Source organism: Lepisma saccharinum, chromosome 2 (genome assembly GCF_977018435.1).
Source record: "Lepisma saccharinum chromosome 2, izLepSacc3.1, whole genome shotgun sequence".
NCBI lineage: Eukaryota > Metazoa > Arthropoda > Insecta > Zygentoma > Lepismatidae > Lepisma > Lepisma saccharinum.
Genome location: NC_139230.1, coordinates 169,184,716 through 169,328,894, shown reverse-complemented (window position 1 = coordinate 169,328,894; position 144,179 = coordinate 169,184,716). Strand labels below are relative to the sequence as shown.

Below are 144,179 nucleotides of genomic sequence, written 5' to 3'. Positions count from 1 at the left end.
TCCACACCTATACGCCTTCATGGAATCAGAAGGGAGCACTTTCTTTACTTTATTTTAATAATTGCAGTAAGAGCTACCACAAGCGGCAGGCAGGAAACATTGGCTCAAATTGTAGGGGCATTGCAAAGCACTAACTAAATTTTTTAGGACTGAATCGATACCGATGCCGATACTCTCACGATTCCCACCGATACCGATACCGGTACTTGAAAATTTTAATAATTAAAAGTTATTCAAATTTTCATTAACAATAGTGTGTAAGTATTCCACTCTAATTACATGCATCAATTGACAGAGATTTTTGTTTTAAAATATACAAAAGTTACATTTATTGATTGATTGATTTGGTGTTTTAAGTCAACATCATGCACAGTAAGGCTAATCGGGACTGGACCTACAGTTTAAAGTGGGATCCGAACAGCTTGTACTTCCACCGGGTATCGAACCCGGGACCCCTTAATTACAAGCCGACGACGCTACCACTGCGCCATCTGTGAGGCCTAGCTTACATTTATGTCATCAACAAAATTACTTTTTTCTTTTCACATTAAACAGGTGAAAAATAATGAGAAACTTCTAATTTTTGCCTAATTTCCAGAATAATTAGACTCCGCGAAAGTGTCGAGAGGAATTGTTGCGGAGCCCTTGAAAGACCAAAATTCCGGAAAAGTATCGATCCGCATCGGTAAATAAATTCCAACCGATACTTTCTGATACCGATACCATTGGTATCGGCCAATACCGATACATCGGTATCGGCTCAGCCAAAACGTTTTCCTTATTGAAAATACGCCCAATAATAAAAATCTTCCCAAATCTCGTTAACTCACCCCTTTCACCGTCCCCAATAACATTTTCAGCAAAAGATTTTCCAATAGAACATTTTGTTGGCCCTTTTGGAACTGTACATCAACCTCTACGAGTACACTGACGATTTTCCTAGAGTTAAGTGACCACCATATCGCCAGAACGTCCGACAAGCGTTACAGACGTGTAATAGTTCGGAAGAAACCGGATCCAAGGTCAGCATTAACCTGGAGTGACTAGAAAGTTTTAATCGGGATGACTTGCCACGGGATTAAATCTGTGACCTTTAAAATAAGAGTTCGTCACCTCAACTGTGTCCCGGGGGAGGAACAGTGCCTCGGATCCCATTAAAAACTGTAGATCCAGTCCCAATTAGCCTATCTGAACATAAAGTGAACTTAAATTTTGACACAACTTGACAGTGGTGCCCACACCCTCTCCCCCTCCCCAAGAAAAATAATTGCGGACATGGGATGGTGGCGAAATTCGGTATTGGCTACTGAAAAAGATCACAGGCTCTTTCCCGGTAGCGTACTTACCATTTCATTTCAACTTTCTTACCCTCAGTACCAATGCTTGTCTTGCCTCTCCGCTACATCCCCATTAAAGTTTGTCTTAGGAGAGTCAGAATATAAAGGCAATAAGAGTGACGATGATTTGTAATAACCATGATAATTTTTAAGTTCGAGAACATTTCGGTGAGGGCCAAGACTGATGGCCTCACTTAAATACGACACTGTCACCTCTCCATCCCCCTTGTTTTCGGTCACACCCCCAGTAGGCACCCAAAGATACATCCACGTAGTACACCCCGGTAACTGCTCCTTGCAGGCCAACGAGGCTCTGGCGCCTTGATGAGTACATGTGAAATTCTGTATTTCTCTTCAGTTATAGCCATTCTCTCTATCTGTACTACTCATATAGGCGTATCGGTTTATCGGTAAAATTACCGATAATTTCACCGATCCGATATATCTATAAATATATTATAATTTTGTGCAAGTTCTGCCATTTTTATTACTTTCATGGATATTCTCCACGCCCTACTTTTTAAAAAGTAAATATGCAACTTCTTTTGCACTGCTGTCACCAGGAACCACACATTTTTTAGGACATCAAAGAACAATTCAGGTTCTTCAAGGACGATTTGGAATTTTATATCGGATCTGTAGAATATCGGTTATCGGTATCGGTAAATTTTATATCGGTACCTTATCGGCATAGGCCAAAATTTCATATTTGCCCTTCCCTAATATATATATATTTCTAATGTAGCTAATGACAAGGGTTAGGTGGTAGAACAGCCTACGCCTGAACCTCGCCCAACAAATATAGGAATTATTATTATTATTATTATTATTATCCACGGCCAAGATCATCCATTATGGGGTTTTGTTATCCCGTGTTTGTCCTTCTGTGTGCCGAGTGCCCCTTGATAGCCTCAGCTTTTCTGCTGTTCGAGAAAAAGCAATTAAGTTAAAAAATGCAATATTACAGCAGAGAGCTTGTGTGTTTATTATTTTTAAAGCAGGCATTACAGACGTGATATCATCACTGCTTAGAATCTTTACACATGCCCAGTATAAAATTATACTAATAATATTTTTTTTAGTCCTCCTCCGTGGCCGTGCGGTTTAAGACGTTGTGCTTTGGATTCCGACTGAGGGACGGCATGGGTTCGAGTCCGCCTGGGTTCAGTCTCTGGGTTCTCGGCCTGTGTATAGGACCGGTGGCAACCCACCATCGTGAGGAAATTGGGGAGTTACGAGTGAGTAACATAACCTGGTCTCGGAAATCTCCTACAACGGCGGGGGGTTCGACGTGCTAACCCCACCTCACCCCATTACCGGTTGAGAAACTTCACACCTCTAGGTAGGATTGTGGGAGGGAGACTGGCAGCCGGGAGATAGACCCAGGCCCTTTCGAGGGCTGTCGAGCCATGGGTTATTATTATTATTATTATATTTTCTTTAATTGATTCATTGTGACTGAAAAGGAGTGTAACAGAAAATTGCAGTTTGTGACTTGTGTGCCCATCCCCGATCACCCTAGAATTAGATAAGGAGATTTTAGTCCTCTCTAAAATTAAATGGTGTGACTCAGTTGTTAGCATATGCAGATGATGTAGACTTACTGGGGGATGATGTGAATACAATTAAGAATAATGCTAAAATATTTTTCAAAACTGCTAAAGAGATAGGTTTGGAAGTTAACAAAGAGAAAACTAAATATATGCTTACAGGCCGAAACCAAGTGTTAGGTAATAATCAAAATCTAATTATTGATAACAACTCGTTTGAACAAGTTTCCAAATTCAAATACTTAGGAGTAATATTAACAAATGAAAATTATATTAAAGAGGAAATAAAAAGTAGGCTTAATTCAGGAAATGCATGTTACTTCTCTCTTCATAAACTTTTGTCTTCTCGTTTAATATCTAAGAAACTAAATGTTAAAATATACAAAACAGTAATTTTGCCTGTAGTATTATATGGATGTGAAACTTGGTCCCTTACATTGAAAGAGGAACATAAATTGAGAGTATTTGAAAATAAGATCCTTAGGAAAATCTTTGGACCTAAAAGGGATGAGGAGACAGGTGAGTGGAGAAGGTTACATAATTTAGAACTACATAATTTGTATTCATGTCCAGATATTGTTAGAATAATTAAATCAAGAAGACTTAGGTGGGCAGGCCATGTGGCACGAATGGGAGAGGAAAGAGGAGTTTGCAGGATTCTTGTTGGGAAACCTGATGGTAAGAGACTTGTAGGAAGGCCAAGACGAAGATGGAGGGACAACGTTGAGATGGACCTAAGGGAAATCGGTAGGGATGGAAAAGAGTATATAGATCTTGCTCAAGATAGGGAAAGATGGAAGGCCTGTGTTGCTGCAGCCATGAACCTTCGGGTTTAAGAAGGCTAGAGAGTTAGTTAGTTAGTTAGTTAGATTTTAGTCCTCTAAGATAGAATGGTTTTAGTTCTTATTAAGTAATGAATGTATAACTAGCTTTTTAAAAAAATAGTAGGAACAGACGCATTTCAATTTTGTTTTAGTTAAGGGGCGTATCTCCGTATTGCGAGACAGGCAAAAATAGCCTATGTGCTGATGTGTCCATACTATCAAAATCAATCAACACCCGTCCCAAATGCAAAGGTCACTGAAAAGAGGGGTCTGGTACGGGGCACATCAAGCTTGCTACAAACGCCAAAACTAAATGGTAAGAGCTCTAAACTTGGCCTTCTTAACCTAATCACATAAGCTTATGCATTATATAATGGTCTAACATTAGAAGAAGAAATTCATCAACAGTGGAAAGAATCTATCATTGCTCCTGTGTTTAAAAAAGGTGGTAAAACGAACTGCAATAATTACCGAGGAATTGTTCTCGTCTCAACATCATGTAAAAATATCTAACATTATTTTAACAAGACTAACCCCATATGTTAATGAAATTTTAGGTGATTATCAATATGGATTTAAAAATAAATAGATAACATAAGATAACTATAGATAAAAATTTTCACATCAGACAGACACTTGAGAAAAAGTGGCAATTTAATCAGTGTGTCCATCAGGTATTCATTGATTTTAAAAAATCATTTGATTCGGTTAAAAAAGATAAATTATATAATATATTAGGCGAGTTTGGAATAACTAAGAAACTTGTTAATATGATAAAAATATGCAACAGTGAAACAGAAAGTAAAATTCGTGTGGGTATTAATGTGTCTGACAAATTGACAATTCATGATGGGTTAAAACAAGAAGATGCATTGGGGTGGAAGGGGTGATCTTCCACGTAGTACATCCTGGACTGCAATTTGCAGACAAACGAGGTTCTGGCGACTGGCCCTATGGCCAGTATGATTCTGTGTGTTGTCCTGTTTTTGTCCTTGTGTGTGCTGAGTGCCCGTTTACAGCCTCAGCTTTTAACGGAAGTCAGAATATTTTGAGATTTTACTTATGCAACGTTACAGTTGTTATTTGTAACGGTAAGGGGCTGGACCCTGTATAACGTGACGGGTGAAAAATAGCGTAAGCGCTAACGCACCCAAAATGTTACTATAAAATTCAAAAATTGAAATAAGATGCATTATCGGCCATAAACTTTCGTGTTTAAGAAGGCTAGAGAGTTAGTTAGTTAGTCTAATATTAGACTTAAGGGAACTTTAGGTTCGGAATTGTTAGGTTGGCCAGGTTTAGAGCTCTTAGGATTTAGTTTTTGCGTTTGTTGCAAGCTGGGTGTGCGCCGCACCAGACCCGTGGAAAGAGAAGCGAAATGTTTGTACTTCACGACGACAAACTGACCTTCGAAGGGAAAACGAAACTGCCCCCTCACAGGAATGCATTTCCTGTTACGTCATCCGTCGGTTGCTTTGGTGTTCCCGATTCTATGAGCTTGTAAGAGTCGGTTGGCAACTTTACGTTTCATCGGTCTTCGAAGGGGAGAAGAACAACAGCTTTTTTGTGCAATGTCGCTCTGTGACACCAAGGTTCATCCTAAAACTTGATGGGATTCATAGGCATGCACATGGGAGGCAAAGAGTGGTTAGTCCCTAATATTTTCATTCTGAAAAGAGGGATCTTATCGCCGTTATTAAACAATATTTTACTCTTATTTTCAAGATGATGAAAGTTGCAAGCAAGGTGGTTTAATTTAAATCAGCTTGATTTAAATCGCGATTTAAATCAGGTGATATAAAATAATCACTAATTTAAATCACTTTAAAGAAATAATTATAGAATAATGTACATAAGGAATTTGTAGATATCAGAATTACTCTCAGTGAAAGTGCATTAATTTCGTAATCATTGATTACTGTTTATTGGGTATGTACTGATGGGGTGAAGCTCATTCGAAAGGAAATGTAATACGTAAACTGTAAGCACAATTAAATATCTCTTGATTTAGAATTCAATAACTTTTATAGGCAAAAATAGCAAAAATTTTGAGTAGAATAATACACCAAATACTAATCATGTTGAACCGTAAGTAATGTCACTATCATTAAGCTGTAAATAAACATGGCAGCTGATATTTTGTAAATTATCATTAAAAATCACCAAAACTCAGCTAAAAAAACGAAAAAATATTTTAAGTTACAATTATATAGTACGTCAAGAATATTTTATTTCCACTGGAAGAAAAGTTACTGAAAATATTATAGTTTCATTAACACACTCAACAAACATTTACATAGTATGTTCATACATATATACAGTATAAGAAACAGAAAAATGTATATTTACATATAATTTTTTATTTTCTGCAAACTGCCCAGTGGTAGCGTCGTCCCTTGTAATCAAGGAGTTCCAGGTTCGATACCCGGTAGAGAAGACATAGTGGTTCTGATTCTACTTTAAACTGTAGCTCCGGTCCAGATTAGCCTTACTGGGCATAAATTGGACTTAAAACACCAATCAACCAACCAAGCTTTAATCAAACTGTTTAAATATTTTACAGGGCCGTTTTTTTATTAAAGAAATCGATTTAAATAAAAAAAATCATGAAAAATATTTTTTAAAATAAAAATCATGATTCTTATTCGCCCTGGTTGCAAGTAACAAGGGGGCATTCTTTCCTATGTAATTGGACTACTATTTTACAATGTTCCCTAGCAAATTCTTTGTTGTTAACGGGCTCAATTAATTGTACCAACTGAACAAAAACTAATATTGTAGGATATATTTTTTCGTAAGACTGCAGAAGTTCATTCTCACGTTGGACCAACAGTGCTTCACATGTTATCCGATGTTTGTAAATTTATGTGCATTCAATTACAAGCTTGTGTGTTTAAGAAGAGACGCGAGTGTTTTTTTTTTTTTATTTGTTTTTTTTTGTTTTTTTTATTCGGCTTTTCTTTACTTGAAGTCAATAGAACGTCATTTCCGCATTAGAGGCAGGAAATTTATGTTAGGGCTAAGGCGATACCACTTTGAAGCGATATTCATACCGATACCGATACCGAAGCCGACGCTTGAAAATTGTAACAACTAAAAGTTGTTCAAATTATTGATTAAGATTTGTGGTTGAGTATTCCACTCAAATTATGCTCATAATCTTTGCTTTAAAATATTAAATAGAAAATACATCAGAATATCAAAATACCTGCTATGTAATCACAAAATATATTTTTTCACATAATATTGGTACATTATCAATGGAAACTTCGAATTTTGCATAACTTCCTATCTCCTCTCTCGCTTCCAATTTGGGGTGTAAGGGGTGACCTTCCACGTAGTACACCCAATTGTCAACCTCACTTCCACGTAGTACATCCTGGACTGCATTTTGCAGACGAACGAGGCCCTGGCGACTGGCCTTGGCCAGTATAATTCTGTGTGTTGTCCTGTGTCTTGTCCTTATGTGTGCTGAGTGTCTCTTTACAGCCTCAGTCTAACCGAAGTCAGAATATTTTAATATTTTAGTTACGACACGACATTACACTTATGTTTATTTTAGTTCTGTTAACCTAAGTCAGAATATTTTAGTCTTTCAACGTTACAGTTATGATATTAGTTACATTTTATTTCAGGTAAGGGGCTGGACCCCGTATAAAATGACGGGTGCAAAATAGCCTAAGTGCTGACGCACCCAAAATTTTAAATTCAAAATTCAAATTCTCGCTTCCAATTTCTTCACGAATTTCACGATCGCTACACCAGATCACGCAGCTCCTCACTCTCTATCCCCGTCCACAGATCAAACTTCTCTCCAACTCTATCTTCGTGTCGGCTGTAAGACTGTGGAATCAGTTGCCAGAAAGCACCAGAACAGTAAGCTCCGTCGCATCCTTTAGCAGACGTGTTCGTCACTCTCCTCAGAGTACTCGTTAGATCTTCCCCTGTCAAGCAGACTAAAGGGCATATGCAAGTGCATGAATTCTTAAAATACCTTGTAGTTACTTAAATACAATTTTAAAATTTGTATTCTTGCATTCCATATTTCGTATTTTGTATATTTTGTGCGCTATATTTAGGACGTTAAGACTTGTGTGTATGAGTGTGTGTGTGTATGAACATATGTGAAATACACTTATTGTACATAACATAATAATGTATAATTTTATGTGTATGGTTGAGTGGAAGAAAAGGCTTTGTGAGACCTTAACTCTGCCATTTGAAACAAGACATTAATAAATAATAATAAATAATAATCAGACGCCACGAAAGTGTCGCGCACCATTTTTGCAGATCCTGCGAACGATTTAAGCACCAGAAAAGTATCGGTCGGTATCGGTAAATAACATCCAACCAATATTTTCCGATACCTATATACATCGGCATCGGTATCGTTTCATTCCTAATTTATATACTAAGGCCTAAACTTGCTTAGACAGGAATGGGATTTTCGAGGACCGGGCCGCCATACATGCGCTCCTGTTTTGTACTCATCATTCAGAGTTTGTAAAAGAGTGAGATGGAATGTAGCTTTCTTTCATCGACTGCTCCCCCACTAATCAGAGGGTGTGTGCACGCCTGTGATAAAATTCCTGTAGTATTTCCATTGCCTTACACTCCATGGCAGGGGTTCCCAAACTTTTTCGTTTGGGAACCCCTTATTTGTTTCAATTTATTTTAAGACAGTAAATATTTAGTCTTTGTAATTCCTTTATTTAACATTAATTTGATGTGTGTGCGTGCGTGTGTGTGTGTGTGTCTAAACAAATGCTAACGTAGTATAATAACTCTTTTGTTGCATAACAAGAACATAATTATTTTATTGGGAGACGCTTGACACTAAACTATTCTACTGCACTGTCAAGGACGTATTTATGGGGAAGCCCAAGGTTCCGGACCCCCTCCCCCGTCTTTAATTTTCTTCAACTGGATCTAACATTCTATCTTATTATTTAATAAATATTCAATTTTTATCTATTTGGCACTGATTTCCTTGCCAGGGCAGTTGCTTTAATACAAATTTTAGCTATCTTAACTACACGCTAGATAATGAATACATGCTTTTACATCTCTATTCTTACACAGTTTTTTATCTATTAATGTAATAATAGCAATACAATATTAATTTGAGACACTTGGTTCGAATCCCTTCGAAATAAATTTCTAAATACGTGACTGCTTGCCTTAAGTTAAAAATTAAACATATAGTATAAATTCAGAAACATTTCATGTGTAAAAAGTACTAAATAAGCACATATTTGGTACAATCATATCATTGATTGAATGTCAGTGAAAATATTGGAACATTTCGCGCCAAGTGCTTTCTGGCGCACACTTTGGGAACTACTGCTCTGTGGCGATGTTGATTTCAAGACATGACCAAAGAAAATATTGGACTTGTTTGCACACATCGACATTTTTAAGGGGAGTTCATCTTTTGGAAAAGTATTTTGAATGCCATTATGGGTAGAAAACCTGTTACAAAATAAATGTATTGACCAACGTCCCTAAAAGAAAAAATGTAGGGTTCTTCTCCTATGGGTACATTGGTAGATCAACTTTTCCTACTAGTTAACGATTTACACTGTAAGAAAAAATGTATGTCTTCAAGCGACACATACAGTGGTCTGAGAAGGTCCACACCACATTTTGGTCAACGTTAAGCTCTGTGGTGTTGGTTACAACTAGTGTTGCTCACCGGACGGGACAAGCCTTTTGAAATTCGAGACGGGACGAGACGGAATGCCTTTCTCGTCTCGTTTTCGAGACGAGACACGAGACGGGACGGGACGGCTTTTGAAAAGTCTCGTCTCGTCTCGAATGTCTCGAAAAAATAAAAGCAAAATTTTTAATCAGTTGCAAATACAGGGTGACAATTAATTAATGACCACATTTATTTTTAGTATAATTTTATGTGTATTAAACTTGCAGCTACAAAAGTAAAGGAGTAGGTAGTATGATATATGAAATTACAGGAAAATAACAAACACTGCTTATTTTTTGAAAATAACAGTTTCCAGGTACCGTCCATTGAATCGTATGCATTCCTGAATACCTGGCATAGACTTTAGACTTTAAGTAACCCCATAAAAAAAATCTGGAGCAGTTAGGTCTGGGGAACGAGGAGACCAGTCAAAGTCATCAAACCTCGAAATCACATGATTGGTTAATTTCTGTTGCAATAATTGCATTGTTTCACGACTAGTGTGGCTTGTTGCACTGTCTTGTTGAAAAAAACATGTCCTCAAAATTGAGGTTTCGACGCTGTAACTAAGGGAAAAAAATGCTCTGAACATTTGTGTGTAACGATCACCGTTAACAATTACATTAACACCATTTGCGTTTTCAAAAAAATATGGGCTTATGATCCATCATCTGGATAATGCTCACCATACAGTAACTTTTGCACTATGTGTAGGGCGTTCATGGATTTCATTAGGGTTTTCTCCAGTCCATATTCTCACATTCTGCTTATTCACATAACCGGATAAATGAAAATGAGCTTCATCGGTCAGTATGAGCCTCTCTTCAAAATTCGGATTAGTGTTCAGTCCAATTATTGCGTTGCATTGCGCTAAACGTTTTTGAGAATCAGTCCGTTTCGACTGATGGGATGCCTGAAGTTTGTACGGAAACAAATGCAAATCGTTTCTCAGGATTTTGTGGACTGATTCTCTATTGACACCAACTTCTTTTGACAACCTTCTTGCAGATTTCTTTGGGCTGTTTGTGATTGCAACTCTCACCCTTTCAATTGTTTCTTCATTGCGCACAGATCTCCGCCTACCAGTACGTTTAACATAAGTTACACTGCCTCTGTTTCTATGGGATGCAACATATCGCAGAATTGATTTTCTTGAAGGACACGCACACCCGCCAAACCTTTCACGCAGCCTTCTTTGAGCAGTGATCACCGAGTAATTGCTAGCAAAATAAAATTCCACTATTGCTGCTCGTTGTTGTGCACTCCACCTTTCCATGTTACACCACTAAATTTTGCAAAGGTCGATCTTTATATTCACCTGAAATGAAAAAGAAAATCCAAATTAGTACCACAAAACTTACAATATAAATGTGGTCATTAATTAATTGTCACCCTGTACTTGTTTGCTTGGAATAAAGTATTTCAATTAGAAACGTTGATAAGCGTGTATTAAGTCAAAATAAGAAGACTATTCTAGAGAGAGGCATGAATGAATAGCTAAACTTATTTCCTATACTCTTTCGAAACACAGCGTTACTCCCCATTTTTTTAAAAAAAAATATTCCAGGTTAATAACTTTATGTTACGATAGTACTCCAGATACTAATACAATTCTGAATAACATCAAGTAAAAGGGCAGGTAGAGAAGGTGGAAGGAAGGGCCAAAACATCGTGGAGTATCTGAGTCCGAGATTTATCTTGTAAACATAGTCTCAGCTCTATAGGTTGGACCGACGGATATGGTTTATTTTTATTATTTAATTTTTACATCAAAGGGTGTACAGAAGTGATTGTTATTAGGAAGTAGGAAAAGCATTGTAGGAAACATGGCAGTACAAATTGATAAGGAGTTGTTGGGATAGTTATCAGGGAGTCCAAGATATTAGCAAGACTAAGAGAAGGAGATAATTAGGGACAAATAATCTTGCATTATCCCACTCCGAACAGCTGAGAGCTAAAGAGGAGGAGAAAATACGGGAAATTTGGAAATAACTAATTTGGTGACTTTAGTGTTTACAAGGAAACCACGACAAGATTTTAACACATTATTATTTGCACGGGTTGCGAAATTATTAGAATGTTATGGAAATTTCGGATATGTCTTTGTTGAGAAAATTCTTGTTGTTTCCCTCAGGCATTCTACAAGTGGTTGGATTCGATTTTTTTACGTCCGTTTGAAGATTATTTCCAATTTTTTTTTATTTCTTTATTTCTTATTTAAGGAGAATACTATTCCTTGGATTGTAATAACGAAATACTGAGTCTGATATAGAATAGATTTCAAATGAAGGAAGTTAACAAAGTTCTGTATAATCGTCGTAGAAAAAAAAATTTGTTCTATGAGGGGATTCCCCGATGGTTCAGTGGTAGCATCGTCGCCTTGTAATCAAGGGGTTCGATACCCGGTGAAGGCACATTGTGATTTGAACCCCACTTTAAACTGTGGGTCCAGTCCCGATTAGCCTTTCTGTAAATCAGATGAAGGAATGTTGTAGCTGTTCTTTTTATTTTGTAAATTTAGCCTTCAAGTTTATGAGCAAAATACATGTAGTATCTACTGTCTACATTTTCACTCGTTATTAAACACATTTCACAAAGTAGTTTTATCGAACTTCAGAGCAAAGCTGACAGCAATGTCAGGGTGGCGGGAGCTTGTTTACGACCAGGGTGTATTCCGAGACTATTTATCGCCGTTCTCCACTGACAAAGGTTTCGCTTTGAACAATGGACACCGTTGCTTCAGGGGGCAAACACCAAACATAGGGTGGGGTTGACCTGCAGTAGCGGGTACGTGCCATAAATCCAGGCCTAAAGTAGGAATGAAAGTTGATGCAAGGGAAGGGCAATAAAAATTCTGTAATTTGGTTTGCTTGCTGACAGGAAGTTTTGCAGGAAAAGCTGAAAAGGAAAACGGCAGACTTTGAATGAAAGAGGGACAGTGAACACAAGTTCTTTGTATTATTCGCCGACACACAAGCTTCCATTTCGAAGGTGAGGCTATCAGCAGCGAAGTTATTAGAGGGTTGGAAGCAGTGATGACGCCAGGGGGGGCAGGGGGACGCCCCATGTCAGACACTTCGCCCCCCCATCCGGGCCCCCCAACTGAAGTTAATTAAATATCGAATAATAAGAGAGTTCATTCATAAGAATATGACGATTTTCACCTTTTCAAAGTGGTGTATTCTCCATGATATCACTTTCCTGCTTATAATACCAACTTCATTAACAAATATTAATTTGCTTCGTCCAAGATTCGAGCGCCGACCTGGGCATAGGTGATTTCTCATTCATTTATGTCCTGTAATAGCCGAGATTAACCTAAGTTTTAACCAGTCTTAAGAACTGGGAAAAAGTGTTGAATGTGGATGGTTTTAAAACATCACGAATATTTTCAGGACCACAAGACATCATCTGTAGTACGGGCAAATTATTCTAATCGTGGTCGTTAGTGACAACGCTAATTATTAAAAGACATTCAACGTTGATTCATGATTTGGCGTTTGAAGTCCACTTTATGCACAGTAAGGCTAATCGGGACTGGACCTACAGTTTAAAGTGCCTCCACTGGGTATCGAACCCAGGACCAAAGGTGATCGAAGAAAACCCAACACTCCATGTCAGTTGTTGTGGATTCATCGCGGTTTCTTACTATTCAGGGACTTGAATTTCGAGATGATGAGTCTGAGGAAACCTTAACAAAGGGGATTTCTTCGATACTCTTGAAGCTAATGAGGGGATATTGTTTGGAAATGTATTGAACGTGAACCTTAAAATGCAAATTACACTTAAAATTCGATTCAAAACATATCGCGGGCAGGTAAAAGAACGCTTATTATGATTTGCCACTCTTCAATCATCAGATGCAGGTTCGCTCTTTCTCGTACATATCAAAATCGGAGAACTTCTTCCCACGAACTCCATAGGTGCCTGTAATTGGGTAGCACAGACATACTTTGGAGTGGCAGAGTAAGAGTAAGTATTGCCAGGGTCAGAATATTTCTTGAATTATGAGATAACTGTAACCTTTGTCTGATTTTTTATCCTGTGATAACATTTCCCTGAAAGGTGAAACACAAATTTTGCCCAAAACTCTTCAGCGTTACGAAGATGGTTGTCCTTAATATCTTTGAAAAGGCTTGCTCGAAACAGGATGCTGGCTGCAAACTGCCTCATTTGGCTGTTCTTTCCATTGAAAAGAAATGTCAAGTCCTGGACGTTCCAAAGGTGCGCAATGTGTTCTCCAAAGCACATAGAGCAGAATTCTCCTACAGGAGAATTGCACTTCACTAAGTGCCTCACATTGTTTCTAATACTTAAGCAGATTCATTCCTTCCAACGTCACGTTTATTTTGCAAGAAAATTAAACTCTTAGAAGCATTATTTTCATCATTTATATTATTATCTTATAACTTAAATATTTATATCAGTAGTTTCATCTCAAGAAAGACGATGAATTATAGAATTATGAATGTCTTTCAATACTGAAATAGGCCACTAGAGACAACGCAACTTACCAATAAAAAAGAATTAATGTCTTTATTAAAACGAATCATGTGGAGATAAACTCGTAATCAAGAAATAAATTTAATCAGTAAACGTCCACTCTAAATAAAAGACACACACAAAACACCATACATGAATATAATAATAATTATAATAATAATAATTATTATTATCATAATTATTATTATATAAGTATATATATGTGTAGTGTTTTCGGGCGTTTTAATGTGACTGCCCCCTTACAATATTTTGTTGCCAGCCTCCCCCCCACCCCCAGTCAAATTTCCCTGGTGCCGTCACTGGTTGGAAGTAAATTTATTAAGACGAGGAAAGTAACATTAGCTGTTGACAGTGTTGCACCAAAGGACGTGATATGTGCTACTGTTTGTATAAATGATAGGAAATTTAAGCAAAAATTTATAATTGTTGAGACTTGAGAGTTGTTTTCTTCATTTGATCTTAGGAAGAGGTTTTCTGAGACAGAGTGGGATTTTTTTATATTATTATGAGAAAGGGTGGTTGTTTAAAGATAGAGACGTATTTTGCACATTTCTTAAAAGTTCAGATAAAACGAGAATTTAGCCTTACTGTTATGAAAAGAAATAACGCAGTACGGGGAAATAATAACTTCACATTTTTCGCACCTGGTGGGATGCAACACAAGAGTATTGCAGGAAGTCTATGAACGTAGATGAAGAAGGATATGTGAAATTTGACTTACCTGCGGGTGAATTAGTTTATTCTAATATTCTTAAGGTTGATATTGTTTTTTGTTTTCTTTTGTTCTTTTTAAGTCCACTTGATTCGCAAATAGGCTAAATCGCGAACCGACCTACAGTTTAAAGTGCGATCCGATCCACTTTGTGCCTCCATTGAGTATCGACGCGAGGACCCTTCATTACACGACCTCGACGTCATTACTATGCCATCGGGGAGGCACCCAATTTACACAAATATGTTGATTCCAATAACACGTTATATGCATAATCTGATAATGATGCACTTCGGGTGCATCTAAACATATTTTTTTCAACTATAGTATGTCTAAAAGAATCATTGAAGTTGGGATTTTTATAACTTCAGGAGGCACGGCTCTGTAAACGTGCGATATAAAATTAATGCAGGTTTGCATTCCATACGTGGTGGTTTTGTCACGTTTCTTCGCTTCGTAAAACATACACTTTTGCAGGAAAGGCTTCTTGCATCCTCCTGGGGCCTTGCTCTAGCTAAACAAAAAAATATATTTGTTTAGCATAATCGAGGGTTACATATTCCTGCCGAACTTACTAGAAAAGAAGGATTCTATTGGGATCATACTGCTTTGAATGACAGTATCAATGAAGTTTTATGTATGCTACTACTTATAATAATGAGCATAAAATATTAATCAGGAACTTTATTTTTCGTCAACTGGATGTAACATATTTTTTTGTTATTCAGCAAATATTCAATTCATCACCTTTTTTGACATTAATTTTCTTGCCAGGACAGCTGTTTTTATGCAGATTTTGACGATCTTAACTACACGTAAGCTAGATATTAGCTAATATTTGTGCTGTTATATTACTATTCTTCTACCATCTTTGTAACGTCATGCAATAACAATAATAGAATTGATTAATTTACATATTCAAGTGAATAGACCTATGCATTATATTAATGCATTAATTTAAACATTTGCTTAATTGTTGTCGTTAATGTTATTATTATCATTTTTTCTGAAACACTTGGCTCAGACACCCTCCCCCGACATATATTTCTAGATGCGTGCCTGCCGAAGGATAAATTAGATCAAGCGGTAGTGGTACCGGACTTAGAGGCTAAAGGGAAAACAAAGAAGTATGTGCGTCATAAGCTGAGCATAAGAAACAGCACAATATCACAAAGAAACACTTGTTGAAACTTATGTCATAGAAGATGTTTAACAATATTAAGAACAATAAATGCTTTCTATTTGTAATATACTAAATATTGAAATTTTAAATAGTCTTTTTGTGTTCGTACTACACATTTAAAAACTTTTTTGTTGCTCCCCAGCGCCAAGCTTAGAATTTAAAGAAAAAATGTACATTTTCATAGTGCACGGAAGTTCGACATTCAGAAAGAAAGATGGTCTATTGGAAAACATTTCAAGACTTCCAAAAGGTATAGCAGTAATGAAAAAGAGCACTCACTTATACCGTGTTTGTTACAACCTGTCCGGCTTCCCGCGGTAGCTGATTGCTGGCTTTTCTAGCATAAACCAAGCGGTGTTGCTGCTGAAGACCGCCTGAACTCCGTGCTGGGGAAAGCCAAAGCCAGGCAGGAAATTAAAATAAGCAACTTGGCAACAACGTCTACGTAAGCTCCTCTCTTCTGGCTTCCATTCGCTCCTCGCTGCCCAGCAGACGACTTTTTTCTCGTTTCTCATTGGCACCAAAATTGTCGAGCGATCGCTAGCGCGGGAAACGGGACAGGTTCTAACAAACTTGGTATAAATGTACGATGGATAGACAGTTGTATGAAGCGAGAAAAACCACAAGGTAGATTTCATAAGATACCTAGCAATCAGTAACCAACAAACTGCATTTTTAATATTAATGTCCTCATGATTAACGAACCTTATTTATTCTCACCACGCAATGGGAAGCTTTATCCCACTTTCCGGAAAAATATTTCGTGTTTCTGCTAATTTTGACTTTTGTTGGCATGATATCCCGGATCACTTTTACGAGACGAGACGGGACAAAACGAGACGGGACGAGACGAGACGAGACAGAACCCTTCGAGACGGGACAAACAAATATTTTCGAGACGAGACACGAGACGAGACAGCATTTTCACGAGACGGGACGGGACAGACCAAAGTCTCGTCTCGTCTCGTCTCGTGGGAAACACTAGTTACAACCATTCATCTGTGTCATATTACACAGCTGAAGTTAAACATTGACCGAAATGTGGTGTGAACCTCGTGGAACTGCCTGTGTAGCTTTAACACCAAGTTGTTTTTTTTTGTTCTAGTGCATGTTATTTTTTTAGTGTACGATTACCAGCAATCGTAGCTAACATTAGAAGTACTTCTAGATGCAGTTCGAAGTTGCCCTATGAAATTTCGCAACAGTCTTGCAACTAAAGATGTCCCCTTGTAATGAAGGGACCCTCGGCAAATGTAAAATGGTTTGTACCACATTTAAAACTTTGGGACCAGTACAGTGATCGGAACTGGCGAAGTTTGTATAAAGTCCACTTTATGCTCAGATATAGGTTGATCGGGACTAGGCCTACAGTTTAAAATAGGATCCAATCGAATCGGGGAGCCCTTCCTTACAAGGCGACGACGACGTTACCACTACGTCATCGGGGAGGCCCGCAATCAGGATGAGTCCACAGTGTAATCCAATAACTGTTGTTGAAAATCAACAAAGCGAAACATTTAAAAATGTAAACAACTCCAGTAGTTTTCGTTTTGGTATAATATTAGATGCATACAAGAATGGATGTAGCAAGTCTCGCATAAGAGATAAAAATTGCATCGTTGAATTTTCAATTTTAAGCTAAATTCAATTTTAAAACATAATTGATTTACTAGCATTAAAAAGCAAATCAATACAACCGTACTGTAGGAAAGAAGTAAAATATGAACCATGTCATTACTTATATTTATCAATATAATGAATGAATATAATGAATTTTGTTGTTATATTAAAATTAATTAATATAAATAAAATATATTGTTACAAATGCTATTTTATTTAAATTGTTACAATATTTCTTATTATATGGCATCCCATATTTGCCGGCGTTGGAAATGTCACTGGTTATTATCTCATATGAATGCCGACCTCCGTTGCGGAGTGGTTTGTACGGCGCACTCCGAACGTCAGGGGAGCTGGGTTCAAATTCCGGCCTGGGCATGGGTGTTATTTGTGAGTGTCCCTTCATCAATTTCATCATATCATCACTCCTCCTCATCGTCGCAATTAGCATAAAAGGGACGCTAAATAACAAAAAGGAATCAAATTATCTCCCTTTAAATTGTTTAAACTGATTAACCCATCTCTGCATAAACCACACTCCAATTTGGTTTTCATTTTTAGAACCTATAAAATGCTTGCCTCCGTGGCCTCAGCGTAAAGCACTTTGGGCCAGAGAACCCAGGATCGAACTCTGGTCAAGACACGGATGTATCATCGTGCTAGTCCGGTGCGAAATCATCTAAGACTGGTGGGGGAGAAAGATCTTAATCTACAAACCCCATCCCCACCAACATACATATAAATTATAAGATATAGATATATATTTATAATGTTATTAAAAGTAAAAATAAATTACTAAATTAAAAATATATTAGTATTATTGATTACAAAAAATAAATAAATTTATTACTTTTAAATATGTCAGATATTATAAAGTATCAAACTACATCCTTCACTAACTGGTTAGAGATGTTAATAAATTATGTGTAAGTTTTTATTAAGTTTTTGTTTGCTTTATATTAACATAAATCAATTAGATTTCATAGTTATTATTGTTTTGTATTCTTATTTTACTTTATTGTGCGTATTGTTAATGATCTCTTGACAGTTTCTTTGAACCCTCACAACTACGCTAATTTGTGTATGTATTCGATATTATTCTTAGTACAGTATATTTGAAATTAAAAGTAATTATTTATATTTTGTTTGTTGTAAGAAAAACTCTTGGTGGGAGGATTTTTGAGGCCAAGATTGTTGGTGGCGTCCCCTCCAGGATTTCGCACCCTGCTTGTCCTAACAACTATTTCATCAGATCAGAATTCATCCTCATCGTCGAGAATTAACTCAAGAGGTAGCAAAGAGTGACGTAAAATTATCAAAATAGATAGAAAGAAAGAAGCCAAAAAGAAGCCATAATTTATGTTGAGTAAGTTTTAGTAAAACATTTAACGTGCATCCATATTTGGGGGGTGGATCATTAAACCGCTAACACATTTACTACCTGGGGTGAACTTCTCGGAAGGCACTCAAATGCCAAAGTCATTTCCATAAAATACACCTAGGACTGCATTTTTTGCAGGCTGACGAGGCTCTGGCGTCTGCGCCCACAGCCAGTATAATCCTCTGCGGGGATTGTCTTGTGTGCTCTCCGTGTGTGTTTTTGACGGCCCTTTCATCAAGGGTCTCCCCGATGGCGCAGTGGTAGCGTCGTCGTTTTGTAGTCAATGGGTCCCGGGTTCGATACCCGGTAGAGGCACATTGTGGTTTGGATCAAACTTTAAACTTTAGGTCCAGTCCCAATTCGCCTTAATGTGCATAAAGTGGACTTGAAACACTAACTAACACTAACCTTTCATCAAGGGTCTACGGACGAAAATAACATTCAAATTCACATTTCAATTTATAATAAAGGTGAGAGTCTGCAGGTTGTTATTGCAATTACGCATATATTTGGATTTACTGATATTTTAGTGCTTGGTTATCCATTTATTTATAAATATTCTGCGGGTCCAGAACAGTTGTTTAGACTTCATGATTATGGGGTGTTGTGAGGTGATGGCATGATAGGAGGGGATGAAATGTTGAAAGGTTGGGTAGGTTGGGGTGCTATTTGACATGCACGGACGATATGCACTCGGTCTGGATTCCAGAACTTGTCACTAGACACAGTATCTTAGCGATTATTCAAAACTGGAAGAAAAGCTAAGTAAAATAAATAAAATGAAGCAACACCCTCATCCAACTCACCAGCATACTTTCCCATGCGATTAGCAACTAGCGGCAGATAAGCCAAGTTAAATTAACTAGATAAAACATTTGTTGCAGTGGACTCAAAATGCAACATTTGCTTCTCGAATCGAATTATTCGGTTATCAGTGGAATGCCAAGTACGCATAAACAAATGCTAAATAATCAGTGTTTCGTTTCTTGGTGTGGCAGAGAGGGCGACGCTAGATCGGTGGCGTCATTTTCAAAACAACTCTCGGTGCTCTTATTTTTTTTTTTTCTGCCACGCGGGAGTGGACTGTCATGCGCAAGGAGTACCTTTGCGAAGGAGCAGATATTTCAAAACGTCCAGTTGAAAGACGGCGTCGGAAGACGGGTGGTGACTTGAAGAAAGCGTTGTTTCATTTTTGTTTCACTTTGCTGCAAAACTGCAAAAATCCTTCAGCAATGTCGTGGAAACCGAAGAAAGATGATGAAAAACCGAAGGAAGATGATGAAAAACCGAAGAAAGATGATGAAAAACCGAAGAAACATGAAAAACCTGAAGACTCGAAAAAGAAAGAAGGTAAATGCATTATTTTTCGTCCTGCAATCGCGGTCCTGATATTACAAGTATAACACTTGCAGTGCATTTTGAATACGAGCACTGTGCATGTGAGTACGTGAAATTTATGTATTAGTGTGTGTACCGTGGGCGAAAAAAGTGATTGTTGTTTACCGAAAGAATTTTGACCCCTCAATCTGACCTTCTGCATTTCTAGAAAGATACAGGATTACATACTGTGTAAATACATAAAACTTACTATGGAGCACTGATAAAATAGATATGTGATGACCATTTCGAGTGATTAACTTTAAAAAAAAAATTCGTTACAGACCTCTGTTGTATTATTACCGGGTATTGGTGTAGTCCAATGATTCAGATCATATATGAAACCTATCTATGAATTAAGTGTACTTATTTTTTAATATAACCATTGCATTTTTACGCGACATTCGCTTTTTGTTCAACCTTGCCTCCATAAAAGAGAGGGCATGGATCAAAACACGATGATTCGCTAATTTAGCAAAACAACTTCATAATGAAAACTACGCATGTATATCAGAATTGTCAAAATCTGTAATCTTAACATTAGAATTTTGTTTACATAGTACATGCCCAACGTGTCCCAACTCGATGAGAAATATGCCCTCTTGTGTTTTACAAAAAATGTGCAAATATTTTGCATGCAGATTTTTCTATTCTCTTTTCCCATCCATTTCTTACATTCGCGATTCTTTATAAGGGATTTTTCTTCTCGCTCTGATATATTTATCGAATTTGTGATTTAACTGCGTTTGTTCGAAGTGTTTATGTTTATTTATGTCTGACGGTTGAACCAATTTATGTTATGTTGCTAGATTTAGCCGGTCACTTTGTAATCCAAGGGCACCGGGTTCCATCCCCAGTGGAGGCACATTTCACAGTAATTTGGAACTCACTTTAAACTGTAGTTCCAGTTCCGTTTAGCCAATCTGAGCATAAAATGGACTTCAAACAATCAAACTTAGTGCCGCATATTTATACCACTTGATGAACCTCATCGTGGGTTTTGAAGGGATGAGAAATGTCAAGTCATGGTGGGGTGTAAGGGGTCTCCTTCCAAGTAGTGCACCAAATAGTCAACCTCACTTCCACGTAGTACACCCTGGACTGCAGACTAACGAGGCTCTGGCGACTGGCCCCATGACCAGTATAATTTTGTTTGTGTTGTCCTGTGTTTTGTCCTTATTTGTGCTGAGTGCTGCTTTACAGCCTTAGCTTTTAACGAAAGTCAGAAGATTTTAATATTTTATGATTTTAGTTATGCAACGTTAGAGTTGTTACGTGTAACGATAAGGGGATGGACCCCGTATAATGTGACAGGTGCAAAATAGCCTTAGTGCTGACACACCCAAACTTTTAAATTCAAATTCAAAATTCAAGTCATGGTTAACGGCACAACGCACTTGAATTCAGTTGGAAATATTGTGTGATATCCACGAGTAAATTCTCTTAAAGATGTCCTCCCTCGAAGATTGATCCTGCTAATTGATGGGCACATATATTATGTGTTTAAAATTAACAATGTACATTCGATGAACCTAGCGTGCGACAAATAATAATATAATAATGAAAGTGACAAATCCCCTACTAACGCACAGGGGATATTATTCTCCGTATTCAATATAGTACTATACTTGTGTAATGGGTATATGCTACATAAGAATCAAATAGAAACAAGTACGAATCTGACGCCCTGGTGTACCCATAGGAACCAGGCCATATATTGCACCATTTTGTGCGTGGTGGTGGGGCATAACAACAACAAATTTGCTTCTGCTAACGATAAATACAAAATTAACTCCAAGAAGCTCAGCGAAATTAATGAAATATTTATTGTTACTTATTTTACGTTGCCTTGCGTAAGAAAGTATTATTTTTACTTATCTCTGGAGGTGGAGTTATTACAACGAGTTAGGAAGCCAAGGGACCTAGTTTTGATTGATTGATTGATTGATTGATTGATTGATTTTATTTTACTTCGCTTCTTGTGCCACTTTTAATGAATGGACACTCACAAACATCCACGCCCAGGTCAGGCTTCGAACCCGGGACGCCTGGCGTTGTAGCGCGATGTGATAACCACTCCGCCACGGGAACCGGCCCCTAGGTTCGAATCCTCTGCAAGATATTGGATAAGATAAGATAAGATATGATTTATTTCCATCCACTTGATCATATGAGTACAAATAGCACTATGATATGAGATAGGTCAATTACATGTGTAATTTTGAGTGCAAAGGAATTAACACATACTTAAGCATATTAAAAGTATAAAGAGTATAGTATAAAATAAATCATTGCGTATTTCATCGTCCATAGTAGCGATTAAACCAAGATGGAGAAAAGCAAAAGTATGATAACGAAACTAGAAACAGAAAGTGTTGCTTTAATATGAAACTTCCATTGTTAAATTTGTTGAGGTAGGTAATTAAGTGGGCGACTTCCTACCCCTGTCCACCCATGGCGCCGTCCCTGCTGACGCTAATTCTAAAATAATCTGGGATGCGGTATGTTTTGATATCGAAGGAAACCATGTTTTAAGAATTCGCTGCCAGGCAACGCCGAACGTCTTCACGTGGAGAGGATTAGTTTTCCTTTATGATCTGAAACCGCGCTTGACTGTTGTGATTTTCAAGTCAATATATATATATATATATATACGTTATTAATAGGGCTCGGAAGTTGACGACTTAAAAAATCTCAATAGATGACCTATGAAGTGACCTTAAAATTATTAAAGAATGAACTTAAAAGAATTTTCGCTCTTAAAGTGAAAGCTTGATTTTTTAAATAAATTACAACAGAGTAGTTGAATAATTAGACAAAACCCGTTATTTGGTGTTTTAAATTATTGAAGCAAAGGGAAAAAAATAATTAAGTGCTAATGTAGTTTTCTTTATTTTAACTTCAAGGTTAATAAAATACATGCAAGGTTTTTCACCTCCTTTCAGAGAAGATCTTGCTCGATACAGTAGTGAAAATACAGTTGCATTTCGCGTGCATCAGATAATTTATTTATATTGTGACCAAGGTGGATTTATTTAAATCAGGTTGATTTAAATCGCTATTTAAATCAAAATTTAAAGCAGGTGATTTTTTAAAAAAATAAATAAATAAATAAATTATAGAATAATGTTCATAAGGATTTTGTAGATATCAGAATCACTTCTTGTGAAAGTACATTAATCTCGTAATCATTCAATGGTGTTTTTTAGGCTCTAAGAAAGGAAAATAAAGGAAATAAATTACATGTACTGATGGTGTGAAGCTCATACGAAAGCAAAATGTATATAATATTCAATAATTTTATAGGCAAACATTTTGTGTAGAAAAATATATGAAATACTAATCTTGTTAAACCATAAATAGAGTCATTATTATTAAACTGTAAATAAACATGGCACTTGATATTTTTCAAACTACCTTTAAAAAATCTCCAAAATTCAGCTACAAAGACTACAAAAATATTTAAGTTAATACTTTAAGTTACAATTTTAGAGTACATCCAGAATGTTTTATTTTCACTGGAAAATAAGTTTCTGAAATTATTATAGTTTCATTAACACACTCAACAAACATTTCCACAATAGGCAGGCACAGTGTCAGGAACAGAAAAATATATATTTACATATATATTTTTATTTGCTTTAATGAAACTGTTCAAATATAAAGTATGGGGCCAAAAACCATACAATCGATGTTAAGCGTGTCTTATTAAAAAATCGATTTAAATAAAAAAAATCAACAAATGTGATTACTTTAATAAACATCATGATTTTTATCCACCCTGGTTGTGACTAATTTGACTTTAAAACCACAGATTAAAGCGATAATAGTGGTCAGCAAGGGAACCTCAAAGTAGGCTTCACACAAAGTATTTTAAGTTTGCTGGATAAAAATATATTTCTTCTTCTTCTTCTTCTTCTTCTTCTTCTTCTTCTTCTTCTTCCCCTTCGTGCTGTTAAGCGTTCGGTGTCCTTTAGGCATCTCCTATCTTGTGTCATTCTCTTAACTTCCATTAGTGTCTTCCCTCTTTTAGTAACCATCTCTGACAGGTATTGCTCCCATTCTATCTAAGGTCTTCCTCTTCCTCTCCTTCCTTCTGGTCTCGCTTACATTACTTGTTTCGATTTTCTATCTTCTCCCATTCTCATAACATGACCATAACAGCCCAGTTGTATTCTCTCTATTACCCCTTCAATTGATTCTACTTGAAGTTGTTCCCTAATTTTAGTGTTCCTGATTCTATGTCGTCTGGTTTTCCCCTATCACTCTTCTGAGGTATTTCATCTCTGTTGCTGTTACTGTACTTTTATGCTTATTTTGGAGCGTTAAGCTTTCTATGCCATAGAGCATTGTTGTTGTAATTATTGTTTTATAAATCCTTATATTAGTATTTTCTTGTACCTCCTTTTTTCATACTATTGTACTATTACTTATTTGGTAATATATTTTATTTATTTTTAGACTCTGTTATTTATTTATTCTACTTCTAAATCGCCTGTTATTATTGTTCTCAAATATTCATATCTATTCACTTGTTCTAGCTGTTCTCCTTGCCAATTTATTTCCAATCTCTCTTCATTTCCATGCTTTGATATATGCATTACTTTACTCTTCTTTGGGTTCACTGTCATTTCTCTATCCTGTATTGAGCTGGCCCATTCTATGTATTACTGTATGTTGTAGTTCCTGTTTAGTTGATGTTATTAATACCATGCCATCAACATACAGAAGTGTTTATATATAAACTGGTTTCAGTTTCCTATTCCCAACTTTACATTTTCGAGTTCTTCTTCTACATTTTTTATGTATTTGATCCAGTGGCGTAGCAGCCGCCCCGGCAACCCCCGCAATGCGGGGTGGCCGAGGTGTATGGGGCCCGCGATATTCTCTCCCTGCGCTCCTGAAATTTTATATACTTCCAGTAATTCAACAGAGAGTGTCGCTTAGAAAAAAAAATCTATATACGATACATAAATGACTCCGGTACCCCTTTCTACACCCTTGATTTCAGGCACATTTCAAATATTATCGTGAAAATATTTAGTTCCTCATAACAAACAGTGTTTGCAAATAGCGCGGAAGTTATTTTTTTAGATCTACGTGCTACGAAACTTACGTTTTTTTTATAAAATTAAAATTCCTTGCGTAACGTCAAAAATATTTTTCAGAACTTCTATGATGGATTCATGTCACAGGGGCAAGTCTGAAGATTTCGGGTCATGGATTCATGTCACAGGCGCACGTCTGATTTTTTTTGATTTTTCTTCTTATGATTGACTTGTGCAATGGGAACATTTGAGATTGCGATATGTTATTTGTGTGATATATTGGCGGATTGGACATTTCAGACATTGGATTTCATTTATGTGACTTCAGATATTGGAATTAATTATTTCTTTTTGGCAACTGCAGGCTGTAAAGGCGAGGGTTGTTTTTTCTAAATGACTTGTGGGATGGGATAATTTGCAACTTCTTTGATTTGATTTGTTGTTTCAAGTCCACTTTATGCACAGTAAGGCTAATAGGGACTGGACCTACAGTTTAAAGTGGGATCCAAACCACTTGTGCCTCCACCGGGTATCGAACCCGGGACTCCTTTATTTGCGACTTCTTATTTTTATGATGGGAAGGGAGTGGAAGGTGGTATTCTGTGGAAAAGGACAACAATCGACTTACAACGTAGGATTTACTTCATTTTTGTACTTACAAATTTTACTTTGACCCGAAATTTAGTGCCTGGCCTCGGTAAAAAGAGGTAAGTTACCTTCTTAGGTTTAATGTTAGCCTTCATTTTTGGTATCTTCATGTGTCAATGCAGAAAACAGTGAGAAATAGTGTTGGGGGCAGGTGACTCCGGCCAATTTCTAACATGCCTTTAAAAGGGACTCTATAGATAAAGGCGGGGTCGCGGTAGCGGTTGGGGGCGGTAAGTGAATTACCCCAGGGGCGGAACCAGGAATCGGTGGGAAATTTGGACTCAACAATTTCAAACGACAAAATCTCAACTTTAAACGGCTGTACAGTCGTAAATACTTCTTTCCGCGCTCCATTTTTTATATTCACAATTAGGATCACATAATCTAAATAAAAAATTTTAAAAAATTGAAAATTCGAGGGTGTAGAATAGGGTACCCGACCCACATAAATTTTGGTTCCCAGTAACGTATCACATGACGTCTGCGATAATAAGCAGCGTATTGTCCCACCCAGAGGGGCCCAGACAACTTGACATGTGGGTGCCCTCCGAAATGCAGAATTAACTTACTTGCTCGCAGACACCACGGTCAAAGCTTTATCAATTTAATTCAAACGTGTAGGCTCCTCTTCAACAAATTGCCGAAATCTTAACTGTAGTTCGCCTACAAATACAACAGAATTCTGCGATAAAGTGTTTGAATTGCGTATTTGGTCTTATTTCCTTCGATATTTTATTGGATAAATCTATTAATGCTGCAATTATTACGACATGCAGAGAACAGGTAAAACATTATATTCCTAGAACAACATTGTAAAAATAATTACATTTTTAAGCGTCGTAAAGCCGTTATATTACAATTCTTCTTCTTCTCTGCAATGTACAATTTCTAGTGGTACATAAAATACTATAATTAAAGCTCTCGCGTAGCGTAATGGTTAGCACTTTCATTTTGGTGCGAGCGGCCTCGGGTTCTATCCCTAGTGTAGCTCCAAATTCTGGGTCTTGATCCAGCATTGTGAGGACAATTGGGCCGCTACTGGGAAGCATTATCAGGCAGACCTCTGTCTAGAAAGCTATAAAAACAGCGGCGATGGGACTTGACGAAAAGCCGCTTGGAAGGTCTTGGTCCTGCTTGAGCCACGGGTTTTTTGTTTATATATACAATCAATGGCGGCGATGGGGGGGGGGGCAGTTGCCCCACACACTTTTTGCTACTTTTGCCCCTACACTATGCTAAACCCTATGTATTAAGGATAGTAAACCGTCCTTTCCCCCCAGATTTGGAACCAGCTCCCCCACCCCAGTTTTAGAACCCAATCGCCGCCACTGTATACAATATAATTATGTATTCATTAAATTCCCAACATGTATTTCATATTTTGACCACCATTTTTATTTTTTAAAATCCTCGTATACATACTACTAATCATTACTTGCTTGGTACCAAATATACAGGGTGTCAAAAAAGTCAGGCAACCGAAACTTTGAACATACGTACGTCACTTTTATACGAAAAGCAATAGAGACATGACGTTATCGGCGTCCCTATTAGACTATCTGAGCAAATATCGAACTTAAAACTTCACAGGGTATTGCCTTTGTCTGTATCGATGTTTTTAAAGCATTAGACAAGAAAATCATGCTCTACATGAACGTTCAGGGTGCGGGAAAAGTTACTTAGGTGTTAAAAAGTTTCTGTACGAAGCAAGAACAAACATGGATTAAAGACAGCTGTGGAATCGCTTACAAAACTTTTCGATGTGTATCGATGGTCTCTGTGGGTATTTATCGAATTGATAAAAGAACGATAAATTTTTACGCATTTTATTCCTTACAAACCTTTTTGGCATATTCATAAAAAGTGTGCTTTTTTAAAAAAAAATACGAAGTATGCTGGCAATAATAGTCGTGTCAGAGGGCAATACCAGGTGTGCTGGACCTCTGACTATGTTATTCAACCAATGCCTAGATGAAAGAATAGATTTGAAATTTTTCGTACAAAAATATAGGTAGGTTAGGCAAGTTAGTAAATAACACTGTTATAAGTAATCATTATAAACATCCTGTAACCCCTCCACAGGCACGCCAATGGTTTGAAGTCTTCCAAGTAATGCATAAGTTGAGAATTGTTGTTTACGGCTAAGCTGAGAATTTGGTTTGACTTTTCTCAATACGTTTTCTCCTTGCCTACAAAGTCGTAATCAGTTCATAGCTCACGTGCGTGTTGAAAAATTATAAACAAGCCCTGTGGTTTCCTGGCCATTTTTACAATTCGCATAGTGTGTAGTTCAAAGGACAATGTATCGTTAAAGATTTAATTGAGATTAGTGTGTTCACACTCATTTTTTTTTAAAAAAATAATGGTTTTTACTTTCAGTAATTAAGAAACGGAACAATAGAAATGGATGAATAAGGTAGAAATAGTTGACAAGAGTGGCAACACAGCTGCCATATCTTTACTGTTGTTCAATATTTGGTTGGTTGTGTTTGGCATTTCAGCAGTCATAAGAAACGGAATAAGGATCAATAAAAACGATATTGTGTTGTGGGAGTATAAAATTAACCTAAGGATTGGAATAACAATCTCTGTGGTGAAGTGGTTGGCTTAACTCGCTACGAAGCTACATATCATAAGTTACCAGGTGAATCATGGATATGTCCAGTGCTTTTGCTTTGTGGGAGATGCCATGTTCTGGTGAAGGTAAAGTCACCCCTGCACATTAGGGACACAAGGTATATCCAAAAAGTAATGAGACAAATTCTGAAAAATTCGTTTCATTGAAGTTATGTTCAAATACACTTAATATTCCTCAAAGTAGGATCCATAAGCGTCCATGCAGTGGTCCCAGCGTTGCTGCTACTCTTCGTAGCAGCGCAGGAAGTCTTGGCCTGGGATGCCTTTAAAAGCACAAGTCAAGGCTGCTTGGACATTTTCAATCATCCAAAAATGGTGTCTTTTCAGGCCGAATTTGAACCTCGGGATCAAAAAGAAACCGCCCAGGGTAAGATCCGGGATGCAAAGTGGGTGGAGAAGCGTTACCACAGTTTTCTTGGCTAGAAATTCCCTCACTTGCAATGATGTGTAAGATGGCACGTTCTCGTGGCGGAGAAACCAGGTGTCTGCATGTTCAAATCTTCCGAAATGGTACGATCCACAACCAATTTCGTCTGTCCCACCTTACCTACGATTAAGCTCACACTCGAACGTCAGTCAAGAGTACAAAACAGACTTCACTTGAGTCACATGGTCAGCAGTTCTGGACCTTGATTGGTGCTCTGAGCATTCTTCGTCTTTTGCACCTTCTCTTCCTTCTTTGAACGCCTTGTGCCACTTGCACACTTGTGCTTTCGACAAAGTTTGGTTCTCTTGGGCTTGTCTTAGCATTTCAAGCGTGTCGGTAGCGAATTTACCGAGTTCGAGCAAACTTTTATCGTGCTACACTAAAAAAGTTCCTTCTCACTTTGCTGGCGATCCAAACGCTGGAACGTCTCGGATACAACTGAGTTGCTTCAGACTGTATACCTGGCATCCCCCACCAACCACACCACCAAATGGATCCATCCCCCGATTCTTCTGACTGACCCTAAAAAAATTGTCTCATTAACTTTGGGACAAACCTTGCATGGAGGTGAAGTGATCAGTACCACGCTCCGGTGTCTCTCCCACCCCAGGGTTGTCCCCGGGTATCCATTATTAAGGTTCGGCGAACCCTAGATCTGCTCCGTGTAGGGAGATTACTTGAAAAATTGCCTCTTGAAATCGCCCAGCTCGGAATCAAACCCGGGTCTCCCGCGTTGCAGTCAGACTCCCTGGAGATTGGATCACATTGGCTCCTCTGGAAAATACCACAGAGACAAAAGTTTGTTTGAAATAACAAAAAGAAAATGTTTTTGTTAACCAAATCTTTGTTTAACCCATTAGGGCCCAAAGTTGATTTTTTCATCAGATTTTAATCTTATTTAGTAATTTGTGTTTGTTTGTATATAAATCGACCCAACAACTGATATTTGATCCCCAGTTGCCAATCATTATCTATATCTAATGCGTCACGCTGGGCACTCACCTTAGATAATTGTCATGTTTTTCAAGAGTGTCTGTATTGCTTTTTCCATCAATTTATTGATTTTTCCTAGACTTGGAACATCACAATTGTTTTACATACAACATGGACTGCTGTTTCTAGTCTATACATGTATAAAAACTGTTCATAAAAGATATTTGAACAAAATAACATATCAACATACTTTTCTTACACTTGAAAGCAGATTCACAATTTAGAAAGAAGTGAAACTTTTTTGTACTGCATTCACATAATATAATATAATATAATATAATATAATATAATATATATATATATAAGAAATTATTTTAATAGTACCCTTGGCATTTTTTCCAATATCATTTTTTCAAAAAGAAAACATATGCAGTATTTTTCATTGCTATTTGCTACTCAGAATACATATAGGCTAATGACACTCTCATCATTCTTATATAATGACATCAAGTTTTACTCCATTACATAGATTATTGTGATTTATTTGTGTTTTTTTATAATTTGTGATGATACTTCTTGAAGCATTCAGCATGGAGTCCAATATCACATTTCTCACATTTATAGTAAGATTTCTTCCCACACAGTTGACATCTTCTTTGAGTTGCACCTTTGACGATCCAGTGATTCAGTCCATCAAAACGAACACTTTATTGAGGTGTTGCAGATCTCCTGCCTTGTCCAGAGGGACAACCATACTGTTTCAGTAAAGTAATGGCCAGCTCTCGGCGAAACTGGAACAAACTTTCATTTGATCCAGATACTTTCTTCTTTAGATACCAGCAGTTAACCACAGCCTACATCAAATAAATACACTAAAATTGGCCAGCACCATTTCCTTTGACGGAGTCTTGTTCTGTACGCTGCAACTTGCTCATCTATTTGATCAACACCTCCCATGCCATTATTGTAGAGTTTGAAAGCACTGTGTTACAACGCACTATCAGACGTGAATGCCGTTCCCGGACCCGGTGACATATCTTTCATTCCCCGGCACGGGGCCAAATGTCACAATAGGTAGGGGTGCCGTTCGTGTGATTGCAAACGATCCAGGTTTTTAGTTCGGGTTCTGAGACGGTCGTTGTTGTCGTACTAGTGCGAGGCGGGGATAAAATACCTTGAAATATGACACCTTAGAATCTACCTGACATCTGTCGGCACTGAAACAAAAACACACCAAATAGCATTGTACCTGAAAGCATCAAATGATAACTCGGACGAACAGTAAAACATGAATATATTTATTTATTTGAGAAAATTTCAGATACAGCACAGGTGGCCATTTTACACTGAAATTGTCAACAATGAGAAAGCAATATTTATAATAAGCATAAAAATAAAATAAAATAAATAAATAAAAATAAATAAGAAATAATTAAGAGTAACAAGACAACATAAAAGTGAATAGCAAATGAACAAAAAAATAAGTAAGAGATGGCACTATGTGATATTAATTACAAGTATTTCTTCTGATAGAAGACCAAAAGGCAAACTCGGAGGAAAATATATCAATACTTGAGGGGAGATCATTGTATTGTGCTGCAAGTCTATAAAAGAGAGATCTTTTTTGAATTTCGAGTCTAGGTTTTTTAGTATAAAATAACCTTGTATTGCGAGTTGTGCGCATAGGTACTCTAAAGTGGAATTCCTCAAGGAGTGTGTTGCAGCGGATTTTGCCATTCACAATTTTGTATAAGTAACTGAAATCATTCTGCAAACGTCGCTGATAAGCAGTTTGTAAGTTTAGAAAAGACAAGAGATGCGGAGATGAAAAATTGCGTAATGAGGGAACCCTGTGACGGACTATAGCTAGGTAGAAGTGAAAGACTGAATCGAATCTGGAGAGGTGAGTGGGACATGCCATGGACCAGACGGGAGAGCAGTATTCTATTATTGGGGAGATGAATGATTTGAAGTACAAAGTGAGGGCTGAGATGTCACTAATTTCAGTAAAACGGTAGAGTAAACCTAAGAGACGCATGGCCTTTTTTGTGGTGCATAAAATATGTTCCTCAAATGTGAGCTTTTGGTCGAAAACAATGCCTAGGTCCTTGTGAGATGATACTGCTTTGATGTTATTGCCAGAGATGGAGTAAGATGACTTTAACAGATTCTTCTTGAGAGAGATAGTGAGAGTAGTACACTTGTCAGGATGTAATGTAAGGCCCCATGTCAGGCACCAGGAAGTAAATGTTGCTATGTCATTCTGAAGAAGATGAGTATCGTCGGAAGTGGAGATTTCCCTGAAAATTTTACAGTCATCTGCGAAAAGAAGGCAATTGCTAGAGGGAGCTGTGAGATGGTCGGCAAGGTCATCGACGAATAATATGAACAAGAGAGGTCCTAGAACACTACCCTGTGGAACTCCAGAGAGGACAGGAAGAAAGTTAGAAACAGTTCCAGGAAGAACAACACGTTGTTGGCGATCGCTAAGGTAGTCTGTGAGAAGGGTGAGAAATTTACCATGAATGTTGAATCTATTGCATAATTTGTGAATCAGAAGACGATGACTAACAGTATCAAAGGCTTTGGCCAGATCAAAGTATATTACATCTAATTGTGAATTATTTGAAATGCATTCCATAGCATGTGAGAGTAAAACAGACAGGTTTGTGAGACAGGAGCTACCAGGAAGAAAACCATGTTGCTTAGAGCTTAAGTACGGAGAAACAAATTTGTACAGTCTGTCTTTGATTACTTTTTCACAGATGATGGACAGAGGAGAGAGTAAGGAGATTGGTCTGTGAGATGAAACAAAAGTTTTGTTACCACTTTTGTGAATCGGTGTGATGTTAGCTTGTTTCCAAGCGTGAGGAAAGATGCCTTCCGAAAAACATCTGTTCAAGAGAATGGAAAGGGGATAGCACAGGGATTGCACAGTTTTCCTGAGGAACATGGCGTTGATATCGTCCGGTCCTAGGGCACGGTGAACTGAAAGAGACGACAATAGATCCTTCACCTCATCGGGTGTAGTGACAAGCGTTGTTCGAAAGGAGGAACAGACTGGTCTTACGTTTGGCAACGCTGCAAGGGAAGACGGGGGCCAGAAGTTACCATGAAAATAAGCGTTGAAGAGTTCTGCCCTTCGGTCGCCTATCGCACTTTCACTATCATGCGTAATTTCAGCTGGAATTCTACTGTTATTTTTCCTTGAATTTATTAGATTAAAAAAGTTTTTTGGGTTTTCCGGGATTGTTGCAGTGATATTGTCTATATGTTCCTTATATTTTTTTTGAAGGAGATACTTCGAGTGTCGTCGCAGAGCCGCAAAGGTATTGTGCGTGTGTTCACTCGGGAAGCCCTTCCAGAGTTGCCATGCTCGTGTCTTGTTGGCCAGTACATCCCGCACTTCGGAGTCGAACCAACACGGAAATCTACGAGAAGATATTTTCCCTGTAGGCACGTGGTCCGTCACTGCTGCTTGAATGACACCTGTAAATAGGTCAGCTGCCTCGTCGACGGTCCCGTCTTCCAAGATGCACCAGGGGAAGGAGTTGAGGGAAAGTCTTATCTCCTCCCACGGCGCTCGGTTCCACAGGTAGCGTTTGTTCTGGATGGAAGGGAGATGACCTCTTCTAGGGGGTGGGGGGATGAGAATAGAAACATCCAAACTGTCGTGGTCGGAGGTCAGGAGGTTCTTACGTGGCGTGATACTAATATCGTTTAGGGTGGACAGAACATAATCCAGGTTGCTGTCCTTCCTGGTGTTGAACAAATTATGTTGTTTCAGGTTTAAACCACAGATGAAAGTTTCAATAAACCATGCGTCGTTCGTACACTTCGCTGTTCCATTCACAGGGTCTTGCCAGTCAATTGAGAGGTTGAAGTCGCCGAAAAGCGCAACGTCTCCCAGGGCAACTGCCGCAAGCAAAGAATCTCGACATTCTTCGAGGAGGAACAAAGGACTGTTTTTATGTGGCCTATAGTAAGAGCCAAGGAGAAGCTTCTTGGCACCGGTCACTGAAACTTCCACCCACAGTATTTCACAGTTCCGTTTTAATTCGTGGCGTACTTTGCTTGGCCATTTTGAGTTAACACAGATCATAACGCCCCCACCACGAGTCGCACGATCGTTCCGATATATGGTCAAATGGCTTGCGAATGGCAGCTCACTGTCACAAACGTTTTTTGTCAACCACGTTTCAGTAAAAAATAGGCAGTCATATGCCATGAGTTCACACGCAAAAATTGCACAGTCGCCAAGCTTATTCTTAATGCTCTGTGTATTTTGGTAATACACAGAGAAATTTGCCACCGTTTTCACAGGCCCCGGATTCACATGTATGTCCCCGCAGATCAAGGCCATGCACAGGAGGTGAAAGTACCGGACCGGGGTAATCGAAGAAAATATTGGAATAACAAACATCTTACAGGTTCTCCTGATTCATTCTCTCACTCATTCTCACTCCTGAGCGTCGGTATGAAATCTTCTCTCTCTCTCACTCGCTCTCTCTCTCTCTCGGGCATCGGGTATCTATCAAGCGCCGGTCTGGAATCCTCCTTCTTGGCGTAAGATGTCTCTCCGTCGTTGCCATATGGGCGCTGGAGGTTCGGCTGTAGCGTCGTGTTGATGGAGTTTGGCATCGGAGTTGGTTGGCTTCGCGGCATGGTGCGTCGGTGGTGTTGGCGTTGGCTGTAGCTTCTCACCAGATGGTAGTGGAGCGTCGTTGCTGCGGGTTTCGAGAAAAACCGACGCCCCCTTCTCTTTATCGTCTTAGCCGGCCATGGTTCTGGATTGTCCTCGTTTCACAAAAACAAATCACCGCGAATGATATCACCGAAGCAAGCACACGCGAATTACTTCAGAGGCGGTTACTCGCCTACTGTCCGCCCGCAAACAAAGCAAGGTCCACGAAAACAATAAAGTGCACTGGAGTCTAGCGCGGGGATGCTCTTGCTACGAAAAATCCTGTCAAACTGTGTGGAGAACTCGAAGTCCCGCAGATTTATACGAGATTCAAAAATGTCAGGTGGAAAGACGTTAAACTTGGCTTGGCTTCGGTTCGAGCGGAGTGCCCGACCCTGTGGCCAAGTGGTTAGCACATCGCGCTGCGACGCCAAGGGTCCCGGGTTCGAATCCCGGTCGGGCTTGGTTGTTTGTGAATGTCCATTCATCAATTTCATCATTTCATCTCTCATCCCCATCTTCGCAAATTAGCCAAGAGGCACAAAACGCGAAGTAAAATAAACTAAATCAATCAATCAATCAATCGGTTCGAGCGGAGTGCAACAACCCGGCTCTATTGTGTCTAAATGCGGTCAAAGGGCGTGTCTTCAGGTCGGTGCAGCGGATTAAGTTCTCGCCTACCTGGCGTCTATCTGGGAATCCGTGGTCCGCCGTGAATCTCTGATGAAAACAAATTTGTCCTCACGTAGTGAATTTTCTGTTGATCAGACGAAATTAAATGCATCTTCATTCGTAACACGCCGCTTCGATTGCCCAAATTTCATGTACTTCGCCGTGTTGACGATTTGTGCTGTGACTCAGAAAACCTGTCCCCCAACCCCCGATGTCTTGCTCGAATTTCAAATTTACCACAGATACTCATTGGAAATATTCAAATGACAAAAACCAAATCTCAAACTTTACGCAAGTCATAATATGTTTAATTATACAAAATGATAAATATTCAACTGTGATTTTATCAGTCACTGGATACCGTGACAACTGGGGCGAGATATTTGAATGCACTTATTTTCAGTACGTTACTACCTTGACACTGTGCCTTCCTCTACCTTTCCAAAGTTAGCAGCTATATTAGCAACATTATTGTCCAGCCATCTGACAATAACCACCCTTCCACTGGACATGCATTCATAGCTTCCTCTGGTATTTTTCTTGAAATCAGGAGGCTTTGTCAATGGACAACCTGTAGTCCGATTGTCACGTATTGTTCCCATGGCTTGGTATCCTTCCTCTTGAAAATGTTCCAATATGTGGTACAAAGTGAAGTAATTATCGAAGTATAATATATGTCCATTATAAGCTGGTACTGAAGCTTGGACCACCAACCCTAAGACAACACCACCTCCCAGTCCAAATTCCAGAGAAGCATCTTCAGATTTCCCCACGTAAACATCAAATTCATACGTGTAACCATCTAACGAACACAAAGCCCAATTCTTGTATCCGAATTTTATTGGCTTTCCTCGTATAAACTGCTTAGCATAATGACGACCATAATATGGTATCATACTTTCGTCAATAGAAAGATTCTTATCCAGGATATTGTTTCTCAGAAACCGTTCCCGCAGCATGGTAAGGAATGGGCGTAGCTTGTAGAGATGATCATTTGAATCTAGCGTACAATTATCAGCCAAATGAAAGTTCTTGATTATATCGTCAAAACTGTTTCTCCTCATAGATTTTGACAGAAGTTTTGGAACATCCTCTTCCAGGGACCAGTACAAACGACGGTGGGGTAATTTAGAATACCCTGACAAAAGTAAAGCTCCAAAAAAATACCTACATTTCATCGTTTGTTACAGACAGCTGCTAATTTTTTGTGAGGAGTACAAATTAGTTTGTGAAATAGTCAGGTTCACTGTCAAAAAACAACTGGAAGTATTGAACAAAAGATTTTATATTACTCTCAGAAAAATTTGGTGATGAAAACTCTTGACACTTATTTCCGGTATTGGTCTCTTTTGAATTCATCCATTTGGGGTGAGGAAAAGTTTTCCTTTTTTATACGTTATTTTAGTATCATTTCTTACACTATCAGTATCACATTCCTCAGGTTGCACACTGTCACAATATTCCTTACTAATCGGTCGCACTTCACATTTTGCAATAAGTGTTTGACGACCAAAGTGGTTGGAATTTCCCTTGCACTCGTCATTCGAATCATCGGAATCTTCATCTGTCACTCCACCAGACTCTTCTGGGGGCTTCCTGAAAATATCTAAAGCATCATCACTCTGTTCTTCTTTCTCCAGAATTTGCAGGATTTCTGCTACTGAGCTACAAAGAAAAATATTGACAGAATTTGATACCTCTATTATGTAGATACGAGCATGCGCAAAACATATAGCTACTAATAAACGTTTTGTTAAGTAAGCCTCTTTAAATAGACTACAATCAAACGTTTGTTCACCAGAAACAAATTCTTTTAGTAATAATACCAATTTGTTTAGAGTTACAAAAAAAAATTGGTAAGTTATCAAATTCATTAAAGACTACCAATTTTTTTGTTTGTGATAAAAAAAACTTAACCAAACGTATTTTGTTAATGTAAACAATCAGTTTTCTCTGTGTAAATGCATTTATTTATGAAGAAATCCCTCTCTTTTTGAGAGGTGAAAGTGCACGTTATAATTATTAAGAATAACTATAATGAAACATTAAAATAATAAAAACTACATAGTAAATAATTCGTTTCCTTGCCAAAAAAAAATATTACTCGAGTGTTCACTGCTCCTCTGTCCAGGGGTATCGGGTTCGAATCCAGGCTTGGACATGAGTGTTCTTTGTGAGTGTCGCTTTATCAATTTCATCATTTCATCACTCATCCTCACCGTCGCAATAAGCCAAAAGTGGCAGAAACGCGAAGCTGAATAACAAATATCAAATCAAGTCAAATCAAATTATTCCACTGTTGGTGTTTTCTGACATTTCTTCATAGGCCTAGTGGGGATGTGCATTCACGCTCAACCTCACGTTACAATTACTTGAGAACTACTTGATGTATTACAATGTAACAAACGCCATTCTTAATGAATTTTTCCGTACTTTCAAATGAGCTAAAAATAAAATGGAGGTTCCATTTAAAAAACTAAGTTTGTGTTGAAAACCATATTTCCTTACGTAGCTGAACGTATTGTGTCCACTAATTTCATGAGCCCCCCCTCATACATATATATCTGTGAAAGCAGTTTTTCAATATTTATTGTTGTTCACGAAATATTTCCGGTGGTACTTTTAGGTGCCCCACCCGGTATAATATTACAGAAAAATCTATTTTTATTTTGATTGGCTTAGGTCACTAATTGGTCTAATTAATATCTGTGTATTGGGTAAAAATGAACGTTGACAACGAGTGGTATGATAAAATAGTAAACTATTATTATTATTATTAGTAGTAGTAGTAGTGGTATAAGTTACTTAAGGATTACGAAATTTGTGAATGGAAGTGTAAATGTATGTAAGGAGAATGGAGGTGGGTGTTAACTTTTACTGTGAAACGTTTGTAAAAGTAGTGGAGTTTAAACTACCCCTCCCCCATTGGTAACCCACGCCCTCCTCTGCTTCCATGGATGTCATTCTCGCTATGAGTCTAGATTGAGTGGGTAGGGATAGAGAGAGAAATAGTTCATTTGTGTAAGGTCTATAACATCTGCACCTATGACTGCCCACTTTAATTAATTTATCAAAACCTCTTGCCCATTAGTTTTTTTTTTTTCTGCCTCAGTCTATACCAACAACTTATTCTTCGTTTTATAGATCGTAAATATTATCTCTGTCCTTCACGTGAAAAAAAAAATCGCTGGGTTATCGACGCACGGTCTCGCCACCGAAAGCAACCACCGAAAATCCACCCCCCTCAAAATCCCCCAACACCCCCCAAATTTCCTCAAAACTCCCTAAAATGTTTCACCAATGCCCAATTTATGGTAATTTTGTTCTAAATTTACCTTTACGCGCCCCATAAATACGAACTTACAACCCCAGATGAAAAATTCTGGATAAATCCCTGACTGGAATCGAAACCTGGCTTGGAAATCGATGTTCATCAAATTCACCTAATCACCATTCACCATCATCATCATCGCAATTAGCCCAAAGAGGCAGAAGAGTGACGCTATGTAAGAAAATAATTGTAAATGCTCTCTCAGAAATGGCGTATTAAACTAATTTATATTACAAGGGGAATCATGAATTGATGTGAAAGCTTCTTAGAATAATTTTTGTGTAATTATAGTTAGATGTTGAGTCCTACAAAGGTTAACAATAAATTTTGTTCGTCGGTACATTGTTTCCCATTCCGCGAATCGAACGTTCTTTTTTTAGACACCTGAGATCAATGAGACAGATATATCCAACATCGAAACCCCTGGGCGCACACCAGTGTGTGTTAGTTCTCTCGTTCTCAATTGATTGGTTGATTTGATTAATTGATTGATTGATTTGGTGTTTTAAGTCCACTTTATGCACAATAAGGCTAATCGGGACTAGACCTACAGTTTAAAGTGGGATCCGAACCACTATGTGCCTCCACCGGGTATCGAACCCGGGACTCCTTGATTACAATGCGACAATTGATTGCTTGATTAGATTGCTGCAGTTCATTTGCACATTTACGTTAATCATGACACGGAGATAACAGGAGATGGTAACATAAGTGAGAAACAAGCGGGAGGAATACTTCGTCGCCGTCATTGTAGACACTATCCCTGCATTCACCTGAAGCAACCGAGGGAAATCACGGAAGAGTCTCGGTGAGGATGTCAGCTGTTGGATTTGAACCTGCGACCTCTCATATGCGAATCCCTCACGTTAATCATTCGGCTCAAGTCGTTCAGTTTAATTTCATCCATTTATCAACCATTCTTATCATCTCGATTACCGTAGATTACGTGTTTTCCAATTTTCTTGGTATCGAATATTTTTATTTTGATATTAAAAAGTCAAAATGTACCAAACAAATTCCAATCTCTGCACGCCACTGAATGTGAATTCTGTTATATATTTTAGAGTTTCATTTAAATTTGAATTTTCCCTCATCGCCAAAAAAAAGATAAGCAATGAGCACATTATGACCAAAAATAAAAATATATATATACCTTATGGTATCAATATATTAATTGATTTACTCTCTCGACCTGTATAATTTCTTGCTAAACACAAACGAAGTCCCCCCCACCCTTTCTGAACGGGACAGAATATATATACATAGAGAGGCTGGAGACTCTGCCGAAGCAAAAGGAAATTCCCTCCGCCATGATATACCTAGGTATACACCTAAAGGAACCATCAGTGGCGTGTTGTGGGTCTATAAGTCTGTATCTGCTGGGGCCCGTCAAGTATCTGAGCGACGCTCGTTGAGCAGACAGATCATTTACTTGACACAGTTTGCTCATTGATCAAAATATTAGTGCCTTTGAATAATCTGTGATGAATGTGGCTGCGTCGAGTGGACAAGATTTCGGTGTTTGAAAAGCTGTTAATTATGGAAATAGAATAGTTGATGTGAACAAAACTCGAAATTTTCATTTTCACACCCTTGCACAACTTTCCAAAAATACGGTGTATATTTTTATTTATTATTTGAAATAAACAACACTTACATTTTTAATACAATTACAAAAACTGGAATATTACATCACTTTCTGTTACTTGAACTTCCTCTCTAATTACGCTATATCGCAAGCCGTTCAGTTCATCATAAATATTTCCTCATTGGTCGCCCACCACTCGCGGCTCGCCACCCCTCCATCCTCATTCAGTATTCCTCTTCTTCACTTTGCCTCACGAGATCGAAACACAAAAACGCTATATTCTGTGGCTCAAACCTGTGGCGAGCAAGGTTGAAGTTCCCTCAGCAATCAAGTAAGCAGCTCTCGCGGTGGAACGCCTATTTGACCGTCAAGTACCTGAGCGATCACGTTGCTCGCTGAACGCTCAGATACTTGACGCGCCCCAGGTAACCTCTGCGAAGATTACTTTGCTCTATATGTAGTTTACATCAAGGATAGGATAGCAGTCGTTCCATGTGCAAGAAATGCAATTGGTCGAACATGAATTTATTGCTAACTCTACAAAATTGTTCAAATTCCTTAGCATTTATCTTACTCGTGCATAGTACACAACTAAAGTCTATTAGCCTGCTCCCGTTGCGGAGCGGTCAGGGTAACACTCTACGAAGCCAGCGGTTCCAGGTTCGAACTCTCTGGTCAGGCACTGATGTGTATCCTTGTGTTTGTCCTGCTACCGTTTCGTCATCATCGTCGCGATTAAACCAAAAGGTAGAAAAGCGTCATGACCAAAAATATAACAGAAAATCTTTTGACAACAGCTGAATAAATGTAATTTTACAATTCACAATGTGTAACGTGGAAATGTTAGATTTTGTTGTTCCTTTTGGTAAAAATAAACCCATTTATTCGTGAGCATGGATTGTTTTGATACTTTATGATATGGTCTGAATTGTAAATAAACTTACAATTTCAGTGCTGGGGGTTGAACTGGGCCTCTAGATTGTCTGTGTTGACCCAGCATGAGAGTCAATTGTAATTACTAGGAAGAAATATGAGCGGGGGTGGAACTGAATTCATTGATCACGCATCGCTCAATAGAAAGCCTATTGAGAGAGCTTAACCCTCAAAAGATTGTTGTCAAACGAACACTGAGTTCACTTTTAATGTTAGTGGACCTCGATATTATTAACCATAATTTTAACGATGCCATTTCATTTCGATTTCGAAAATCGAGAATATTGTGTAATACATAGCAGGTGTAGACAATGTGGGAAACTTATCTTAAGCCCGCATCACACGGAACTAGATTTCCAGTAGGTATGCCCTAGTTGGCGTTGGACTGGACGATACTTATCAGCGTACTTGTCGATAGACTTTTGTTCCCATACGAGGGAAGTTGTAATGGCGGCCGCGTGAGATGTAAACAATGCATCACTTCACATTTTTAAAAGCCGATAACTATTCAACCGAGAGGAATATCGTTTTGTATAAAACGTTATTAGATACGAATTAATGGCGCTGCTTAAATACATACTTTACAACGTTTTACTGTACACGTATGGAAGAATATTTTAGTTGTTTTAAATGTAAACACCGTACACTCAGCATAGATGGTGTAACTCAACGTGCCTTTCATGCTGTATACGTTATACATTGCTGGAGTAACACTCGGAAACCACAGACAAAAGCGCTCCCTTGCACACACAGAGATTATCTCATGGCGAAACTTTGCTCTGATTGGCTGTTCCACAGAATCCAGTCGAGGAAAGCAAGTAGCAATTAGAACATGTCCTATTCCTCCAAACCAGTCAAGCAGTCAGCCAAGCGGCCATGATTGCTACCTAGAAAGTTAGTTCAGCGCCAACTAGGGCATTCCTACTAGAAATCCAGTTCCGTGTGATAGGGGCTTTAGCTCTTAATTCAATATGAAAAAGGTTTGGGGCTCCTTTGAGAATATTTGGAGGGAAAATACAAATTTAAATGTCACACGTGAAATAAGTATTAGTGGTAAAGGTTCGTGAATTACCAAGTTCAATTGTGAGTTATATGGACTGACTGAGCAACTGATCTTCCTACTTTATTCATAACTAGGCAACTTACACTCTATAAGTTTAAGACAAACGATGTATAAAGGCATCGATGTATTGATGATCATATGCGAGCAAATATGTTAATTCGACAATTAGGATGGGACCCAAGTTGGCTAACTTGACTACGCCAGCACGCCCCTTCTTCTTATCGCAGACATAGTCTTGTGATAATGTTGCTGGAATTCCACTAGACCACGCACCACATGTTAAATAATATTAAAAATAACTGAGTGGTGAAGTTATTATGTTCTAAAAAAATATCCTCAAGGGAAGCAGTTATCACACACACACACACACACACGTCAATGATTCGTATCTGTTCATTCTTAGGGAATTTTCACGCCGAAGTGACAAGCGACACATGTGGCATGTTACTGGGGAACGAAATTAAGAATAGTAGCACTTCACACCGTCGATTTATTGATTGATTTGGTGTTTTAAGTCCTCTTTATGCACAGTAAGGCTAATCGGGACTGGAAGTAAACTTTAAAGAGGGATATGAACCACTATGTGCCACCACCGGGTATCGAACCCGGGACCCCTTGATTACAAGGCGACGACGCTACCATTGCGCCATCGAGGAGACCTCACACCGTATCGGTATGACACTCTGCACAAGCCTGCATTCATTTGGTCAGGTCTTCAAATGGCACGTGACACGTGTCGCGTGTCGCTTCGGTGTGAAATATCCCTCAGTGTCGTTTCCATAGCTTTTGAGTGACAGCTGCTTATACTTTCCTCTTTCTTTATTTTCAAATATCACAATCCTATCTAGTCACGGTTGGTACGCACAAATGTAGTTGACAAATTAATTGAGTCGGCCTCCGTGGCGGAGTGGTTTGGTTTATTTTTCTTCGCTTTTCTGCCACTTTGGCTAATCGCGAAGACGGGGATGAGTGATGATGTGATGACATTGATGAAAGGACACTCACAAACACCCATGGCCGGGATTCGAAACCGGGACCCCTGGCGTCATTGCGCGATGTGCTAACCCCTCCGCCACGGGGGTCGGCATTCTCCCCGCCCCCATTTTAAACTGTAGGTCCAGTCCCGATTAGCCTTATATGAATAAAGTGGGCTTAAAACTCGAACTCATCATTGCGCATATTGAAGCATGGTGGTGTAATAAACTTTTTTACACATATTTTAGAAAAATGTGTACATGTTAAATTTTATACTATTTTAAGGAAAAAATCTCCCTGCACCATTAGCCCCCTCCCCCCACTTGTGGCATCCCTGATGGAGATTAATTACCCCAGGGTACGAAATCATTCAAGACCGGTGGTGGGGAGGAAGATTTTAAACTACACACGCACACATGCAAATATATATACTATATATATATAAAAATTATGATATACATATTTATAATGTTATTGAATGTAAAAAGAAATTACTAAATAATTAAAACTACATTATTTTATTCTTAAATACACATAGAGGAATTATAAATTTTTACTTTTACATGTGTTAGATATTTACAAAGTAGCAAACTAATTCATCTTCTACTGGTTAAAGATGTCAATAAATTACGAAATAGTCGAAGTGGTTTTTATTATGTATAAGTTGTCAATTAGATTTCATAGTGTACTTGTCTTCCATTCATGTTTTGCTTTTATTATGCGTGCATTGTTATTGGTGTAGATCTGTTAATTATCTCTTGAGAGAGAAAGAAAGCATTCAACACTCAGAATCACACTAATTTATGTGGGTTTTCGATATTATCCTTAGTAAATTATATTTGAAGTCAAAGCTATCTTTCGTTATTTTAACAAAAACTCTCCCCCCACCCGGAAATTTCTGGTGGGGTGGAATCCCCCTGTCCCAGGATTTCGCAATCTGATTTACCTTTTTATGGGCAATGCAAATTAGTATGTGGTATAATAGTTTATCATAGTTTCACGCGCATCGGATGTCATATTGTCCCGCGGTTCGATACCCAGTGGAGGTACGGTGGAATCCATGAGTATTACCGTGCAAATTGTCCATCCCCATATTCGTGCACTTTATTTAACCCAATAAGACCTTCAAGAATTAACAGAAAACTCAAATCAAGCTGTTGATAACTTCTGCACCAGCATACATAAAAATCCATCGCTTAAAACACATAGGATGTAAGAGAAAAGTTTATGAAAATAGTCATGGACAATTTGCACGGTAATGCTCATGGATCCCACTGTACATAGTGATTCGGAACTGTAGGCCCAGTCCCGATTAGCCTTGCTGTGCATAAAGTGAACTTAAAACACAAACTCAATCAATCAAAACCAACGTCCTGTTTTTTAAATGGAAACGTGGGTCTGGGAAGGAGTGAGTGACGTAGGAAATTGGCACATTTACGCCATTGCAATACTTCAGATCCGATTTAGATGTGAAACATCTGTTCATCACCGCGGTATAATTATGTTTTATCGCATAGGATTAACATGCGTTCTTGTGGGCCTTGGCTTATATACATCATGGCGGACGGACGCCGGAACCACTTTGTCGGAACGTTTGTAGCCGCTGTGTAGCACTTATTCTAACTCGTTGATCAGAGAATACAACAAAGTACTCCATCACTGACGTCACTTCGCCCGGGAATAGCAAGCTACTACGCAACTGTATTTGCGCAGGTAGACAGACATAGCTGAGGCCGAGAGACTACAGATATGGGGTAATAACGATGGCGTGAAGAAAAATAAGATCGAAAAAATTGTTTCTCTACTTGCTGCATAATACTGAGGTACATCCGCATTAAATGTGCACATATGATTACCAGATATTTAGTGTGTCAATGCTTATTTACATTTTCATACATGGCTAATGCCGATGAAGATGCTGTAACCAGGAAGATGTTTATGTAGTCTAATAAGTGATAAAGCATTAGAGTTTGTTTGTTCTTGTGTCTCTGGAGACCGGAGTGAATAATACTGAGTGTGTGAAAGACGCTTGTCATGATGTAAATGTGTGTGTATTAGCAGGTGAGCTAAGTTACGAGTGGAGATGGTCAACCAAATAAGACAGTCGCGTAACTGATAACATGCATAGTATATTTTCCGATGATGATATAGGATAAAAATTTATTTTTAGATGAAGTACACGTATTTTCAAATTACGCATTTGCGTATGTACTTTTATATCCTGTAGGTATATAAATGTATACTTATGGTGTAAATCTACTGGGTGATGCACATTTTAATGTCGTTAGGTAGATAGAAAAAAGTAGGCGTGACGTATTGATAGTCTTCGTAACTTTTGTTCAAGTCGTATTGATGGAAGATGTTCTAATACGAGAACGACGGTTCTAAAAATAAAGGAATCAGTTGCTGAAGGGCAAAACTTTATTTTGTCAAAAACAGTATTTTCGGACAGAACATGATCGAATATTGTATGCATATAAGGTCGACATGTCAAAAAAACATGATTGTGCGAGATGTATTTTTTTTTACTGATAACGCATAAATACTATGGAGTCTCGCAAGCGGAGGAATCTGAACTAACGCTGTTATACCGCAATATTCCATTTTAAGCATAATTTTAGTTTTTTTTTTTAGAGTTGAACTGATGTCACCATTAATGTGCGTATTTTTTTCCTTTATTGAAATTCCACATTCTTTACCACATAAGGATACTACTTTAAATTTTCCGTGTAATCTCGTGCAAAATTTATTTTCTCTAGCGTTTATCTTATTTTTTCATTGTTGTTCCATAACGTTTATTGTAGAAGTTTCTTTGGTAAATTTCTCGTATCGGACAAACAGCTGAAGTTTCCTACTTCTTTTCATTTCAATATTCGTACTTACGTATTCTGCATTGACAAACATTGCTGAAGGTGACATTTCGCTAATTTCACCGAAAATAGCTATATTTGCGACATATCGAGTAAGTTTTCTTGGTTGCTTCTTCCCTTCCGTAACACGTGAAATGGCCGTCACAGTTTCACCACCGTAGTCCATATGCAATTTTTCAACCCCACCGTGCGTAGAAAGTGCAAGATAAGCGAAATTGAGTGATCCGCGATCGGCACAATTGTTCATTATTTACCGGTGAGGAGGAATGTCGGAAATGTGTTCGGGAATGTAGTTTTGATCCATTTTAATGCGAATGCATGTGGTTTTCTACGAAAATCTATTTCTGACGAGCTATTGCTGATGCTGCTATTTGCTTTCTGCACGAGAGCACAATACACGCTATTGCTGCTGCTGCTAGAAGCCGATGTTGTCCGAATGTGGGAAACGTGTTCGGGAATGAAGTTTTGATCCATTTTAATGCGAATGCATGTGGTTTTCTACGAAAATCTATTTCCGACGAGCTATTGCTGCTGCCGCCATTTGCTTTCTGCACAAGAGCACAATACACGCTATTGCTGCTGCTAGAAGCCGACGTTGTCCGTATATGCTAAATTGGATGAAAGAAGTGCTAATGGAACCTAACCTAACAGGCCTAACCTAACATAGTAGGCATACCTCGTCCCCGTGATGGTCCGTGGGGCTATCGTGAATTTTTAGTCTAACGTCAATGGTTTTTGGGGCTACCCGTCGATGGTTTGAGGGAAATAAAGAACAAAAGTAAGTACTCGTTAATGTAAGAAATATACATTATTTTCGTTACAAATTCATTATTTCACCTAAAGAAATGTTCCGCAATGCAGAATGTTACGTTAACTACATTAACGAGTACTTACTGTTGTTCCTTATTTCCCACAAACCATGCACGGGTAGCCCCAAAAACCATTGACGTTAGCCCAAAAACTCACGATAGCCCCACGGACCATCACGGGGACGAGGTATGCCTGCGTACTAGGTTAGGTTAGGCCTGTTAGGTTCGATTCCATTAGCACTCCTTTCGTTCAATTTAGCATCCGCGCATCCTGCAAACGTCATTTTCAAAACGTTGATGACGTTCAACTGATCAAATGTATTTAAACGTGTGACCAGTTACATAAACGTATGTTTGGAAACACTGGCCCGGATTACGTCATCACGCACAGGCTACATCCACCTGGAAGTAAATGGATGCAAGAGCTCTCGTGCAACGGTCACACATTTATATCGAAAAAAAGATGATTAACCTGCAAAATTGAATGAACGATGCGAGAAAACACTTCCCCGAACTTACACAACTATAAAGAAACTGCATTCGGTAAGTAATTTCTCCTGTAAATTTGACGAAATCCGTTTGTCCGATACGAGAAATTTACCGTTTCTTTTTGCAGTCATTCTACTCAAAGATTTGGTACACGATTTGGACATTTCTTATGTTTACATTGACAACATCGTTTCTATGAGTTGCAACATTACATGTTCATACAAATGTTTGTTATTCATCGACAGCAATAAAAAGAAAAACAACGGAAAAATGGAACATTCTGTTCAACGAAAAATTGCATTAGGAATTCTATTCGATACTTTCATTGAATGCTTCTACTCTTTGTAACATATTTGCAAAGCAATAACAATCCTGCATAAGTAATCATCAACATTTTGTTATGTAAGGTAATTATGATGATAAAAATTAATCCTTTCACATACGTAACTGTGAATTGTAGACATTTTCAAATGAGATTTTATCACAGTAGTAGTGACTTGATCCTGCATATATTTTTATACCAGAACTGTAGCTGCAGAATGTGAGAAAGGAAACATTCCCTCGAAAGATGTAATTGTGAGACACTGGTGTTTTTTTTTGTTTTTTTCAAGTGTATTGAAATTGGTTCAAATAAAGTGTGGGAGAGGAATTATGAGCCAGATATACTGCTAATAATATTGGCATAGTGTTCGAAGTGGAAATTCCTAGTGGGTCGAGGTGGGAGATTGTGTCATACTTGTATGGACCGTCATGGACACAGTGCAGTAGGTAGGGGGATGCTTTATGAACATTTTCTATTACCGTTTTAATCTCCGGGAAACGTCTCAAATTCGTTTATTTTCTTATTTTTCACATTGGTATTTACATATTCTGCATTGCTGAGGATTCGTGAAGGTGGGATTTGGCTTTTTTCACGCAAATAATCTCCATTTTCGACATATCGAGTAATTCTTGTTTGTTCGTTTTTGCTTGCGTTACACGCAATATGGCGGAGAAATCTTGAGTAGTGTTGTTGATCAGTGGTTGTGCAGTGTTGCAACCTTCATTGAAAAATACCTACTTTCATGTTACTGATTTTGTATTTTTTTCCAAGTTCGAAAACCCCACAAAACATGCACGGATAGCCCCACACACCATTCATAAATAGCCCCACGAACCATGCACGGCAAGGTTAGATTAGATTAGGCAAACATAGTTAAAATTGTTATTCAACATCAGAAAAATTCAAGATAATTCTGCAACGTTTACACAGTTACAAAACCGCACTGCGCGGATGTTACGTCATCAAACGCACGCAAGATTTGGTTCATGTAGTAGAAGGACATAGACGCAACAGCTTTCATGCATCGGAGAGACATTAATCTTGAAAAATACATGATTTACCGGCCAAATAAATTAAACGATGGGAGAAAAACACTTCCACGACCTTTGAAAAATCTACGGAAAGTCAGTTCGGTAAGTACTTTCTCCTGTAAATTTGAAGAAATACGTTTCTCGGAGATTAAAACTTTACTGCACTGGACATATTTCAAATTTTGATACAGACAATAAAAATTTCAAAATTCTTTTAAAATGAATAACATGGTAATTTTTAACACAAAATTGAGAATAAAATTACATGTAGGTAGATGTACGTTTCCAAACTATATTAGCGGGCCCCCGTGGCAAAGTGGTTAGCACAATGTGCTATGATGCCAGGGATCCCGGGTTTGAATCCTGGCCTGGATGTTTGTGAGTGTCCATTCATCAATTTCATCATATCATCACTCATCCTCATCTTCAAAAATTAGCCAAAAGTGGCACAAGAAGCGAAGTAAAATAAAGAAATTCAATCAATCAAACCAAACTATATTAGCTAAACTTGAAACAACAGTGAATGTCTACTTTTCAATTACATCCCTTGGCATCTTGAAAAAGATATGCATCTGTTGCTTTACCATTTTGTGGAATATCTGGCATAGGAGGGATAGCAATTATATCATCAAATGGCCAACAGCCTGCAATGGTCACCTATGCTTTTGCAATCCATGACTATGACTTCCCATTCATTCTTATTAAATTGACTCTACACTATGCACACATAGTGGACTCTTTTTTAATTTAAATTCCAAGGGGGGACAAAAAAATTGAATTAACAAAAACATGTATAATTAAAGATGTTTTCAAGGTGTGTAACATTCCTTGGGCTGCCATGGAATGTCAACAATAAAAAACACCGATTTCCATATTATCAACTGATGGTTCCTGATTCCAACAAATCCAAGACAGAGCCACAGTTATCATCACTGACTACATTCTAGTCAGAGTCTTTGCTGATACGTCTGTTACATTTTCCGGTACTTTAGTATTATATGGTCTACCTCATTTCACCTAACCTAACATAAATTGTATGATTTATATATTGTAAACTTGCAAGTACAGTGTTCCTATATGTCCATAAGTGTTTCTTTTGCTTTCCCAGAAAACAGACGGTTTGGAATGAGGTAGTCCATATAATACTAAGGTACCCATTTTCCCACTAACCTAGAAGTTATGTATCATGTCTTATTTTGAGCATTGTGTGTGTGCAAGGTCAAATGTTTTCCATCCAAACAAAAAATTAGAATTTTATTTTTTTCAAGAATTTGGGGAAAACTGTCTTTTTATGAGTTGTTATGTACGTAGCCGACTTCAAACATTGGGGTAGCAATAATACACAGGCAGCAGTATGCTGACATCTAAAATATGGCATCTCTAATAATAGAAGCCCTGTATCAAAATTACTCGCACATAGTATATCATAATTATCACATTGACTAAACTGAATGGAATACTTAAGTGACATGAATGTGCTCATAGAATGTCAGTTGCATATAGTATACTGTTCCTCAGTTTGCGGTATGTATTACACTAAAAAATGACCAGAAGAGCTGGATCGTTCATGTTTTTTCTACATGAAGTGCCATCTACTTTTTATTCACGTGTCCCTGAAATCTACAGACAAAATATTGTGGATAATTTGTGGTAACTTTGCAGATCACACTGAAGGTTTCAAATGGGAAGTATTATGCAGACATGTATTTTCACGTTGGTTAATACAGTTTAATAAAGAGAGAGAAGGAAGAAATACAGAGTGTGACAAACTTCGGAATTATTTCCATTGATGGAATACCAAACTTGACCCACTGTAGCTAGTTATTTATTCACATAAAATCAAACTAGGCAAGGGAGCTATATCTAGCAAGTGTAATCCATTTTATCTAGATGCACATATACATTACCAATACACTTGTGTGTGGTATATATTTACTGATCTGTTTATTAGCTGTATTTTGATGCAACATTATATTTCTTTCATTATTTCTAGTTACATTTTGGGTATTCATATTGGTGCCTTCTGCTTTGTTTATAATGTGCTATCCAATCAAATTTTGATGCTTGAATTTTTTTTGGGGGGGCATTAATCTTAATGTGTAAACCAAAGAATCTGAGAAGTATATTTTACCAAATCTTGTGTGTCATATAATGAAATATACCAGTAATAGAAACAAGATTCACACACAAAAAGAAAATTCAAGTGAACTACACATTTCCGATTTGTTGAAATTACAACATATTGTTTCTTGTGATGTGGAGAGAGTGTTTTCAGAGCAGGCGCGGTTGGCCCTATAGCGCACAGGATCAGTGAACCCCCAGTAATATACGATAATCACCTCGAGAATGAACAATGTCTTTAAATTTTCACATTATTTCGCTAAAAATTCTACACAATAAGTCATGTATTTGTGCCCGTAACACGGCGAACTCTCTTGCTGAGAAGAAGAAACCGCGAATCGGCCGCCCTGATACAGACCCTCAGTTGAACCCCCACAGGACAGCTCGTGCCATTGTGAAAGCTTCGTGCGGGAGCAGAAGCGCGAGGAGGGTATAGGACAAAATACATGGGAGATGAGATTTGCAGAACCTATGTTCAACCCAACGGTCATGCGCAGTTCGTTCTCTCGCAGAAGGCGCGGGACAAGGCTCGCTGCTTCCTCCCTTCCAGTGTTGCTGCGTGCGGTTCAAGTTTGAAGCGCACACATTACATATTCAATCTTCTCTTGTATCATTTTTGCACCGAACTTCTTGGAATAAATGCAAGATTGTGTCAGAGATGGATGAGTGGAAACAAATAGAAGCTGGAATTAGATGCGATGAATTAAAATAAAGGAGATACATTACCAAAATACCTTGTGCATGCATTCAGAGGTTTTTCCTTAAAGGTGGAAACACTTCGGGTTCGCGAAAGAAAGAATGGCGCGAAGACGTGACTCGCTGTCGCTCGGTGTCAAAGTCTCAAGTTTTTTAGTTTTTGAAGTGCTTGGATACTTGTTGGAAAGTATTGAGTGATGCTGCGAGTGAAACGAGGGATGGACTTTACCTAGGTTATGTCATTTGATGCAGTGTAGGCGTTGCTGTCCACGCAGGTAAGAAATGACCGATAGAAATGCACATAATTAACGTAAACAAACTTCCTTGTCCACTGAAAAAAAGCGTGTGCTGGTCGACCAGCCCCAAATTTGAACAAACCTGTCGCGTATAAATGAAAGGGTCTCAGGTTCGATTTCTAGTATGCGCATGCCATTAGTTGCCATTTCCCTTTAACAAATGTAGGACCAGTTCTGATTAGTCAGCATGGACGTCCGGAAGGGGAAAAGGGGGCCGCCCCCCCATGGAAATTGAATGTAAACCAAAAATTATATATTACACGCATATAATTTAATTTCAGTCACAGTAATTTTTGGTAATTATTATAAAAGCGTTGCAGTAACTTTAGACTGAAGGAGTGTTTTTTGCTCCTCGTGGGGAAAAAATATATTACTTGCCCCTACTTGAGGATGTCCATGATATTCCAACAAAACTCAACTTTTTTCATAAAGGCACAATTTATTGTAGTTTCAGCCCTAAATTTATTCGCACACCCCTACAACAAAACCTTATACTCCCAGATAAAAAGAATTCTTGACAAAGCTTTTAAACCCTCCCCCATCCTTTTGTTGGGCGAAGGAAGTATATTTTGCGGAAAGTGAATATATGTCACATCACTTCAGTGAACCCCCGGGTAAATAATGCACGAGCCGCGCCTGTTTCAGAGTATAAAAGTATTCTCGTGGATAACATGCATAAGTTTACTTTTGGGCATCTGAAACAATGTGTAGTTATTAAGTGCAATACTAACCTTTCATGCTGAGTAGAATGAGAGACAGCTGGTGAAATTCCACCTTCTGCTAATCGTGACGTTCAGTGAAGTCAGAAATAGTTAGTGGACTTATGATAGACAGACCTGGAAAACCGGGAAAAGTCAGGGAATTTGAGAGGTCAAAAAAAGTCAGGCAATTTTCTATTCATTGAAGTTTTTTTTTTTTTTGCGATGGAACGAATGTGCTAGGCGTTTGCTTTGAAAGATGTCGTTGTGAAGCACTGCATGGGAACAGGACATCTTGTTGCTATATCTTGACCTCAACTTTTAGGCCCCTTTTATGCACAACACTACCATGGCACCAGAAACCAGTGATGGCAGGAGAAGAGGGGGGTGGGGGCGAGAAATTTCCGGAGGTGCAGAAAAAATTATAAGTGTCTAAATATTACGTGAAAAATTCATTGATTTATAATTTGTTCTTTTCTGCATGGGAGTAGTAACGGGGCAGAACTGTCAACAGATGTAGTGGATTGTGGGGGGGGGGGGCACCGTCCGATAGTTGTAGTACGGCATTTTGTCGGACATTCTGAAGGTACATGGAAACAAATAAGGGTGCTATGCAACCCTGTAATTTGTAAAATGTCGTGGTACAGCATGGACATTTTAGACTCCATTGATGCATACGATTTTTGTCAGATATCGCAGTCCGTTTGATGTTGACCTTCAACAAAATATCTCACTACAACATGCAGCAAAAATTGCATGCATGGCACTCTTGTGGAATTGATTTTTGTTGGATGTCTTCGGAGTGCAACATCTGACAAAAATCGCATGCATAAACAGAGCCTTCTATATCCGAGTTTGTCTGGTGTGGTTCCACATTTCATTGAACAAACGTTTTGGGTTTGTTTGTGCATGCAATTTTTGTCGAACGTAGCAGTTTGATATTTATCATTCTGCGACATCCAACTAAAATGGCATGCATTGCTCTTTTGTGAAACAGATGTATCTTGGATATTCCAGTATGACATTTTTTGTCGTTTACGATGTTTGTCTGATTAAACATCCAATGAAATTTGCATGAATAAACTGAGCCTTATTAGTTTGCTGCACCACTGTAAATATCCTGCTGGAATTTTATTACTCTTCTGTCTCATTTAACCTTATTTAATGTAGCAATGCATGCGAAGGTTTTCTTTCGTCATCTAGGTGTAATACTGGTTTTGCACAAGATAACGTACATTTACAATGACACTGCACTATTCTTCGATATCAAGAAGAAACCAGCAAATCGGGATATATGTTGAATAATATCACAAAAAGTGAAACAGAAACCTGTATTGGTAAATGTTACACAAAGTTGACAATTGCATACTCCCAACCTCAACACTCCCATTGCAATTCATGACCCCCTCTGTCCTGTCTGTTTAAACTTGTGAGAGATGGTTATTAATCTGTCACTGAGTGAAGTTAATGTCCAATGTTATGAAATAAAATACAAATAATAAATTCATAAATATTTTAATATAATTTCTCGAATCATTTCTCTGTTAGCCCTGCTAAAATTTCACTTTTCATCTACTGATTTATACAAGGGTCATCCAGAAATAAGTTCCAATTAGTAGGGACCTTGATTTTTCTCATACACGATAACAGTGACAAATGTTATTTGCTGCGAAGTAGTGTTTATGAATGTGCAGTGATGTCTGGACACATTTTCACCCTTTCAAAGTAGTGAAATAACTCAAATGTGAATTGTTAGTATTTCTCACGAATTAAAAAAAAATTGCTTTAACATTGAAAATTACCGCAAAATCCAACATTCTTGTCTTTTTAAGGCTTATCAAATAAAATATGCCATATTTGTGCACATAGAATGTGCAAGTTTTCTAACATTTTATCCAAGAGAAAAGTATAATGCATGTTATACATGGAATAATTCCGACAGCCACATTAAATCACATATTTCCCATGATTTTTTCAACTTCTATCAGAACAATTTGCATCACAGAGCAAAGTGGCGGGGTTCTGACAGGAGATCGAGTGTGTATCTACCGTAACATGCAGCTGCATCATCAGTATTTGTCGCGAGAAGTGGTGCAATTTTAGCGAAGATAGAGTGCTCACTGACCTACAATTTAAAATAATAGTTTAAAAAGCACAATGGAAGTATAAGTTTTGGTATATTTTGCAGAAAAATGTTCTAAATTAAAAATGCGAATTTTGAGAAACTTAGCAATAAAAAAGTGAGAAACTTAGCAATAAAAAAGTAAAAAAAGATAATGTCAATATATTGGTATCTATCATGTGAGATTGATTTAAAATTTTTGGGTGCGTCACCATTTTGCACCCTTCAGTATATAGGGGGGGAAATCCCCTTACCTTACAATTAAAAAGAGGTATGGAAAGTAACTCCCAAGGTATCAAATTCAAAACAGTAGTTTAAAAATACCATGCATTTTAGGTATATTTTCCAGAAAATGCGCTAAAATGAGAGTGTTAATTTTGGGAAAAATAACATCGCATAGTAAAAGAAATAAAAAAGAATAGCACCAAAGATAACGAAAAATCTAAGTCCCTACCTATTAGGCATAAATAAAGAAGAATATCAGTAGTAATTTATTGCATTACTTAGAGTGAGTCGTAACCTACCGTTGTTCTGGCAGTTGTCGTAGGATGACACTACATTTTGTATGCCATGCCATATGTGTTTCACAGCAAAGACTGGAACTATTTATACTACAGTGTAACTGTCAAAACCTTGTCCTGCCAGAAACCTATTCAGCTGAACAAAAAGATGAAAGTCTGTACATGCAAAGCCGGGACTGTGGTCCATCTCGTGATGTGATGCAAGAGAGCCCATATGTTCTCAGCTGTATGGGGTCATGCACATTGGATTGGCCTTCCATGAATTGTCTGCACCATCGTCTGACCATACTATCATTCACGACATCCAGCCTGTACATCTCGCACAATTGCTGGTGGCTGTATGCCGGATTCTGAGCGTGCAACAACCTGATTACCACACGTACCTATGAAACTTTGAAAAAATCATTAAACAAGCAGAACTGTTACCGCAATGTGTATTTCATTGTCTTTTTCCTATGAAACTTTGAAAAAATACTTAAACAAGCAGAACCGTTACCGCAATTTGCATTTCATCGAACAAATGCCACATTTTATATAATGGTATTGTTGTTAGTGTCACATGTTGGGTGTTTTAAATTGCTTTGTGTGTTTCTATGTTTGTGCCAACATCATTACAACCTATGAAACTAGGGTTTAGAGGTACACATTCTTGGTAAAGCATATGCATTTTTTCAGCTATTTCGTCAGTTCATCCTCAAAAGTGACTTAAAATTAAGATAAAGATACAAATTATTTCTGTAAACACTTTTACGTATGTATTGTATAGCTTATCATAAGAGAAAATAATGCACTTTTGTGCAGGACCAATCACTGAGTATTCTGTAGTGATGTACCATAAGCAAGTTGTGCATAATTTTTGCCATGAAGAGAGATTTCATTCATTCACATTAAAAGAAGAGTTTTTTACTTGGCATGTGAAATGCACATAAAACACACACGATACATAAGAAATGCATAAATGTATAAACATAATGTAAAATACACAAAATAAAGTATTGAATCAACAGATTTTAAAGTTCTTCAAAAAACTATAACAATCCAGATATTACAATCCTTCATAATCAAATTACATTAGATTAGACATTTCCATTCACCAGATCATATGGTGTACAAATTGTGCAATGATACTAAATACACTCTGTAAAAAAAAATTAGCATCACTGTATTCTAATTACGGATGTTGTCAATTTTGAGTTTCGCATGCTTGCATCTTTCCTCCACAACTTGAAATCAATTGATTGACGCATTGTTCTGGTATCACTGCGTAGTGTGGTGTTATTCTTTTGTTGATTTAGTGTTTGGAGTGTCTGCTAGAGGGTGTTGCAATCAGTTGCTGCTGCAAGGCTTTGTAATCAATTGTCAGGAATCTGTAAAACGATTGTTAGTAGTGCAACTTGTGACGTGTTTTATGTTGCAACTACATGTTCATTATTGACAGATTGGATACGTTATCATATTTGTGAAGTGTTCTGGTGGTGTGTAGTGTATTTGAGTGTGTTTTCTCGAGAAAAAAAATGGGCAGAAAGTGTGACATTTCACCACATAAGCAAGGAATGGTTCTCGCTTTGCATATGGATGGTCATTCTCAGAGAAATTGGTCGACAACTTCACATGCATCAATCCACAGTTAGCCGATGCCTGCAAAAGCAACAAGAACATGGAAAATCATCACTGAGAAGTCACTGTGGCAGAAAGAAAAGACCACCTCGACTGGATCGTATGATAAAGGACATGGCACTGAAGAACAAAGGAATGAGTTCACGCCAAATTGCACATAAACTTCAAAATGAGGTGGGAGTTAATCTTACTCATGCTACTGTAGTATCCCGACTTACGAAACAGGGTGTTTCTAAACACGTCCCACATAAAAAAACCAGACTAACTGACGCACATGCAAAAGCTAGACGTGAGTTTGTCACACGTTATGGTGCATGGAATGATACAGATTGGGAACATGTGATATTTTCTGATGGAAAACGATTTAAATTGCTGGGGAATGACAGCTCAGTTAAACTGTGGATGCGGAAGGGAGAAGAACTTGCAAAAATCTTGTAGTTGAAAAGTTTTGTGGCAGTGTTATGATTTGGGCATGTTTCTCTGCAAAAGGGATTGGCAGGATGCATATTTGCACATGGACCATTAAGGCTGATCAATATCTGGAAATCCTGAATCGGAAAGTTCTACAAACTGCAGGAGATCATTTTTCTGGACAGAATTTGGACTACTACATTTTTCAAGACGATAATGCAACTTGTCACCGTGCTCAGGTGGTGAATAACTGGTTTCATGATATAAATATTGAAAGACTTTGGTGGCCGCCCAACTCTCCAGACATGAATCCTATAGAAAACCTGTGGGCTATGATGCGCAAAAAACTTGGTAATCAGACGTACAGGTCAAAAGAGGAAATTATGGCAGCAATTGTACATGTTTGGAATGAAATTGAGAACGAATATTGTCAAAATCTCATTCATAGCATGCCTAGAAGGTTGGAAGCACTTCGGAAGGGCAGGGGTGGCCACACTAAGTACTAGTCAATGTATTTACTTACTATCATTTCAAATTGACATATCATGATGCATTTAAAACCTTTGTTCAATTTTGTTACTTGTAAAAATTGTCTTTGTGCGAAAACGTTCCACAAGCTATATTTGCAATAATTTTGTTATTAGTTCTGTCAAGTGCATTATGTACGTAACTATGACTTAAATAATAAAAATATATTGTACAGATATAGTGTTTTATATAATTGTTAGGAAAACAAATCGACAAGTCGAATTAAATCAATGAAACAACGGATAATTCACGAGCGAAATGCTGACGACCAAAAGTAATGAAGTGATGCTAATTTTTTTTTACAGAGTGTATCTAAACTTCTAAATTACACTATACATAATGTATAGTGTAATTTTGAACCAAAATGAGTATGGTGCAAAGTGCAGATCATGCTTCAAATTATCCTTTGCATGTTGCCACCATATTTTTTTCCCTGTTATTTGGCTAGGTTAGAATTTTTTACTCTAGTAATTTGCATTTCAGTCTTAATCTTGGTTTCAATAAAGGTTTATTTTTAAATTTGTGGCTTCTACTTGTCATGTTGATTTGATAATCTTTTCACATGTGCATGCCAACAATGGTGATGTGGTGTGTTTGATATTATTTTGGGGTAGGATAAGGATTTTTATCTGCGCTGATTAGGTTTTTTTCCCTTCCATCCATGTACTCAACAATACCTTGAGAATGCTGATTTTAAAGAAGAAGAGCAGTGCATTATTTCCCGAGTTCTTTGTTGACTATCCAGATATTTTTTTGTTTTAGACCCACTTTAGACAAAATCATTTTTCATAGCATTAGTGCCATGTAATGTGAAGCAATTTTATACCATTTTCATTACGTAGCATATTTCACAGATAGAATTATTAATTTTCTTACCATGTCATGTAACCAATTAGAAGTGAGCTCAGCATCACCAATGCAATGCAATGCAAAGTAATGGTAGCCGAGTGCGATGTATACAGTATATCACTTCACATTTTTTTTTTTAAACCAATAACCATTTAACCAAGAGGAAAAATGTTTCCAATAGAGAACTGCATGGAATCACTTACGCTCGTTTGAGTCTTCCACCCTTGAGCGTATACAATGGAATATCATTTTAATGTGACAATAATCGTAGACACATATGTGTAAAATATTCACCATGGTAGTTTCAGCCCATGATCATCTGTTTCTTTTTCATATATCACTGTGTATTGGTAAGATAGACTGAAGTACATTTTAACATGGAGATCATGACTATGTTCACTTAAGTTTCAATTTCACTGTCTCTTTCACTTCATGATCCAGTGGTGGGGAGGTGATCCATGACTCACCTTACCTTTGTAAAGAAAAGGGGGGAGAGCTTGAAGTACTCACCTTTATAATTGGTTAGAAATTTCACCATGGTCAGAAATACAAATGTTGGTAGAATTTATGAATAAAAAATCTGGTCTTATGTTGAATACATTACTCAAAGTTAAATTATACTATTTTGGTGTCCTCTTCTTACCATACTTACATAAATTCTGTTTTGGTATCATGGAGAAAAAATTGTAGCCTCTTGTAGAGGCAATAAATTGTAGCCTCTTGTAGAGGCAATCTTTTATTGTTACTTGTGCAACTGATTAGTAGTCATTAATCATTTTCTTCATTATTAATGAAATTGAGAGAATTAACATGCAAATAATGGTAAACAGAACAGTAAGGATTCTAGTCACATGCCTTCCCTATCTTAAATTTTTGACTTAATTCTGGCTATATCTTAGACTTTCATTTGTAAATAATTTTAAATTTATTTTCTACTGTGATGATTTAGAGAATGTGACCCTTGTATTTAGTTTGTAAAGCATGTTCCAGAGACCTAAGTGAGAGTCCTAGGTGAGCTTTTTTTTTTCTGAATTAACTATGATACCATAGTATGTTGTTTTAGTTGTGTACTGGGTGAGGTAAGAATGCCCGGTCTTGAAAGCCAGTAAACAGATCTGATGGGACATGTTGTGCTGACCACGTATTATCCAGTGAATATCTGTTTGGCGGGCCTTAGCCCACATCAGACTACACCACTTTTCTTTGGGTGGGGGAGGGGTGAGAATTCATGTCAAATACTAACAGTTTTTGCCTCTCGAGTATATATTTCACTATATAGCAGCAATAAAACTAATTATGTTCTTTTAATGTGATATGCAGCATCTCCAACATTTAGGCAGTAAATATAGAGCAATATTCAATTTTTCAGAAAATGTAATCATCAACAATGATTTAATAATTTAGCTTTTGATAATCAAAATAAATATCTTATATTCTAATAATAAAGTTGTGGATGTAACTGATAAGGTAACAGTGTCATTTAGCATCAGATAAATTTCTTAGCCTGTAGCTAAATGACCCCGCGCTGTTACCTACCAAATGCTATTACAGTATTGGCATGTTCATGATTTAGGTAATGCTGATACTGATAATTGACATAAATTGTTAATAGAAAATCAATTTAGTATTTGAAATAAATGTGAAGTGTGAAACTCATTACTAGAAATGGTGTAGTGTAATTCCAATTTCAGAAAACTGTTTTCTGTCTACTTTAGCTAAACAAACATATCATTTCTGCAATTCAGTGCAATGCGTAGAATGTAAATATATTATATTATATTTTCATCTACAAGAAGCAGTACTTAATAACTGGTAACGGTATTTCACAACACAGTGATATTAAATGTGAAAACAGGTGTCAAAATTCAGACTCAGTGGGGACTCAAATGTAGGCTTCTTGTATACCGTGCCATTACTATACTTCATTGGCTAGAAATAAGCATTATTGAGTGTCCGGTTAAAAACTGTTTATATTTGATCACTGAAATTTGAGGTAATCTGCGTGGCATTTTTGTTTTTATTTCTTGGTATTTTCAGTTGAAAACTACTTGTTCCAAACTTTGAAATCTCTCTTTTCTGATAACTCACCTAATGTTTTATACAAGTTCATAATTTATGGGTTTAAATTTATTTGTACACATACATATAAGCCTACTGAATCCATGGTAGCTCAGTAGTTAGGGTGTCTGACTACCATGCAAGATTTTTTCCATCTGTTCAAGCAGCTCCGGTGCCCACCCAGCATCGTATAAAGTGGGTACCTGGAGGAAACTTGTGGGGGTAAAGGTGGCCAGGGGTGTGGTGCTTATCACATCACCCCACCTTTGACAGTCATCAAGAAAGTGTGGGACCCTAACTCCACACCCCCTATATGCCTTCATGGCATGGTGCAAAGCACAGGGGAACACTTTACTTTACATATAATGCCTTACTCAATCATCGGTCTTCTTGGTGGAGTGGTTATCACATCGTACTACAATGCCAGCAGTCCCAGGTTTGAATACTAACCTGGGCATGGTGGTTTTTGTGAGTGTTGCTTCATCCCGTAACTCATTCCCATCTTCGCGACTAGACAGAAGTGGCAGAAAAGCCAAGTAAAATACACCAAATCAATCAACCTTACACATCCTTTTCCTGAAGGGAAACTAACAATGCTGCCTTGTAATCAAGCGATCCCATCTTTGATTTCTGATGATGGCAGCAAGTGGTTCAGACACCACATTAAACTGTAAATCCAGTCCAGATTAGATATGTGTTTAAAGTGTATGTGAAGCAGACATGCACATGCATGTTAACAAGATATAAACCCATACATACTGTATGCATTTGGCAATGATATGTATTTCTCTTCTGCAGGTTAATAGAACCATAACATTACAGAACGAAGAATAATACATATTCTTAAAATAGTATAAATATATTCATTTTACCAGACACACTTTTTTGCCAAGAAAATATTTTTTTGTCACCTCAACCTAAAATAAAAATATATGGTGCTACAGCACTCTAAGAGCCTGTCTTTGTGGCTTTTCAATTGGGTGACACATGGTCAGCTCATCGGGTCCTATCACTGCTCTTTTCTGGTTTTTCAGACCAGAACCTGCTACTTCTTTTCAAGTAGGTCTGTGTGATATTGATCTTTCAATATCGATATCTAGTCGATATATCAAAAATACCGATATCGACGATCCAGACCATACTGATATTGACACTACCGAAAATACCAATATCGACGATCACAACAATCCTGACACATCTATATCTTTCAATTTGAAGTTTTGACCCTGCCCTCTTCTGGAGCTGTCCCTGTTCATAGCATCGAAACTATGCATTACACAGAAAAATGTTATTACAAAATATTTTGTGCTGTCTATATGTTGTATATCGAGGCAATACGACCAAGAACGAGACAATAATTTACAACTTGAGACCGAGTCTTTGCCAAGTATTGTCTCGTATCGCATCGATACCATCCTGGCACACATGGGTAACCAGCAAGTTCTATAAATTCATGATGAAAGTTTTGCGAATTACTCACAATTATAATAAAAATATATTAAAAACTTACGTTTTTGCGAGTATCCCAAAACGTCGTGGAAGCAGCATAGATACTCGCAAAAACGTAAGTTTTTAATTTACTTTTATAAAAAAAAAGTTCTATAAAGTAGGAACCTTGTACCTTTTATTGGTTGTTGCATGTATTTGCTTTCTATGTTAATCAGAGGCAATCTCTCATCATTCACCTCCCAAGTTCTGTCCCCGCATGGTGAGCACATTACTTGTTATCTTAACATCCTCATGCTTGACTTAACTTGTACGTTAGGAATGCAACACCACCATATGTCGATAATTTCGATATTGAATATAGATATCAACATATCGATGCTTCAATATTTTAAAAATATCGACTCAATATCAAAATATCGCACATCCCTATTTTCAAGTCCCTAATTTTCCTCCTGATGCTTAGTCAACACCGAAATTTTATGGCCTCTCACTGGGAATCGAACCAGGGATTACTTGCACCAAAAGCGAGAGTGCTAACTAACCATTTAGCTACGCAGCCCTGTCAGCTCAATTTGTTTTATTTTTCATCTATTTTATTGTTATTGCATTTGTTGTAGTGAGAATTATAGAACTTTGTATTGTTAACAGATTAGATGGCATTTAAGGCCAGTAAAATTTTGCATATCTACCGGCTTTGCGCCTATTCTTCTCCATTGTTAACCTCCAGAGCTTGTATTGCTGTAAGCAACTGCAAGGGATTTTATGCTTTTGTATCTTAACAGATGCTATGTTACAAGAGAAATAGCATCAGGGTTTCGGAGACATGTGCAACTATGTGCTCCCTTGGAGACAGCTCATTGAGTGATTAACTCATAATCGTGTCACCAAAGATTGTGAAATGAAGTTACAGTTTTGGCATGGACGCATTGGGTGTGTCTTTTCATGTAATTAACGTGCATCCTTGTTGTTGCAATTAGCCTGAAACAGCACTAAATAAGAAAATTACAAAAAGCAGTTTAATACAAGATAATACAACATGCAATAATATGAACAATACAGTGATTTATCCTCACCCCCAAATTTCTTTTACATTCCCTAAATTTTTGCTCAAAATTTACCCTTAAATCTTCCACCTCACACCCTCTCAATGGAAAATTCTGGATAGATCCTGGTGCAATATCATGTGTGTTTCATTCAAGGAAATGAAGAAGATTTCTGTTCATTTTGTTCTTCATGGAGGGCTAGCTAACTCCACTGATTTATAGACTGATCATGCACATTGATTTGTTTTTTTTATTTTTCTTGTGTAATTTTTTTGGGCTCTGTAGGGTAATCTGTAGAACTAGTTTCAGTTAACACCTTTTACATGTCATAAATTGCCAACAGACTGAAAATATTGTCTTTTGATGACATTGAACTCATTTACTTGGAAATTAAAGTTGAATTTCTTTCTCTTCTTATTTTAGGACGCTTCCAAATAGGGAACTTATGGAGCTGGACCATGAAGAAAAACGTCAAGTCCCGTGGTTTAGAGTGTAGTGCAGCTGCAGAACGACTTGCTGATTATAAGGGAGAGGGGAGTATCATATTTGGACGGGCCGTGGGTAGTCCAGGCTCGGCATCACCAGAAAACGAAGGAGCTTCTCTAGGATTAGACATGCCGGAGGCATCTGATCAAGCATCTGGCTCCTCTGTGACCACCAGCTCATCCACCAAGGAAATTAAAGAAAGTATCAAGGTAATTCAAGTAATTTATAGATGTGTTTCTCTTACATGAGCTGTAACAAAGCTTTATTCAACATACAAGTTTAATTTTTTTTGCAATCTTTGGAAGAAAGCGGATGTGTATAACTGCAGTGCCTTTGACGGCCGAGGTGGACATAAAGTGACAGCTAGCATGATGTGAAAAGACTGCATTTGGTGGCAAACTGGATGCAACATCCGTGTAACGGGAACTGCTAGCTAAGTAATAAAATTAGTTTGTACAATTACATTAACAGTTACAATTAAAACAAGCATGTACCTTGTTACAAGAGGTGCTGGAAATGTTGTCCTCGTGCTTCCACACATTTTTAAAATGGAAATTTACACTAACAGGTATCAGTTTCTCCTCCAAATTTGCTTTAATTACTCTCCTGATATTTTCTTTCAATTCCTCTAATGTATGGCTTTATGTTTAAAGCTTGATAGCTCGCCACGCAGATGTCATGAAATTGTCTGTTTCTTGTGCAAAGCACCGGACTTCTAAGGAGTATGTTTCAATCGTGCTCCAACGTCGTCTACAACCTTAGTGACAATGAAGTTCGACCAGTCACAAATATAGGAGTGCATTGTGAAAGAAGGAGAGCACATGCATATGCTGAAAATATTTTATTCAGCAGGCTGCATGGAACAAAGGAAAACATAAATTTCCGCTGCAATGCAGCAATGTATGGTGTCCACACAAAATAAAACATTTTCGTCCATCTACACGTGACATTGAAGTTCGACCACTGTTAGAGGGGATCCTGTTTACCATGGTGTGACGCCGTCCCGTCGGCGAATAACTGTGGCAATGCGTCGGCCCATGCTGCGGACGAGTCGTTCAAGGTATTCCACATCGATGCGGTGCCATTCCTCCTGCAGGCAGGCGATAAGAGCAGCCACTGTCGTGGGTCCCCTCTGTTGCACACGTCGCTTAAGAACATGGCACACATTCTCAATGGGCGAGAGGTCGGGACTCGATGGTGGCCATGGCAGAGTTCGCACGTGATGGCGAGTCAATTATTCTCTTGTCAGCCACGCTGCATGAGGCCTGGCATTGTCGTGTTGAAAGATGAGACGCCGCCTGTGGAACAGGTGCCTTCGCACCATGGGAAGATGCCGCTCCAGTATGTGTGTATAGTGGTGTAGTAGTGAGCCAACAGACATGTAGTGGGCCAACCCCAGATGCTGTCATGCATCCCCATACCATCACTGACGCAGGTTTCTGTACCCGACGTGCGTAACATTTTGCTTCATTCTGTTCCTCCTTCCGACAAATGACTGTTTTCTGCATTTTCTTGTACACAACATTGAAAATGGATTCGTCCGTCCACAAAACCCTGTTCCACTGCCGAAATGTCCATCCCCGGTACATTCGTGCCCACCGTAGTCGATTGCCTTTGTTCAACATGGAAAGGAAGGGTTTACGTTTCGCCTTGTACACTCGGTAACCGCATCACTGTAGGTAACGGCGAATGGTTCTGGTTGACACTTCAATGTGAAAGCGTTCTCGAGTCCACAGTCGTAATTCGGCCACAGAAACATGATTGTTGGTCTGGATATAGCGCCTAAATATCCGTAGGTCACGCACGCTCAGCAGGCGTTTTCGACCGGGGGCCTTACCTGGCTCTGTAGTACCCGTATTTTCATGGTGTTTGATGATGCAGTGGATGGTTGACTTGGGTAAGTTCAGTTGGTGCCCTATTTCCCGTTCACTGAGTCCATCCCGTTGCAACTCCACCACTCTTCTCCTCATGGTGTTGTCAATAGGTTTGCCCCTGGCCATGGTGATGATGCACTGCGGTTCCTTGGTGCACAGCACGCGCTTATTTACGGGGGAATCCCTTATCGTGTCCGTGATGTCATGCTTCCATCGAATGCGCCACTATCTGGAATTTTCCGTATGGGTCTGGTGCCTGGTCGAAGTTCAATGTCACGCATATAGTTCCCCGTTTTCGTTCTTTACGTGACCTTGGGTGCAACATGCTGGGATCACGATTCTTCCCTGCTCACACGCCTCCTCTTACACACATGCGTCAGTTCTGCGGGTCACCCATTCCACCGCCTATGCCTCTGTGCATTTAATCACGTATTCCTTTCTGGTCGAACTTCATTGTCACCAAGGTTGTAGTTTCTCCTCAGTAAGCACACACACACCAATTTGCCATTAACTTCTTAATCAAGAACAGACCCTTTTTCCCTAAATTTGTTCACAAGTATCCAAACACTGACTCTGTGTGAAACAGAAACATCTAGGAAATCTGCTGCAAAACACATTGTAACTTCCCTACACAAATTCGCAATGATGTAAGAGTAATACATAAAAATTCAGTGTTTTAAATTATGCAGATAGCGTGTCATTATTAGACTCCAGAAAAGCAACAGTAATACGTAAACTAGGGGATGGGCCGATATGAAATTTCGGCCGGTACAGATAAAGTACTGATATTAAATTTACCGATGATGATAACCGATATTCTACCGATCCGATATAAAATTAGAAGTGGTCCTTGAAGAACCTGAAAGGTTCATTGACCTCCTTAATAAATTGTTTCAATGTGACTGCAGTGCAAGAGAAGTTGCATATTTAGACATTTACTTTTTTAGAAATTAGAGCATAAAAATTACAACAAAATGGCAGAATTTTGTACTAATTTATCAGATATTTAGTGATATATCCGATCGGTAAAATAATCGGTAATTTTACTGATACACCAATATGCCTATATCGGCTGATACCGATAGAGTACCGATTAATCAGTCCCATCCCTAACGTAAACTAAAGCCAAACAAACTAAAACACCTTAACACTTTGCAAGCATGTGCAAACTGGACACCAGATATCTGGATACTGAAGCACTGACTCGTCCAGTGCCAAGGTCAGCGTACAGCTGTGGGTCTCAATGCCGGCAGATGCGGCCTTACTCTCCGGTGCACTATCTGCCGCTCCACGGCCACCTCGTTCATGAAAGGCACTGCATATCTTGTAGTAGAAAAAAATAATTTGTAAACTAAATGTGAGTAATACTGCAACAATCTCTTGAGATCAAAAACACACTGACAAGATGGCAAACACTTTCCATGAATTGAAATACACAAAAAGAACATTGAAACTAAATTTGAATAAACATACACTGCTCTTTTACCTGGTGCAGATCATTATCCATTTCTCCACATGTATTTCATATGAATTAAACTCAAAATATGCTTCCAACAAAGCGATTAGCTGTGCGCTCGTTAAAGACGTTGTTGACAAACTGTGATTGTACATCTCACCCCGATGACTGTAATAGCTCTAAACATAACATAAACTCATACTTCAAGGTCATACCAATCCCTACTAACAGGCTTGCCAACTCATCCAGATGAATGTCTTAGTACCTTTTTAAAAGTATGATTGCAGGGACTTTTCGAATGATCTGTATTACTGCAACAGCTGAAGCTGAACAGTTGTAGAGGAACTTGCTGTGGCAGGATACTTAACAACTCTTGCTAAAACTGTGGAAACTATAACCAGTGAATCATCAACTTCCAATCTTGAAAGATGGCAATGGCCACTGAAATTAATACAACAAAAAACCAAAGAATATAGATGTCACTGGAGCACAGCGGCGGCTCGTGACATTTCAAAGATGCGTGCTACAACTGATGCTGTTTTTCATGTACTTATAATGACCCTTACCCCCCACCCCTCACCCCTACCCACGAATGTTAAGTGGTCGACTTTCGATCTCTCCATCGAAGTTCCGGGTTGGAGTCACGTCCCGGGTATGGGCATTCTTTGTGAATGCCCCTTCATTAATTTCATTATTACAAAGTACAATATTACAAAGAATACCCATACCCTGGCTGACACTCCAACCCTGAACTTCGATGGCGAGATCGAGTGCCTTTAAATACAGTGCTGTTGTCAAGATGTTCTTTAACAGCGCTGTCTAAACTGCTGACAAAATTAAGGAGCCATAAAAATGTCCCAGGGTTTGCGGAGGAATCTGTTTCATCGTGGCCACGCAGGGCCAACTCAAAAGCTCCACAGAACTTGATGCAGTCTATGATTTTTGACAAGACGTAGCGATTTTTTTCAACTTGTTCATTATGTGATTGTAGATAAGCGTGGCTTAATTGCGTTGCTATGTTGACAGTTCCGAGAGAGACAAAATTTAACTCATTATTCATGTGCTTTTTGCTTTCACTATGCTTTCTCATATATTCACTTAAATGTCCTAGATCTTTTACCCCTCCTTTAGACCACGAATCATTAATTCCAAAAAGTATGCAAGGAAAACAGGATAATGCATTTCGAATTTGACACCCACAAAGCCATGGTTCACTATCGTACAGTTTTCTATTAAATCACCTTCTATACGTAGCGTTCTTACCTCCCTTTGCATTTTGTGATAGATCCAAATCTGGCAACGGCCATCCTAGCGCTTTTATTTCCAACTTTTCTTCAAGTGTTCTTGAAGAGAAAAGTCGCTGCTACAAGGAATTCACCGAATTCATGGTACACTAACACACAGTCACTTTCACTTCTAACAACAACAAAAAGCTTCATCCTTAATCCTTCACAACAATGACCACCACTTCACACGGCACACGATTTTAACACAATGAACCGCACGGAAAATTTTCGGGTCTGGAACCCGGGGAAAAATGACGGTACTCTGTAAGTTTGTTTCTTGACGATTGAAGTGCTACATAAACACAAGGAAATATATTTCTTGCACTTAAAAACAGGTAATTTAGATAAAATATAAAATTAAAATTTCCTAAACATAAATTACATAGCAGAATCCACTTCCGGAAGCAAAAAAGGCACGGACTATAGTTTCAGAGTTGCAATCTTTACAACTTACCACCGAAATAGATAAAGGCTAAGGGGTAGTGTCAATTCGCGTTCCAACTTTTTGCAGGTGCTGCTAATGTATACGACATGTTACAAACATTTCATAAGTCTACGTACAGAACGTTTGAAAATTACATTAAAAAAAACGTTGTTCTGACAGAGGCAATAGGTTGTCGTAGACTTTCTTCTTATCCTGAGATGGCACACTTACCGTGCTGTGTCTTCCTGTAACACGCTAGCAGACGATTTTTCTCGAGCCGAGACCCTATCCCCGGTAGGAATCGAGGGGTGGGGTGTACAGTATTCATGCACGGAGTGATGAAAAAGGGGCGAAAACATGCTGTTGAGATTCTAGCACGGTACGGTATTCCTTATAGCCTCAACAGCACAAGGGAAATACGTGGCGTCGCTGTTAAATGTTGAGGCTCTTAACATGAGAAGTTTCATTTCACTTTAGGGCTTCATTAAACTTCTTGCATCTGTGAGATTTGCTTTTTCCTTCTTTTCATTTTAACAAATTTAGCAACGTGCTATAGCACGGTAGCACGTATTAAGCAGCCGCCACTGCTGGAGCACTAAGAACAGTTTCCTGCATGAAGCAAATTGATCGTCCATCAAGCAGAAATAAGTTGCCAAACAACGACCCATAAGAAGAGCATGTGTAAATGGACTTTACCTACCATTCTTTCCGAAAACCCAAAATGTCCTGATTTTTTTTTTTTTTTTCAACTTTCATCCACCCCTGCTTAACTCCTATTTAGTGCACAGTGAGGAAAACTGTTTGAAACATATAAATAATATTTATATAGATTACTGCTAGATTAAGGTACTTATCGGCGCCTATCATGCTTTTTTTAGTACTGCATAATCCTCTTAAAATATTCCATAGTTGTTGGTCCTTAAGAGTACTACATTTTAGATTTTTTATTTACGTCAAATTTTTGAAGGGGCCACAACAGCTCTTCAAATAGGACATTGAAAAAAATCTTGTAATTGTGTTTTTGGGAACTAGTTGCCAAAGTTTCCTCTCTCTTGAGAAAATAAAATTCAACCCCACCTGTCCATGGTAAATAGTTTTCCTTCAAGACTAATAAATGTATGTGTACAGTGGAACCTTGATTGTACATTTTTTCAGGGGACCAGGCTGATAAAACTTAAAATGCAGGAAAATGTAAATTTGAAGAAAATTGTAAAACATTTTGCTATGTTGGGACCATCAAGATTGAATGTGCATATAATGGAAAATGTAAAATCGGTGTTATCCATCATCAATTTAGTTACGTTTCACTAAGTACTGTTTTGTATCTCTCTCAGATCACATTGGATTCTCAAGACAAAAAAAAAAAAAACATTCAGAAAATTCGAAGTTTCTCTATCCTGAACAAAACCATTTACCACACATCACATTGTACAGGCGAATGTAAACAAACACTGTACCTTAGTTCCTGGGGTCATAGTGGCAGTGATAATTTGAATCATGAATAGCATATTTCATTACTATTTTTTCTAAATCATTATATATCTTTTCTAATGAAACTCGAACTATAGATTTCTGAAACCATGGTTATCTTTTCAAATTAATTATCTGAAAATGAAGAGTCAAGTGCTAGGCAACTTGGCATAAAAATCACGTAAGTATTATATTATATGTTCTAAGGAGGTTAAAGCAGGTTTTAATATGTAGTTTGATAATGCTTCCCTTTGCTAATAATGCAACTTTGTTTTATTTTTCTTCTTCTGTTTAGAAACTCTCTTCAGGTTCTCTTGGTGGAGGAGATGGTGCAAAACCAAAAGTTGTTACTGTAAAGCATCCAGAATCAAACAAGCCGAAGCCAACTGTCAAGAAGGCAAAGCCTATCCAAGCAGATTTGGTAAGATTTCGATTCTTGATGGGAGTGACCCAGTATGATGAGGATAATTGGGGTGTTTGTTACTTGATGGTGTAGAAAGTCAGATAATATCATTGATAGGACTTGTGAGCTTTCCTACCACAGTGTCTTAGTTTTTTATATTAAGCTATTTTTAAGTTGCAATATCAGTATAAGTTTTTTAAAATGATTTTCATTCTGGTACAATGTACACAGCATGGATTTCAAATATTGCATTTATCTCTATATTAAATGTGTATTCATGTTAGGGGGAATAAAAGATGCAGTAGATAATAAGAAGATGCAAGTGAGTTACTAAATTATTTCCGTGAAACTTTCTTGTAAAATTAATAGAACATTTACAAGTAAGTTTCATGGAAATAATTTAATAACTCACTTACGTCTTCTTAAATGTGTATCTTTCTCTGGATATGCAACTGTTTGCTTTCTGCTAATATTATAAGTTGAAGTTTCATGGTGTCATGGAAATTTCACCTACTCTCAATGGTAGTAAATGGGCATGAGACTTTGTGTCATATTGTTATGTGAAAATTACTATCCCAAAGGAGATACGATGAGCAGGAACATTCTTTTGTCACCTTAGTGGCTGGACATGCTGACTGCTGCAATCATGTGGAATATACGTATGGTCTCTGGTTTGATTGGCATGGGTGTTTCTTCGAGACTGTCATTTCAATTGCATGTAATCGCCTTTAATCATCATTGTCGGTTGGTTGATTTGGTTGATTTGATTTTTTAAGTCCACTTTATGCACAGTAAGGCTAATTGGGACTGGACCTACAGTTTAAAGTGGGATCCGAACCACTTGTGCCTCCACCGGGTATCGAACCCGGGACCCCTTGATTACAAGGTGACGACGCTACCACTGCGCCATCGGGGAGGCCCCTAATCATCATTGTCATTGTTAGCCAGAAGTGATAGAAAGGTGATGTGAAGTACAAAAAATGCAAATACAGAAATGTTCTTATGTTAAGACATGAGTTGACATCATATGTTTACAATCTTAGTGACATGGTTACTTTGAATTTATACTGGTAACAATGCTGATGTTATTAATAAATCCCTCTGAATGGTTTATATATTTATAGGATGTCCGAAAAGTCATGTAACCGACAGTTTGATGGTACATAACTTTTGTACAAAACTCGATAGAGACATGAAACTTATACTGGGTATTAACTTTGTCTGTGTGGATATTTTTTAAACATTAAACAAGAAAATCATGCTCTGCATGAATGTTCAGTATGCAGAAAAAGTTACTGAGGTGTAAAATAGATTTTGTATGAAGGAAAGACACACATGGATAAAAAGACATCTGTGGAGTTGCTTGCAAAAAAATTTGATATGGGATGGTCTGTGGGGGTATTTATAGATTTGATAAAAGAATAATTTTTTTATACATTAGAGACAATTTTATGGGGTTAAATATGGATATTCATAAAAAGTATGTTTTTTTGAAATTACGAGCTATACTGACAACATTGGTCATCTCATCGGGCAGTATGCCCAACATCTGGCTAGATTATTCAATCAGTGCTGCAAAATAACAGCAATAGGATATTTTAATATTGAAAGTATGTAAACTTTAATTTTCCTGTTTTGTGCATTCATTCACTTCTTATATTTCAGGATGTATCCAAGGAATTTGTACGATGCAAAGAGGCGGGATCCCAGAGGCTGGACCTCAGTAAATCTAGTGTATGTATTATAGAATTATATTATGGTTCAACAATTATGTTTGGATATATAGGTATGCAAAGAGGAGAAATTGAAATCTTGAAATTGTTTTATGGCACACACATCAAGTTTACAGTATATTATACAATGGAACTTCGGTTACATGTTCCTTGGGGCTAAAGTAGTAAAGATGCAGAAAATGTAAAATCTGGGAAAGAATTGTGATATTTTGTTTTATTTGGACTAAAAAGATTTAATGCATAGTGAAGGAAAATGTCAAGTCAATGAACATAAGCCATTCTAATGTGTTCACTAAATTTTGATGTGAACACTTTGTGTTTGCCAGCATATTATGTGGCTGTGGCTACACTGTGTGCTAGTTGTTAATGAGATTGTCTTGTGATACAAGTTAGTGATGCCCACCGGAAAAGGGAGTGAAATTAAATCAGGTGGTCTAAGTTCTTTGAACCACTTTCAACCAACAGTCTTGCCAATTCCCATACCAATAATTGAAAGTAGTAATAATTAAATGTTGTTCTAAATATTGATCAATATTAGTGTGCAAGTATGTCACTCCAATTATATGCATCAGTTTACCAAGAGTTTTTCTTTATTCAAGCATTACATTGAAATATTAAAATACATATTATGTCATCACAGAATCCAGTTCTTCATGCAAAACTGGTGCAAAATAGAAAGAAACCTCAAATATTGCATAATTTCTGGGATAATTAGACTCCTGAAAAGTGTGGTGTGGTATTTTTGTACACCGGAAAAGTATTGGTCAATAAATTCCAACCTTTACTTCTGATACCAATACCACTGGTATTGGCTGATACCGATACATGGGCATCAGTATTGGCTCAGCCGTAGATGAGACCTTAGGCAAGTTACAATCTTGTTGGAGATTAATTTTAAGATTATTAAAAATTAGGACTGAGCCGATACCACCAATACCAATACCACTGTTGATGTTGATACTCTTACCGATTCCCACCGATACTGATATCAATACATGGAAATTGTTAACAGTTCAAAGTAGTTGAGAACATGTATAAATTTAAGATGTAAGTTTTCCATTGGAACTACCGTATTTACTTGTGTATAATGCGTACTTTTTTCCAAAAATTTTGCTCCGAAAAACTGTAGTGTGTATTATGCACGGAATAATTCAGACAGCCATCATGAAACCGTACATGGTCATTCCATGATTTTCTGACACGCTTTGATTTTTCACGTTTACGGAACCCTATCATGTTATATCGTAGCGTTCCTCTGGATGCGGGGATCTTAAATAGGGATGTACTATTAGTACTAGTTGATGGTAGAGACAGCCCTGAACGGGCAGGTACAAATATCTAACTATTCATTAAAATAGACTCATGATTTGTTTCTAGACTGAAGTGAGCAATGCAAATGGCAGAATGGGTGTAGACTAGCTTACCCTGTTCGGTTTAGAAATAAGACCAGTAGCTCCTGCTTCTCCGATGATTCCAGATTAAAAGACCTCGTGTCGCTCTCATGCGCACCTATTTAAACCCTCGCTTGGCCTCTCGTCACCTCTTGCCAAAGGCCAGTGTTCTTACCATTTCCTGTAGAAAGCTTATCCATCACATTTCTTGAGCAAGGAGCTGACAAGGTCTGCCAGGGTCAATATTTCTTAATCGAACAGGGTATGGTACGACACTCCCTCTTGCGAGACAATTTCCCAAAATTGAAATTGTAATCATTAAAAGTTTAAATTGAACCTTCTGCCATTCACCAAAATTTAAAAGGTTTTTGTTTATTACATGAAAGAAAAAGGTTACATAAAATAAAATAATAAAAAAATGTCTGAGACCCTTCACCGAAAATTAAATGGAACAGAATTAAGCTCAAGCTTGAATGCTGAAAGAAAGTCTTTTGTTTTCATTAGCCACACGCTGAAAGAGTCTTTCGTAACCAACAATGCTGACGGTTGGTCAACATGCGATATAAAGTGTTGTTCGCAGGTCCGTGGAGTCAGCAGAAAGTTCAACACACTGCATCGTAACGCGATACATGCGAATGGCTTCTGAACAAGTGCTGACTAAGCATCGAACGCAATTCGTGAGAAACCTTAAGGCCGCATGCTCGCAATCTTCCACCTCATCAGGATGACAGTTCGAGGCGAGAGCAAAAAGACCATGGTAAACACAAAGCTCCACTGGACTGCGCACAACCACACGAAGATGAAAAAAAAAAATAGTTGAAGATTATGTTTTCACTGACGTTCGTAGCACACTATGTGTGCACACTATGACCTGAGAAATCAAAAGGCAGGGCAATCCAAATACACTCAAACCCCGGAGTCCTGGGGTACGAAGCACTGTTCCGGGACATACACGGTCCCTGACCGATCACAATTGCACTGGGGGACCGGATTCGAATCCCGGTGTGGAAAGTTCTGGAATACTGTCCAGCAAAGGTCAGATGAAAAGACGTTGGCCGTGGGGCGGGCGAACACAGGGTAGTCCATGGGAAGCCACTCCAAGTAGCGTTTCCAAGCCCCAAAATATGCATTATCCAATGGCGAACACTGGGGGGTATTTATGATAGGCCCCCGAAAGTTCACAGCAGACGCCATTACATATTTCCGGCACACATCGAATGGCGACACATTTCGTACGCTGGTTGCATGTGAAAACGGAAGGTGTACCGTGCTGCAAACACTCCAAGAAGGGGAACAGTAAATATGGCCACTGGTAGGATGAAACTGTTCACAGGTGGCCTGGCAGGTTGCTGATCCACAGGGGTGGGTCTCAACACATTTGGGTTGTTGACTGTACCCGGAAAGTTCCAATATGTGGTGAAATACACTGCCTGGCCTTACAGAGCAAAAAGGGACGATGTACATGAAAGATGTTCATGCTTCTTCTTAAGGGGGGTTAGAGTCGTGGGGGGGGGGTTTGCTCTGTAAGATGACATTTCTTCTGATGTTTCTGACGCTGTTCCGATCCTGGGATGTCACTTGGAATAGGATTTTCGGTGCTGCTACGTGACATACACCGCTGAAAACCAAAGGAGGCTGGTGAGCTCCAAAGCCTTCAGGAATGCGTTCTTCTTCCGGCCTCAAAAAAATCGCTGGACTACTTTCGAGATTCCTTGAACTCGTGGAATTCCCGAACAGGGTAGGAAACAGGTAAGACATTGGAAAAACTACATTGCTCTCAGTCATTCAATATTTAAAATGTATAAAAAATGTGTAAAGTAATCGTCTTTTATAGGCAAGTGAAAATCATGAGTAAAGATAAGGAAACTAAAATAAAATAAACTGCCCAATAAGTGATATAAATTATAAAATGAAGTTTGAATGAAGGCTAAATAAATAAAAGGCGGAAAATGTCATTTGACGCCTTAACACTGGAACACCATTAAAATGAAAATATGACTTCATCAAAAGTAATATATGTATATATTGACTAAATTATATATATATATATAGCCCCTGGCTTCTCCCAAAATATAAAATAATGTGCAATATAAAACTAAAGTTATGATATATCACTAAATGCCCTGTGTTGGGACATGATCAATATACAATGAAATAAACGAAAATATCTAGAATTAAATATTGATAAATACATAAAAGTAACATGTAGATGGTATAAAATATATCCCCTGGTATCAGAAAAATAACCCGACGAAATCCATTAATATCATGTCAGAAGTGTCAAAGCATTGTAAAATGAGGAACTGACGAAAAAAATAATTACCCCAAAATTTGGTAACGTCACAACTGTTAAAACGGACCTAGCCACAAGTAAATTCGGGATCACTAAGATATAATAAAAAAGTAAATGACATGGCTCCAATGACGTTAAGATCATTAATTACGAAAGATACATAAAAATGGATGAATAAATCAAGGCGACATAGTGACGCACTGTTAACGCTCACTAGTCAAGGTTGGTTTGCGCTTGCATACGCCTGACGTATAGCATAAATAAACAGTTAAAATGAAGTTCCAAATTAGTAATAGGATAACGGTAACGGGAAAATGGGACAAAAATATTTCATGAAATTTTGGTTCGTTCGCGATTGACTGATTTAATTTCTCCATGGCCAGTCGAAAGTCAGTCCAATCAGGAAGAATTACATTTGAAAAATTTACAGAGGTATTAAAAAGTGGAGAAATTGCTCGAATAGCTATTTCTGTATCTAAAACTCTACGAGTGTGGATGATTTCATCATCAAAAATCAATTAATCAAAATTCTTATAATTACAGAAAAAGGATGTTCCTTCAGACACTGTTATTGTTTTGTGTGTATTTAAATTGCCGTTTAAAGTTTGTGATTGGAGGAATTTGCCTGTGCCGGAAACTATCACTCCTGTTCGAGTGCAAACTTTCGTGAGGTGGCCCCCGACGTTGGATTTTATTTCTGTGGAGCAGGAAATAGTGGAATTATGAAATAGAATATTTGTTAAGCATTTTATATTATCGTGAATTGAAAGTTCCGTATGAATACAAACGTAAATAAAGGAATTAAATTTACAATGACTATCAAAAATTTCCACGATTTGGGTTTGACCATTATGTTCCATTTTATATGATAATTGGGGAACCTTAACCCGGAACCATTTATTATCAACAAAAGTGCCAACATTTATAGTCCGATAAACGGGAGAAAAAGCGTTACGAAGTAAATTGGGAGTTTCTAACAAAATATGAAAAGAATGAGTGGATAAGTCATAATTGACAAGGTAGACATTTGTTAAAGCGTAAAAGAGACCAAGATCTGTCATATACAAGGTGTCCTTAAAGTCAGAATGAAGACTGAGAAAAACACGGAGCCAATCGGGAGAAATCATATGATAAGACAGTTTATTCATCGATAGATCGGTTACCATAAAATCAATACGGGTAAATAATTCTGAAGCGTGCAAAAGTGCCATTAGGTGCCTTTCTTCCGTATAGATGTCACAAAATTTCGAAACTAAATCCGCTTTAAGAGCAATAAGAGAACGTTTGAAGATTACCAAAATGTTATTAACAACTCGGAAAGTCTGGATTTCGTCTTTCTTCATTTCCTGTAATTCTGCCTGAATCTGATCTTGATTATGTTTTAGAGCTTGAACAGAAGAGCTAAGGTGATGAATTGAAAAGGAGTTATAAATTGAAAGGCCTGCCGAAAATAAATTCATTAAATTAAAAAAAATCGATCTTTCCCTCGAGTGCTCCCAGACACATTTTTCCACACCCCATGGCAATTCGGCCAGCTATTGCTGGTTTTAAAACGACAAGGGAGGCAAAGTGAAATTTCGCGTAAGTATTGCTGAATACGATCATGGGTATCATTTTGAATAGCTGACCACTTAACACAGTCTGAGTGGTTATCAGTCCGAATGTTAATATCAATATGAATATTGGCAGTTGTATATATGTAATCGGAACTGTGAACCATAAGACCTTGTTGTTCGTAAAATAAGCCCAACCCACTTACAAAAATATCCTCATTTTCATTTGCGACTGTATATTGAAAGGTGGGAAGGGTTGTCAGGAATAGAAAGACACACCTCCAATAAAATTGCGCGATGTCAGCCATGCTTGGTATCTGAAAGGGAGAGAAAAAAAATGTTTGTGACGTGAACAAATTGATCTAAATAAACTGAAAAAATGAAAAAAAAAAAACCGGTATAGAATACTAACAAATCACATTCCTTTCGTATGATATTACTTCAACTAAAGTCTATGACGTGTGGGAGATTAAAATATAAACACAATTACTCGCTATTACCTACTTTACGAAGATTAACATGAAATTAATCTGTAAGAAGTAATTAAATTTCATTCGGGAAACTTTTGAAAATTCTGAAGAAACGAGGAAAAAAAATCGCATAAATAAGCGCCCTTGAAGAGGCTATTGTTCACACCTCATTTGGAGGCTAGGAATTTCATTGCTGAAACCACCTGAGTGTAAAGTTCATCCACAACAAAGAAAGGTGTCATCAAATTCTCTCTCTCCGAGACTGAAATAAGATATGTTTCTTCCGCTAACCCGAATGTGGAGTAGAAACTGCGCACCGAAGTGGCCTCGACGAAGATAACTGCGAGGGAAATGCAATTCAGCATAAAGCAGGAACTCGAGGAGTCTAGCTAAAGACATCTTTTCAACTCTACTGGATGTGTGATCTGAGTTGGGGGGGAAAAAAAGGGGGAAGGGGGAAAAGTATATGGTGGCCGTTCTGGATGGGCGGAGCCCCACGTTAGTGATGACCAATAACAGGAACGTGTTCTTTCTCTGTGAGGAAACACGACGATAGAAACTTATGACTGGTAACGAGGGAGGCGGTGCCAAGGAGCAAATAGGAAGAGGAAAAGAGTACCTTTCATGAACTTTTGGTTCTTGATGTACCTGGATTTCATCGAGACAGAACCAAAGAAAAATAAAAAAGGGGAGATGTTTGCTGGGCGCCCCAGGCTAGTAGGAACTCGGTTGCATAACGGCTAGGGGAGTGCGTGGAAAAGCAGCTTGATTATATGTCGTCATAAAACATGTTTTGAATGAAAGGGACAATTGGTTCAGAGTGGGGCTGGGGGTCGTCGGTTCGAGACACATCTACGTTTTGTGTTTTCACCGTAACTCCTTTAACTCTTTTTTATTTTAACAGGATTAGTTTGAACAGAGCGAGATGAGGTGTTAACATCATCTAACTTTAATGGATTAAGAGTTTGACATGCAACATTAAATGTATCTAGACGGACGGGGGGGATTTCAAGTGGGATAATTACGTTTGGAGTATCTGCTTGGTCATAAAAGGGGTCTTGAAAGGTAAAAACTGACGCAAGATTTCGACATGTAACGGGTTGGGTGGGACCACTGTGCCAAGAGTCGCTATCCGACTGGGATATATTTAAAAATTGTACACTTGAAGACATATTTACTCGTTCCATTTCCCTTGGGCAATTATTTTCCAAAACTTTTAACTTTTTACATCTTCGCTGACAACAAATGAAGGCAATAATTAACATACAAATAAAAACTAGTGTTAACGTAATTACTGAACAAATGATGTACGGGGATTGGAAGGATCTTATGACCACTTCCTTGAAGGATAGGGAATTGACATGAGAGATAAATGCAATTAAAATTAATAAATATAGGAAAAACTGCATCTTGTTGAAATATGTAGCAATTATTGAACCTAAACTTGCTAAAATGACCACAACTGTTATTTTTAGTTATTATTGAAAATAAATGAATTGCTTTTCGGCCAATAAATATCAAATCAATAAATTTGATAAATCACATATTTTTACACAAAATAAATTTAACTTAAAATTTTCTCGGGTATTTTAGTTAGTTTTTAGAAACAATGCAATTAGTGCAATGTAAATAGGAATTATTCAAGGAGGGGTCAAGAAGATAAAGTCAAACTGTCGGCCAGGAATAATTTTAACTGAAAATAGATAAAAAAATATCTCGTCAAACGTATGAAACTTCACACCTTGCTTATTATTAGCACAAATTACATGGTCTAAATGAGAACTTGGTTCTCTGCTTCATTTTAGTCGGCTTACGCAGACTTCTTTCTTTATTTAAGGCTAAATGTCATGGGGACATTAACATTTCTTACGTTATTAACTATAATAACGGGTCTTTTCACATACTACCGGTAGGTTTAATGTACACAATAGAAAAGACAAATATACACTAGATAACGCTTGTGCCGCACTTTCGTTGCTTTAATTAACTAAGTGAGCTCACTGACAACATATTTAATTCTTTTTATAACTCATGCATGGATGGAAAAAAATGCACATATATTTCAGAGCGTGTTTATAAATAACTTCATATATAAAACATGCAATTGCCTAACAAAATAGTTTTACTTCTACAAGAAAACAACAATGGTGCGTACATTAGGTTTTATACGTTTGGCGAGAAAACGAATTGACGTATTGATACTTTTAGGGAAATGGAACGAAAAATAAAATTAAAATAAAATATAAAAATTATAAAAATAAGGTCCACACAGAAAGTAAACAATTACGACATGTGCTTTGGGCTACGTATGGGCAGTTACTGGTTCGAAATCTTCCTCTTGAAGAGATACGATATTCGTTTCTTCCTCACCCCCTGAAGGGCGGTGATAGCATTTTAACCTTTGTACAGCCACTAAATCGGACACAATCTTGCCGCGCTTATTTTCATATTCCACTAAATAGGCATTGCTATTTTCCTTTCTTACTATTACCGTGGGCCCAAAATAAACACCTGAAAAGCACTTAGCCATTTTTGCCTTCTGAGTGGGGTTATATAATAATACCAATTCACCAGGAGCGTAACTTGTTGCTTGATGACGTCTGTCATAATACTTCTTTTGGGACTCAAATCGTTTACTTGAGCTGCGTCTCGTGCCTTGTTTAGCCTTTCAAGTTTGTCTGTGTTCGCACTATTTTCGCAGGGATCTGCGTGAAGCATACTTTCCCAGGGCAAATGGGCTTCGAACCCATGCATGAGGTAAAACAGACTAAAACGACTGGAGTCGCCGCGTGTAACATTATACGTAAACACAGCTGGTTGTAGATAGGTAATCCAGTCATCATGTTTCGGGGTTACAAAATGCTTAATTATACTTTGCAAAATACCGATACCTCGTTCCTCTAAACCGGAAGTATTATGGTGATACGCAGTTACAAATTTAAACTGAATACCGAGTTTAGCACTAAGCTCTAAATACAGAGGAATTAAATGAGCCACCCCTATCACTGTTGAGAGTTTTCGGACAACCAAATCTTAATATTAAGTGCTCGTAGAGAAAGTTAGCAGCCGTTTGAGCAGTGGTATCGACCACAGGAGCAGCAATCATATATCGGGTACCAAAATCCATGCATGATAAAATGTATTTACATTTATTTGGGCCACTGGGAGGGAATGGTCCCGCGAAATCTATAGCTAGGCGTTCAAAAGGGCGACAGCTTGGAAAGGTCTGGAGTTCACCTTGTGGCTGCCCTGTAGGGCGCTTGTTTGTTTGACAAGATAGGCACTGGCGACATTTGTCCTGTATAAAATGTTTCATATAGGGAAAATATATGCGATTGAGCGCATTGTAATATGTTTTAGTAAACCCTAAATGACCACCACCACACGGGTGAGAATGTAATTGTTCAACTACAGTATGACGTAAGGACTTAGGTATACAAAGTAATTTCTTACTTCCCCCACCCATCTTATGGTTCCTGTATAAAAGACCATTTTCCAGCTCATAATAAAAAGCCTGTCTTTCGAAGGGGGGTTGGGCGTCATCTGCCCCCTCCAAAACTTTTATGATTTCTGAAAAAAATGAGTCGTCGCGCTGGTGTTTTCCCACATCTATTGATTCATCCTGGAGGAGAAATATACGAGGTTCGCCCAATTCTGGCGATTCGTCGTCCGGGGGGTTGGTTGATTCCCTGCTAATAGCGTCGGAAATATTTTGTGTAGATTTACAATGAACGACCGTGAAGTCGTATGAATCAAACTCTGCACTCCACCGCGAGAGCTTCGAACTCAAATTACGGGTGGTACGCAAATAACTGACTGCTTTATTATCTGTTACAATTTCGAAATGTTTCCCAATTAAATAAAACCTAAAGGTTTTGAGAGCATACAGAACCGCTGATAGTTCTAGTTCCATGATGGACAATTTTTCTTCCCCTTTTTTGAGTGTTCGACTTGCATATGCTACAGGAAGGAAATCATTATTTGCATTTGGCTGTGTTAAAATAGCACCAAGGCCTTTCAGACTTGCATCACAGTAGACGCGTGTTTCTTTAGAAGGGTCATAGGGTAGCAAAACTGGGGCAGTTATTAAAGCGTGTTTTAAGTTTGTAAAAGCTGTTTCTTGGTCCTCCCCCCATACAAATTTTTTGCCTTTGCCCAAAAGGGACTGGAGAGGTTGGGCCTTCTCTGAAAAGGATGGGACGTATCTACGGACATATGAACATAAACCTAAAAATCGTTTAACTTGTTTTGTGGTGGAGGGGGTGCGGTAAGTCTTAATGGAAGAAATAATACGGTCACTCAAGCGTAGGCCATAACACCCCACCAAATGTCCAAGGGCGAGTATCTCAAAATAACCAAATTTACATTTGTGTGGAGAAATTTTCAAGCCAGCGTTTTGTAGACACTGAAACAATTTTTCCAGTGTTGTCAACATTTCATTAAAGGTATGGCCCCAGGTAAATAAATCATCCATATAGAAGGCGAAGTTATCACTTTGCATTCCGCTACAAGCCAATTGAAGTGTTCGATTCATCGCTGCTGGCGAAGTAATATGACCCTGACTTAAAACATTAAATTCAAAATGACCTAGGTTGGGAATAGAGAAGGCTGTGTACTCTTTACTGTCTTCTGTTAATGGTATCTGAAAGAATCCTGAACGTAAATCGGCACTAGAATAGTACTGCTTTCCCCCCATATCGTGCAAGATAGACTGAATGGAAGGCATGGCCATCGCATCGAACACAGAGCGTTTATTCAAAAAGCGACCGTCTTGAATAAAACGGTAACTTCCGTCACGCTTTTTCACAAGAATAACTGGTGAGTTATAAGGACTTGTACTATCCCGGATTATTCCCTGTTTTTTCAAAGTCTCAATTTGTTTCTTGATCTCTGTTCGCAAATGTACCGAGATCGGATATTGCTGCTTATGGAACGGAGTAGGATCAGAAAGCTTTATCCTGTGTTTATAATTGGTGGCAAGGCCCATGTCATTCTCGGACCAACTGAAAACATTTTTGTATTTTAACAAAAGCTCTAAAAGTTGATTTTTCTCATGTTCCTCCAATTGAGGATTAATGTCAAATTTGGATATATCCACTTGTGGGATATCGTCGTTTTCTGATTCTTCCTTTGTTAAATTAACTGTTACAGAACTATTTTCCTGATCCACCGTTGCCAACTCACAAGATTCTGCACCACCAATCCGAGTACCTTTGCGAATTACAATTCTATAATTCAAAGGGTTGGATACCCAAACAAGTTGTGTAGCAGGGTTGAGTATCGACCTTGGTACCATTATGCCAGATTTAGCCTGAAAATTTGCATCCGGCTCAAGTAAAGTTAAATTTTGATTTGCTGTATTGACTAATTTTAAAGGGATGCACAAATGTGATCTTGGTTTCACAACAATTCATTTAGAAGCCACATATTCAGGTTCAACAGTATGTACCAGCAAACCTGCCAACTTAACGGAAACATCAAAAGCTTTCTTCGAATCAAACCGAATGCGGTTGCGTGGGGGGAGTGCCAAATCTGCTCAAAGCCAATTTATTGCTTTCAAAATCTAAAGTTGCATTTTGGGCTTTGAGAAAATCATTACCAAGGATGGTATTATGACCAAAATCTTGTATCACCCTGAAGGTGTGCCTAAATGTAAAGCCATTTAGAGAAAAATCTAAAAGTACAATTTCTTTAATTGTTAAACAATTATTCGTGACACCTTTAACTATTGTGTTGATTTTAAACCTTCTAGCATGGGCAGGAATACCCTTATCACTTGTTACACTTATTTGGCTCCCACAATCGACAATAAACCTTTGACGTTCCCCATTTACATTGGCATGTACATAAATGAGGTCTTCAGACGGGAAAGTAGAGACTAAAATCTTTTTACCGCCCGCAGGTATGTCTCCATTACTTGCGGTTAATTGGTGTTTAAATCTTCTGGATTTTGAAGACAAAATTCTTGGTGGTGATTAGGAAAACCACATTTATAACAAAGTTGTTGGCCACGCCGGTCACCTTGATCGGGACGACTGCGGGGGGCTGGTGAACCTCGCCCCCGGCCACACTGAAAATTGGAACGATTCTGAAACCGGCCATTGTTTGAACGGTAGCTTCTACTTCCCCTGCCCTGAAAGCTTCGTCTGTTGTTTGAACCACGATTGTGATTAAAATTACCCCTTTGATAATTTTGGTCTACAGTTTGAAAATTTTCGTGATCGTGTGACTGTATAACTTCCTCGACTTTTAACGCTAGGTTGCTAACCTGCTTAGCCAAAGCTTCTACAGCGGACGGTTCTGAAGTTGGGAGAGACGTTTGTTGTCTTTTGACAAGGTCCAATTCAGCTTGCAAGGCTTGCAACTGATTAGTCATGTCTTGATTAGCCCGAGGTGCTGATTCCGGAGCAACCGCCGTAGTGCTAACTACGGGGTTCTGGTGAGGAATGCGCAACTCAGCAGGAGACGGAAAAAGAGTTTCCTTTTGAGCCGAATGCAAGAGCTCTTGCACCGTTCTACGGCGCATAAGGAACTTTGCTTTTTCATATTCCTTGAGGTCTTTCAAAAGCTCCGGAACTGAATTATATTGTTTTTTGTATATCTCCCTGATAAATTCCGGTTGAAGACCTGCGTTTATGTATTTGAGCTGCTTATTCACAGCCATGTTAGGGTCCATCTTAAACAAGAGGGTCTGCTTGTCCCTAACATAAGAGGATACCGGTTCATCGTCCCTGTGGGACCGATATCTGATCTGCTCCTCGATCTGCAGCTGATCAAGGGAGCCTGTGAATTCTTCAATAAGTTTTTTCTTGACGTCCTCATAGCTGACTATTTTGACGCCTGGTTGCTGGCTAATTGCATTAAACCAGCGGAGGGCTGGCCCACATAACAACGCCGGGAATAATTGCCGTTTTTTCGTCTCGTCCCAATTGTTCAGAATCGCCGCACTTTCGAAACGATCTATGAATTTAGTAACATCCTCCCCCGAGGCACCCTGAAACTGAATGCTCTCGAACAGGAAGGGATGAACAAAAGGTAGTTGAGTCATGGTGGGTGGGTCCACAAGAACTGTGGGACGATTATCAATTTGAAAGTGAGCCTGCGCGACTTCTAGTTAATGGAGGACTTCTGATTGGGGTGGATGAGGCACAAGGTAGGCCCTCCACATCAAAAGACGGACCAACAGCATTATTGGCGAGAATGATAAGCCTATCCAGTGTGGTATCAAGCTCGTCCTCCAACTCAATAAATGACATAAGGCATTACTAACAATGGTGGCGTACCTTATTTAAAAAAATTAACCCCCCATTAGGAAAAAATTCCGCGAAGAAACAAGTCTAACATGATATTAATGCATTTCAATTTTCATTTATTTCAGAGTGAAATAAATGGAAAAATTCCGCAACCTACCCTTTCAATTTTCATGTCTGTTTAGGAAAACAAGGCATGACGCTTTCATTTCCAAAAGAACCACGTTGCTCTAATTTTTCATCACATTTCCGTAAAAATGGATGAAAAACCCACGCATCTCAAACCACGTAGCGTTCCTCTGAACGCGGGGATCTTAAATAGGGATGTACTATTAGTACTAGTTGATGGTAGAGACAGCCCTGAATGGGCAGGTACAAATATCTAACTATTCATTATAATAGACTCATGATTTGTTTCTAGACTGAAGTGAGCAATGCAAATGGCAGAATGGGTGTAGACTAGCTTACCCTGTTCGGTTTAGAAATAAGACCAGTAGCTCCTGCTTCTCCGATGATTCCAGATTAAAAGACCTCGTGTCGCTCTCATGCGCACCTATTTAAACCCTCGCTTGGCCTCTCGTCACCTCTTGCCAAAGGCCAGTGTTCTTACCATTTCCTGTAGAAAGCTTATCCATCACATTTCTTGAGCAAGGAGCTGACAAGGTCTGCCAGGGTCAATATTTCTTAATCGAACAGGGTATGGTACGATATATCGTTTGAAAGCTTAAATCCTGCAGTTTCTGAATATGGCAACATTCAAGATTGCGACACTAATGTGAAATGCGGTTGAAATAAGCTCATCACAAAATGAAGGAACATTGTGATTTTTATGGTATTTTGGATGAAAGAAAAGATAGGGAAAAAGAAAACAACAATTAGAATGCATTAGTGCCCAAATAATATTATATAAATGGAGTGTGTAAATATCTTAATGGAAGAAAGCTTGTGTTGCTAACTGCTAGTTTGAGTGTCTTGAATGTGCCTCCTATGAATGTTACGTTAGTCATGGAAAAAGTATATATTTTGAAGTTTTTTTTAGAAAAAGTACAGAGGAAATGAGCAAAACCATGTATAAATGTTTAAAGGTTATCTCCACAATTTTTCACTTTGTAACGTAATGTTCTGCAACACCAAGAAAAAGCTGTGTCTTGGCCTTGTGCTTTTCCCTTCATCCACATTCATCCTAATTGTCAAAATTAGTCTTAGAAGGGAGACTGAAAATGATAGTGATTGGCGTATCTTCTTTTACAACAACCAAATCTGCATGGGTTGATGTAGGGGAGAAAGAAACTTCCATTGTTGCACTTTCATATGCATTATTCAGCAGAAAAGTAATTAATGCTGAGTGGATGCTGATACTGGTGGTATCGGTATCAGAAAGAAAATATTGATTGAAATTTATTTACTGATACCTGCCAATATTTTTCTGGCATTTTGGTCTTTTACAGACTCTGCAAAACTTCCATGAGACACTTTCAAAGAGTGTAATTGTCCTGGAAATGAAGCAAAATTCGAAATTTCTTTGTATTGTGCATCATTAGAGGTACATATTTTTGGTAAATAAAAAACAAAATTTCGGTACAAAAACAGAGTCGATTTCAGGTTCAAAAGCGGTAAATAAAATAAAATTTCGGTGTTATAGCAGTGAATAATCACATCAAAAGTGCTATATAAAATGACATTTTGGTTTTAAAATTGTGAATATATTTCTAAATTTGATTTAAAAACTGCACTTATTACACAAAATAAACTTACCCCTTCTAATAACACATTTATGTAGTTACCAGAGTATTCCTGGGTAAAACAGTCCATTTTTGCTTCTCAAATATTTACAGCAGAATTAATCAATTTTCCGTGAATTGCATAACTCACAGGATACTTCAGACTTCAGAAAGTGTTGCGTCGGTATATAAGTGGTAAATTTCGTGTTTTAGAGTATATTTCGCATTTTGCAGTTAATTTCGCATTATTTTGTGACAAAACTGGTTAGAAAAATGCACCTCTCACCTTTCAGAAACATTAAAAATGAACATTACAGCATGTTATTTCATATTTCGTGTTTTCGTCAAAAACGAAATTTGCATGCCTCGATGCATCATTCTTGTGTGAAAAAAATGAATTTTGTGATAACGTAACTGTAACATAAAATTTAATATTCTGATGTAATTCTTAAATATTTGAAGCAAAAATCCTGGTAAATTTATGCATAAAATTGAAGTGGAATGCTTGAAAACTAATATTAATCTATATTTTTACATATATGTAAATTTATATATATTTATATATTGTATAACTTTTAATTATTACAATTTTCAAGCAATGGTAGGAATCTGTGAGAGGATTGGTATCTGTTCAGAGTGTTATCAGCTCAGCCCTAAAAATAACATATTTTGTGAAATGTGCTGTTTCATGAGGTATGTTTTTAGAACATTTCTGAATCTGCTATCCAGTAGCATTACCACATAAATGATAATAGCTTGTTGAAAGTTAAGCTAAAGCAGGAAAGTTGAATGTGGAAATTATGTATTTGATAAATGAATCATGTGAAGTATAGAAAACTAAAATAATAGAAGGATATACTATTTTTTTCTTTTTCTCATTGCAGATTTCTCATTTGCCTTCTTCAGTGCGGGAATTAACTCATATTGTAGAATTCTACCTCTATGGTAATAAACTAGCTACATTACCTCCAGAACTTGGGTCCTTAGTAAATCTACAAACTTTGGCTTTGAGTGAAAACTCACTGACAAGCTTACCAGATACATTGGATAACTTGAAATCGTTGAAAGTCCTTGATCTCAGGCACAATAAGTTAAATGAGGTAGGTTATTGTTTGAAATTGCTTATCTGACATCATACACAATGTTTTTTTCGTAGTTAGCTGCTATGTAATGCAGTAATTTTTGAGTACATGAGTGCAGCATAAATTTGTCCTAATTTTCTACAACCACATTTTGGACAATAGGGCTGTTCAGGAAAAGCTATTTGCAGATGGCAACGTGTAATTTGTGTCCGTGAATTTATGGCGGGCATAATTTTTTATAAATAAATGCATGGAAATTTGATGCGAGATGTGATGTTATTGTACAGTGCCTTTCATGGCTGAGTCTTCTGCGGAGCGGCAGCAATTACACCGGGCAGCAAGAGTGTGTGTACCGGCAAACTGGATGCTACAGCCATGTAAATGGAACTCCTATCTATGTAATGAAATAAGCTCGTACAATTACATTGACAGTTACAATTAAAATGAGCATGTACCTTGTTACAAGAGGTGTTGGAAATGATGTCCTCTTGCTTCCACACATTTACGGCATTTTTTAAGGAAATTTTCACTAACATGTATCAGTTCCTCTTCCGAAATTGCTTCAGTTACTCTCCTGATATTTTCTTTCAATTCCTCTAATGTATGGCTTCAGGTTTAAAAGCTTGGTAGCTCACCATGCAGATGTCATGCAAATGTCTGTTGTGCAAGGTGCCGGAGGGATTTTTGAAAAGTGTGGTGCTCCAATGTCGCCTAGTTTCTCCCCAGTAAGCACAAACCATTTCCCCTTCATTTCTTATCTAGAACAGACCCTGTTTCCTTAATTTGCTCATAAGCTCTCGAACATTGTCTCTGTGTGGAACAAGAACATCTGGGAATTCTGACTTCCCTGCAAGAATTCGTAATCACGTAAGAGTCGTACATAAAAATGCATTGTTTTAAATTGTACGTGGCATTATTAGACAGCAGAAAAGCACCAGTGGAATCTGAACCACTATGTACCTACCTCCACTGGGTATCAAACCCGGGACCCTTGATAAATGAGGTAAAGTAACTTAGTCTAGCAGTAAGCTAGGTAAATATTATGGATATACAGGGAGGTTATTGCAGCATGCCACCGCAAAAGCGTCGGCCGCTTACCGGCCTTGTCATGCATCAGGTGCCGGCAAATTGCGTAACAGATAGCCCGTTACACAAACCACTTGTTTTGTAATGTTTCCACTTTTCACAATTATAGTTACAATTACAACTTAAATAAGCACGTACCTTGTCGTAAGGATGCTGGAAAAGGTGTCCTCTAAAATACAAATATTTCTGGCACTTTATTTTTGACATGTAATCTTTCTTAGACACCGCGAGAGCTTCGGCCGCTTACCGGCCTTGTCATGCATCAGGTGCCGCCAAATTGCGTAACAGATAGTCCGTAACAGAAACCGCTTGTTTTGTAATGTTTCCACTTTTCACAATTACAGTTACAATTACAACCTTATTTCAGACATCTAATCTTTCTTAGACATCTCTACTTTATCCTCGGTTGACAGAAAGGGAAGACAGCATCGCGGCGCATAAAGCAAACCGAAAGTGTAAAATTATATTTAAAACTAATAATAATAATGATGATCACTAACCTTCTGTGTTATAAATGATGTTGAAAATGACCTCCTTCAACACCAATACATTTCCGGCATCTGCGTATGAAATTCCTCTGAACATCCATAAGCTCCTCAGGTGTGATTCTGGCAATTTCTCTTCTTATATTTTCTTTTAAATCCTCTATTGTACGCGGGTTATTCTGATACACTTTGTTTTTTAATGTTCCCCATAAATAATAATCACAAGGAGTAAGATCGGGGCTACGAGAGGGCCACAACTCAGTACTGATAATTCTGTCCTCAAAAATCTCGGCAATAAAATTAAGTGATTCATAAGCAGTGTGAGCAGTAGCAGAGTCCTGCTGAAAAAATGACTGCTGGCATTCAATGTCCGTTAATTGTTCAAAAAAAGGTTGTAGTATGTCTCTTCGATACCTTTCACCATTGATAGTACCTTCATAAAAAATAGGCCCTATTATTCTGTGCGCATTCAAACCACACCACACACCAATTTTTGCAGGATGGAGCGGAACTTCATGCACAAGGTCAGGTTTTTCTGCGCTCCAATAGCGATTGTTTTGTGAAATAACTTGGCCATTCAATTCGAACCAAGCTTCGTCTGAAAATATGATTAATTCTGGATTTACTCTGCCAGCAACAATATTATCCAGCATCCAGTTACAGAATCGAACTCTAGTCGCCTGATCGCGCGGTTGCAATTCATGAACCACTGTAATTTTGTAGGGTTTTAATCTAAGTAATTTAGTGGCATTTCGTGCTGAGGATTTTGAAATGCCTGTTTCCTGAGCAAGCCGACGGAGGGATTTTTTTGGAGTATGTTCAAGTCGTTCACCAATTTCGTCTAACTTTTCTTCCGTAAGAACACGTCGTCTGGAAACACGTTTCTTAGGTTCAAGAGATCCTGTCTCTCGTAATCTTTTAACGAGGTTGTAAACAGTATGTCTGTCCGGAACAGGATTGCCAGGAAATTTTCTTGCGAATCGCCTGACTACTTTTCTGCAAGAGTTCGTTTTCACGTAAGTATCGTACATAAAAACTCTTTGTTCAAGACTATATTTGTTTGGCGGCATAACTAATAACTCAATAACACAGTATAAACAACACGAGTACTGATAAACGCAAACCGAAGTGAACACGTCTAAACAACTGGTAGCCGACAGCTGTCGCATTCGCGTAGTATCGAGAGGCTTCTCGCGGCTTACCACTACTCCGATAAGCCGCTGACGCTCTTGCGACATCTGAGGAATTTCGCTTCTAGCGTCGGCTCTATAGACACTGGATGGACCAAATTTTGAGGGAAGCACAACAAAAGACTACTCTATGAGGATATGTAATGCTCCTGCCGCAACTTTGAAAAAAAAAAAATATGGAAATTACGACGTTCAGAAATTTTGCGTAATTACGGGGAAAATAGAACTTTGGGATTTGGCCCCCGTTTCCCCCTGGACTCACAATTGTCGGAATTTACATAAAATGTTGCTTTTTGTTCATTCTTACATTTAGAATTTAAATTTCTTAAAAAGATGCAGTTGTTGAGCAGTTATAGCCTTTTATATTCAGTTTATCCCATAGTAGCAAAAGGGGAAAAGTGCTTATTTCAAATGGCGCTCTCAGAAAGAAAAACGCACACAGTGTATGATCGCTACTTTACTTCAAAAATATTCACACGTTAAAATTAAGTGACACTGTTAAATAATTCGTTTATCTGCGCTTTCGTTTTGCATAATAATGTATACGTAACCTCCCCCCTCGAAAATCTTGGGCACGCCACTGACTCTAGTGTTCAAAAGGATTAATCTTGTGTTATCTGCAAAATAAGAGTCACGGTTTTGTTTATTCGAAGGCAAGACAAGAATGAAAAATTGAATCCTTTATGTTGGATGAGTCATTGCTGTCAGAAGCGATATGGGCAGAAATAAAGTGCCAGAAATATTTGTATTTTAGAGGACACCTTTTCCAGCATCCTTGCGGCAAGGTACGTGCTTATTTAAGTTGTAATTGTAACTATAATTGTGAAAAGTGGAAACATTACAAAACAAGCGGGTTGTGTAACGGGCTATCTGTTACGCAATTTGCCGGCACCTGATGCATGACAAGGCCGGTAAGCGGCCGACGCTTTTGCGGTGGCATGCTGCAATAACCTCCCTGTATATGTCCTACTGCCGGAAACCATTTTTGGCACTATGCAGTAAATAGGTATCAAACAGGCTGACAGAAATTTTAAAATACAAATTTGTTCAGGGGATAATAATTTATCAAGGAGTGGTCTTTTGTTGTATGTAAGCTCAAGAAACTGGGACTAGATGGCAACACTACTTTTTGCTATTGTGTAACATATATTATTTTTTTTTATGATAAGAAAGTGTGGAACAACTTTCAACTAAGCATAATGTAGGTACATAGTAGTGTTACATTTTGAGATTTTTCTATTCACTTCGGATTAATGTGAAGGCTGCAGGGACTTCCCAAAGAAGGATTTATTGAGTAAATTACCCTTGTTTCTTCTTCATCTTCTAATTGCACCTGTATCCATCTGGACTGTCAACATTATACCTCCTGTGAAAACCCTAGCCATTCCAACCAAAATAAAACCAAACAAACTTCAACTCTCTTCAATGAATAGTTGTTCTATGAATTTTTAAAAACATTTATGTGCATTCTTAACCTATAATAAAGAAAACCAACTTGTGGCAAACTCACAAAACCTGTATTGCATTAAAATTAGAGTATGTCATACCTTTATATGTGTATAATTGAACAGAAAAACAGAACTGAAATATTATATCTGGTTTTCAAAAAAAAAATGCTTGTTAAATGCCACCAAATGGCTCTGGGACAGGTTTAATGCCAGCTGTCCTGAAGGCAATACTTTTTGTGCAACTGCCAACCTCTGTGGCAGAGTGGTTAGTGCAGCGTGCTAAAGAGCAAGCAGTCCTGGGTTCAAATCCTGTCATTGGCATGGGTGTTCTTTGTGAATGTCCCTTCATCAGTTTCATCATATTATTGCTCATCCTCATCTTCAGAAAAAGCCAGAAGTGGCAGAAAAATGAAGGGAAATAAACCAAATAAATTTTTCTGGAACTACTGTGGTCCCAGCTATCCACAATAGGGTTAATGCTGGTACATAAAGAACTGTACTGTTGTAATATGCAAATTAATCTAAGCGGATGTAGTTTCTCCTATAAATGGAAATTAAAAACAGTATTAAAATTGAAATTGTTTTCCAGATGTTTGTTATGGAAGTTTTGGGGTAAATCTTGTTAGGTTTTTCATAATCATGGAAAAATCAGGTAGAATAAATATGCATTTAAATTTCTGGTTTTGTTTTTGTCAAACATAATGTGATGATTATTATGTAAAATATCCATGATGGTACTAATGTTTTTAGAAGTATTTTTTACCTTATATGTTAATTCAGGTTTTATTTTTTTGTAAAGTTACTTAAGAATTACATCAAGAGTACCAGATAAATTTTCTCTTTGTAATTGCTATTTTATCTTTTATTTCAGATTCCTTCTGTAGTGTATAGAATTCCTTCCTTGACCACTTTGTTCCTCAGATTCAACAGAATTAGAGTAGTTGGAGATGAAATTAGATATTTAACTGTAAGTATAAAAGTCTAATCGAAATAATCTTTTAAATTAGCTGTTGATAATTTGCTCAATTCTATATAAAACTCATTTTTACATGATGTATGAGTTAAATAAGGAAATTGTGCTGCATAGTAAGTGTGTGGAATTGTAGTGTCAATTTTTTATGTCACTTTTTGAAATAAAAATAAATAAAAAAGTTGAATTTCATAAAACTTAGTTGTGGTTTTGTGTTCAGACCCAGTTTTGATTTTCAAAAGAGCTCTTTTGCATCTTAAAATTTTGATAAACATTAGTCCTGAATTTGGCATTTCTTGCCACAAAAATATTTTTACAGCCAGCATACAAAGGTCCAGGGCCAGCATGCAGAGGTCATTCTTTTCCATCTCTCCATATCTAATCAGCGAAATGGAAGAAATTATCATTGTGTAATGGCCTAGTTCATTCATATATCTGTCTGCCAGTTTATCCATAGTGACTATTGCCATATAAGGTGCTACTCTTGTCAGGAATAGACAACAAGCCAACAATCGATTTCACGTAACCGTCACACACCCCAGCAAAAGTATAGTCACAAACAAAGTGTGCTGAAACTAGCCTTAGAACTTTTGCACTAACACACATTTTATATATTATTTGTAGAGGCACATATTTTTGGTAAATAAAAATTAAGCAAAATTTTGATACAAAAACTGAGTCAATTTCGGGTTCAAAAGCTGTAAATAAAATAAAATTTCACTGTATAGCGGTGAAAAAGCGGTATATAAAATGACATTTATTTTGGTTTTAAAATTGTGAATATAATCCCAAATTTGATTTAAAAACTGCACATATCCCTTCTAATAACACATTTATGTTGTTACCAGAATATTAAGTTTATTCCTGTGTAATATTTACAGCAGAATTAATCAATTTTCCGTGAATTGCATAACTCACAAAATAATTCTGACTTCAGAAAGTGTTGCATAGGTAAATAAAAGTGTTGCATCGGTAAATAAACTCTAAATTTTATGTTTAAAAGTCTATTTCACATTTTGCAGTTCATTTTGCATTATTTTGTGACAAAACAGGATATGAAAATGCACCTCACACCTTTCAGAAACATGAAAAGTTAACATTACAATGTCTTATTTTACATTTCGTGTTTTGGTCAAAAGCAAAATGTGCATGCCTCTAATTATTTGCATTGTTGGAAATTCAAACATAGTAAATCAGGATGTACTAATTTCATTACATACATATATACTGAGTGAGTCTGTTAAGAGAGGCCCCCATGGAAAATGTGCTCCTTACATGTAGGCAACCCTGGTACACTGAAGAGAAGAGTGGGGTAGAGAACAGTCCAGCTCAAACCCCTTATCACTATTTTAAAGTTAACATTTGGCTCTATATGATGTTGAAAAAAGATTGAAATGGATTGCATAGATTCTAATCTATAGGCCTCGCGTGACAACTTGAGCTCTGGGGAAAGTGGAAATCGAAGTGGGCGCCATATGGGTTTTGTCAAGAGAAGGGCAGGCTGGTGAAGCAAAATTCCAATGTTGCCACCAACAGATGCAAACAGTTATCTGGCCACTCAGTTTAGATGTAGTTTTGCATAATTCGACGAAAGGGGGTTCCGCATTGCGAATCCAGGCAAGAAATTTGGGAGAAGCACAAGCCTAGTTTCCAATTATACTCGCCAATCTCCATGGTGGAGTGGTTAGCACAGCGCACTACTACACCAGAAGCCCCGGGTTTGAATTCCAGCCTGTAGATGGTAGTTTTTTGTGAGTGTCCATTCATCAATATCATCATCCTCCTCTTCTTCGCAATTAGCCAAAAGTGACAGAAAAGGGAAGTAAAATCAATCAAATCAATGAATCCAATTTGGATAAAGGGGTTGATTTATTTTATTTATTTGAATTTGCTTTCCTGCTACTTTTGGCTAATCACGAAGCTGATGATGAGTGATAAAACGATGAAACTGATGAAGGGACAATCACAAAGAACACCCATGCCCAGGCCAGGATTCGAACCCAGGACCTCTGACATCAAAGCACACTGCAAACCACTCTGCCATGGAGGTCGGCAAACAGGCTATTAGAACGCTTGAAAGAGATTCTTACTGTACCTACAGCTATCAAAGAAGTTGCGGGAAAAAATCAATTTTCGATTTGGGGTCATATTATGGAAATGTTTAGGTGATCTTTATTTTCCTTATTAAGAACTGAATCCAGTAGGAAGGTCTTGATGGAAATCCCAGATATTATTGTAGTGCGGGCCGATTTCTTGCATATTGATGACTGCTGAAACACTGGGAGTCGGTACTATTTACATAAAACATACATAAATGAACATCACACGGTGCCAAAATGTGGCAATGTGACAAAGACGTTATAGGGTTTCTACTACCAAGTGGAAAAGGTAGGAGGCTTCTAATGGCAACCATTGATGTAGTGCAGTTTCCTGTGGCCTTCCGCAAGTAAAATATTTGAGGCCCTTAGTAAAGAAATGTATATATCGAGATTACCATAACGTATATACACATTTATGATGTCAGAAGGATGGACATATGTTTTAACCCAATAACTTCCATTATGAAAAGGAGAGAGAGAGAGAGGGGGGGAAATAGGGGGAAGAGGAGCTCACAGCATTGTGTACAAAGTAAACATGGCTGTTTGCAAACAAGTTAGGAGATTGATATACTTTTTTTGTCAACATAGTTTATATACAGCTTTGCTAAGAAATGCTTTTGGTTATCAGGCATTCTGGTAACATTTATTAATGGCAAGAAATTATTGCGGTTGCAAACACTGCTTTTGAAGAGCTGAGAACTAATTATGAGGGTTGTCACTGCCTCCGCGGTCAACTCTAATACTTTCTTCCCAGAGCTCAAGTTGTGGCCCGAGACCTATAATAAGATCATTGATTTTTAGTGTCTGAACATGCACTTTTTAAATATTCTAAATTTATAGTGTCATTCCCTGGATCAGATTGAGTTTTCAACTAGTTTGTCACAGAGAAACCTGTAATACTTTTTTAGCTTAGAAATAACAGTTGATGAATGTGATAAATATATTAATAATTTGTATACTTCATACCAAAATAATTATTTAATTCTCTTTGCAGAATTTAACAATGCTTAGTCTGCGTGAAAACAAAATACGGGAACTTCCTGCAGGTATTGGAAAGTTAGTTAACTTAATAACTTTTGATGTTTCCCATAATCATCTTGAGCATCTTCCTGTAGAGATAGGAAATTGCATTCAGCTCTCCACCTTAGATCTCCAACATAATGAGCTGCTGGACATCCCAGACTCAATAGGAAATCTAAAAAATCTAACCAGGTTAGGTTTGAGGTAAGTACAATAAACAGTATTTCGAATTTATTTCATAATGATGCTCACATTTACTTTATAATAGTATAGTCAAGTGCATATATATATATATATTTAACCTTAATAAAAGTAGGTAATCAGGTGACTGAAATAGGTTGTGCTTTGAAAAAAAGATATGCATATTTAAGCTAGGATTGAGCCAATTTTAATGCTAATATATCCGTATCAACTGATACCAGTGGTTAATTGATTGATTGATTGCTTTTGTTTGTTTTTACTTCACTTTTCTGCCACTTTTTGCTAATTGCAATTGAGGATGGACGATAATATGATGCAATGGATGATGAACACTCACAAAGAACACCCATTCCCAGGCAAGGATTTGAACCTGGGTCCCCTGATACTATTGGAAAGTACTAGCCATATTTAATCACCAATACTACCAGTGGGGTCTCAGCTTTTGAAAAACATTAAATGGGCTCTAACACTTGAGTTAGTCATAATACATGTTTGCTGGTTTTCTAACATAGATGTCCAAATACAATTTTAATTTTCTAAGGCAAAGCTTAACTGCAGTTACCTCGTTACATACATTTATTAAGGATGTGAATAAACAATTCAGGTTCTTCATGGATCATTTGCAATTTTTAATTGGATGGGATTTATTTATCAGTTATTGATTTTAGCAAATTTATAACCATACTTTATTTTATTGACAAAAGATTCTTATTGCTCCAGACCTACAAAAATACTAAGTCTTCCTTCAAGTAGGGAATTGGCAATAATTGTTTTTTTTTTTTTTTGTGTGTGTTTAGAATTGACTATTAAATAAATAATTTATTTTATATTCATTGTCAGTTTTTTTTTTATTATTGAGCTTTAATTTGAGACCTTGAAACTAATTACATATTTCCTTCCAGGTACAATAGGCTAAGTGCAATACCCAAATCTCTCAGTAATTGCATTCATATGGACGAGTTCAATGTAGAAGGGAATGCAATATCACACCTTCCTGATGGCCTTTTGTCAAGCCTGTGTAACTTAACTAGTATAACTTTGTCAAGAAATGGATTCACATCATATCCATCAGGTGGACCTGCCCAATTTACAAATGTTTACTCAATAAATCTAGAGCATAATCAAATTGACAAAATTCCATATGGTATTTTCTCACGGGCCAAAAACTTAGCAAAGCTGAATATGAAGGAAAATCAACTTTCATCATTACCACTGGGTATGTATTTTGAAAATTAGTTTCTGATTTTTAGAACTGTTCTGCAACAAGTTTTGTGTGTGCATTACTTCATCAACATCATCAAGAAGGTAAATTATCCATTGATTATAATAATTAGATCCTGGACTTTTATACTTTTATGTAATTACTTATTCTATTCCAGCCATGGCCTTATTTGTAAGGAAATAAAAATGGGAGACACTTTCAGTAGTCTGAGGATAGTACAGTTTAAATTCCTGTGTGTGTGCGCTACACTTATAATATCAAATTTTTTGACCACCTGACCCCGGCTTTCAAGGACCTAGGCTGGTTCGACCTTTCCACTCGCCGCCGCTTTCACGCTCTTACAGCGCTCTACAAAATAGTAAACTCACGAGAGCCGTCCTACCTACTTTCTCGATTTCAACCCCTAAGTTCAGCACACACCTTTGCCACCCGTTCGAGAGACAACTCTCTGCTGGCCATTCCCTCCCACAAGACAACATTTTATGGAAATTCCTTAACGGTCACTGCTACCAGAGCGTGGAACGACCTCCCCAACGACATAAGAAACTCTTCTTCTCTTCTCCAATTCAAATCAAAATTAACAAATCATCTTCTGGAGTCAACTTACCAGAACTGAAAACAGGGAAATAAAATTAAACCTTCGTGTAAACTGGTAGGACCAACACCCACCGACTTTTTCTGTAATTTGACTATGTTTGTTGCGTGTGTGTTTATGTTTTACGTGTATTTTTTTTACTTAGTGTGTATGTATTTTTGTCTTTATTTTTTATGTTTTTTGCATCTTTCTCTTTTATTTTTTCTTGTGTTTTTCTTTTTTTTTTGTATCTCAATGTTCTTAGTTTTTTATAGATTTCATTTCTTGGTATCTTAAATATTTAGTTTTTTTTTTATTTAACATACAGTTAGCTATAAAAATCAATTTATAAAATGTAATGTAGAGATGGTTAAGTGGAAGAAAAGGCTTGTGCCTTAACTTCGCCATCCAAAACAAGGAATAAATAAATAAATAAATAAATAATAATTATAATTATTGATTGTGGATGTTATTCACTAATGGTGAACTGGTAATGGTATTTTATTATTATTGTATTTAAATAGTTTCAAATTAAGATTTCATGTGCACTAATTATATTAAGAATTAAAGCATTAATTTTCATGTACATTTAGATTTATTCTTTCAAATTATATATAAAAATATATCTGTGTTGTTGTTATTTTTATGTTTCAAAATTTCATAGTTACAGACATTTTCCAGTTTATTTTTAACATAATGAATGCTAATACAGGTTCTCTGAAGATATGAATAAAATAATAATATTGTACATGAAGAATATAAGAGCATTCATTATGTCTGTGGACTACCTCTAAACCATAACTTATATTTTCAAATGTATTTGTAATATTATAATGATTTGATCAAATATTGCTGTGATAATTTAATTGCACTGCAGTCCCATTTAACTGAATCCCGATTAACTGAATTTCTGGGTTAACCGAATCACTAAAAAGAGCCGTTACTCCTGCACGACCATGTTTTACGTGGGAGCACCAACGAAGCGTTCATCTAATCTTAAGCCAAAGAAAATATCAATATTTTTTCACAAGCTGAATTAAATTTTATTGTTTTAGTTGTATGGCTTTTTGTACCAGAGCCTTAATGTTACGGTAATTCATGTTCTTGAGTTAAATGACAAGGTATTATTGTAAGCTTTTTGTTTATGCCTACGTGCTGAAATACGTATGTACTGTATATCAAAATACTGTATGTAATAAAATGTACATACTGTATATGAAGAAACCTTTATTCCGGCTTAACCAAATTTTCATTCAACTGAAGCACCATCGGTCCCATCATATTCGGTTAAACGGGACTGTAGTGTAATGTAAAATGTTTATTAAATCAATGGGAAGAGTTTGGACCGTTCAACCCTCTGGTTCATACTGTCATGATTCCAGCACATTTAGCTGCATAAAAACTAAAATATTCATAAATTACACTAACAGGATGTTCCCATTATTTTTTTTTTATTTTTACATATTTCAGTTGTATATATTTGTAGTGATTTTACATGAAATACATATTTTAGGTTTGGTTAACTACAGTTCTCTAGTTCTGCCATTCCTTGTACCAGATAAGGTTAAGACTTGCGAGTCTTACTGAATATGTAACATGGAGACTAGTGCACTGCCAGCAGAATTTAGAATAAAAATTAAAATGCATAAATGAAGGAACAAATGGATGAATTCTGAACGTAGGATCCCCAGTAAATAGGCAACCACTGTGTCAGAAAATGTATCTATTATTCCCCTCTTCTGGTTTCCAAGAAAACGAGCCATGAGATAGATGTCATTTCTTTCTTTATAATGAGTAGATGTTTCCAAAATATAAAAAAATTAGTTTCTGCTTCCTTGTATTCACTAAGTATTTGTTAATACATTAGTTTTATTAAATATTGAGCTGCTTCAGTGACCGACCACATTGAACATTCTAAGGTTCCAATTGTTTAGTGCTGGCCTAGACTTAGTTGTTCCTTTGTTAATTCCCTGATTCCATGTAATCACCACTTGACCTCACCATTGCCATTAGCCAGAAAAATACCAATAAAGTTACATATTTGCACTACTCACATATTTAACTTCATATTTTATCATATGTTTATTTGCATTTTTTATGAGTTAATCCATATATATAAAAATGGATGTATGTGTGTGGGTGTGTATGTAAGGGGAGGGGGGTGTATATATGTTTGTTCCGGCATAACTTTCGATCGCCTGGAGCAATTTCAACCAAATTTGGTACACGTATCACTTGCAATCATACTTTTGGGGTGGGGGTGGGAAGGGGTGACATGTAAAAATAATTCAAGATGACCAATATTAAATTCCACACAAACAAACATCCGTGACTATGCAATCCTGCACAACGATGAATAGTGACACTCCCAATGCCGTTCAACTCCAAGACACCCCTAGGGGTGGGGGTGGGAAGGGTGGGACATGTAAAACGACCAATATTAGTGTGGTATCCATAGTTTATGGGGTTGCTAAGATGAATAGTGACACTCCCAATGCTGTTCAACTCCCAAGTTCATTTTGAAATATAGTTAGAATTCATTATTTTCCTGTCTAATAGAAGATTGGGATAAATAAATACCCAGGCAACGCCTGGTTATCAGCTAGTACTGCATAAAAATCCAGACACTAATAATCATTGAAATAATCATCATTGTATTAGAAGTTCAAGAGAGTAATTTGATAAATTGTCAAGTTTTCAATATATTGAAATGCAGTGAAAGTGTATTGTAATTCTGCTGTAGCCAGAATTCATTTTATTAACAAGAAGACCAATACTTTCAACAGTTATCTCAGTTGGCTACTCTCACTGCTGATCAAATGCTGTGCTTGACAATATGTAGACTTGAAAGTTTTCAGGGCAGTCAACTCAGAAGTTGCAGAATGTACTTACCGTTGAACCTCAATTTAACTTTTTTAAGGAGACCTAGTTGAAACAAAGTTAAAATTTGGGAAAATGTAAAATCAAGGAAAATTTTATAACATTTTGCTATGTTGGAACCAACAAGATGTAATGTATAATGTAGGAAAAACTAAACAACGGGAATGTAAATTGGGGTTCAACTGTAGTCATTTCTCTGTTAAATTTCTTGAAGGGAAAACAAATTTCCATCAAGGAGAAAACAAATTGACTCTGAAAGGCCATTCTCTTTGAATACAGTAATTTCTTTAGAATACCTAAAATGCTTTCATAAATATTAATAGTTGTTTCCCCCTTTATTGCAGATGTGGGAACATGGTGCAATATGGTTGAACTGAATCTGGGTACAAATCAGCTAACCAAGATTCCTGATGATATTCAGTGTCTGCAAAGTCTTGAAGTTTTAATCCTGTCAAATAACATGTTGAAGGTAAGTTTTTCTCTCTTTTTTTCAATTTCAGCCTAATTTGAAGGCACCATATAATATTAATATGTATTTATGTACATACAGGGAAAACGTTAACAATTCAAAATTATCTGATACCAAAATATATTAATTAGTAAACAATGAATATTCAACATACTGGTAATGTGCTGATTGCTCACAATTAAATACCAACTAAAGGTTTAAAGATTAAAAATCAGCAACTTACGTGTGTGAGCATGAGATTTATCGAACTACATTTCGAAGGTTATACTACCTCCTTCTTCAGGTTGAAATGATGTTTTCAGACGTCTGACATGGTGCCTCGTCGAGAAAGTGATGGTTGAGGATTTAGGTTAAAATGGTATAGGAAAGACACTTTCTAAAAAAAGGATGTAAAATACACATACTAAAACCGTGCAATACTCTATAAAAACAAAAGAACGTTCAAAGTTGATGAAGGCAAACTGCCGATCGTTGCTCAGGGTAGGCAAATGCACTGTGTCATCTCTTACCTGGAGAAGGAAAACTCCTCCCCCCCCCCCCCCCCGGTCTTTCCTCAACTGGGGCTCGTGAGTCACCAATCCAAGGTGAATTCAACTTCCACCTCGGCGGCTTTCCTAACATCAGGGGTAACATGGAAGCCCATCTCGTCTCTACTCCCGGCGGCTTTATCCCATTTTTTAAAAAAGTTTATCCAGCCGTCTTCCAAGTTCCCATCATCCCTATTGAGTTTATTCCTATTATCCGCGCATATATAGGCTGCCTCATACATATTCCTGTCCAATTTATTGTTAATCTTCCTAATGACTTCTCTTTTGGCGATCTTACGCCGGTTAACTAATACGTGTTCAGATAATCCTGTCTTGGGTATACCCTCCTTTACATCTTTATCGTGCTCGCCCCACCTAATTTGCATACTCCTCCCGGTCTGTCCCACGTATTCCTTTCCGCATTCACATACTATCCTGTACACTCCCTTTTGCTCTTCAGGGTTATCGCACCTATCTCCCCTCCCTTTCTTATAAGACGTGAAGTGTTTTTCAATGCTCCGAGGTGCTCTCACCCCACATTTATTTTATCCCGTATCCCCTTACAGATTTTTCAATTTTCTCGGAAACACCTTTAAAATACGGAATCCCGACAAAATACGTGTTCTTTTCACCATTTCCTACCTCCGTTCTTTCTTCATCTTCATCTTTATCATTTTGTGATAGTTCTTGTCTAACAATCTTTTTTGCTTTCCTAGCTACTTTTTCCATGTCGCGGGTAGTATACCCATTCTTTATACCCACCTTCTTTATCCATTCTTCTTCTTTTTCTTTCTCTTTTTCGTCATGGCACAGCCTTTCGGCGCGAATGAAAAAGTTAAGAAAAACATTTAACTTTGTCCTATTCGAATGTTGGGATCTCTTATGGAGGTACAGCTTGCCAGCCAACGGTTTATTAAAGACCCGGGTTGCAATCCGTTGTCTGGTTTTAGTAAGGCACAATTCTAGAAAGCGAATCTTTCCGTTGGCAAGGTCTTCTCTGGTAAAACCAATTCTGGGATCTTGCTTGCCCAATTGGTTGAAAACGCTATCAAGTTTGGTTTCATTCCCTATGATGAGGATGTCATCTACGTATCTCCCATAGTATTTTACCCCTCCCCCACATGCTCCATGTGGCCAACATCTTCATGCACTATGTCGAAAAAGCCGCCATGGAGCATGTGGGGGGGGAGGGGTAAAATACTATGGGAGATACGTAGATGACATCCTCATCATAGGGAATGAAACCGAACTTGATAGCATTTTCAACCAATTGGGCAAGCAAGATCCCAGAATTGGTTTTACCAGAAAAGACCTGGCCAATGAAAAGATTCACTTTCTAGACTTGTGCCTTACTAAAACCGGACAACGGATTGCAACCGGGGTCTTTCATAAACCGTTGGCTGGTGAGCTGTACCTCCATAAGACATCCCAACATTCGAATAGGACAAAGTTAAATGTTTTTCTTAACTTTTTCATTTGTGCCGAAATGCTGTGCCATGACGAAAAAGAGAAAGAAAAAGAAGAAAAATGGATAAAGAAGGTGGGTATAAAGAATGGGTATACTGCCCGCGACATGGAAAAAGTAGCTTGGAAAGCAAAAAAGATTGTTAGACAAGAACTATCACAAAATGATAAAGATGAAGATGAAGAAAAAATGGAAGTAGGAAACGGTGAAAAGAACACGTATTTTGTCGGGATTCCGTATTTTAAAGGTGTTTCCGAGAAAATTGAAAAATCTGTAAGGGGATACGGGATAAAATAAATGTGGGGTGAGAGCACCTCGGAGCATTGAAAAACACTTCACGTCTTATAAGAAAGGGAGGGGAGATAGGTGCGATAACCCTGAAGAGCAAAAGGGAGTGTACAGGATAGTATGTGAATGCGGAAAGGAATACGTGGGACAGACCGGGAGGAGTATGCAAATTAGGTGGGGCGAGCACGATAAAGATGTTTGATTTTTGATTTGGTGTTTTTTAAGTCCACTTTATGCGCAGTAAGGCTAATCGGGACTGGACCTACAGTTTAAAGTGGGATCCGAACCACTTGTGCCTCCACCGGGTATCGAACCCGGGACCCCTTGATTACAAGGCAATGACGCTACCACTGCGCCATGGGGGAGGCCCACGATAAAGATGTAAAGGATAGTATACCCAAGACAGGATTATCTGAACATGTATTAGTTAACCAGCATAAGATCGTCAAAAGAGAAGTCATTAGGAAGATTAACAATAAATTGGACAGGATTGTGTATGAGGCAGCCTATATATGCGTGGATAATAGGAATAAACTCAATAGGGATGATGGGAACTTGGAAGACGGCTGGATAAACTTTTTTAAAAAATGGGATAAAGCCGCCGGGAGTAGAGACAAGATGGGCTTCCATGTTACCCCTGAGGTTAGGAAAGCTGCCGAGGTGGAAATTGAATTCACCTTGGATTGGTGACTCACGAGCTCCAGTTGAGGAAAGACCGGGGGGGGGGGGGGGGGGAGGAGTTTTCCTTCTCCAGGTAAGAGATGACACAGTGCATTTGCCTACCCTGAGCAACGATCGGCAGTTTGCCTTCATCAGCTTTGAACGTTCTTTTGTTTTTATAGAGTATTGCGCGGTTTTAGTATGTGTATTTTACATCCTTTTTTTAGAAAGTGTCTTTCCTATACCATTTTAACCTAAATCCTCAACCATCACTTTCTCGACGAGGCACCATGTCAGACGTCTGAAAACATCGTTTCAACCTGAAGAAGGAGGTAGTACAACCTTCGAAACGTAGTTCGATAAATCTCATGCTCACACACGTAAGTTGCTGATTTTTAATCTTTTAACCTTTAGTTGGTATGAATATTCAAAGCTTGTTAGGAAGAACAATTTTGTCATGCTTTTTGTGTTATCTGAATTGATATGCTTTACAGTGGAATTGTGACAGTCGCATGTTACACAACAATTTACAATCCGTGCACTTAAGAATTTGATTATCTGTACTATTGAAGCCTTCACTAATTAACTCACATGCCCAATCATTGGCACCCTCATTTCCAGGAGGTATCTTTAACAACTAGTGCTTCTAGCAGGCAGGGTCTTTCCCAGAAAGTTGTGACAACCATGATAGTGGTAAAACAAGGAAACATGTTCCAAAATGTGCTTTGTTGGGCATAGTCTCAAAATATTTTGGCAGGTCAGGCATATCTTCCTGTAAAGAGAAGATCACTTTCACCAAGGAATTAGCCTGCTGCCTTATCAGCTGAGTATATTGAATGCTTGACTCAAACTTCTGGGATTTATTTTCTGTCTGAACATAGCTATTCCTTTATCTTTATGATTTGTCCCCCATAAAATTATTTTCATTATCCATCCCATTGTTGTAAATAACCTTATGAGATAGAAGAACTATGTAAAATATAGAAAATACAAAAATATGCACATGAAAGGAAATTCCAAAAAATTGTGGAAAATGTGTTGTAGGCAAAGTTTATGTAAATAATAATTTCCAAACATATTTTTTTTTTATTTTAACTTATTTGATCACATATATATGTAATTGCCAAATAAACTACAGGGTTGGGCACGAATAACTGGCCACCTCATCTTGATAGACATTCTGAAACTATTATTTTTTCTACATTCACCCATTCCACTACTCTCCCCATTTGGCCATGTCACTTCACCCCTCCCACCATATCTGTACCTTTTCCTGTTTTTGAAGCACATTAATTTAGGAGAAAGTTTTGTTTCAGACGAAGTGATATGAGGCCCAACGCTGTATAAAAAGAAGCATAATTTAACTTTTAAATGCATTGTCAGGTCTCAGCTAATAAGAGGCTGCTAGGTCAAGGGTGTGGGTTTGAATCCCAGATAAATGATGGGTACTTCTTTGTTCTCTCTTCTATTCCATCTCAGAAAAATCTTTAATTTACATAGTTGCAATTAACCTAGAGTGATTTGAAAATAACAATGTCTTATAATTATTTATGTAACATTGTTTCACAAATATATAAAATGAATATTCATGTCAAGCTCCTAAAGTTCCTACTCTATGTTATGCTGGGTAACATGTTTGCCTTGCAATCAAGGGATCCAATTTTCAGTTCTAGTGGAGACACATTACACAGTTGCCCATGCCACACTTCATTAGTTAAAGTTCCAAAACCTATCTGAGCATATAATGGACATAAAACTTTAGCGAGTGATTCATGTTGAAGGCAGGATTCAGGTATTTAAATCTCTCTCAGAACTGTAGATCCCATGTGAATAAACTTACCTGTACAGTCATGGAAAAAAATACATCTCCCATAGAGTCTTAATACCAGTAGGCTTATGGGGGAAGTATTTCTTTCGATGACTGTACATAAAGGTGGCGCAAAAAGAATGTATGTTTTTGGAATAAGTGTAACGTCGTTGATTTTCAAGATATAAACTTTTTATTAACACCAAAACCATTAGTAAGAAATACAGTTTGGATAGGTATACAGTGGTCAGTGATGATGTCGGAAAGATGATGTCATTGTTGCTGTAGACACATCTGGAGCCTCTCCTCAAAGTTCTGCATTGCCCTTGCCAACATTTCGTCTGGCAAAGTGGCATTTTTTGCGCATGCCAGGGAAAAGGAAGGTCAGTGACCAGCCTATACTGCCCATGAGTATTGCAGAGTGTAGTAGTCTTGACACAATGGAAGATGGAGCATTGCATTTTTGCCATTGAGCAGTTCTTTAGAAACAATGGTTCGGTGGTTCAACGTCTTTTCCATCGACAGTTCAATGTTGCACGTAGTGGGACAAGACCTGATCGTAACACTGTACTCTGATGAGTGGAATAGTTTTGCACAATGGGATCAGTGATGAAGAGGAAATCAACTGAACGTCCCCGTATCGGTCAGTCTCCAGAACATGCTGAGAGTGTGAGAAAGCGGTGCTTCATAGTTCTCGGTACTCCACTAGGCATCATGCTCCAACTTTGGGTCTGTCTCGTTGCTCAATACACTGCATCCTACACGATAAGTTACACTTCCATCCGTATGAAATCATGATTGTACAAAAGCTGCTTCCAGGTAATTTTGTCCAATGCAGACTGTTTTGTGCAACCGTGCTTGATATTATTGCTTCTGATGATGTGTTGTTGATGAGTGATGAGGCCCATTTCCATTTGTATGGTTATGTCAATAAGCAAAACTGTCAATGTTGGGCAGAATTACACCAGAAACCTCTCCATAGTGCTAAGGTGACAGTGTGGTGTGGCATTTCAAAAGTGGGTATCATTGGACCTTACTTTTTTGAAGAGGAGGGGGCTACAGTAACAGTGACATCAGAGCGCTATGTCGGCATGCTTTGCAATTTCTTGGGTCCACAGCTTCGACGTCAAGGGGTCAACATGGCAGATATGTGGTTCCAACAAAATGGAGCCACTGCTCACACATCAAGGCTTACGATGGCAGTTCTGCATCAGATGTTTCCCCACCATTTAATCTCATGTTTTGGCAATGTATCTTGGCCCCCATGCTCCCCATATTTGTGCCTGTGACTTATTTCTGTAGGATTACCTCAAGTGGAAAGTCTACGTTCACAAACCTTGTACAGTTGATGAGCTGAAAGTTGCCATTCATGAAGAAATTACAGCTGTGCTAGACAAAATGTTGGCCTTTGGTGATTTGTGTCCGTCGAAAACGCAAGCGTATGCATGGTACAAGGCTTTCAAAGAAGGCAGAGAAGTTGTTGCTGATTTGTCCCATTATGGTCAACCTTCCACATTGATGACTGATGAAAATGTCTAAAAAATCAGGACAATGGTGTTAGAAAACTGGCATGTGAGCTTGACATATCACACATGTCCATTCACAACATTTTGACTGATGTGTTAGGTATGAAACATGTCGCGGCACGACTTGTTCCGAAGGAGCTGAATTTTCTGCAAAAAGCACATCGCAGGGATGTTGCTGAAGACATGATTTAACGAGCTTCTAGTGACTCAACCTTCATGAAATGCATCATAACTGGTGACGAGACATGGGTGTATGAGTATGTCATGCAAACAGGTCAACAATCTTCGGAATGGCGCTTCGAAAATGAACCAGAACACAAAAAACCACGTCAAAGTTTCTCAAAAATTAGGTCATGCTCATTGTTTTCTTTGATTATCATGGTGTTGTGCACTCAGAATTCCTTCCAGCTGGACAAACTGTGAATGAAGAGATTTATGTGACCATTATGAGGCATCTGCATGAGAATTTTCGTCGGAAAAGACCAGAGTTATGGAAAAACAATTCTTTGATTTTGCACCACGATAATGCATCGTCACACACGTCGACTCTTGTTCGCGAGTTTTTGGCCAAAAACTCAACACATGTCCTTGGCCAAGCCCCATTTTCTCCGTGTGATTTTTTTCTCTTTCCGCAACTCAAGTTACAACTTAGGGGAAGGCATTTTGAATCAATTGAATCCATTAAAGGAAATTCGCAGAAGGAACTCAGGGTGCTACGGTCTTCTGCATTTTAAAAGTGTTTTGAAGCATATGTGTGTTGCATCTGATGGGGCTTATTTTGAAGGCGACAGAATAAATGTTGATCATGAACCACGTATTTTGTGTTTTATTCACACATTCCAGGTACTTTTTGTACGTAGTAGTATTACACTCTGCAAATTACATTGAGTTCGTAAGAAGAGTTCTAACAGAAGCCTCTGAATTTACAGCACTTCCTAAAATGTGACATTCAATTACATAAATACATTTTTAATTGGTTTTGAGTATTTCAAATGTATAAAAATAACAGTGGTGTTACTGATATTCTTATCTACAATTATGACTAAATATCTGAAGTGAGTTGTATGTAATGAGAGTAGATCTTAACATTCCATCTTAATTCAAATGTTATGAACAACCTCAATAATAATAATGAATTAAAGTTAAAATACAATGGAACTTCGATTTTACATTCCCAAGTTTTAAATTTCCCCACATGATGTATTCAGCTTTCCTGGTCCCAACAAGGCAGCATGTTATAAAGTTTTCTCATGTTTTTGGAATGAAAGATGCAGTTTATAATAATTAGATGTAAGCAAGTTACTAACTTTTTCCATGAAACTTACTTTGTAGAGGTTCTATTAATTTTGGTGACCTCTTCCACCATCCACTTGGGAACTCGTAAATTTTCTCAGATTATACATTTTCCTGTTTCTAAGGTTTTTTGTTCTGGGAATGTATAATCAAATGCTTTTATTGTATCATTGTACTATTATTGTATATTTCATGTTTGTACTCTATTGGTGTGCAAATGGTAATTTATATTGACATGCACCCTTTTATATACAGGGTCTGTCCGGAAAATAATAAGACTGGTTCTAGAAACTCCCCCTTTTTTTTTTACAATACTTCCGAATACACTTAATAATCTTCAAAATAGGATACTTCCGCAGTGACACAGTGCTTCCAATGATCTTGCCATTGTTTGTATGCCTGCTGAAACTCCTTTTGCGGGATGCTGTTCAAGTTGTGTGTCACGGCCCCTTGAATGTCATCTACAGTTGCAAATCTGTGTCCTTTCTAGTTTCTCTTAAGCCTGGGGAAGAGCAAAAAGTCACAGGGAGAGAGATCCAGGCTGTACGGTGGCTCTGGAAGTGTTGCTATGCCTTTTGTCAGAAACTTCGTGACAACGAATGCGGTGTGCAAGGACGGATTGTTGTGATGCAGGATCCACGTTGTTGCGATCTCAGGACAGACGTGAACCAATTTTGCGCACACCTTTCGCATCTGCGATTTCTCAGTCACAATCTCATGAACTTCGATCTGTTTTTGGAATTCCCAACTCGTCTGCTATTAAACGGACACTCAGGCATCAGTCAGTCAGTGTTCAACAACTTTCACATACGATCCACATTTTCTTCAGTTTTCGTCGTCGAAGGGTACCCGGATCGCTGCTCATCTTCCATGTCTTCCCTTCCATTTTTAAAGGCTTTATGCCAGTAAAAAACTTACGCTCTGGACATCCAATTGTTGCCATAGGCTGTCTTTAACATTTCCATGTTATGTTCGCCGGCTGTCCTGTTGCTCTCACTGCTCAGAGAAGAATGAATGGGGTACCGTTTGAAAAGCTGAACTTCCCTCTTTCTTTCTCCTCCAAGTGCTTCTGCGTGTGACGTCAGAGTCTTATTACTTTCTGGATCGACCCTGTATACACAGAATTTTGTTATTTTGCTGACTTGATTTATTATTCTTTATTTAATAGAGAATACCAGCAAGCATAGGAAATTTGAGGAAATTGAGAGTGCTAGATTTGGAAGAAAATAAGCTTGAATCCCTTCCAAATGAAATTGGGTTTTTGAAAGAGCTGCAGAAGTTAGTAGTCCAATCAAATCAATTGACAAGCTTACCTCGTGCTATTGGGTAAGTAAATTAAAAATAGTTTGTATTATTTCCAGGTTGTGCCATTGTGTTTGACCCATCATTTCATCCTCATCACATTTTACCCAAAAAAAGCAATGAAATGAAAAATACACCTTCCCTAGTAAAAATATTTGATGAAGAAATAGGTAATGTGCCCTCCCTGGAAACATTTCCAGTAGAAAACAGCTGCAAAATGTGCTTCATGCTTTTGAGTTAAAAGAGGAAGCATTTGAATTTTGTAGTTTTCTTATTCTTATGCTAATCATCTTCCACTTTTTGGTCAATTGCAACAGTGAGGATGAATGAAGATTGATTAAATTGATGAAGGAACACTTACTAAGGAATACCTGTGCCTATGCCAGGATTCAAATGCAAACCTTCAGTTGTGAGATAATAACATTGTTAGCCACAGAGCTAGCAGGAAGTGTCAGAAATATAAGTTGCATATATTGAACCATGTTACAGAGAAGACATTTAAAAGGTCTGGAAACCTAATTGCATGTAAAATATATTGTAGTTGATGAACATTGCAGAAGAAAAGTGCATGTAAAATGTTAAGTGCAGTACATGTTAGATGAGGGGAAGAAGCAACAGACATATTCAACACCCCTATTAATGGAACATAAATGTAAAAGTTGTCTATATAGCATGTGGACTGGCAACAAATTGATGCATACTTCTGTGAGACTTGTCTCGAAAATGAAAAACATCCCTCGTATCTTCTTTTTCAGCATAAATAACCCATAATTTTTTTTTTTTAATACTCTATTGAATCCTGGGTGAGACTTTTCCCAACAGTATTCTTGCAATTAACCTAAAGATATAAATAAATAAAATGCAAAAACTATAACAATATTATCTTCTTCTGTTGAGAATTGTTGTTGCATTTCGCTTGTCACTTGTTTCACTCTTGCTTTCAAGAATGCTTGGGCAAATTATGTCATTGCTGTTCAGTAGCACATCAGCTCGTAACAGCGAGAACTCATTTTCATATCAGTCTAATGTGTGTTAGGCATGTATAGTTCAGGGCATCCCCGATGGCGCAGTGGTAGCGTCGTCGCCTTGTAACCAAGGGGTCCCGGGTTCGATTCCCGGTGGAGGCACATAGTGGTTCGGATCCCACTTTAAACTGTAGGTCCAGTCCCGATTAGCCTTACTGTGCATAAAGTGGACTTTAAACAACAAATCAATCCAATCAATCCAATGCATGTATAGTTCATTATTTTGTGTATATGTTTAGTGCCGTTATTGTATCATCAATTGTGTTAAAGGACCTTCATAAAACATATTCATGTTGCTATATCTGCAAGATCCAGTCCTATGGTCAGCAATCTAACATGGTACAAGCCCGTGAGTGATACATACATACATCTTCTATGATCCTTTTTTTGCAAACTCTGCTATTACTATGCAAAAATGGATTTTATGCTGCTTTCATCTATAAATACACACATACTTGTATTAAAATTACATATATTAGAAAACTTCTAATTTGTTCAGTTTTTGGCTTTGTATTTGAATAACATAATCATTGATTGTATTTTTTTCTTTCAGACATTTGACCAATTTGACATTTCTCAGTGTAGGAGAAAATAACCTAACCTACCTCCCAGAAGAAATTGGAACATTGGAAAATTTGGAATCACTGTACATCAATGATAATCCTGGACTCCATAATATTCCCTTTGAGTTGGCTTTATGCACCAGCCTACAGATTATGAGCATTGAGAATTGTCCACTGACGCAAATTCCTCCTGAGATTGTTGCCGGAGGACCATCACTTGTAATTCAGGTGAGTATTTATTCTTGTAATTTGTCATCAACAGATGCTCAGAGAGGAATTCTTAAGAAATTGTGTTGTGGAAATTCAGGTTTTAATTCATGGTATGGTGAGGTAAACATGGTTTAAGTATTGCATAGGTAAAGGGTTGTATTTCCATGTTGGACCACTGCCTTCATTAACACAAGTTGCACCATCTAGGTGAAGATGACAGCACTTTTGATTTCCACCATTTGGCAGTGCTGGTGGGTGTTAGTTGCTAGATTGAGTTGTTTTCTGTGCTCTCGGTTGGCGATAGTTCTGATTTCACCATGGTGGGTGTTGATTTCTAGTAGGCATGGGCTGATATGAAATTTTGGTCATAACCAATAAAGTACCGATATCAAATTTGCCGATGCCGATACCAATATATTCTGCTGATATCATATAAAATTCCGATGGTCCTTGAAGAACCTGAATAGTTTATTGACCTCCTTAAAAAATGTTTGTTTCCAGATGACTGCAGTGCAAAAGAAGTTGCATATTTAGACATTTAATATTTTATAAAGTAGGGCATGCAGATTATCCATAAAAATTTTAACAAAATGGCAGAATTTTTCACTAAATGATAAGATATTTACAGGTAAATTGGATCGGTAAAATATCTATAATTTTACCGATAAACCAATACATCGGTATGAGTCGTTCGCGGTGGCTCAATCGGTAACGCGTCTGACTACCATGCTCAAGGTCCCGGGTTCGATCCCTGGCCGGTTCAAATCCGGGAACTTTTCTAACGTTGGAAGCGGCCCTGGTGCCCATCCAGCGTCGAATGACATGGGTACCCGGGGGAAACCCTGGGGGGTAAAGGCAGTCAGGGGCGTGATGCTGATCACATCACCCCCACTCACGACCAGATTAAGAAAGTGTGGGGCGTTACCCTCACACGCCCTATACGCCTTCATGGCATGGTGCTAAGCACAGGGGAGCACTTTACCTTTTTTTATATTTTAAAAAGTAGGGCATGGAGATTATCCATAAAAATTTTAACAAAATGGCAGAATTTTGCACTAAATGATAAGATATTTACAGGTATATTAGATCGGTAAAGTAATCTATAATTTTACCGATAAACCAATACACCTTTATGAGTCGTTCCATATGAAATCAACACAGCTCACAACCTGACCATCTCCAATTTTCATGAAATTTGGGAAGTTGAAACTATGCATGGAACTTAGTAACTAATGAAAATTTTGAGTCAGATTTGTGTTGTAATTGTAAAATTATTCAAGGTCAAAGTTCACAGAAATTGCCCTTTCTGAGCTCGTTTAACTATACTGAATGTGCTGAAACTCTGGTCCTGTTTGGCCTAGGAAGCTAAAATAAAGTTTATTGTGCAGGGAAAGGAACAAGCTTTCCAATGATATTTAACAAGCCCACCTTTGGATAAAAAGGAAATTTTGTCAAGTGACTTCGACCTTGAAAATCTCAAAACGTGTCATCTCCAAAAATAGTGAAAAAAATATATTTGGCACACCATGCTACACTCTAAAACATATGAAAAATCAAACAGGGACTGCAATAGGATCAGAAGATACAAAATAATATGTACAGCTATGTAAATAATGAAGGTCCCATTACAATGCACTGGGATGGGTCAAAAGTCCCTTTACACCACCTATACACTGTAAGTGAGTTATGCTAGGTACATTTGGTCATGATAGAAACATGTTAGGCCCAGGGGGAACCATAGTAGTGTGTGTCAAGCAGAGGTCCGCCATATTGTTGGCAGTCATATTAAATTCTACTCAAATATTTTCAATGGAAAGGGGGTGATGTGAAATATCAATTCAGGCTAGAATATCACGAGAAATGCAGTGGCGAAGGTTTTTTTTAACATATCTATAACCAGCAAAAAGTTGAATGCTTTTAAACATTTTCTCCTTTTTGAGGTGTTAGAAGAAAAAAGCCTTAGAATGCCTCTAGGATGCGCCTTTTGAGTGCTAGATGAGCGAGAGTTTTTACGTCTTTTTTTTTTCCGACCCATTTTGCAAGTGCGGAACTCATGGAAAAATCTCTCACATGATGTTTTGTAGTTTTTCTCTTCTATAAAATTGGATTTTTTATATTTGTTCTGCCTTTCAGAATGTCGTTTATGGGTTGAATTGTTTTTACCATTGCATGCAGTACTTTATGGGAAAAAGTTTATGGTCACCTGTGTGCAAGAGATAATATGTTTGGTCTGAAAGAGAAGATAACTCCAACAGAACATGTTGACTTTGTCCAAAAAAATTTGTTTCACAATAAAACACCCTTGCAATCAAGGGGTCCTATGTTTGATACCCGGTTGAGACACATTGCAAAGTGGTTTGGAGCTTTCTTTGAACTGTAGGCCCAGTCCATATTATCCTGTCTGTGCATAAAGTGGACTTAAAACAACAATTCAAACCTCAATAACACAATCGGAAAAGTTTGGTCTGAGCGCATCAAGATCACACTGACTAACGCTTTTGAGAAGTTGAATATTATGAATGGTGTCTCAATTACAATCTGATGCTTCCTTTGGAATGAAAAGTCCTTCAGAGTGATGAGGCTAATTTTATATTCACTGTGAAATTAGTAAATGAAATAGGCAATACCTGTGATTTATATAAGACAGATCCCAGCTGAATTGCTGGTGCTGGTAAGCTCCATGGTGCGTGGAGAACGTGATTGGTACCTGACAAATTTCCCTGTAGATGGATTGACAGCCTGGGAGCTGTTGTAAGGCCTGTACGTTCCCCGGGACGTTTACCTTTAGAAACATTTGAAGGCAATGCTACATGCACTAAAAATTTGTGATATTGACCATCTGATAGAATGCGTAGTTGCTGCTTGCGATGATATTGCACCTGTTACATTGCAAAATGTTCTATGTGAGTGTGGGAGAAGTCAACGAGTGTGCATACAGGAACATGGACAACATAATGACCAGATATCGTAAGTGGAATATATGTTTATAACTTTTGCTGGTTAAAGATATGTTGAAAAACCATCCTCCACTGCATTTCTCATGAAATTCTAGCCTGAATTGATATATCACATCACCCCCTTTCCATTGAAAATGTTTGAGTTGAATTTAATATGACGGCCAACAATATGGCGGACCTCTGCCTGACACACACTACTATGCTTCCTCCTGGGCCTAACATGTTTCTATCATGACCAAATGTACCTAGCATAAATCCCTTGCAGTGTATAGGTGGTGTAAAGGGACTTTTGACCCACCCTAGTACATTGTAATGAGGCCTTCATCAGTCACATAGCTGTACATATTATTTTGTATCTTCTGATCCTATTGCAATCCCTGTTTGATTTTTTCATATGTTTTAGAGTGTAGCATGGTGTGCCAAATATATGTTTTTCACTATTTTTTGGAGATGACAAAGCTGCTTACAGAAGGCAGTGGATGAAACAATAGGCTACAGGGAAAGGAAAAGTGCAAAGAAACCATGGATTTCTGAAAGTATGCTGGAAAAAATGGAGGAACGGAGAAAATGGAAGAATGTAAATACAGAAGAGGGAAGACATAATTACAGGATACTGAATAACCAGCTAAGAAGAGAAACTGACAGGGCAAAAGAACAATGGATGAAACAAAAATGTGAAGAAATTGAAGAACTGGAAAAAAGGGGAAGGTATGACTTGATGTATCGTGAAGTAAACTGCTTGGGCTTCCAAAAGAAGAAATGGAAAACAATGTGGATGATAGAAGACGAGGAAGGATGTGAAATCACAGACATATCGAATGTGTGGGGAAAGTACGTTGAAGAGCTCTACCAGAAAGAGAATCGCCCAGACAGTCTGAATGTAGAAAATGAAGATGACGTGCCTGATGATGAGAAAGGATACTATATCCTGAATGAAGAATTTGAGCAAGCACTCAAAGAAATGAGGAATGGGAAAGCAACTGGCACTGATGAAATTCCTGTTGAACTTATCAAATGCCTGGTAGATGGTAAAAAAGAAATACTGCACTTATGCAATGAAATCTATGAGAAAGGGGATTGGCCACAGTATTTCACGGAGACTGTTTTGGTACCTCTGCAGAAGAAAAGCAATGCCAGAAAATGTTCTGAGTACAGGACAATCAGCTTGATATCTCACTCGGCAAAAATTCTTCTAAGAATTCTGAACAGACGCCTATACTCAAAGGTCAATGGCGAGTTAGAGGAAGAACAGTTTGGTTTCAGGAAAGGAAGAGGTACAAGGGATGCAATTGGTTTACTGAGGACCATTGGGGAAAGATATTTAGAGAAAGGAAAGGAGGTGTTTGTAGTATTTGTAGACCTGGAGAAAGCCTTTGATAGAGTGAATTGGGTTAAACTTTCAGAAATTCTGAAGAAAATTGGTGTAGATTGGAAAGAGAGGAGACTTCTAAGCAACTTATACATGAATCAACGAGTTAAAGTGAGAACAGGAGACGAAATGACAGAAGGCTGTGTAATTGGAAGAGGAGTACGACAAGGATGCTGCCTATCACCTACTTTGTTTAATATCTATTTAGAAGATATAGTGAAAAATTGTTTCCATGGCACAGGAGGTGTCAAATTGGGAGGAAGAAGAATGAACTGCATAAGATTTGCTGATGACATGGCATTATTTGCTGAGGATGAAAGAACCATAAATAGTATGTTAGAAGAGTTAAACAGCAGCTGTGAGCAGTATGGGATGAAGATAAATGTAAAGAAGACAAAGGCAATGGTTATAGGATGGAAACCAAGGAATATTAATGTGAGAGCAAACAGTGAAAGAATCCAGCAAGTGGATAGCTTCAAGTACCTCGGATGCACTATAAGCAGTGACATGAGCTGCAAACAAGAAGTGAAAATGAGAATCGCAATAGCAAAAGAAGCACAGAAAAAATGTTTTTTGTGGACCCATGGACATAGGTCTAAGGAAGAGATTAGTGAAATGTTTTGTGTGGAGTGTAGCACTATATGGTGCAGAAACCTGGACGTTGAGAAGAAATGAAGAGAAACGATTCGAAGCTTTTGAAATGTGGACATGGCGAGAAATGGAGCGTGTAAAATGGATGGACAAGGTAAGAAACGAAGCCGTACTGAAAAGTGTTGGTGAAAAAAGATCTATACTGGAGACCATCAAGAGGAGGAAAAGAAACTGGTTAGGACACTGTCTAAGAAGGAACTGCCTGCTAAGAGATGCCTTGGAGGGAATGGTTGAAGGAGGAAAAGTCCGTGGAAGAAAGAGATATCAGCTTATGGATGATATTAAATTAACTGGGTCATATGCTATTACGAAGCGTAAGGCAGAGAATAGGGAAAGCTGGAGATTGCAGTGAAAAACCTGCCAATTAGGCAGAAAACAATGAATGAATGTTTTGAGATTTTCAAGGTCAAAGTCACATGACAGAATTTCCTTTTTATCCAAAGGTGGGCTTGTTACATATTATTGGAAAGCTTGTTCCTTTCCCTGTACAATAAATATTATTTCAGCTTCCTAGGCCAAATAGGAGCAGAGTTTCAGCACATTCAGTATAGCTAAACGAGCTCAGAAAGGGCAATTTCTGTGAATTTTGACCTTGAATAATTTTCGAATTATAAGAGAAATGAGACTCAAAATTTTCAGAGTTATTAAGTTGCATGAATAGTTTCAACTCACCAAATTTCATGAAAATCGGAGGTGGTCAGGTTGAAAATTGCACGTACCTGTGCTGATTTGGCATGGAATGACTCGTATGCTTATATCAGCCAATACCGATAGAGTACTGATTAATCTGTCCCATCCCTAATTTCTAGGTTGAGCCATCTGCTGTGGTCTCAGTTGATGGTAGTTTTGTTTACCACCATCTGGCAGCACTGGTTGGTGTTGGTTGCTAGGTTGAGTCATATGCTGTGCTCTCGGTTGGCAACAGTTCTGATTTCCACCACCTGGTGGTGCTGGTAGGTGTTGTGTGGTCTGTGTTCTTTGGGTTGGTTGTTGCACCATGGGTCTGAATTTTGAAGTACTGGGTACCAGGCAGGGTGCCCTTCTCTGCTGTCTACATTAAGTGCTGGTTTCTTCTGGATAATTGTTTATCTGATGATATTCTCTGTTAGGGAACCTGTTGGCTGAAGTACAAAACTGGAAGAGATATTTCTGGTGTTGAGGTGTTGTGCAAGGCTTGAACTTGGTGATTCTCTCCTGGCATCACTTAGGTGCTTTCCTATTCATTCTTAGTTGACAACTTTGTCTTCATATTTCAAAACTCAGTTGTGGTGTGAAATACCGTATTTACGCGTGTATAATATGCACCCTGGTTTTTGAGGAGGGAAAAAAAAAGTCTCTTGTATAATGCGCAGCATAATCCAGGTTCAAGAAATGGCTTTCTTAGTTTTAGGTCTTAAAGCTGTTGCTATGCCAATTAAGAGCTAGTGACATCATACCTATTCAATGAGTCACCTGTTGCTACATGGACCAAGAGGAGAATATCCTCTTGTGTAAACAGTAAGTCACCAACCCAAGCCACCTCCCCCTCTCCCTCCACTGTGTTTAGCATCCCAAAGCTTTCATTCTTTAACCACCTTATTTGTTCTGCAATAGTAGAAAGGGAGATCAAAATTACATTATGGATTTGCAGTGCTCAGGAAGTTAATTTCTGTTATTTCTTGTCCAACAAATACCGCTGATACACATCCCATGCTCGAAGTCTGCCAGAATGGCACTGCTTTTCTTGTGTCGCTGGACATTATATTACAAAGTGAAAAATCGTGGAAAATGGCCTTTAAACTGTTATGCGTGGTTTTGCTCATTTTCTCTTTACTTTTTCTAACCCTTCAAAATATATACTTTTTCCATGACTGACGTAACATTTATAAGAGGCCCATTCAGGACCGTCAAACTAGCAGTTAGCAGAACAAGATTTCTTTCATTAAGGCATTTACATACTCCATATATGTCATTATTTGGCCAGTAATACATTTTAATTATTATTTCCTTTCATCCAAAGTACCACAAAAATCATAACGTTCCTTCATTTTGTGATGAGTTTATTTCAACTGCATTCACATTAGTGTCGCCATCTTCAATGGAATACTGTTGCCATATTCAGAAACTACAGAATTCAAGCTTTACATTGATATATAACATGATTGAGTTCCGTAAACATGAAAAAAAATATTCCGTGCATGATACGCTCCAAAGTTTTTGGGTGCAAAAATTTGGGAAAAAAGTGTGCATTATACACGAGTAAATACGGTATTTGTAAGAGTGCAATGCACACATTATCCACATATCCTGTTTTTTTTTGCAACGTTTCTCATAGTTTTGGTGCTCTCTCACACCACCCACGTGGTAAAGTCGTTGACAACAAACACATCAAATTCGTCATGTGAATGGTGGCAGGACCAAAGTAATTAATAGAATAATAATAATAAAAAACTCAATGCGTGGAAATGTAAAAGTACCTTCACCCTGAGTGGACCAGTGGTGCATCTGTGGATTGTTTGCGACACGTTTCATCCACATACACTAGATTTTATAGTAGAATGCATTGCTTCAGACAGGAACATTTTTAGTGTATTACTAACATTTTCTGAAATTATGTGTACTGATATAGTTGTGAATGTTCAGGACACCTAAAATTTTTGCATGCACAGTTGGTGTGATTTCTACAAACTTGAAAATGTAACTAAGAGTGACAAACCAGGCGATAATGGCTTGGGGGTCTCTCTACAGCAGGGGTCCTCAATCTTTTTGGGCCTGCGCCCCCCTTTGCATCCACATATTAATCCACGCCCCCTCACTCTAGGCATAATGAATTATTGATGTACAAAAGTTCTACTGTGCTGTTAGGGTTAATAAATCTAACTCAAAGAATATTTTATAATGCTTTTATTATTACAGATATTAAAAAATTCTAATACTTGACTTGTTGATAGAACATTTTTATTAATTAAAAAAAGTGCTTAAAGGCCTGCATTACAAAGGATTCTGCCCTCACTGCAGTTAAAATTTCAAACTAGATCATTTGGTTTTATTTCTTAAGAACACAAATAATGAGAGGGCTGACACCGTTTTTCTTTCACAAGTTTTCAACAGTCATGTTTGGGAACTCCGCTTTTGGTTGAGAATCACATTTTAGGTCGATTGCCTACTCCTGAAGGGAATCAGGAAGCAAGTCCACTTCTATTTTGAACGGATCATGTGTCAACTAAAATTGCCAGCTATGTGAAGAAATATCCAGAAAGTAGTGTCCAATTTTGGTTGTGGTTGTCTGAAGAGTTTGTGAAAATAATATATTTTCATTGCTCACAACGCCTCCCCTGATATTCTCCAATGCCTCCCCAGGGGGGCGAGGGGTGCATTCCCCCCCACGTTGAGAACCCCTGCTCTACAGAACCAAAAATTATAGTCAGCCCTATATAAATAGTGTTTCATAATTTTTATGTAGTTTTCTGTATATAAGGTACCACACTACTAGATTTTACACATAGAAGGTCCCATGAGAATTTAATGGTCTGAGTGACACCATTAATATTGTAGAAAAATTGAAGAAATGAAATAATAATAATAATATGGTTACATCTTGAACACTATAGAAACAGCAAGGTAGATTTTTTTGTGCTTATGGATCATTCCATGTCAAATAAACAAAGTCCTCAACCTTACATTTTTTGATCTATTTGAAATTTGGCATTCTGGAATTTGGCATTACCGTTTACATCACCACGGCCTTCACATCCCTAACAAATAATAATTATGAAACAAGAAACAATGTACATATATTTGTCAAATAATGTCTGTGTCATGCATATTTGAATACAGTGGAAAACCTCAAATCATTTACTTTGTATATCTATGTTACATATATTCCATGTCAATGGGTTTTTCTTCTTCAGCACCAAGATGCCCCTGCTTGGAATATCTTGCTTCAAATTTCTCGGTACAACTTCCTTGACCTAAGGTTCACCATCAGTTTGAGAGATATTTGCCTGGTCTATCCATCTCATATGTACATCTTGTAGGATTGTACACATAAAGACTGGTCAATGTCAATGGATTTATTTAGACATTTGCTCCACTGCCTGACTTTACAGATCGGCTATCGGCTCAATATTCAAATCTGTGAATGCAAAATAATCTAACAGTTACTTTTAGTGGTTTTTATTTTATTTTATCTGTGACGTTTCATTCTGGTTCCCAGAACTGTGAATGTTACTCTTACAATATTATTTTCACATAACCATGCTTTATATCCAAACAGAATTATTTCCCTAGCATGTGTTGCTTATTTTTCTAGTCTCTTCTGACTTATCAATTATGTTTTGGAAAGGGAGTTATACATACTTCTTTTTGTAGTCAGCCTTAATTTTGCAATATTTTCCTATCTTTGCCATTCCTTTTTTAGGAATATTGGACCAAAGGAGTGTTATGACCCCATCCAACCCCCCTTGGGCACGCCACTGAATCTGGTGGAATAATGTTTGTCTCAGCATAGATAGGTTCATTTTCTTCCAGAATATTTGCTGTTGTGAATGCAAAGGCTTCAGAACGTGAGAAAAGTGCACTTTCGCTCAACAGAAACACCATGGCCCTTTCGGGACCACTGTTCTCATAATGGGACCACTGTTCTCATAATGGAACATTCATGTTTACAAAGGCATAACTTCAACCTGCAAACTTCAAATTCCATGTCACTGCATCAATACTTTTACACATCTCTTAAGTACATGAACATGCTATAGGTACCAAAATCAAATGCATTTTTCAGAATATACAACCTTTGTCAGAAAAGTTCCAGGACTGAGCTCGTAAAAAATAATTTATTCAACTTAAGAACTAATGGTCCTAGGTTTGGTCAAAATAGTCCCCTCGGCTTTCTATACACAGCTGCCACCATTTCTGGAGGTAATGGAAGCAAGCAGGGAATGCTTCATCTAGGATGCTTCTCAGCACATGTCACAAAACCATTTGGATTGCTACCAATATCTTCATGATGCTTCTCTTTCAGCGGTGCTTGCACACGGGGAGACAAAAAATAATCACACGGTAACTGGTGGGGTAAATATGGGGGATGTGGTAGAGCAGAGATACGATGCTTCGCCAGATATTCCTGGACTGATAAAGCAGTATGTGGCCTTGCATTGTCGTGCAATAAGAACCACTGCCCAGATGCCCACAAATCAGAAGGGCGCCACAGATTTGCTTGACGTAAATGTTTCAGGACGTCAATATAAAGGTTTTTGTTTATCGTTTGTCCTTCAGGCAGATATTCATGGTGCACCAAACCTCTAGCATGAAAAAATGGGATCAACATTGTCTTTGGATCATCTTGCACTGAATCTCTACCCTTCCGAAACCTTTTGTGCCATTCAAAATACTGTTTCTCAATAATGCCTTGTCACCTAATGCTTGCTGTATCATATTCCATGTTTCACTGCAGGTTTCCCAGCTTAACACAAAACTTAATGTTAACTCTCTGCTCGGAATGCACGTCCATCACAACACTTGTGTAACTTCCAACTAAATGTGCCAACAAGCCAAACAGTGGGCTGCTAAGCACAGCCCTGCCACCTAGTGTGTTTACATGGAAACACTTCCAAGGCCATTTCTATTCAGAACACACATCAGGTGACTGAATAACACCCATTTCTTATGTTTGAACATCACAGGTAAAGAATAAAAAAATCAGTCCTGGAACTTTTCTGACAAAGGTTGTATAATGAATTATTGTTTGAGGTCATTGCTGATGGAAAATTGCACACATTCAGACAAATGCCAAAGGCACATTATGTTATTTTCATGAGTAAAGGTGACACAGGTAGATTGAGTGTTCCTTGGTCAGTTACGAATAATAGCCCAAACAAGCAATCCACAACAATTAACTTTGATATATTGTTACAAAACTATGTTCCAATAATTGAACAGTGGTCCTAAATGGGTTAAACATCTTTCCCCACTTGCTATTCCCAAACTGTAAAAGGAGTCATATTGCATACAAAATACACAAATTGGCAAAATCTTTAAAATCTGCAATCAGATTCATCATCTCAACTATGGCTGAGATCGAGAATATGAGGAGTTCTATACCTCCACATCACTCCATATGCCTTTAAACACTTGACCTGGTACTGGTACTGGTAAAAAAAAGTTGTAATAGCCCACAGCAATGTCATACTTGTATTTAAAGTAACATTAATTATTAATTCCCATTTTTTGGTTGGTTTTCATGGATTAGAAGTTATTAGAGTTTAAAATTGTTAAATGTTTTTTTCATATGATAGATTGCTGATTCCTTGTGACTGGAGAAAGTGTAACAAATTCATACATTTTATTGCATGAAATAAGAAACTAGAGCTGAGTCGATATGACTTTTTCTCAATACCAATGCTGATACTCTTACAGATTTCCACCAATACTGATGCTGATACTTGGAAAATGAAACAATGTAAAGTATTTCAGAATATTTATAAACATTAAAATGTAGTTTTTAATTGGAACTCTAGCATATCAATCTACCAAAGTTTTGCTTTAAAATATTCATAATTTCACATAAGATTATTTAATCTCAAAATTAATTTCTATCCACAATGCTGTTGCTAAATAATAAAAGTTAAGCATTTTGCATAATTTCCAGGATATTTATGCTCTATGTAAATGTCACACAGCATTTTTGCAAACCCTGCAAGATTCCAGGACTTTTGCGATACTGTTTGGTATCAGTGGTTAAATTCAAATGATACTTTTGACTGCCAGTACCACTGGTATCAGCTCATAGTGATACATCAGCAATGGTATTGGCTCATCCCTAGTAAGCACATAAACATAATTTCATTATTTACTTCCATGACAGTAAGACAATGAAAATTTGCCTTGTTAAATTAATTTTTATGTGTAATCTCATTCTAATTCAAGTAATTCCTTAAAAGTTCACATAACCACAGTTCGCAAATTATTACTAAAATACAAGTTTTAGTTATGTATGGTTTAAAAGGTTCCTTTTTTAAAACTACATTTAAAATCCGTTGGTCCCGGGTTCGATACCAGTGGAAGCACATAGTGGTTCGGATCCCACTTTAAACTTTAGGTCCAGTCCTGATTAGCCTTACTTACTGTGCATAAAGTGGACTTAAAACACCAACTCAATCAATCAAATCTGTTGCTGGGTTCTTCTTCAGGGTGCTGTGGGCAGCAGGCAGTGAGGTGCATCGCAAGACAACTGTTGGTCATGAGGTAGTCTTCAATTATTTGATTTTTTATCCATTTAACTATTCTCATAGTTTTTACCTTTTTGATGTGATCTCATTGGATAACTCTAAAAAGGAACCTGGCCATGGATTCGAAACATCAGTTTTAGAAAGAAACCTTTTGAACCACACATAAGTAAAACTTGTATTTTTATTAATAATAACATTCTAATAACTGGAGAGACATATTTTTGGTAAATAAAAAAGCAAAATTTCGATACAAAAAACTGAGTCAATTTCAAGTTCAAAAGCGGTAAATAAAATAAAATTTCGGTGTTATTGTGGTGAAAAAGAAGATCAAAAGTGGTATATGAACTTATATTTTGGTTTCAAAATTGTGAATATAATCCTAAATTTGATTTAAAAACTGCGCTTATTACACAAAATAAACATATTGCTTCTAATAGCACATTTTATTATTAAGTTTATTCTTGTATAAAGGGGTCCATTTTTGCTTCTCAAATATTTACAGCAGAATTAATCAATTTTCCATGAATTGCATAACTCACAGGATAATTCACACTTCAGGTAGTGTCGCGTTAGTAAATAAACTGTAAATTTTGTGTTTAAGAGTCTGTTTCGCATTTTGCAGTTCATTTCGCATCATTTCGTGACAAAACAGGATAGGAAAATGCACCTCACACCTTTCAGAAACAGAAAAATTAACATTAGAATGTTATTTTTGTCAAAAATGAAATATGCATGCATCTACTAATAACTGTTTTACTTTTCAGTTCTTGAAAATGCAAGGACCTTACCGCTCAATGTGAATCATGCTGCAGGGATAAATTGTGTTTCTTGTGGTACAGTTCCAGAAGATGGAAGAGAAGTGCAATTCAGAGTATTCGTCAGATGAATAAGTTGCTCCTTCTTCAGGAGATGTGTGTGAAAAATGTGGAATATTTTGGTTATTGAAACCCAGGAAAGCATGAAGTACAACTCCCATTGTAAACAAAGGAACTTTTGCTGTGACTATTGTACAGATGATTTGAATGAGATGGTTGTGTTTTAATAGTAATGAACTGTGTGAGTGAGTGCCTGTGTACATACCAAGATCGCAGATGTAATGAAATAGCATTTGCAATGTGATACAAGTGATTATGTATTGTGCTTGTTGGCATGTAAAATAGCAGAATTGATGAAATTTTAATTGGTCAGTTTTAAGTTAATGACGGAGTCAGCAAAGCCTGCTTTTGTTTCCTATGATTGGAGCGAAACACTCCATATAAATTGCAGTGCCAAGGTATGTACAGAATTTGGACTATTTAATTCTGTATATGATAAATGCCAATTGCCAAGGGAAGTAATAATTCATTTCATTTAATAAGGCTGCCATACACTGGGAGTAAGAGAGATATTACTAGTTGACTGCTTGTTACAGAGGGCTTAAATCTTGTATTGTTAAGTATGTTCTCTACTTCCCTGTTTCATGTGTTTTCAGACAACCAAAATAAAAGCAAAACTTGTGGGCTTTACACAACACCCTGACGTAGTGAAATGAACCATTCTTCTCCGCATCAAAATAATAATGGAGAAAACACTTCAAAGGGTGAACAAAGGGTGAATTGTGTTTTTCATGCTTTATATATGTTATGTCTATAGAAGTGTAAAATTGAATTATTGTATGCTTACTAACATCTTGATCTCATTTTAATTGTCTTCATTATCGGCACTAAAATAATTTTATTATCTTCTCTTTGTTCTTGTGATGTCATTTGTATGCTGAAATAATGTTAATTAATTTCAATTAAAATTAAAAGCCATCGTGCTTGCTTTGAGCTTTATTGTTGTCTTGCTGATGTTCTCTAATTATGTCATGACAGTAACTGTGAATGTGTGGATTTTTTAAATGCCTTTTTATTCAGTTTTCTTCAGCTACAAGCCTAACATCAAGCTACTGTATTATGTACCTGTTCGATAGCAGCGAAGTAAAAATAAGTGGATCATATTTTGGTATTATTTATGCCTACAATGCACACACTACTGTTGGACACTTAGTAATTATACTCATGGTGACATTGCATGGGTTTTGTCTTAAAATCACACTGGCAAGGATGCCAGAGTCTGAGGTTCAAACCCTAGCCAGGTCACATTTCCCACCACCTTGTCATTGATTTCAATTCCTCGTTGATCAGCCGAAACAACATAACCTGCTAGGTCTCTCCTCATAATTTTTGGCTAATCAACATTCAGAAGTTTCTGTAAGCGACAGTATGTGGCTAACAGACATTGGGAACAATAATGGAAGTAATTTATTTTATCTGTGAAGCATTTCTATTTCAATGATCCACTGCCTTCACTGTTGACAGGATGATGTCATCTGTGAAACAGGTGGTATTTCCATCCAATTACAACCAGTAGTGTATTCTGGTTGGTAGTGCTGTTCTGATTCTGTGTTAAGGATCAGTTTCCATGGGGGGTGGGGCTGGAAGGAGAAGGATATATGTGAATCCATACTGCTGCTTACTGTCTTTGATATTCTGAAGTAATGGCACCCTGATCCAAAATTGAACTCTTGCCTATTAATCGTAAACACATCGATACTGTCAACCTGTGGACTACGAAGGCAATGGGCCTTCGAAATTTAGAAGTTATTTTTAATACGTACCTATCACTTGTGTCTTGATATTTGTAGTGTGTGTAGAATTCTGCATCTTAACTCTTTTGCTGCGGAATTCTCTGGCACACAATATCCCTTGGCTGCGTAATTAAATTTGAAAAAATATTTTTTTTTTATAAACAAATAATTTTCACAATTACATTGTGTTATATATGAGAGAGAACTTACAAAATTCATTCCTTGCACTGGAAAACCATTCTGTAGTCCCTGGTGGTATGATATTTTGAAAAATTTTGAAATTTTGAAAAAAAAAATTTAGAAAGAATAATTTTAAAAAATTACATTGCAAAATATGTTATAGAGAAATTACAAAAGTCATTCCTTGCACTGGCAAACCATTCTGTAGTCCCTGATGGTATGGTATTTCTCAAAACACGGGATGACGCAGAGTGGTGGAGCGGCATGGAAATTCGTAAGTAGTATCAAGATACTGGGTGGCGAAAATTTCAGTTTGTTCTGCTGTGTGTTCAAATACTGAGCGGGGGAAATATTTGATAAAACAAGAAAATGGTGTGCTAAATACTGTACTGTCACCAAGTAACTTAGCACTTGCCTGTGTCGAACTTCCCGCACCTAGATCAATGCTGCTTTGCACTCTGCTCCATGATGTTACGGACGGCGGTACAAATTCTTCATCAGACACTACACAATCACTGTCACCACTTGAAGTCTCATAAAAACTGTCGCTATTATCGTCACAACTTAATTCACCTTCTGATTCAACAGTTGAGTAACATCATTATCAGACAAGTGTTGATGACTTGACGAAGCCATGTTGTTTACATTCGAACATGCATTTGAAACTGACATGTCAGAGCACTCAACGCTCGTATTCTAAACGGAGGCGTAATTAGCAACATCATACAGATATAAACAAAACTACAAGTTCAAATAGTATCAACAGATGTCTGAAGGCTACTAAAAGTGATGTACTGCGGAAATGCGACACCCGCAGCAAGTGGAAGTATGAACTCGCAATAATGCGACTTCTGCGGAGCAAGGCACCTGGCGTGCTGTGCATAAATGCAACGAGCGCAGCGAAAGAGTTAAGTGATTTTCTTGGCAATATCTGCCTCAAGATGCATACCAGTTACTCCTTGATTTCTGGGGAAAAAAATATAGATAGATTGTTTGTCCACATAAAGGCTGGAATTTTTATGCCACATACTTCATAAGAACTAAAATTAGGTAACTTACATGAATTCAAGATTTATTTCCTTTTCTTATAAGTTGTCTCTGTCACTATGGATTCTTAAACCATGTTTGGCCTAACCTGTTGCTATTCCTGTGCTTGCCAAGCATTTAAATTTCTAGCAGAAACCACATGGCCTTGCCACTGCCAACACAGCATTGTAATGAAGTCACACTGTGGATTAGCTTCTTAAGAATACTCAAATGTATGCACAGCACATTACGACTACTGTCAAAACTGGGTAAAACAACCTTTCTGAAGAAATTAAATTGTAAGGTGACAACAGCGTGTGTGTGTGTCAGTGCTGCTTCTCTCATTTCCATTCGTTCCTTGCTGTACAGCAGAAGACATTTTCCTCATTTCCAATCGGAACAGGAACTATTGAAGTATAGCTAGCATGGGAAAGGCAACAGGTTGGACCAAATGTGGTTTAAAGAAAACTGTTCAAAAGTTGCATTTTGTGGCAACCAGTTCTGATGTACTGGGTGGTTAAAATTAAAGTTACCCTACTACAAGGAAACAACAGATTACAACCAGAAAACAATAGCAATGGGACTCATTGCACAAGACACACATTACCCAATGAAAAGCTACTTGGCAGGCCCTGACCATCAAAGGGCTGTCGCATCATGGAATTTAAATTTTAATGTTTAAGTACATAGTTGTAACTATACCAGAGTTTTTACTTTAAAATATTTGTAAGTTCAAATATGAAATAATTTGAATATTAAAATAACTGTTATTTGCGCATAAAATATTTTTTCCCCACACAATTCATTTGTATCGATAATAGCTGAACACTAGTCTTCACACATTACAGTTCAAATACAAGTGTTTGTGAAGTGTAAACAAGTGTTTTAGATTGTTTTGTTTTAGTTTACGTGTTACTGGTGGTTTTCTGCAGTCTAATAATGCCGCGCTATGTATACAATTTAAAACAATTAGTTTCATGTACGACTCTTACGTCATTACGAATTCTTGTAGGGAAGTGAGAAGGCATTCTGCAGCAGAATTTCCAGATGTTCCCCCTCCACACGGAGACAGTGTTCGAAAACTTGTGAACACATATGGGGAAACAGAGGTCTGTTCTTGATAACAAGCGAAGGGTAAAACAGCATGTGCTTACTGAGGAGAAAGTAGACGACCTTAGAGTATGATTGGAACATACTCCTCAAAAATCCCTCCGGTGCCTTGCACGACGTTCTCGTGACAAGCTACCAAACTTTTAAACCTGAAGTCATACATTTGAAGAATTGAAAGAACATATCATGAGAGAAATTGAAGCAATTTCGGAAGAGGAATCGACACGTGTTAGTGAAAATTTCCTATAAAGGTGGCGTAAATGTGTGGATGCAGGAGGACAACATTTCCAACACCTCTTGTAACAAGGTAAGTGCTCATTTTAATTGTAACTGTATATGTAATTCTACGAGCTAATTTTATTGCATAGCTGTCGGTTCCAGTTACTCGGATGTTACATCCAGTTTGTCGGCAGATGCGCTGCCACTGCCCAGCGTGCGAGCTGCCACTCCACGGGCAACTTGACCGTGAAAGGCACTATATATTGTCTTGTAAATGAGTTCATATTCAGTGGTATGATTAGAATCATTACAGTAGCAAGACTCATATTTTGTCGCTGTCATTTATTTGCATTTGCACATGTGCTTTGACGCCAGAGGTCCCAGGTTCAATTCCCAGTCTGGTCATGGGTGTTCTTTGTGAGTGTCACTCTAGCAATTTCATCATATCATCACTCATCCTCATCATTGCAATCAGCCAAGAGTGTCAGAAAAGCAACACTAAAAAAAATTAATTCAAATACATGTAGTGGCTATTAAAAGTACATTTCATTACTTCTAGTGGCAGTTACCAGAATAACATTAAGTGAGTTTGGAGTGAACATAGGCAAATCAAGTTTGCTACTTCAATGTAATAAAGGGTCACTATCCTTGAGAGAGAAATTTAAAATTCCGAAAATTTCAGGTTGAAGATATTGTATATTTCTTCTTTCGACTTTGAGGCCCTGATAACAATTTGTCAGTTATGGCATCTTCACTTGTTTCACGTACAAGACTACCATAAGGACACTTTTTATTGCAATCAAGTGTCATTAAGAATCGAGGAAAATTTTAGTAAATGAAAACTACCATGAAAAGGTGGTATGGAATTTCAAGTTTCAAAACATTTGCATACTATAATAAGTGTGTGTATACTTTAGGTAGCATAAATATATATGTATTTTACATTGCTTTTCTGCCACTTTTGGCTAATTGTGACAATAAATTGGGATTAGGTGGGTTGAAAGAGGAGACAATCACAAACACACATGGACAAGACATAGAACACAAACCCCACAGAGGATGTATAATCCTGTGGCTGTAGGTTCAGGCACCTGCAAAAAGGCAGTTTCCAGGTAGGGTGAGTGTCTTAATCCCTGAACTGTTGTAATTTAATCAATGTAATGCAGATATTAGATTACCCGATGGCATAGCGGTAACGTCATCACCTTGTAATCAAGGGGTCCCAGTTTCAATATCTGGTGGACGCTCATGGGGCAGTGGTTCGGATTCCATTTTAAACTGTAGATCCAGTCCCGATTAGCTCTTCTGTGCATAAAGTAAAGCCTGGCAAATCAGCATGCATGACAATATTAGACTCCGCACTGCCTGTCCTTGTGTTGCCCAACAATTCCTCCAGCAGGCATATGCATCAACGTTGTGAGGCTGTAATTCAGACCAGGGAATGAAGCATCCAGCACTAGACTCCTTCTGTGATAGAATCCGAACAGTTACCACTGGCTGTGGTGGCTCAGTTGGTAACGCATCTGACTACCATGCTAACGCGTCTGACTCCTGGGTTCGATCCCCGGCCGGTTCAAACCCGGGAATTTTTCTAGCATTCGAAACTGCCCCGGCACCCTCCCAGCATCGAATGACGTGGGTACCTGGGGGAAACCCTAGGGGGTAAAGGCGGTCAGGGGCGTGATGCTGATAACATCACCCTCACTCACGATTGGATCAAGAAAGTGTGGGGCGTTACCTCCACACCCCCTATATGCGTGGTGCTAAGCACAGGGGAACCCTTTACCTTTTTACCTCTGCTGCATTCTCAACTTTCGATTTTCATGTCTTCGCAATCCGCATATCTCATGCAAAGTTTCGTGTATTGGACATTTTGTTCTGTGTTGCTAGTGAGGCCCAGAATGGATTCATCTCTATGTGCATGTTTTTATGGACCGTTACTCCGGCGACTATCTTAAAAAAATAGCAGGAGTGTATTTTGAACACTAAAAATAGTTTCTGGCTCGGCTGCAATCTGCAACCTACTCCTTCGATTGGGGCACAATCAGGAAAGCGGAAAGCATTCAGAAACTGGTACTGAAATGTACTGGCTGGCCCAGAAGTCTGTTTCTCCTGAGAGAAGGGTTTGTTATGAAAGAGATGTGAATCTGTGTGTCATCGTTGCTTAGAATGTATTGTAAATTATGGGAAACATGTTGAGCATGTACAGTAGATTGTGTTCTCTTACCTATCTCCAGCAATAAATACACATTTCCTTACTACAAGCAGCGGCGGCTCAAGGGGTAGAGCCGCCGTGCCATGGCACTACCCGCAGAAGAAACATATACCTCGCCCAAGTATTGTTAAATGGATACATTGATAGTTTACTGACAAGGAGATTCGAATCTTGCAATCAGTCAAGCTGACGTGACGACCCCCCCAACATCCTCACTGCATCGCCAGCTGTTTTGTTCCTACCCTCGCGATGCAGCAGTCCGCACCGCCCAAGAGCTGGCCTAACCAAGTTGACACACGTGCAGAGGGTTGAAGAAGTCTCAGCAGCGAGGAACATTTCCACCATGAGCCGAGAACAGAGTGGCAGGGGGCGGGGTTAGCCCATAAGACATCCAACCGTGCCCGTTTTTGCCTGGCACGGCGAGGGAACTTTCGCAGTGTTGACACAGTTGCCACCTTCAGAGATAAGTCGCTAAATACGACTGATTTCTAAGACCCGTTGGGGAAGTAATTTCTGCCTACTTTTGGAGAAACGAATATAGTATTTTTCCAAAGTTTAATGAACATTTTGATAATAGATAGATGCGCCTAGAGGGCCATCCAGACTTTTTAAAAAATATGAAATAAAAAATCCTATGATTTTTACAACAAAGATATTTTCGACATCCAGTTGGAATACGTGTGCATGGGGGAGAAGGTGAGAGGATTTGTTTTTCCCTTACTCTTGTAATTGTTGTGTTTTTAGGGAAGTGTCCTGTAGGTTAGTGAGTGAAGATGAACCGGATTAGTGCGTTATTACTTAAACACACATTATTTTCCACGTTACCAAACGAGGATAAACATCTTGGCCAGTGGCGATGCAATCTCAAGGAGGGGGCGGGGGTGGACATTGCAGAGGTTTTTTTTTCTTTTTCGATTTCTTGATCACGTTGGCACTTTCCATCATAGTTGCCGCCGGCCGCCACTGACTACAAGTATCATAATTGTGTTCTCTCCTAGGTGAAACTGACTTTTGGGCCACCCTGTATTATTCTTACTTTTCAGCAGATCCGACCATGTTCTGGATTGGCTGTGGAACAGGTTTTAGAGTGAAAACAAGCTACACTTTTTAGGTAAGTTTGAATTTCCAGACGTATGTTCAGGCTTAACATAACCTATAGGTAGAGGCACATATTTTTGGTAAATAAAAAAGCAAAATTTCGGTACAAAAACTGAGTTAATTTCGGGTTCAAAAGCGGTAAATAAAATGAAATATCGGTGTTATAGCCGTGAAAAATTGGATGAAAAGTGGTATATAAAAAGACATTTTGGTTTTAAAATTGTGAATATAATCCTAAATTTGATTTAAAAACTACACTTATTCCACAGAATTAACATTTCACTTCTAATAGCACATTTATGTAGTTATAAGAGTATTAAGTTTATTTCTGTGTAATGGAGTCCATTTTTGCTTCTCCAATATTAACAGCAGAATTAATCAATTTTCCGGGAATTGCATAACTCACAGGATACTTCAGACTTCAGAACGTGTCGCGTCGGTATATAAATGGTATATTTCGTGTTTAAGAGTTAATTTCACTTTTTGCAGTTCATTTCGCATTATTTCGTGTCAAAACATGGTCACAAAATGCATCTCACACCTTTCAAAAACATGAAAAATTAACACTACAATGTGTTTTTTTCAAATTTCGTTTTTTCGTCAAAAACGAAATATGCATGCCCCTACCTATAGGGGTCTACTATTTTTGTTTACTTATTTGTTTATGTAAAGTCGATATATTTAGAGACTAAATGCACAATTAAGTAAGTCAAGTGTTGTGTTGAGTGGGTTGTAATGTTTTTATGTACAGTGGACTTTTTAATTCGAAGTCCAAGGGAACACGAAAAAAGTTTGAATTAACAAAAACAAGTATCATTAAAAGTGACTTCAAGGGGAATAAATTTCTGTTCGAATTACCAAGTAATTCGAATTATCTATGTTCGATATTAAAGAGAGTCAACTGTATTTATTTTTGTTATTCACATCATTATTATCCAACGTTGAGGAATGTCTGGAAAAAAATAAGTGCAGAACGCTAAAAGTCGTTCGTGATGCAGAACAGTGAGCCCGCTCGCTTTCGATATTGGTGGGATCAGGAAATCGAACGACGCTCGTTCTGAAATCGGACTTTAAGTGTGTGGCCCAACCTTAAAAGTTCGGCCGAAATCGAATCTGATGTAACCATAACCTTGCAGACCAGTAACCGTAGACTTGTTTAAATTTACTTCAACTACCGTGACCATTCCTGTTTAGACTTTCAAGCAGGCTTCAGTCCCAACACCACCCCTTTTGACGCACCCATGTTTCAACGGAAAGTCACTTAGCCTACATTTCCCTATTTATTCTAATACGTGCTATTTTAGTGCTGGGCGATAAACTTTTAAAATATCCCTTTACGTTTCTAATTTTAATGCGAAAAAAGCCATCCCTCCCAACAGTGGTGTGCCCAAGGGGGTTGGTGGTGGGTATAACCCCTCCCCCCCTTTTGGCCCAGTATTCTTAAAATCAGAATGCAAAAGGCAGGAAAATATGACAAAATGAAAGCTGACTACCCAGAAAAGTATACGCAACCCCACCCTTTCGAAAATCCTGGGCACGCCCCTGCCTCCCAGCTTAACCTCTTATAACACCATTAAGCCTTGTTTCCATGATATGAAAAACTCAATATGCTGACCAAGGCAGACATTTATTTTATTATAAAATATAAACTAAACGTAACGTTTCAACCTTCTAGCAAGGTCTTCTTCAGACTCTGCACCAAGTATATACACAAACATTACTCCCCTCCAGACTATTAGAAAGTTGTTCTGGAACATTCTAGCAGGTGGCTTTCCCTTGTCAACTGTACTTTCACCTAAAAGGCTAGACATATTTTCTTCCATCACGCTCTTTTTCCTTCATTCTTCTTCCTTCTTCTCTCCTCTTTCTCTCTTGTCCTTTCCACTCTCTCAAACACCTTCTTCCATTCTTTGTTTATCTTCAGTCCCCCATTTCCAGTTAATTGTGTCTTCTTCCCTTTTCTTCTCTATTTCCTTGGCCTCCTTCCATTTTCTCACTAGTATTCTCTTCTCCCTTCCTATCTGCTTAGCCTCATCCCACTCTATGCCATGTCCTGTTTCTCTCGTGTGTTTAAATATCGCATTTCTCTCTCTCTCTTAAGTCGTACATCATCCCTATGTTGTTTCAACCTGGCTTTCAGCCTCTTTTTCGTTTCTCCTATGTACAGACACTGACATTCTTTATATTTCACTTCGTAGATAATCCCTTCCTCTTCTCTGTTTTCCTTTTTCTTGTTTGCATTCTTCGCTATTCTTAAGATGCTTTTCCCTCCCTTCCTGTAAGTTTTAATGCCCGCTTTCCTAAGCACTTTGCATATCTTTTCTGTGGTCTTCCCCATACTCCTTATTCCAAACCTCCTCTCTTTTTCTTTCTCTTCCAATTCTCCCCTGCCATTTTTCTTCCTTCTTCTGTTTATGTCCAGTCTATCCTCCTTCTCATAGCCATTCTTTTCCAGCTGTTTCCATAGGCTATTTATTTTGCCTTCTTTTTCACATTCTTTCGTGCATATTTTCTTGATTCTGTCCTCCATATTCTTTATAAAATTTATTTTTGTCACCTCACTTACATCACTTCTTTTGTGGCAGAATACCCCTGCTGCACACTTCTTCTGATGCCAAGCGGTTTTAATTTCTTGTCCTCTCTTCCTTTTCATCAATATATCTAGGTAGTTTAGCTTGTCTTCTTCTTCTATTTCGAGTTCCAATAATATCCCTCTTTCTTCATCTTGTATTTATTTGGCAAATATGTCGAGCTGCCTCTTCGTTCCCTTCCATATGCCAAAACAATCGTCCACATATCTGCAAAACAGAATTATTTTGTCACCTCCTTTTTCTATCACTTTCTTTTCCCATTCATTCATATCCAATTCAGCCAATGCTGGCCTTAGGCTAGAACCTATATTCAGTACTCATTAACATTATTTTATCTCCCATTATACTGTATCCATTATTCCAAATGGTTTCCAGCACCTTCACTACCCTTTCACTATCCCATTCTCCTATAATTTCTTGTCCCATTATCTCTTTACCAATTTCCAAAACGTGTCCCCTCTTGATGTTCGGGAACATACTTTTCAAGGTTTTAAGGAGGATAGACTGGACATAAACAGAAGAAAGAAAATTGAGTTGGTGTTTCAAGTCCACTTTATGCACAGTTTAAAGTGGGATCCGAACCACTGTATGCCTCCACCGGGTAAAATGGCAATTATAACTGTGGTAATAATAATTATTCTCATGATTATTTCTACTAATTCATTTTTATCAGTGGCCTGCCCCCTCTACAAATATTTCTGGCGACGCCTGTGTTGATAAGGGATGAGCCCCTCCCCCGAAATAATATCCTGGCTACGGGCCTGGAACTTTGTCCCGTCATCTAGTTCATCACTCATCCTTATCATCGTGGTAAGGCGAGACGAAAAATCTGAAATAGAGAGAATGAATTATCGCAGGTCATATTCATTGGAACCTTTCGGACAACCTGTAAGAGACGAATTGTCGTCAAAAATATCATGTCAAAGTAAAATTTAAGCCATTATGGCAAATAGCAAACTTACTGAATGTGTTGGTCGATGGGCGTAACTTGAGGCCTAACTTGGAAGGGGGGAAAAATCGAAAAGTTATCTGACCCATAAAAATAGCACCCAGGGTTATTTCCTACATAACTGTTATATTTGTGAAATCACAAAAATTATTCTTTATCACTTTGCTCCTCAGGTCCAAGAAGGTTAACGAAAGTACCCTTAACTTGTAAATTTTAATAATATACCTGAAAATTTGGGGGGGGGGGTCAAGGGCACCCGTAGGATTTTTTCTCAGGGGGGCAAAGCCATAGAAACGAATACTATTATTATTGCTATTATTATTATTATTATTAGTAGTAGTAGTAGTAGTAGTAGTATATATATATATATATTATTGCTATTACTACTACTACTACTACTTGAAGAACTGTTTAAACTTTATTTTATTTACTTTTCTTTATTATGTTTTTTAAATTACATACATATGTAACTTCTATATTCTGTATATATATATATATAATTTGCATATAATTTGTATACTTAACATATGAGCTGTTTTTATAGTTACATAGTGTACAATAGACTGTAAACTTAAATGTAACCTTACTTCAAATAATCATAATAATAATAATGATAATAATAGTTGCTGTAATAGTCACAGAAAACAATATTCTTGTAATAAAATATCGCTACAATTTCACCATTCAAATTGCATTAAGTTTTTCCTGAAATCTCAGGGGGGGCAAGTGCCCTCTCCCCTAGCCCCTCCCTGCGGGCGCTCTAATTTGGCTACTACCGACATCCTAGCATACAACTTCTCCGAACAGATTTAAGCTGTGTAAAAGGTCTCTCGAACACATTACAAACTCGTAATAACTGCGGTTCAAAGTGTGTTGTAATATTCCGGAGAAGGGATTGTTATATCAACAAGAATGTTTTCAATGGAAAAAGACAACTCGTTAAAATCCTAGTAGAACTAAAAATAAACAGACAAGACTCGAATCAATGAACCAGTTTCCATGGAAACCACTAAAGAATTCCTCGGCCAGGTTTTACTCGCGTAGCTCGGCAAGGTGGAAAAGCGTACAACCCCTTCCTCCTTTACCTCTCTGGCGCTCAGTAGGTGTGCAATGAAGAACAAGGAAGGAAATCAATCAGAGGAGGCCCAACCAGGGCCAAGTCTGCCTCCACACCGACCCTGACAAGAAAGACAATTGAAGAACTTTCACGCCACATGCATATTTATGTGAAATAGGCAGAGCTTTTGCCTTGGAAGAAAGGTCCAAGTGCTATTAATTTTCCAGTACTATTCGAACTGGTTTATTATTGTTACTCTGTTCATTATAAAAGCATTTCTCCAAAGTATTGTGCCGTATTTTCGTAAATGTTTGTACATCTATGTAGTTACACACACACACACACTTTTCTTTGGTTACAATTAAATATCATTAGTTTTCTTCTTCCCTACCTTACGTACCACCAGAAAAAAAGCACTGGATAATATACTATGTCCCTGGAATCTGTGGAGCAAGGCCGCGCACAGCGGCAGAAAAGGGGGAAAATCGAGAGGTGGGAGCGAAGCAGTACACAGTAGTCGCTTCCCCCTCCACGCAATCCCGTTCCCTCTCACATGCTCATTGGTGGAGCCGTCTCGCGTCACTACGTGCGCAGATAAATGTGCAACCTGTTGTTGCATCCACTGACAAAACGTCACTCTAGGAACAAAATCCGTATCACTGAGACACTGAACTCGTTGGAGGTGGTAAGGGTAGAGTGAATTGCGATGTTTGGTTTGAGTTGGTGTTTTAAGTCCACTTTATGCACAGTAAGGCTAATTGGGACTGGACCTACAGTTTAAAGTGGGATCCGAACCACTTGTGCCTCCACCGGGTATCGAACCCGGGACCCCTCGATTACAAGGTAATGACGCTACCACTGCGCCATGGGGGAGGCCCTGAACTGCGATGTAAAATTCTTCATACACTACTGCGGCTTACTGGCACTTGTGCGGCAATTCTCCTTGTCGAGGTTCCTGGAGAGTGTTTTACTGCTTCCAACACCATATACTCAACTTCAGGCGTGCAGGTCTACCTGCTCTCCTACCATGTTCGAAGCTCCCATGTTCTTTGAGGCGCTGATCTACCCTAGTAAATGTGCGACTCTTGGGGTGCCTTCGAGCTGGGTATTTTTCTTAGTACAAGCGTGCAGCCTCCCGTGCATTGCCGTTAGCCAAACCATACACAAAATGCATCTCCGCATACTCTTCGTTGCTGTATGGTTCCATTTTCACTACGCAGTCCAGCACAACTGACGTGACTCCCACAGTACGATTAAACTGTGTACTGATTGTATCCATACAACGTCACCTCTCGGAAATGGTCTGTTTGATGCAACGCCACCTCTCGGATATGTTCTGTTTTGTAAACAGAGAGCAAACCTCGGACCGCGGAAGGGGTAAAGCACTCGGTGTTTACAAAATGCAATCAATGACGGCTTGTAACCACACATTATTAGCATTTTACCAACTAGGACGACGTTTACAAACAATGAAGTCAGTGGCGGCTTGTAATCACACATTCGCGATTATCTCGATAACGGCTCGTTTGCAGACCCATGTTTACTGAGACTTTTTTGCTTCTATTATCGTGTACTTTCACCTGTGTCAGTTTGCGCTATTACTTATGAGACACCCTGTATGTTTCTTTTATGTGAAATTAAATTAATATCAGACCTCCAATCACAACCAAATGATCTCGATTAATATTACAAATATTACGATGTAAATAGAGCCTTGTGGAGAGAGTAATGTCGTTGCCTTTGCATTGCAATCAAGAGGTTTCTGGTCCGATGCCCTGTGAAGGCACGTTGCACAGTTGTTGGGGTTCCACTTTGAACTGTAGATTTGATTTGGTTTTTGTTATGTAGCGTTGCTTTTCTGCCACTTTTGGATAATCGCGATAATGAGGATGAGTGATGAAATGATGAAAGTGATGAAGGGGCACTCACAAAGAACACCCATGTCCAGGCTTGGATTCGAACCAGAGACCCCAGGGGTGGTAGCGCAGTGTGCTAACCACTCCGCCACCGAGGTTGGCGATTTGAACTGCAGACCCAGTCTCGATTAGCCTATCTGTGCATAACGTGGACTTAATAAACAAAAGTTAACTTCACAATTGTAAATACACAGTTGTGGCAGCAGTTTAACATATATTTTGCATATTACTATGTAGTTATAACAACAGTATTTTTTGAAATTCCATAATTGAAAATGGACAATTAAGATCTGGCTATAGATTTCAGGGGTGTTCTGGAAAGGAAGCCTTTCGATTTACGTACGTCATCAGGATTGCGCTTAAATTGAAAATTAATGTGCTCGTCTACAAATTTCTGTTACGTTTCAGTAGCGAGACCGGGTATCGTTGCCGGGAACGACAAAATTTAATTTTGCTTGGGCTCCTGGGCTCCATTCTGTCCTGGATCAAAACCAGTGGCGGCGATTGAGTTCCAAAACCGGGGAGGGGGGCAAAATGCAAAAACTAGGGGGCAAAGACAGTTTAGTTCCATTTGTAGATAAGTTTTTGCATAGTACGGGGGCCAAAGTTGTGAGAAGTGGGTGGGCAACTGCCCCCCCTCGCCCCCTAATCGCCGCCACTGATCAAATCAGAACATATGTATGAATATATGTGGCATCACACTGAGTGCTCACGGAATTGCGACCACCCCTCCAAACAACAAGGAACGGCCCAGCAGCTGCTCTGATCACATGACCACCCCGACTTGAAGTATCGTGGTGAATGTATAGACACAACGCTACATGTTACTCGAACAGCACACGTTAAAATGGGAGGTGGTCAGGATTTAACGTCGTTCCAAAAGGGCATGATTGTGGGTGCCCGAGCATCAGGTGCGTCAATAACCCAGACAGCGACACTGATCGGATGCGCCCGTTCCAGTGTAGTGAAAGTGAACAGAGTGGCAAGAAAACGGGACAACGACCACCAAGAGGCAGAATTGCAAGGGTGTACGGAAAGTGACACCGCGGGGAGAGCGTCGAGTCAAACGGCTCGTGACAGTTGAACGCATCGTTAGCGACCAATGTAACAGTGGATGCATAACACCCATATCCCACGCAACTGTACGGCACACAATGGCACGCATGAAGTTCCACAGCAGCGACTTCGTCTCGCTTGGACCCACGAGCCCGCTGATTGGACCGTGTAAGATTGGAAAAAGGTGTGTTGGTCCGATGAATCACGGTTTTTGCTACACCACTGTGAAGTGCGTGTGCGTGTGTGGCGCCAACAGCACGAGGCTATGGACCCTTCCTGCATGGCGAGTGCTGTACAGGTGGGTGAGGGCGGCTGTATGGTGTGGGGTTGCTTCTGTTGGCATGGACTGGGACCATTGGTGTGTATGGATCGCCGTGTGACATCCGTTGTGTATCGGGAGGTGTGAGGGTACCACTTACACCGCACAATGCAACATTTCTACCCACACGGGGACGTCATTTTCCAGGATGAAAATGCACGGTGCCACCGAGACGGGACTGAACTTGCTTGGCTGGAGGAACATTCCACAGAGATGCAGCATATGAATTGGCCCCCTAACTCCCCAGATCTTAATCCCATAGAGCATCTGTGGGATTTTGTGCATTGAGCTCTTGGAACCATGCATACCTTAAACTGGATATTTCCTTGTTTGTTTATATTTTTTAAACATTAAACAACAAAGATCATACTCTACATGAACGTTTAGTATGTCAAAAAATTACTAAGGTGTAAACAAGTCTTTGTATACTAAAAAAATCAAGCATGGATAAACGACAGCTATGGAGTGGCTTGCAAAAATTTTCGATGTGTTTCGATGGTCTCTGTGGATATTTATCGAAATAGCAAAATAACGATAAACTTTTACTCATTTTACGCGTATACATACAGACGACTGTGGGGTTAATTGTGACATATTCATAAAAATTGTGTTTCTTTTTCGAAATTGCGAGGTGTACTGGCAACATTGGTCATGTCAGAGGCCAGTTCAAGGTTTGCCCGACATCAGAACATGCTATTCAATCAAATCCCAGATGAAAGAAAGATAAGTAGGTTAGTTTTTTGTACGATAAATTTATCGATAAGTGGAAAAAAGGAGACGATTAGTAACAAAAACCAAATAAATCATTCCTATTCTATTTCTCGTTTCTTTTAATGCTATAACAGTGCTATCACACCTAAGTAGCATCGCTTAAATTTGAAAACGTTTTAACCTATTGTCAAAAGTAGAAACAGCACGTGACACAGTCGTATTATTTTTATTGTATTATCAATGCTCGAAAAATCTTCTTCAGAGCCAGGCGCTAGTTCTGAAAAAAGGCGCCAGGGGGAAAATCAATGGCTAATGAAAATACAAATACATCATGTAGATGTATACATTTTTTGAGCTTTAAATTTCAATTTAAAAGATACAAACTTACCGTTGTGTTGAGAAGCTATGGACTGACGTATTAACTGTAGTTTGTTGAAGAAATATTCCCAATTTATCATAATGTTTTGTTGGGCACACATGGAGTCACGCTATTATATTCACAGCACTTAGTCGATAGCACGTAGAGGATTTATCTATCGATATATCCAATATTGAACCTACAAACTTTTGTTCTTGCAGTTCGCTGAATAATTATTTTCTAAGTACTTGAGCAAAAAGCAGGAAGGGGACGGCGACAAAAGAATAAGAAATTGTTACTGATTCTAAGCCATGTTCACAACGTTGATAATAATAATAAAAAAATTACTAACTTACACTGTACTGCAATATGAACTTATAATCTTCAAAATTTCGTACATGCACAATAAAAAACGGCATTACAGCAAAACATCGCAGTCGCCATGGCGACCAGGCGACCGGGATTTTTCGAGCCTTGTGTATTATTATGATTTTTACATTTCATTCTTCCTGGTTCATTATAGCTATGATAAATCCGGCCTCCGTTGCGGAATGGTTAGCGCACCGCGCTACGACGCCTGGGGTCACGGGTTCGAATCCCGACATGGGCCTGAGTGTTCTTTGTGAGTGTCCCTTCATCAATTTTATCATATCATCACTCATCCTCATCTTCGCGATCAGCCAAACAGTGGCAAGAAACAAAGTAAAATGAACCAAATTAACCTGTGACAAGGGTTAATTGTAAGAACTGTCCATGAGGCAGAAACACACCCGCTTAAATAAAAACCCACATTATTCGATTCACATTTTCATAATTCCGTACATTACAAGCATGGATGTCCCCAGAAATTTTTTGTAGGGGGTCAGGCCATTGATAAAACTTGAATAGTAATTAATATTATCATGGTTATGATTATAATAATAACATAACTATTATTATCCAATAAAAATATACCAGTTTATTTCAAATTGATTATGATTATATCCTTGGGGAGGCTTTTCTAGTCAGTCTACGAGAATACTGAATATCCAGTTAAAACTGTTTTCTTTTTTTCACATACAATACAACTAGTGTATTGAAACATAGTGATTCTATTTTGCTATTAACTTTTTCACAACTCGTTAAAAAAGAGCTTTGAAAGTTTGAGGGAAAGTTTACTCGCAAAGTTTATGTTGTGTGACCTCTCACATGTAACTCTAATTTTTGGAATTTTGAAACATGTGGAACCATTTATTCTCTGAATTAAATAGTAGAATATGAAAATCATGACCTGGTTCCAGTAGTTCCATTTCCATTTTTTCGATCTAACGCAGTATTTACTTTGGTTATTCTGTTTGAATACTAACCGAACTTTTTTTCTATTAACAGTAAAAATAACAAGCTTTCTGCCCAGGGGTCCCAGTATAGAATCCCGGCTTGGGCATGGATGTTCTTCGTGAGTGTCCCTTCATCAATTTCATCATATCATCACCCATCCTCATATTCGCGATTAGCCAAAAGTGGCAGAAAAGCGACGAAGTGAAATCAACAAAGCTTTCTGCTTATTTTGTAACTTCAATGTTCATCACTGCAAGCATAGGTGTAACTTGGCGAGGGCAAGGGGGGGGGGCACTTGCCCTCCCAAAATTTTCAGGAATGCTTATTAAAATTTACAAGTTAGGGGACCTGAGGAGCAGAGTAATAAAGTGAAATATTTATGATTTCCCAAACGTCACAGTTATTTAGCAAATAATCCAGAATGCTGTTTTTATAGGATGGAAAACTTTTCGATTGTCTCCCCCAAAACTTAGCCCCAGGTTTGATTCTGCCCCTTCAAAATTAGGCCCAAGTTTAATTCTACCCCCTCAAAATTAGGTCACTTTAATTCTGCCCCGTCAAAATTACGCACAAGCTTAATTCTAACCCCTCAAAATTACGCAGAAACTTAATTCTACCCTCTCAAAATTAGGCCCAGTTTGATTCTGCCCCCTCAATAACAAGCCCAGTTTGATTCTGCCCCCTAAAAATTAGGCCCAGTTTTATTCTGCTCCCTAAAAAATAAGCTCAGTTTGATTATGCCCCCTCAAAATTAGGCCCAGTTTGATTCTGCCCCCTCAAAATTAGACCCAGTTTGATTCTGTCCTCTCAAAAATAAGCCCTGTTTGATTCTACCCCCTCAAAATTAGGCTCAGTTTGATTCTGCCTCCTCAAAATTAGGACCAGTTTAATTCTGCCCCCTCAAAATTAGGCACAGTTTGATTCTGCCCCCTCAAAATTAATCCCAGTTTAATTCTGCCCCTCAAAATTAGGCCCAGTTTTATTCTGTCCCCTCAAAATTAG

At 38.0% G+C, this 144,179-nt stretch overlaps 1 protein-coding gene across 3 annotated transcripts; it reads left to right on the top strand.

Annotated features, from left to right (window-relative positions):
• Positions 1–44,819: 44,819 nt before the first annotated feature.
• LOC145984188 (uncharacterized) lies at positions 44,820–126,423 on the top strand. 3 transcript variants are annotated; one of them, XM_083117702.1, is made up of 12 exons: positions 44,820–44,953; positions 63,484–63,755; positions 70,352–70,477; positions 72,125–72,193; positions 87,755–87,970; positions 93,033–93,128; positions 96,225–96,454; positions 97,354–97,667; positions 101,472–101,596; positions 110,331–110,488; positions 112,043–112,280; positions 125,212–126,423. In XM_083117702.1, the coding sequence occupies exons 2-12, from the start codon at positions 63,519–63,521 to the stop codon at positions 125,245–125,247; spliced, it is 1,845 nt and encodes a 614-aa protein (XP_082973828.1). In that variant the 5' UTR covers positions 44,820–44,953; positions 63,484–63,518; the 3' UTR covers positions 125,248–126,423. The 3 variants fall into 3 exon arrangements, with proteins under 3 accessions (XP_082973828.1, XP_082973829.1, XP_082973830.1); XM_083117703.1 differs by lacking the exon at positions 44,820–44,953 and adding an exon at positions 45,040–45,191; XM_083117704.1 differs by lacking the exon at positions 44,820–44,953 and adding an exon at positions 45,679–45,788.
• The last annotated feature ends 17,756 nt before the right edge of the window (positions 126,424–144,179 follow it).

Bases quoted from the DNA above. Each gene is read 5' to 3' on its own strand.
- LOC145984188 (XM_083117702.1), top strand. From the start codon at position 63,519: ATGAAGAAAAACGTCAAGTCCCGTGGTTTAGAGTGTAGTGCAGCTGCA. The intron at 96,455-97,353 runs GTAAGTACAATA...ATTTCCTTCCAG, and splicing joins CTAACCAGGTTAGGTTTGAG to GTACAATAGGCTAAGTGCAA. The intron at 101,597-110,330 runs GTAAGTTTTTCT...TTTATTTAATAG, and splicing joins TGTCAAATAACATGTTGAAG to AGAATACCAGCAAGCATAGG.